This window comes from Carassius auratus, chromosome 27 (assembly GCF_003368295.1).
Source record: "Carassius auratus strain Wakin chromosome 27, ASM336829v1, whole genome shotgun sequence".
Taxonomy (NCBI): domain Eukaryota; kingdom Metazoa; phylum Chordata; class Actinopteri; order Cypriniformes; family Cyprinidae; genus Carassius; species Carassius auratus.
Window position 1 is genome coordinate 20987268 of NC_039269.1, and position 144179 is coordinate 21131446.

At 39.0% G+C, this 144179-nt stretch overlaps 6 protein-coding genes and 1 non-coding gene across 8 annotated transcripts; 4 read left to right on the forward strand and 3 right to left on the reverse strand.

Moving 5' to 3' along the window:
• Positions 1 to 5106: 5106 nt before the first annotated feature.
• LOC113045846 (ras-related protein Rab-2A) lies at positions 5107 to 20393 on the forward strand. Its single transcript, XM_026206542.1, has 8 exons — positions 5107 to 5324; positions 9465 to 9536; positions 9898 to 9965; positions 15377 to 15459; positions 15606 to 15698; positions 16562 to 16673; positions 17513 to 17581; positions 18913 to 20393. The coding sequence occupies exons 1-8, from the start codon at positions 5279 to 5281 to the stop codon at positions 19006 to 19008; spliced, it is 639 nt and encodes a 212-aa protein (XP_026062327.1). The 5' UTR covers positions 5107 to 5278; the 3' UTR covers positions 19009 to 20393.
• A 733-nt stretch (positions 20394 to 21126) lies between these two features.
• Positions 21127 to 74570, forward strand: LOC113045845 (chromodomain-helicase-DNA-binding protein 7-like). The gene is made up of 38 exons (XM_026206541.1): positions 21127 to 21391; positions 40474 to 42464; positions 47509 to 47906; positions 54094 to 54229; positions 54741 to 54863; positions 55038 to 55103; positions 55894 to 55949; positions 56281 to 56395; positions 57131 to 57214; positions 57418 to 57555; positions 57683 to 57804; positions 57972 to 58215; positions 58373 to 58549; positions 58937 to 59080; positions 59176 to 59446; positions 59569 to 59779; positions 59961 to 60156; positions 60371 to 60538; positions 60795 to 60974; positions 61183 to 61293; positions 61962 to 62167; positions 63432 to 63631; positions 63736 to 63895; positions 65401 to 65490; positions 65934 to 66037; positions 67378 to 67507; positions 67669 to 67726; positions 67817 to 67877; positions 67970 to 68306; positions 68405 to 68613; positions 68869 to 69633; positions 69888 to 70045; positions 70445 to 70672; positions 70777 to 71181; positions 71297 to 71494; positions 71613 to 71753; positions 71845 to 71949; positions 72461 to 74570. The coding sequence occupies exons 2-38, from the start codon at positions 40650 to 40652 to the stop codon at positions 73490 to 73492; spliced, it is 9342 nt and encodes a 3113-aa protein (XP_026062326.1). The 5' UTR covers positions 21127 to 21391; positions 40474 to 40649; the 3' UTR covers positions 73493 to 74570.
• A 15205-nt stretch (positions 74571 to 89775) lies between these two features.
• trnak-cuu (transfer RNA lysine (anticodon CUU)) lies at positions 89776 to 89848 on the reverse strand. The gene has a single exon. It is a non-coding gene; the product is annotated as a tRNA-Lys (tRNA).
• Positions 89849 to 92622: 2774 nt separating this feature from the next.
• On the reverse strand, positions 92623 to 124763 carry LOC113045847 (F-box/LRR-repeat protein 7-like). The gene is made up of 4 exons (XM_026206543.1): positions 124272 to 124763; positions 121005 to 121094; positions 98003 to 98608; positions 92623 to 94191 (listed from the first exon to the last, which is right to left on the reverse strand). Exons 1-4 carry the CDS (start codon positions 124306 to 124308, stop codon positions 93455 to 93457), a joined length of 1470 nt encoding a protein of 489 aa, XP_026062328.1. The 5' UTR covers positions 124309 to 124763; the 3' UTR covers positions 92623 to 93454.
• A 4088-nt stretch (positions 124764 to 128851) lies between these two features.
• On the forward strand, positions 128852 to 131581 carry LOC113045848 (UPF0415 protein C7orf25 homolog). 2 transcript variants are annotated; one of them, XM_026206544.1, is made up of 2 exons: positions 128852 to 128943; positions 129802 to 131581. In XM_026206544.1, the coding sequence occupies exon 2, from the start codon at positions 129820 to 129822 to the stop codon at positions 131128 to 131130; it is 1311 nt and encodes a 436-aa protein (XP_026062329.1). In that variant the 5' UTR covers positions 128852 to 128943; positions 129802 to 129819; the 3' UTR covers positions 131131 to 131581. The 2 variants fall into 2 exon arrangements, with proteins under 2 accessions (XP_026062329.1, XP_026062330.1); XM_026206545.1 differs by lacking the exon at positions 128852 to 128943 and adding an exon at positions 128944 to 129030.
• An 815-nt stretch (positions 131582 to 132396) lies between these two features.
• Positions 132397 to 137868, forward strand: LOC113045850 (ras-related protein Ral-A-like). Its single transcript, XM_026206546.1, has 5 exons — positions 132397 to 132811; positions 135239 to 135422; positions 135498 to 135706; positions 135834 to 136008; positions 136170 to 137868. Exons 2-5 carry the CDS (start codon positions 135321 to 135323, stop codon positions 136290 to 136292), a joined length of 609 nt encoding a protein of 202 aa, XP_026062331.1. The 5' UTR covers positions 132397 to 132811; positions 135239 to 135320; the 3' UTR covers positions 136293 to 137868.
• A 230-nt stretch (positions 137869 to 138098) lies between these two features.
• LOC113045851 (M-phase-specific PLK1-interacting protein-like) lies at positions 138099 to 139967 on the reverse strand. The gene is made up of 2 exons (XM_026206547.1): positions 139465 to 139967; positions 138099 to 139225 (listed from the first exon to the last, which is right to left on the reverse strand). The coding sequence occupies exons 1-2, from the start codon at positions 139804 to 139806 to the stop codon at positions 139028 to 139030; spliced, it is 540 nt and encodes a 179-aa protein (XP_026062332.1). The 5' UTR covers positions 139807 to 139967; the 3' UTR covers positions 138099 to 139027.
• Positions 139968 to 144179: the final 4212 nt, after the last annotated feature.

Sequence of the window (144179 nt, forward strand, 5' to 3'; positions counted from 1 at the left end):
ATATCATAAATTTTACACTTTCTCGGGCAGAGCCGGATTATCCAAAAGGGCCCTTGGGACAGTGTGCCCAGGGGCACCAACCATTCACAACAACTAGGGGGGCACCACATGACACAAGCTTTAAAAATAAATTGTTTTATTATTAACTTGAAATTCTTAAAAGACCACACATAACTCGTTTATGAACACTAACTTAACAACAACAATAATAATAAATTATAAATAAATAAAGATTACATGACCACTATCAGTCCCCCCTTCCGTCCCCAATCTGTCAGAGTTGAGTTGGTCCACAACAAGTACGCGCAACTGTGTAATTGTTTTAACCATAGACATATATAGGTAGTCGCCCCATCGAACGCTTCTGCCTATTGGCACGAACGAGCCATGGAGCCGCCATCTTGGACCGGTCGCCTGCTCCTCTCAGTGTAACTTGTTTGCCAGGTGCAGCTGTCAGCGCATTAATCATATCTCACTGAATACCTAACTGATTTTGACGTGGGTTTTTTGCTGCAAAGGTCATTCATGCAGCTATGATACAGGACACATGATTCAGCGTATTTTAATATTCATAATAGTCATACAGTGACATATAATATTCTGATATAATATATAAGTGACCAGACGCCCAAAATCTAAATATGTGAGGTAGGATATTTATAAATCACACACTATAAATATGATAGAGAAGCAGAAACAGATAGAAGAAACAATTTATTATAATTTGTGACATATACACTCTCTCTGGTTCTCTCTCTCTCTCTCTCTCACACACACACACACTTCTCCCTCACTCTCTCTCTCTACATCTCTCTCTCACACACACACACACACTTCTCCCTCTCTCTCTCTCTCTCTCTCTCCATCTCTCTCTCACACACACACACACACACACACACACTTCTCCCTCTCTCTCCATCTCACACACACACACACACACACACACACTTGTGAGGTTATAAGAAAACTGCTCTCTTATAATTATTAAAAAAAAAAATCATGCAAAATGCAGAACCACCCAAGAGGGAGAGAGAGTGAGATGACAGGATTTTTATTTTATTTTTTTTTTTTTTTTATAATTGTAATTTTATAATATTTAGATATTAATCCAACTGAATCCAACTTGTGAAAAGATATCTTTCAGGTAGTCAAATAGCAAATAGCATATAGAGCTCTATAGCCATCTAGTGGTTAAAAGTGATTTTTTTTTTTATTTTAAAACTTCATTTTCCCAAAAATGGGTATAAATGTTACATTAAATAATTTAAAATTATCCATGTTATCCCCATGAAAGAAAGTTAGAAATCTGTGTCTTTTATAAAGTGAATTTTACATAAAATGCTGTTTTTTTTTTCGTAAAAAGCCTATTTAAATAAATATTTATTTATTTATAGAAATTTAGAAGATATCATAAATCCTCCAAAAACTGCACGAATGTTGAGTAAAAACATTAACAAACAGAGTAAAATTACATTTGTAATATATATATATATATATATATATATATATATATATATATATATATATATATATATATATATATATATATTATCTTGTTACAAAATTAAATGTTATTGTCAAAAAACACGAGTGTGGACAGGAAACGAAGACCATCAGAGGGTTAATATACATTACTTCCTGAAATCACATGCGCAAACACGAATAACAATAGTAGTAATAATAGTAATGTTAAATCTTACTTGTGAAAAGTAATCCCGAGCCGTACCTGTGATGCTCCGCCGATTAGAACAGGAAAATGCTGCACAGTGCTCTGGCATCTTAACTGCTGCTACGCAACGAAACTAGGAGTACGACCGGTTCAAGATGGCGGCCGCAAATCTCGTCGCCCAGCGGCCAATAGGGCGTCTACTTATATGATGTCTATGGTTTTAACGGCTACAGAAAATGAATCAAAATGGACAGACGGTAATTGAGTGGTTTTGCAAAAAGAAAGTTAAAGAAAGACAAGGACGCTAGACGTTTAGCTACAATTCAAAATGTTTCAGGGATCGAATTTTTTTTTTTTAAACGAGTGAAAAATTAGCTCAGGACGACAACGACACAGAAGCGATTGACTGCACTCTCACTTGCCCTCCCTGTTTACCATTGAAGTTAAAGTTAAAACATTACCGTCTACAGCCACGAGAGGGCGCCCTATGCTGCTCAGTGCTCCTGTAGTCTACACTGAAACAAAGTGACTGAAAACATAGAGCGCCCTCACGCGGCTGTAAACGGTAATGTTTTCTCTTGGTTCTTGGTTCTAAATAAATGCGACTTATTGTCCAGTGTGACTTATAAATGTTTTTTTTCCTTACCAGGACTTATTTTTGGACTGATGTGACACACCAGAGGCACCACACTGTCTTAATACGGCCCTGTTCTCGGATATGTATTATTCAATTGAAGTGTACTTTATTACAAGTCCAAATAGTATAGCGTCTTCTCATCTTCTCTTTTCTGTTTATTCAGCATCATACCTATTTATATTTTAAGGCCTATTCTACAATTTACACTTGTTTTTCAATATTACAAGACTAAAAATGTAACTTTTAAGTGACAAAGAACCAGGAAAAAGGCTGGGGACGTTTCCCCAAAATAACCACATTATATAAAATGTGCAAAATTTCTACCTTTAGGGATACAACAGCTTGTCACTGTGGCAGTACCCTTGAAGAGACAACTTTGTACCTTATGCATAGAGGGATATGTAACCTTCTAGTTCACAGTTCATTCAAAAATGAAATTCTGTCATCATTTATTGGTAGCCATTGGTAGCCATAGTTATTGGTAGCCATTGACTTCCATAATGTTGGGACATTTTATAAAATGCAGTGAAATCAAGAATATGATTATCTGATAATTTTCCCTATAACTTCTATTTAAATAAACCAAAAAAACTAAAAAAATAAAATACTTCCAGACAATCACAAAAAACCTTAATCAGGAGCATTACATAGGTCGGGAGCAGGTTTTTTCAATGAACCCAGAGTTTCTTTTGGTGCGCTCCCCGTTAAGCAATGTTTAAATACCTCATTCATTCATGCAGCAAAAAAAAATGTCTGATGTCTTATCTGATGAAATATCTATAAATTCTTATGTCAAGATACATTTGAGGGTGTGAGGGTGTGAAATCTTTGATTTGTCTTTTTGTTTTCTTGATTATGTTCTTAAGTTTGTTTAATACTCGTACAGCACTTTGCCTTCAAAACCTGTTGAACACCTTATGAAAAATACTTTAAGGTATTTAGTCTTGCATTTAATTGCATTTTAAGTGCATTTGACATAAAACAAATGACCTTTGAGTCCTCAGATGACATTGCATAAAAAACCCATCATGCTGTGGTGTTAAACATATCCACACTTCATAAAACCACTGTCATTTAACACAGTCTACCACTGCATTACCAAATGCATATATGGGGAGTGTACAGAGACATATACTGCAATCAAGATGACAACTTTTATGGGAAGTCCATGGATATTATATCAAGACAATGCAAGGTCTATTTCTGCATGTGTTAACAGTGTGTTTTCATTGACACCTGTGGATGTGACTGATTGGCCAGGAGATCTGTCTCCTATTGAAAATGTATGACCCATCATGAAAAGAAGAATCAGACAGTAAGGCCTATTGACTGATAAGCAGCTCAAGTCTTGTATCAAGCAAGATTGGACAAACATTTTGCATGCAAAACTAGTTAGTATCAGTTAGTATCAGCTTAATTTTCAGATTGTAATTAAAGCTGCGGTAGGGAACTTTTGACGCTCTAGCGGTTAATAAACAGAACTGCTTGCGTCTTGCAGAAGAACATCGTAGCCGGATCTACTTCCCTCTGTTTATGTCTATGAAGAATCACAAAGGTACTGGGTTACTCCGCCGCGGTGCCCCCGAAGCAATCTAAAATAGTCCGAATATAAACATTTATTATAGGTGCACCCTAGTGATTCAGGACAAGCTAAAAACACGGTTTGTAAAATGGATTCATGGTGTACTCACTTATTATATACATTTTTCTACATTTTGAACACAAACAAAGTTACGGACTGCAGCTCTGATTGGTTGTTTTTTACTGGGAGCAGTCTGTAACTGCAAATGGCAATAGGACCAGTGGAAGGAGCCAGAGGAGCTTGATTTTTTTCACAGATTATCTGTCTCATATTCTACTGTCAGGACATAATGACAGGTTTAACAAATATGTAAAAGATATATATTTACAAAAGTTACCTACTGCAGCTTTAAAAGGACAGTTGATGTGACACAGTGAAACATGCCTCTCTCCCAACTATTTTTGGAGTGTGTTGCAGCCAATATTTACAAAATACAATTAGGTCTAAGTTGGTCAATGACAACATTGGAAATATTTTCTTTGTACTTTTGTCAATTAAATAAAGGTTGTGTGAATGACCAAATCACAGCTTCTTTATTTTTTATTGCATTTTAAATTGGGGTTGTATTATTTCATAGTCAATGTTACTATCAACTGTTTGGTGGTATCTTATTTTGTGTACAGCAGAAGAAAGAAATCCATAAAGGTTTGGAACAACTTAAGGGTGAGTAAATTATGACAGTTTTCATTTTTGGGTGGACTGTGCCTTTTAAACCATGATAAAACAAATAGAAAAATATATTTTCCTCTGTATTGTGATGTACATCTGAGAGTAACAGATTATTGAAAACATTTATGGTGGTGACTTCTATGCATCAGTTGTTGTCTGGATTTTGAGATGTGGGCATTGCAAATGTGGAGGTGGGTGAATAGCACCGGAGGAACCTTTTCTTAATTCCTAGAGCTGGAATACTCGTCTTTTGGTGTGTTAGAAATCACAGGAATAGGAACAGATTTAGTTCTAGCAACTCTGTTTAAGGGAACTAAATCCGCTCGTAATTCAGAGTAGGGACTGAAACAATTCTATAACTACTACCAGTGATGTAAGTTTATGTATTTTTCATTTCACGTCTACTTAACAATAAATTTACTACTATAAATACTGTCCCTCTGCCCTCTCGACGGACATTGACCTGACACACGCACACACCGCGGTTAGGTAAGTGAACTTCCGGTGTAGTCCACAGCCTCCACTGTTCTGCGTGCGTGGCGAAGGCGGGACGCGTGACGTAGACCGGCTGGAGCTCGAGCTGTTTATTGTTCCTTCCCGTCGAGGAGAGAAAAGGGCTGGCTTAGCGGAGGCATATATCACACACACTCTTCTCTACGGTTTTAGCTTCAAGGAGCCATTTTAGTAAGGCCAAGACAGGTTGCTACAGGACCGGTTGGCCATGGCGTACGCGTATCTCTTCAAATACATCATAATCGGAGACACGGGTAAGCAGCGAGCGCGAGTCTCTTATTTCCGCAGTGCTGGACTCAATGACGTGGTTCAGTCAGAGGCGCGAGGGTGGGAGGACCGACAGCCTGTTTTTAATCTGCCTTTCTCTCCAGCTGCCTCGTTAGCTCTTAGCCTTGGCACTATCGCATACATAAAGTCGATTCCGAAGCGTGTGCTTCGTGTCACGGCAGCGGTGTGCAGTTATAAGGCTCTCACGGTCTTTTGTTTTCGGCTGGGTGGGGGGAGCTAGCAGCCAAGCTAAGCGCTGTTTCACATCAGCTGTCTGCCTCAATAACAACAGCAGCATCTCAGCTTTCTATTCGCATGACACGTAGAGCGAAAAAGCAACATGTTGTGTGCGTGTCAGTGCGTCTAGCTCGGTGTTTGCTTGTTTTGTATAACGGTACATCTTTTTCTAGCCCAATTAAAGGCCACATCAGCCTGGCTAATGTTAGGTAGCCAAACTCGCTAGCAGCTATTTAACGTACACCTCTGAAAATGGCGTTTGCTTATCAGAGGAAAACCCGTTTAGTGAGCAATGGCTATAAAGTATATTCCTTCGTTTTCTTACTCCAGGCTCCCATCGATCAGTCAGGATCTTACAGTTTGTGTTTTGATGCTGGTAACCCCGTGTAATTGTGGCCTGCTAGTGTTCTCACCAGGTTTGTCACTGTAGGCCTTTCCTCAAGAGATACGGCAACAGCAGAAAGATGTATTTCTGCCTTCAAAAGTGTTCATCCCTCCACAAGTTACGCACGGTTTTCTTTTTTTCAGTATAAATATTTTGCTAGATAATAAACATAAATATCATGCTACTGGTGCTGAATGCCATCCAACATTGTCCAAATGATTTTACATCTTGGTTTTGCTTGTTTCTGTTTTCAGGCTCACTTTATATTAAGTGTCTTTCACTACTACGTACTAACGTTAAAAAAAATAACCATTTGATACAGTGCCTTAATTGTGCACAGACATGTTTTTTTGTTACTTGCATTTATATTTAAAAAAACATTCATGCTTAATTCCAGCTGTGAGCAGTGGTGGCTCGTGGTTCATAAAATAGAAGAGGCACACTAATTGTTTTGGTCTGGGGATCCCTGCCGATCATTATTATCATTGCTAATAATATTGCTTAATCTCTTTAAAATGGCTTTTTTTGTGTGTGTGTGTTTAGTCTGAAAATGTAAAGAACACGACACGCATACAGCGAGGAAAATATATTTACACTTACCTGGCCTTTCACTTGAAGCAAACATCCATCCCTTCTTAAAAGTCTGTGTTAAAAGAGAGCTGCCTGTTTTGCTATTTAATTAAGCCGACTGCTGTAGCCTATATCCATCTTAGGCATGTTCTCCCTTTATTTTTAATTTGTATATACACCGTTTGAATGACAGCTTGGTAAATCTGTTGACGATCAATATTGCTACTTATAAGTACTAGGTACATTATCAGCGCAGTGGGAGACGTTCAAACTAATATCAGGTAATTTACTTCTCAATGATGATTGGTTGATATACCAGAAGCGAGCATAGCCTCAACTACAAGGTTTCTTTTCTCAACACTCCTCAGCGCTGAAAGTGAACACTCAATGCTGATTGGCTAATTTATTATTTTATTTTTTACCAACAGAGACTCGTGAGCTCAGCTCTCCCCTGGCGTCCCCCTCCGCTTCTGTATCATTCAGCAGTTGTAATTGCATCAGCAGATTCGGCACATTTGCGATAGAACATCTGCACTTTTCAACTTAAACCTCAGTAACATGATATAGTGTTACAGCTGTGAAATTACAAACAAACGGAAATTTACATTCTGAAACACTAACTGAAATGAATCGTGAATTGGATTAACAATAAATCATCCTCTGCCCCCTTTTCACCTCAAAATTTTGGGCAAGCTATGCCTCCCCTAAAGAGCCACCACTCTCTGTGAGTAATTTTTGTAGTTACATTTGAAATGACACTGTTGACACTACCAGTACCTTTTAACACACCCTTAAACCAATACATACCATACACCCTCTTTCTCACTCTGTATATATTGACTTAAGTAGCTTACACTTAATATAAAGTAGGACAGGGACCCTTTTTCCCAAATAATGCATTTTTCTTCCCACGCATTTAATAACCGTATGCTCATTGTTTTCCTACATTGGACTAGATTCAACTGTACGACCAATGTTGAATTGAGGATTTTGTTGCACTGAATCTTACAGCATCAAAATCATCATGACTCTTTTGTTGGTGTACTTAAATGCATTTTGAAACTGTGGTCTATTGTGTTGCAAATGTAACCTTTAACAAGCTTTTCATCGACAGAATAATAGGTAGGATTGCTTCGTTTACTGAGAAGCCTCTTTCCTGCCTCATGTGGAGATGTACTGTAGTGGTGGTGCTCAACATTTTTTGCAAAACTGAACCACGTTTTATATCCTTTATCTTTTTACAGCTAAACGGTGTCTGTCAGTCTGAGTATGCTCAAAATGTGATCGCTAACATAAATGAGTTAAGAAATAGTTCACCCAGAAAGAAACATTTCTGTTTACTCGCACTCATGGCATTTCAAACCTTGATGAATTTCTTCTGTGGAACATAGAAGATATTTAGAAAACTGTTGGTAACCAAACAGTTTTGCTTATCGACTTCTATCGTATGGGCTAAAAACATAACGTCTCAAAAAAACATTTTATGTTCCACAGAAGAATGTCAGTCATACAGATTTTAAACAACACGAGGGTGAGTAAATTTATGGCAAGATTTTAGTTTTTGGGTGTAGTATCCATTTAATCTTGACAACTACGCCTTCGTACAGGTTGTGCCATAACATCTGATGATCAGTATGTTATTAAGCCCCTGCATTTCAACTTTTTACCTAACTTGACACATCTAGAGTGATTGAGTTTCTTCCTTTTGTATCAGGCCTTGAACTGTGATCAAGTCCAAACCAACCATCATAAACTCTACAATCCCTAATGCGTTTCACAAAACGCTGAACAACCGTAAAATTGGGTTTGTTGTTGTAAAAGTGATGTGTAAACATGTTTGTGCATTTGCATGTTGCTCAACCCAGGTCAGATGATGCTCATCTGCAACTTGATCTAGCTGCTCATTACAAGGCATCGTGAAATTGCAATTTTTTCTTAAAGTGGTACATGCATATATGCAAACTAGTTTCAACAAAGTAAACCAAAAGCATCTCATCCTTATTAGTTTGATTTCAGTTGCTTGCCATGAACATATTGTCATAGATATAATAATAGATTTAAGCAACAACATCCAGCTGTTACCAGATAATTTATAGTGTCACAATTATCCACAAGAGACAATACACAAGTTTTTCCACGTTAGTTTCTATTGTTCAGTATGTAGAGTGTAGTCTGCTCATTGTAATTTCATCATTGTTGTGTTGTCTCCATGCATCTCTCTTGTGAGCGCTCTTTGAATGCTGCTTGTTTGCTTGGCAACGGCTGTTGCTCATGGTAACGCCTCCTCATAATGTCATAAGCACTTAACCTGTTTTGCGTATCATGGCAGATCTTCTAATCTTATTTTTGGGGATGGGTTATTTAGTTATGCCGGTTATATAAAATGTCTTGAACTGATTTTACCTAACGTAGTTCATTAAATATGGAATCACATTAAAGGAGCAGGTAATATATTTAATAAGAAACAAGTATATAGTTTAAAGTACACAGAAAAAAACTAATTAAAGGTGAGCTTTTATTTTTTTTGTTTGTTTGCTTTTTTTAATTTACATCAAACACTAAATGTTAAATATAGGAGATATCTTTTTTTTCCTATCAGGTAATTTGTCTTTGATGCTGTATCAAACTCATCAGCCCTTATGTGTCTCCCTTTAAATTGTCTGATATTGATCTCTGTGCAAGAGTTATTTTATTCTCATTCATTTTAGCAGTAATAATGATATGGTTTTACAATGGCTTTAATTAAACCTTGTATGTTTATGCACATTTTTTGGAAGTAAGATGAGAGTGGAAGACCAATTCTACTCTCGTCACTTTTTACAATTTTTCAATAATATCCTGAACAAATGGTTTTGATGTAATGGGATAGAGCAGATGTATTGGCCTGAGGCTAATTGTGGCTATTCACGTGTGACCCTCTGTGTTTGCTTTGCAGGTGTGGGGAAGTCGTGCCTATTATTACAGTTTACAGATAAGCGCTTTCAGCCGGTGCATGATCTCACTATCGGTAAGGCTCTTTTAACTCCACCACATATTCTCTCATTAATTAAAACAGCAGGGAATGGGTATCATTAGCACGGGAAGCAGACTGGTGCCAGTCTCCTTGAAGTATTTTTATAAGGAACCTTCTGTAAGCACTTAATAGTGAAATTTGTAGTGCGGGTGAACGGGCTCCATCTACTCCATAAATGCATTCAAATGTATTTAAAGTTGCCATTTGATAACCGTACTGTCAAGTTTTATATTGCTAATGATTTAAAATGGAAGATCTGATCAGTATTGTTGATGTAAATGTGAGGTGATGTGTTCAGTGCCCTGTGCTGCTGCAGGAGTCCCGAATCAAGCTCTGCCTTCATTTGTCTCGACAGGTGTTGAATTTGGAGCGCGAATGATCACTATAGATGGCAAACAGATAAAACTTCAGATCTGGGATACGGTAAGATTGAAGTCATCTGACTCTTTCTGTGCACCTTATTTGTGTAGAAAATGACTTAACATTTTTGGTCTGCTGTTTTGATCTCTGTGTGGTATGTCAGTTTGATCAGCCCTTAGTAAATGATGCGAGTGTTACTATGGCTGACATATGAAACTGACACAGAGACCGTGTTGTGGGAAAGTTTATTCCTGATTAGACAGATTTGGCCATGCAAAAATGCTAATGCAGCAGTATGCCCGAGGGAGTTTATTTCTGCTGTCAGGTCACTTTGAGCCGGTCGCATGACGTTTAGGTTTTAGGAGACATTTGGGATTTAGGAGAGTAATGACTCTAGAGACACAGGAAAATAATGACAGTGCTGATTGGCATCAAAACAAAGTCCCCTGCAGTTTACTAGACCAAGAGAAATTAACCAATTTCAGCTTTCTAAGAGCCTCCCCAAAATGATCGGCTGCAGAAGTATATATCAGCCTTTAGAGGTGGAAGATGCTCTTTGCAGCTAAATGGTGTAGTAACCACTATAACCAGCAGGGGTAAACCTGCAGCCCTTGCTTCATCCACATGATCTCTTTCTAAAGCCCTGCCCTCCAAAGAGATGTCAACAAACCTGATGACATGCTCAAAATGATTTCCATGGAGAAGAGGTTTCTAACTGGGTCATTTTTATGATGTGGACTGCTCATCTGGCTCTTTTTTTTTTTTTTTTTCACTGGTTAGAGCAGTGGTCCCCAACCTTTTTATCTTTTCATCGTGCCAACAACATAACATGAATAACATCCTCTCTGCCCCCTAACCCACTTTTTTTTTACTCATTCTGGTCACTATGGTGACGTTTAAACATGCCTTAAAAATAAGAAACACCACAAAAACTAATATAAAATCCATGAAAATAACACTGAGCATCCGGACTTTTTATGGCTCAGGCCATCCTTAAAAATATTTTGGTTTGCAGTAACTGTAATTTTTTTTTTTTTTTTAAAAAGGGTCTATATTTTTTTTTTCTCCAAGTTTCAATGTAAAAAAAAAAAAGTACATTTTTGTGATGGTGATGACGTCAGTGTGAATTTTAACAAATTAGCATATCGTGACGTCACTGACTGGGTCTTCAACCCGTGCCTTCGGGCGCATCATTGCAAACCTCATTTTGATGCAGGCTATATAGACCATAAACAAATTTAAATCTTTGTCAAAAACATGTTTATTGCATGAATTTCAGGTGAGAAAAAAATGAGGTACTGTTTTACTTGCATCCACCGCTACGTATCAATGCAACTTACAAATGAGAGAACGTTTACTTTGCTTTCTTGGCTTGTCACTTGTGAAAAAAATCCTGTTGGATTTGAGTGATGAATGTTCATTGAACCGATTGTAAAATCGATTTTGCATGTCTAAAGTTTTATACGGCAAATAACACCAAATATAGGTAAATCCACGGACACCAGGCCGGAGGAATGTAAAGATTCAATATATAGCTAAAGACCAATATTTCTGATGATTTATTGGCGTGAAGTTACGTGCACAATGACAAACAGGAGTGCAACATTTTCGAAAAACAATAAGCAGAGTGGACTGCCATAATGCAAAACATTTACTGCAAGGCTTCAACATGGCTGTGTGTAATTTTTAATTTTTTCGAATATTCATCGAATTGAATGCGCATTCGAATTGTAGGTGTGCATTAAGGAAGCTGCCTTATGAGCGCCGGTACGTGTTCCATCCATTTTGCCGCGCGCACAGCTGTCTCTACACAACTTTCAAAGGCAGACGAGCTTTACACGCAGTATCTGCTTTCTCATCTTTCACCTCGTGTACGTGCACGAGATGCAATGACGATGTATGTGCCATTGCATTATAAGGTTATGTTAGCCTATCCAGTTGAAGCCACTACAAAAAAAAAAAAGAACATCAATGTGGAGAAGATTTTGTTTACATCAAAACTGAAACCAAGCCGTTCACACAGGACGCATATTTCGCACATTGGGACACTGTTGGACTCGCGTCTTGCACAAGAGAGCCGCATGTTTAGAAAGACATGTAAAATTAATTATTATTTATTTTAATTAACTCAAGACTTTATGTTGGGTTTTTGTTCCCCATCCCACTGCATCTCATGTTTTTCAATGAAAAAATGTATTCTGTGTGACTGGTTTTCCGCTCTTATTTATTTATTTAACAATACATGCATACATTATGCTGTTTTGTTTATAGCTCTTTAAGCAACTTAATAATAATTGATTCATAAACATTATTTTAAATATTATGTTTTTTTCACAGTCATGTATTCTAATGCTTTGAATAAACATGCAGTAATATTTTGCCTGATGCGCTCTTGAGCCTCAGAAGAGAATCAAAAAGCTTTTCTTCAACCTAACTGAAATTATGCATTTTAAATTCGAATACAATTAGAATTTAGGTTTTCAGCTATTTTGACAGCCCTAGGCGATTCTTACCCGAATCTGTATCTGTATGCATGAGACTGTCTGAACACCGGCAGAATTCACATTTCTGTTGTAAAAAGAGAAACCGTGTGCAGAAGTATTATTTGCTGTTATGCGTGTTTGTCCGAAGCTGCAGTTGCTGTGTGATACCTGTTCAAAAAAAAAAAAAAACCTGGATGCACTCCGAGAGAAGGTCGTTAAAATCAATTTCTTATTTTCGTTTTCTAAACTTGTGTTGGTTGATTCGTGGAATAAATTTTCGAACATAAAGTGACAGTCGACAAGGTCACGGTTTTAGACTAGAGAGGAGAAGGGATGGGAAAAGATCTGGGCACAGTTTTTCCAGAACCTCGTGCCAAGTTAAAGCGGTGTCGAGCTGTTTTAAGGATTTTTTTTTTTTGATGTATTATGGTCCCCAAACCCTTATGACTTTGTACAGTGACCGCGAACATTTAGTTTACTGCAGCCACAGCCATCATTACCAAGCGCGAACTGTTGACTCTGACAGTGAATGAGAGGAGAAGAAGCAAACGCACAGGCCACAGTGTGACATCCGTGTAAACACAGATGACGTCAAGGTTTTTTTTTTTTAATTAAAGAAGATATAATTATAATATAATTAATATAATTAATAGTATTTTATTGCGTTTGTATTAGTTGTTTGAAGAGTAAAAAAATAATTGGTCGGTCTTAACGCAAATTTACAATGGGCAAGTCGGTCGGACTAAAAGCAAAAAAAAATAAAAAATTGAGTCGGTGCTAAATTGACAGGGTCGGTCGGGTTACGGCAAACAAGAATATTTTTAAGGATGGCCTCAGCGCACTTCTACGTTCACCTGTTATTTGTTTTGCAAAAATCCACTGCTCCCGGCTCGTCTGGTCCAGTCAGCGCTGGGCTGTGCCAGTGTTGTTTTGTGTTGAAAATGTAAAAAATATATTGGTTGTGGTCGGCAACGCTGCAGAGTAGCACAGTACCCTCCGTGACTTGCCATAGATGTAAACAGAGAGAAGTAGCTCTGGCTACAATGTTCTTCCACCAGACGCGAGCACCAAAAGTTACCAACTGCAGCCTTAATGTAAATGATTTATTCCTTCTTGTGCGGCCCGGTACCAAATGACACACGAGTCTGTGGCCCAAGGGTTGGGGACCACTGGTTTAAGGCACCTGTGGCTGACACAAGTTTGATATCTTTGGGCACCTCTTTCACTCATCTTTCTGGTAGTATGCAAATTTATGCTAGTGCTGCAATTGGAGGAAAAAATCACTACCTTTAACTACCAGCATGATCTAAGGAATAATCTTTTCAGGAAAGTATGTACACCTTTTTCTTTAGTGTTTAGTCATGACTTTGTATATGTGCAGTACTGTTAAAAAAAATATCTGTTAAGTCTATGTTCTCCAAGTCTGCATTTATTAAATCTAAAATAGATTAAAAACTGTAATAATGTTAAACAGTGTTGCAATTTAAAATAGCTGTTTTCTGTTTTAATATATTTTAAAATGTAATTTATTCCTGTTATGGCCAAGCTGAATTTTCAGGAGGCATTGTGCCAATTTTCAGTGCACATGATCTTCAGAAATCATTCTAATATGCTGCTTAAGAAACTTCGTAACAAGCAGCTGTCCTGAAACCTGAAGAATGTCATGATGCATTTCTTGATTTAATAGAAAGTGCGAAAGAATAGCATTTATTTGACATCGTAATCTTTTGTTACAAATGTATTTTGTCACTTGATCAATTTAATAGTTTCTTTATAAAATAAAGAAAGGTTGTTTTCTTTCCTTTTTTTTCTGTGATTACAGCTGCAGTTCGTTATAGGCAAAGACCTCAAATGAAATATTTCAGTGGATCACGTAGACTTCAATCCATGTCTTTCAAAATATGCCACTCTTAGAAATAGTTTATTTTTATAAGCATTCCTTGTAATCGAATATGTTTGTTTAAATGACAGGGCTTTTTTAAACTTCTCAAAACGACATGGATCAATGCTTTGCCAACGTGTATAAATGTTTGTACAGTATAGCAGTCAATATTTTGACTCATTCAGGAGCAGACTTGTTCAATCCTCCTTGTGTAAGAAATGCATTTATGAACAATGATGAAAGATAATGTCCCAATTGCGCATAAACATTTTGGCCAGCAGAGGGAGACAACGGATGAATGATATCCCATCCATGAGCTCTTATTTTTTTATGCTTATTTTTTTTATTTGTAATAATGCCAGTTATTTATTTTTAATGACATCTCTGTGCAAATTAAAAGAAGTCACGTTAAACATTAAATAAGATGTTTTCCTCTTTATAGCCAGTTTGCATGGGTGAGGCTATCTCAGGAAAAATCCTGAGTCGGGATAATTAGGGGTAATCACACAGTGGTTTTTCAGTGTGGTTCTGTTGCGATGATGTCATCTAGATGCTAGTGTGTCTTTAAATGCACCATTAATAATTTATTTCAAGGTTATTTCAACAAGCTGTGTGATAAAGCTAGAGAAGATGGGGGAGTGTTGGATGAAGTAACAGGAGGAATCTGCATGTCTGGCCTTCCTGTAACCTTTCACTCCAGCAGATGGCAGGCATAACGGTGTCATCCATCATTTATTCACAATGGGCTCCATTAACTCTAATGTTAACAGCTGCCCCGGGGAAAGGGTTATTGAATTCAAATACGTGCTCCTGGCTTGTTTGCCTGCTGTCAAAGGGGTTGGGTTGACCAGAGACCATCTTACATTGTGACACTCTGATGAACGGTGTCCGTGCGCTGGGGGCTGGCGCATTGGAGAAGCATTGTGGGATGGAGAGTTGGTGGTGAGGAGACACTGTGGTCTCTTAGAGCTGGAGTTCCTAGGGCAACAGCAGCCTGGAGGGACTGTGGTGAAGACGCGTCATACCCAGTGGACATCGTTGGCAGCTGATTTTTCCTCGTAAACAGGCTTTTACTAGTGATGTGATCCCAGCGTCTGTGTGTGTTTCAGGCCGGACAGGAGTCCTTCCGCTCAATCACCAGGTCATACTACAGAGGTGCAGCCGGGGCTCTGCTAGTTTATGACATCACAAGGTGAGACCCAACTCCTGTGGCTCTCATATTTATTTTCTGCTCCATTGCTTTATTATCTTATCTTTAGTATTTCACTTTAAAGGTTGTTCACTTCTACTTGGTTATTGTTTTTTATTTAGTTGTGTGGATGTTTGTTATATTTGCAGAAGGGACACGTTTAACCACTTGACAACCTGGTTAGAAGATGCTCGTCAACATTCCAACTCTAACATGGTCATCATGCTCATCGGAAATAAAAGGTCTATACATTTTTATTTGAATATTTATATTACTAATATTATTATTGCTACTTATAGTCTCGTGTATGTATTAATTTATCTAGTACATATTGATTATAAATGGTTTATTGTATTTTTTGGCTCGTAACCGTTTAATGACATGAGACAAATGAGAGTACAGCGCATTTTTTAAATGACTATTGGATCTAAACTTTACACCACATTCACTTTTCCATTTGAAATATTTTCCATCGACATCAACTTTCATCATCATGATTATTGGCGTGATTATTGGCTAATGATCAATTTCAAATATTTGGTCAAATATCAGCAGATTAATTTGTTTGGATGATATATTGGTAACTAATATGTAGTAAGTGCTAGTGCTTCTATTCAAACACATGATGTCTCTAATTAATACTTTTATCAAGGAAAAGTTTATTTAATCTAAAGTGGCAGCAAGGGCACAAAAAAAAGAATCTTTTTCTATTCATCAAATGATCCTGAAAAAATCTATCGCCATTTTCACAAAAATATCAAGCTGTTTTCAGCTTAATAAGAAATGTTTCTTGAATACGGATTCAGCGTATTATAGTTAATTGTGAAGTGTACGTGACACTGAAGACTGGAGTAATAGCTGATGAAAATTCAGCTTTGCCATGACTGCAAAAACTGATATTTTAATGCATTAAAAAGGAAAGCAGTTATTTTGTTTCACAATAGTTTTGTTTTTACTGGATTACTAATCAAATAAACACAGCCTTTGTTAATGTAAGAGCCTTTAAAAAAAAAACATGAATCTTACTGAGCCCAAACTTTTGAATGGTAGTTCTTCACAGTCCGGTGTAATCTGAATTCAAATCGTATCTGTTTCCTCATGGCAGTGATTTGGAGTCACGGAGAGAGGTGAAGAAAGAGGAAGGCGAGGCTTTTGCCAGAGAACACGGACTGATCTTCATGGAAACTTCTGCAAAGACTGCATCAAACGTAGAAGAGGTAAAACAGCACTTGTGTGTCTCCGAGATCTTCAGTGCTCGTGTCGTGATTTATGTTTGGCTTCTTGTGTGAGAACACATGCACATACATGCATATAGATAACACCCTAGAGAAACATTCGGATCTCTGCAGTGGAAGCCAAGAAGCTAAAGCTGGGCTTAGAGCTGGCTTTCAAAGAACAGGGGGTGTTAAATTGTGGAAGCCCCCCCATCCTCCCACCATAAGACGCCTCGATGATTAATTTGTCTCATTAGTGTCGTGTGAATTCTCCTGACCCTTCCCCCCACCCCTTTATGACGTTTCAGTCTCCTATTTAAGGTTCATGCATATTCATAGATTCCCTGCCACACACACACATCTGCGGCACTCGCTCAGCCATCTCTTTCTCTCTCGGTGGTAATTGAGCCGCGGAGGACTGATGGCTCTGGAGAGCTGAGAGGGAGTTGCACCAAAAAAAGCAAAGCTGCTCTGTTAATTATGCTTCAAATTGCCAGTAGCTGGGCTTAACACTTTACAGGTGAGCCGTGCACACGGTCATGTTTATTTTCTCTGGGTGACCACTGTGTGCTCCATTCCAATAATAATAATAGACAACATCACTTTCGGCCAGATGGGGGCACCAGCCATTAACTGTAGAAGCTCTGACTCTTTGATTATGTCAAGCTGATCTAATTTATTCATGAATTATATTGATTCCAGTATGCCGTATTGTTTTGTGTCCAATATTGGCTGTGTTTTGCATTGGTCTCATTGAGGTTCTGTTTGAGTTTATCAGATAAAGCAGTTGAAGGGTGGCATTTTAATCACAAGGATAACATATGGCTCTTTTTGTGTTTCAGGCATTTATCAACACGGCCAAGGAAATTTATGAAAAGATCCAGGAGGGAGTCTTTGATATAAACAACGAGGTAACCCATATGACAAGGAAGCCCATTCTTTTGTTTGCTGTTACAAGTTAGAAATAATTGGGTCAAGAGGACTTCCTGTAGCATTACACTGAAATCTATTATGTATGGTTTGGTGGGTAGATTCTGAAACCTTCAGCACAGACTTGCTAGTTTCCTTATTTAATATACAGAGACAACCACAAAAAAGTAAACATTGTGGCTGTGTGACCAGCTTAGCCAATGTTGTGAATTCTTAGGTTGGACTACATGATGATTCAAACTTTTTTTAAATTTAACTCATTCAAAGTTTAGCTAATTATACATGCAACTACAGCTGCTAATATGACAAACACTTCATTGTTTTTCATGAAAAATAAGTTTAATAAAAGTTAAATCATATACTAGAGGCTCACATTGGATGGTTGATACCCTTTGCACAGTGGTGATGTTTTCCCACAGTAGCCACATTGTTGTCCTCAAATCTATGCAAATTCCGATGTAATAGCCAATAGAGCATAGTAGTTATTATAATACTGGTTTGCATGTGATTGCAGGCAATGAAACCGCCTCTAAAATGTTCAGAAATGTAATGGTTGTGAATACTTATAGAATTATAATGAATGTACAACTGAAGTGAGAGGAAGGAGCAGGATGATGACTAACCAGGAACGCAGATGTACTTCAGGGAAAGCTCCACACAAGCCCTCCGGCCCTTCAGTTTCTCTCTATTGGCTGGGAGCCAACACGTAAATTCCTCACATCTTACAGCCAGTTTAATGGAGGAGAGCCCACTGCAGCTATTTTACTGCAGTAGTAGGAAAAGTTTTTTTTTTTTTTTTTAAGTTTAGGCACAGAGTCCAAACCGCATCAGCTGATAGAGATCCTGGCCAGGAACCTCAAGGCTCACATGTGAGCTCACCCCAGATCACTATAAATCAGATTTGACGCATTGTAGTTTCCTGAGAACTTTACAGAAGTGCAGCCTCGCTACTACGTGTCGGTTTTGAACGCGAGCCCACTTAAGGGAAAAGTTGGCAGGAGATAGATACCTTTGTGTGATGAATGAAAGTGCCACCAGCTTGGGTGTGTGTGTTTTTAAAGCTCTGGCAGGTTTCCCTGCGTCTCTGTGTTACCGCTGGAATAACACTCCAGAGGTTCTCCCGCCTCAGTGCTGACAAAAGCGGCCCACTAATTCAGGCCTACAGGGGCTGGTATTTTCTGCATAATAACAGCGTTATGTGACAGTACTAAATCACCATCTTTTCACATGCACTCTTAACTTTGTGAGGTCTTGTCATCTGAAATGGAAATGAGGGTTTAAGTGTCTTAACATGTTTTATTTGTGTTTACAGGCTAACGGCATCAAGATTGGACCCCAGCATGCTGCCACTAACTCCACGATTGGCGGCAGTCAGGGAGGACAGCAAGCCGGAGGGGGCTGTTGCTGAGCACTACCCTTTACCCTCCAGTCACCTCCACGTCCCCCTCCGCCCCTTACGTTTCTACTGGACTGGTCGGGCCCACTAACATTTTCTTAACCTCCCACAGCCCAGGCCCCGGATTCAAATCATATGTTAGATGGCTGTCCAAAACAATACAACAAAAAAAATATATTTATAAATCCAGGTCCTCTTCAAATCTCCTGACAAACTCCTGAAGCCTGTTTGGGCTACAGCAGACATTATATGGTTACTAGTAAAGAAAAAGACAGGAGCTTTGGAGTTATTATGGTAAATATAATTGTTTGTTTCTCTGCAAATTGTCTTTTTTTTTTTTTTTTTTCGCCCATTTTACTTCAAGCTAAACTGTATTAAACGCTACAAAGTCATCTATAGTATTTTAATCAGTTTATGTGGGTGCATTCAATGAAAACTGTGGCGAACCCTTAAGTCAAAATAAAAGGAACGTAGAGCTGGTCTAAAAAAGGAACAGCTGTTATCAAAGTGAAGAAAAAAGCAGGACTGTTTTAAATCTGTATTTATCATTTACATTCTGTATATATAGTTATCATTTCTTGCTTTGGTGTACGTTGACCGAGCTAGAATTCTGTACTGAATTTGCTTAAATTCTATACTGTATGTATAGAGCTTGAAACTGCAGCAGTATTGCGATATTTCCAAAACCCCTTTGACACCATTTTAAGGTAATCTTTTACTTCATTTATTTTAGTTTGGTCCTGCCATCTGCCTTGACTCCTTGTATCCGTGCCCCCAATCCTCCTCGCTGTATAGAAACTCTGGCTCTATATTCCTATTTTAATGCCAAATTTGTGTTTACCGGTGTTCTAAAATCATGGCTCCAGATATGGATCACATCTCCAGAACTAGATCTGCTGTTTGCCTTAAAAGATTTTGGGACTTAAAAAATAAAAAAAAATAAAAAATAACATGTTCATGTTACACTGGATCATTTCAGTAATTATGTGCAATTATATATTGCATATGATAACGCTAGACTCACTTATCCATTAGACAGACACTCACGCATACATGCCTATACCTATATATCCATAAAAGTCGTCCCATATGCATGCATTTGTATGCATATAAATATAGCTATTTTTTCCTCCCTTCAAAGTTAATTTTCTCCAATGCAGTCCGCTGTGTAAAGTCAGTGCAGATCCACATTAATTTAGTTGTCTGAGTGATTGTGTAAAGACTTGCTTTCTCTTGGCACTATGTTGTTAATAGATATATGGTGAACATCTTGTCTGTTGTGAAAGGGGTGTGATAAAGCCAAACCTGAAGTAACTTTGTGACCCTCGACTTTATTTGCTGTGTTCTCAAATTAAATGCTACCACGAAAAAAATATAATAAAACCTTCTAAACTCAATTTGCTTGTTTGTTTGTGTGTGCGTGTGTGTGACGGAGCAAGATTTTTAGTGGATTGCATGCGACAAAAATTGTCCGATAAAACATATTTGCTTTATATATATTTAAGCATAGAAAACGAGTTGAAGTGAAATCATCTGATAATGCAATTTACATCCACAACTTACAACAACAAAGCATTGTGTATGATGGCGCCAGAGGAACGCAACAACCCATATGTGTTTAGGTGCATATAGATATGACGCAAAGATCAAGGGCAGGCTTGAACATCCGGGGTACCGCCGCCAACAGGGATTGGCTGGTTTTCGAGACAGGTAAATTCCGCTTGGATATGGTTGTTCTAATGGCTAGGCAAGTTTGTTTATTAGCACATTTCACACACGATGAGAATTCAAGTGCTTTAGATATAATAAACTTTAATAATTGTAAAGTTGTGAATGAAAAGAAACAGCAGTATATTTCTATATCTTGTTTAGTTGCTTTATACTGATAAAGAAAAATTATTCACAGAAGGCCAACACTATTATCTTTTATGTTAGATAAAAAAATAAACGTTATAAAGTTAGAAAAACTCGAAATACTGAATGAAAATATTAAGGAATTTGTCCACGAAAACTGCATTATCGAAACAATACGTTTCATAATTTTTTTAATTTTTTATAAAGACCTAGAAAAGCACTTGCGTCACAGCCCGGCGAGGTCACTCACGCGCACGCATGTTTATCCAGCAAGTCATGCACGCGCCCCCTGTCTGTGGAAGGTGAGCGAGCGCTAGAGTCTAGAGGAGAGGACACGATCCTGGATCGATCGGATTAAACTCGAATTGAGTGAAATTAACACAAAGGAGAGAAGCAGAGTCGGCGAGGACGGGACGCTGAGACGCCGACTTCACCGAAACTATTTGAATTTCGAGAGTTATTCGCATATTTAAACGGATTTTCGGGATAAACGAAGAGGAGTTAATTGGTGAAAACCCTAAACTGACCCGCGTTGAGTAGGGTAAGGAATCGCTTTTCTTTAACGATACAATATGAATCCACAAATTTTATCAGTCGAACACAAACTTATTAGTTAGTTTAAACGTTTTTACAATTGTTGTACAAATATACCCCTACTTTCATTGTGAGGAAAGTGTTTTTGATCGTACATTTAACTTGTTTTCTACCACGGTGGTACCTGCGGTTTAAACAGTGTTTTAAACAGCGAAAAGTTGTTTAAATCCAAACCTTCACAGGAAAAACTGAAACAGAACGCTAGTTTTTTCCGTTTCTTTGTATTTTAACTTATCGAAGAATCTCAAAGTAGCTCGAGCACATGCTAACATTAGCTCTTTTAGCTCAAGCGCACTGCATTGTATAAAGCCGCACGGATCCCTATAGGAGTGGAAGCGAGAAATATGTTAGTTAAATTGCGTAAACGCAATTCATTCCCTTTAAGGTCTAAAACAACGCTTGTATTCTTTATATCCTTCACAAATGGATAAAACTTTTTTTTTTTTCAAAATCACAAAGTGAGCGTTCGGTAGCAAGCTAATTGTTGAGACACGAGGTGGTTTGAGCGTAGAGGTGAATCATTGGCCGAGCTGAACGAGGGAGATCCCCGACCCCTCGTATCAACGATTTCACTCAAAAATAGTTTTCAAGCGCACAAAACTGCACGCGAGGATAACATTAAAGTTGTCGTGCTTGCGATTTTCGCTTGTGACCCTGGACGAGACTTGAAAGGGTATGTGGAAACAAAGTCGACTAGAAAAGTGCGCTCGTCCGAAGGACAATATACGGTAGATACCGGCGAAGGTTGCTTGAGATCAAATGGTCATTCTCTCGTTTTCTTTAATTATTCGTTTATATGAGTTACAGCTCTGGTGTGTTTAACTACAAACAATTCATAGATGTGGCTTGTTTTCTGGCTGGGAAATGTTGTGTTTTCTATGGTTTGGTCTGCTGTGAGCAGTGCGCTGGAGACGCAGAGGTAATGAGCTGCTGGGAAGCGGCCGATCTGCTTTAGGACACGGACAGCGTCGACTTCATTGTCTCACAACAAGCTAACTAGCTAGCTGGACACAAGTCATCTCGCATTTCTTTTGTTCCCTTTGCCCCTCAACAGGTAGACGGTGTTTTAAGGGAGTGGGATTGGACGACACTGTATTTGAGGGGAACTGAAAAAATGCACCTGGTTCATTATCGGACGAGTTTCCGTGTTTTCAAAAGTTTTCAATTTTGTTCATCTCGTACTATGCGCGAAGTCGAACAGGTTTTAGTATCTAATTTTTTTATTAAACCTCGCACGAAGCTTGAAAAGCACCTGCTTCGTTTACAACATTGTGACTCCAGGGAGATAAAGCCAACTTATAATGTATTCTGTAGTGTTTTTGATGCCCTTTTACACGCGCACCGTTTTTTTTTTTTTTTTTTTTTGTCGTTTCATTTAACTTTATTAGATTTTTTTATATAAAGTTACATGAAACACTGTGTTCAGCTAACAATCTAACAAAGACTCGTTTGAAGATGGTATCGTCGTTGTCTCGCTGCCTCTCAAGTCTTTAACCTAAGATGGCAGCTTTAATGTGTGTCAGTCCACTCTGAGCAGATATGAAGCCGGTCTGTCGGAGCAGATGTGAGACTGCTTTGTAGTCGCTTTGGGCTTTTCATCTCGCTTGCCTTTTCGTGTGGTTGCCGGGGCTTGTTTACTAGTTGCATCAAATCGAAAAGTCAAGTGCCGGTTCCTCTTTTGTCCTCTGAGAAAAGTTTGAATCCAACATGTTGTTCCAGTACACATTTCGTATCTAGTGCAAAGTCGCTTACAACGCTTAACTTCGCCCTTATCAAAATACTGGAGTGATTTCAGAGGAAAAAAAATTATTTGCGCGAGTTACACAAGCTTCAGGATTGCATTTCGTGTTCAGAGAAATTCTAATCGATTTAGTATATTTAACTTTTTATTGAACTAGCGGGATATTGGCTAAGTTCTCATAACCAATTTTTTTAACACTTTAAACGAACTATAAGAAGATGTTTTAATTTTGTTTATTGGTGTCTCAGCCAAATGTAACTTTATTTGTATTTGTGTAACTTTATTTGTATTAATTATATGCTCGATTTATAAAAATTGTAGTTTTGTGACAATGCAAGTATGATTCCATATTTTGCTGAATGTAGTTTATAATCAAGTTCACTGTCTTAAACATACATACAATATCCAGTTTCACAAACTCATGTTAATGATAAATAGTGTTGTTTTGGTAGCGGTATGCTTTACCTTGTCCTTTAGACACTTTACTGCTATACAAGATTTGTGGATTTATATCCTTCGTATGTGCCTGAACGAAACTTCAAAAAGGCTCCTGTGTGCCTTGATGCTATAAACATGGAAATCAATTCCATAGTACGTATTACAAAAATGAGTGTAGATAATTGTTTTTTTTTTTTTTTACATTTGATGAATTTTAATTTGTAAAAATCGTCCTTGTGCTAGCTAGCCACTGACTGACTGTGACCAATCTGGAGGAGTGTGTTTGATGTGGGTCAGGCACCCGCTGCATTGACACATGCGCACACAAACACTGGTACTGGACGGCACTTTTCAAGGCTGGTATTTCAGTTATCTGACAACATGCTTTCAATCTGCGCCAGGAACAGCACCGCTGTGTGCAGGCCCTTTCCCTCCAACCCCTCCTCTCTAGTCGTGGGTTAGCAGGAGGCCTGCAGTGGCCTGTTGTGCTGCAAAACAAGCAGGCTTTTTCCCCCTTCTCACTGACCATCCCCCTCTTCCCTGCCACACAGAAGATGGAGGAACAGTTTCAGATGAATAGCTTGGAATGGATGAGTCTTCTAATATTCAAATGAGAGCTGCTGGACTTTGATGGTTGAAGGTGTTTCTCAGTGAGTTTAGATGTATTCAAGTTTTCTAAATTTAGGGACTTGCTGCACATGATTAAGGTTATACCAAATTTTTTATCCATAGGTTTTTTTTAATATAAAAATTATGTAAATTTGAGCTTCTCTGTCAGTATTTTACCAGACCTTTCAAAATGTATATAGACACTTTCATAATAACATCCGCTGTTAATATTGGTTTTGTGCCATTTCCCCAATTTTTTTTTTTTTTTTTTTTTTTTGTCAAACCAACTTTTTCCACTCGCATAGCTACTTGCTGCTTAAAGCTGTATTCTCTGAATCCTCAGGCTATTTGGTATCAGATTCAATGTAGTAATTCCCTTCAGGTCACCTCTGTGTCCCATGTGGCTACAGACAGTCATCAGAGCCTCAGGATATACAACCTTAAAATCATCAGCCCTGAGGGAATGTCAGAATGAGTTTTACACACTAATGTTGACAGGACGACTTATAAGGAGATCAAAACTTCAATGTTTTCATCATCTAGAAGGCAATTGCATTAGTATATTTCATTCTGTGTCTCCAATGTCAAATGAATACTTCCAAGCATACAAAGTTTTTTGTTTTGTTTTTTTTATAAGGAAGTCTTTTACTCTCAAAGAGTTATTTTATAAATAAATACAGTAAAAATGTTGATTTGCTGCTTGAGAAACTTTCCTCAATGTTAAAAAACTAAAAGTATGTATTTTTTCAGGATTCTTTGAATAGAAAGTTTAAAAGAATGTCTGAGCATTTATTTGAAGTAGCAGTCTTTTGTAACATTATAAATGTCTTTCTAGCTTTCAGTTTGATCCTTTAAATGCAAACTTGTTGGATAAGTATTCAATTCAACGTATCACCTTCAGGAAATTGAGATAGTTAAGCTTACTCAGTATTATGCCTTTTTCATGGTTGTGGTGACAAAGCTTTAAAGCCTTTAACTGTCTTCTGCTAGAGGAGCAGTGAAGCTTCATGGCTTCTTGCCTCCGCTGACCCTCCTGCAGGACCTCAGCTGGTACACAGACAAGTGCCAGAGGCTGACTGGGTGACAGCAGGTCTGGTCAAAGGTCTCTCGCAACATTTTTTTCCCCCTTCTCTCCTCCAAAATCCACCTTCTCTGAGTGTCCATGAAATCATAGTGCACACAAGCTCTTGTTTTCATCTGTGCCACTGAAATTCTGAGGTCTAACCATTCCTTCTAACGGGTACTGCTTAAATTTGTGGTAAAATGCGTGTTGTTACATCATAGCATGTACAGAGAACGCACAGCTCTCCCTGGGCAACAGTTTTAACCCCATATGGGTGTGCTTGCATGACACGACAAGAAAGAAACCAATCTGTTTAATTACAGCAGCATTGTGCAAAAGCACCAGTTCCCGCAAATGGAGCAGCTCTGCGGCCCTAACCCCCGCTCGCTCTCCATCTACACACCCGTCGCATCCTGTGTCACCCTCACACTGTCTTTGTGCTCAGTTACTTTCCACAGATGCACCCCCTTCAAACCCCCGCCCATGCATATAATATGGAGGTGCACCGATATAAATTATGCCCAGCTGCAGTTAAAGCTTCTGGTGGGGGTTGTTGAAGAGGGAAATGAAATGAAAGGAATGCTGCTGGAGAACATGTGCAAGGAGCTTGTTTTGAGTGCAGCCCCTCCTTTTTGCTATGATGCTCACCTCGTGTATGTTAAGCTTAATCCCAAGAGACAAACTACAGGTGGCAATAGACCTGCTCTCTCTTAACAGGGTTTTAAAGCTCCCTGTGAAATGGGAAAATTGGGGAGGAAGGATTGGTTAATCAGTGACTTTCTTGCCGAGTGCATTAAAGAGACTGTCGGTGTTAATGACTGCAATCACACGCACTTGGTGGGCCTTTCCTCCCCCACTTTTTTTTCCCTTTAGTCTTTTTTTTCATTGCTGGTATCACCGTGCATTGCTCTTTTGGCAAGGCTAAGTTGGTTGGTTTGGTTTCAGGAAAAAAACAATGCGGGTTGGTGCTCTAACACAGATGGCTGAAAACCGGCTCAGACTGCTTTTGTTTATCGTTCTTGTCAAAAGAAGATTGTTGAATGATGAATGAAAGATAGTGTGAACTTGTTCACCTTTATAAATGTGAGTCTGCATTTCAGAGAATGTTTTGTTTCACCTGTTACAATTAGCAAAATAAAATGTTGCTCTCAGTTAACCAGATCTCCGATATATGATTCTATATTGAAACTAGTGACCTTCAGTGTAACGTTCTTGCAAGATGGAAAGGATGTCATTGTGACCTATAATGTTCATCAAATGTGTACATAGTATAAGGTTTTATCAAACATTAATGCCCTTTTTGTTTTCCCCATGAATACCACATGCTCCTCTATATTTTGTATGAATGTGGACAACCTCAGTGAGCAACTTGTAGCCTATGTGACATACATCAGATAATCAGTTAACAGTGTGACTGATTGGCTTTCTCACATATTGTGTAACTTAACTGTTATGAAACTGATATTGAAAAAGATAGTGAGTTGCATGAATCCCTTCCATTCGCAACTGGCAAGTGAAGTCAACGTCTAACCGATACTAGTTTAGAATCTTGTGTACCTCTTGTTTCTCAATGAGACTTTTTTTTTTCATGTTATGGTCTCAGTAATTACATTTGCATGCAAGTTGAAGTCAGTTTAACTGTATTTTGTATCTTAAAAAGTTCAACTTTTGAGTCAGTCTGTAAACAGTTCAGTTTTTATGACCAACAAATAGGGATGGGCGATATGGAAAAAAAAAAATCACTTTTTTTCAGGGATGTCACGATTTTAGCATGATTCTTTGCCATGTTGGTTTTACTGTTTTGCAAGCTGTCTGAGCGGTACAGCCAAACTAATTTCCCTATTTTAAAAACAAAGCCTCATATTAATAGTGGCGCTCATTAGGCCAAAGATAAAAATCTTTGTGATTTTATTTTGTTATTAAAAAATAAGAACTAAGAAAAGCATTACAAATACACACACAAAAAAATGCATTGAATAAAAAAAATTAAAAAAAAATTAACTGGTTGCAATCAATTTATTTGAACTTAACTTTAAACTTAAAAAAGTAGCTAAAATCATTTACAACCAGTTGCCTTGAATTTAGTAAATTTTTCACCGTGCATAATATACAAATAAAACAAACAGTGCTTTATTGTTAACGTAGTCACAGTATGTGTATTCAGAAATAGTATTCAAGAAATTGAATTAACAAATTAAAAAATAAAACACTAAATACTTACATTTTACATTGATTCGTATTAAAGGGGTCATCGGATGCCCATTTCCCACTAGTTGATATGATTCTTTAGGGTATTAATGAAAAGTCTGTAACGTGGTTTGTTTAAAACCTCTCAATGATAGTGTAAAACACAGTTTTTACCCTTTCAAAAACAGCTCTGTCTACAGCATGCTGTTTTATTGCAAATAGCTTTAAATGCAAATAAGCTCTGCGCGCTCTGGGAGATGGTAAACTTTAGCCGCATTTTGAAACTCTCTAGCTAGCACATTATTAGGAAAGGCGATTTGCAAAAAAAAAACCTTACTATCACTTCTTCTGGAGGTTAAGCTGGATCACAAATAATTTTTGCGAACGTAGACTCAATTGGGTAGATCGTGGGCTAATTTCAGTGTTTCCAATTTATTATAGTCCATGGTGGATGGGGATTTATAGTTCTCATTATTACATAAAAGTTCTTTAAAGTTGTGTTTCACGCTATTGTGTTGACTTAATTATCCATCTAACTAATTAAAACCGAAAGTGTAATATGGCTTGTCAAGTCTGTTTGTGCTGCTTGTTTTAAAGTAGGCTGTTAATCCACAGAGCCGTAGTTCACTGACAAGCAACGCTATATCGAGTTCATTATTCAAGATTAATCACCTTCGATAATGAACTTGATATAGCGTAGCTTGACCGTGAACTACGGCTGTGTGGATTAACTGCCGCTCCATTTGAAAGCAGGTGATGGGGATTTACTGCTAATCACGGAACCCGCTTTACTGACTAGATGCGCATTATCATATCATTCAATATATTGTCCAGCCCTAATGTGTTTATCTTGTATATATTTGTTTCGGTTTCTTCTTTTGAATGACGAATATATACTATTAATAGCTGCTGATATGAACAACTCGTTCCTCTCATGCATGTGCCGATGCGAGGCGACAACACTGTTGGCTTTCGTCGCCGCTAGTTGGCTTTGTGTGTCCCAGCCTTCAAAGTGACTTTGTTCACAGTGACTGTAGTGAACTCCATTATTGAATGTGCTGCGCCTGTAAGTTTAGCACACGTTTGGGAATGCAATGGTCACCAACATTTTAATGGACAAATTACAAGTATTTAATTAAATAACTAATGTTTTGTAAACCTGTTTTCACAGAAGCTGGGTTTTTTTTGTCTATTGCAAGCATGTCCTAAAATTAAGAAGCGCACAGAGAAAATACTGTAGAGGCACAGCAAGCTCACTGTTTGGAAGAAAAATATAAATATTGGGGTTGGGGTTCATATGAATGAAGGGAACTTCACAAGTTTTGATGTCACTTTTTTCCCCTCTTATTATTGCAGATCCATAAGCACCACTAGTTGTCGGAAAGTGAATTTGCGTTCTCATTCTGCCTGCCTGTTTTTGTTTCATGCAGATTTTAACTTTTTTGTATCTTTGTTTGTCTCGTAAGTAAAATGCAGTGGTTAGTTCTAATTTAAAATGGCTGTTTTAAAAATTAAATGTTTAGTAGTTGTAGTAGTTGCAATTGCCCGTTTCTACCCATTATTTATAAAAAAATTCTGAAGTCACCAGCCACAGATGTGAACGATAGTTTTAGACCCTTTAGGACTTTTGTAAAATTGCAATTTTCCTACTAAAGATTAATGTAAAATAATATAACTATAATACAAATAATTGTAATGTATTTCACAGTATAATTGTTTAACAATATGGCCATTAACTACCATAGGAATAATATACAATTATCATCTATTATTATTATTTTATTCTAATTTGTTTGGCTTCCAAATTCACCAGTGAGACCGAGATAGTATATAACAACTAAATGAGGCGTAAGTTCCCTTTTAAATTTCAAGCACAAGTAAATTCACCAGTGATACTTTTTATTTTTTTTTATTTTTTTTTAAAGGGGAGGATGAAATGCTATTTCATGCATACTGAGTTTTTTTACACTGTTAAAGAGTTGGATTCCCATGCTAAACATGACAAAGTTTCAAAAAATTTAGTTGTACGATTGAAGGAGTATTTTTGTTCCAAAAATACCTCTTCCGGTTTGTCACAAGTTTCGTAAAGTTTTTTTCCGAGTATGGCTCTGTGTGACCTTAGATGGAGCGTAATTTCCTTATATGGGTCCTAAGGGCACTTCTTCCGGAAGAGCACGCGCTCCCGTAGAGCAGAGCACAGACATTCACTGATCAGAGCGAGAGACCGAATTGTCACAAAAGGAGTGTGTTTTTGGTTGCCAGGGCAAGACAACCCTGCACAGATTACCAAAAAAAAAAAACAGCATTAAGGGACCAGTGGATGGAGTTTATTTTTACAGAGCATCAACGGAGTTGTGCAAGTGTTTTTGTTTGTTCCCTGCATTTCGAAGATGATTGTTTTACAAACAAGGCCCTGTTTGACGCCGGATTTGCACATCGTTTATTTCTTAAGGATGATGCAATCCCAACGAAAAAGGGTCACGATTGTGTGTTGGAACCGCAGGCAGTGAGTAAAACTGCTTCAAATATCTCTGTGTTGTTAACTTCTAGCTATCGGCGCGTAAGCACATCAAGTAAACAACATGCGATGTTGTCATTAAACTGCACTTTCCACATGTACAGCTTAAAAAAAATAAAAATAAAAGACGACATAAAGTGGAACTTAGTCATTTTCCAAAATATATACAGTTTCAGTACATACCATATAGAGACGTCGTTGCTGATGCTGCTCTTGTTAAATTTCAGCCTCTGGATCTGATTCTGGATCATAAATATACGGCTGAATCTGACTGTTAGCCATGGTTTGTTTTGGATGTTTTTTTCCTCACTGTTAATGTCACAGCTTCCAAACGCTCTCAACGCAAAAGCCTACTTGCGCTCGTGATTCTTTAGCTCCGCCCACACGTCACGTGTGTTTTTCCGGGAAAAATCGGTAAAGACTATCTTTCTCTTATGAATATAATAAAACTAAAGACTTTTTTGAGTTATGAAGGATGCTGTACTACTCTATAGGTACTCAAGATTAACAGGATATTGAGTGAAAACGAGCATTTCACCCCCCCCCCCCCCAATTAACATTAAAGGGATAGTTCACCCAAAAATGTATTCAATTACTCCCTCTCAAGTTACATTTTAAACTTGAATGAGTTTCTTTCTTCTGTTGAACAGAAATGTTATTTCGAAGTATGTGGGTAACCAAACGGTTGCTGGTCCCCATTGAATTCCATATTATTTTCTTTTCTATCTTTCAGACTACCCACATTCTTCAAAATATACTCTTTTGTCATCATCACAAAAAGGAAATGAAAGGGTTAGTTCACCCAAAAATGAAATTAGCTTGTGGTTTTACTCACCCTCGATGCATCCTAGGTGTTTGACTTTCTTCTTTCAGACAAATCCAGTTGGAGTTTTATTAAAAGTTTTAAGGCTCGTTTTATTATGAATGGGCACGCCTTATTTGACGACTTGTGGACTGTTCAACTGCAAAAACCTGCTGACTGCAATGATAGAGCTTGGAATAGGCAGGACAATTTTTAAATATAACTCCAAACTGGATTTGTAATATACACCTAGGATGCTTCAAGGGCGATTAAAATGCAAGCTATTTTCATTTTTGGGTGAGTTAACCCTTTAATACAGGTTAAGTACAACATGTGCATTAGTAAATAATAACAGAAATAAAATTTTTGGGTGGACTATTCTTTTAATTACAATCGGCAACATAGTACTATGAGGGATGGGTATCGTTAAGGCTTTAACAGTATTACTACTCTTACCGATACCGGTACTTTAACGGTATTCTTATTGGTACTTTGTGTTGTGTTAGGCAGTCGAAAATCGTACAACATAATGCACTTTTGAAAGATGCTTTGACAGATTGCTTGTTTCCTCCAGTACATTCAAAATTTTTGTTGCACTTATGACAACCAGCGTTGTCTGAATCAACTCTAGTGAAGTATAACCACACTTTGGAACATTTTACTGTCTCCGCCATCGTCACTCTTTGTATTAAGTGGCAGTTTTTGTACTTTATCGTGTCTAAAACGCTTGGAAAACGCTAGGCACGCCGCTTTCGGATTTTTTCCCCCCAAAGCCTTCGGGCACTTGTGCTCCTGAGGTGTCTGCCATTGCTAAGCAACCATGACCTGCTCTCTCCATGAAGACGCGGAAATTTCGGGGCACACCTGACTTTTTTGAAGGTGCTGAGAATGGCAGCAACTGAGACCAAAAGTGCTCGCATTCTCCCTCTCATTTACAGTCGTTAACAGTTCTGTCAAAATATGGATAGAAGTTCATCTAATAATCCGATAGAATGGGTAAAGGAATTAATTTATACAGAAAGTATTAGAATGATTGCTTTTTATATTCTTAGTAAAAGAAAGGCAAACATAATAATACTTTCTCATTTGCCATCAGAATATGCATTTATATAATTTAAACAAATCTTTGAATGACTAATGAACATTTTATTTCACAAACCTTGCAAACATGTCGTATCCAGCTGTGAGATTAAGTGTTTTTTTATTTTATTATTATTTTTATCCAGCATAATCACGTGTTCTCTTTGTGATTTGTTGGTCCATGTCAATTGAATGCTTTAAACTTTAAAATTGTGATTTTAAATTACGCTGTGCTTTATGCATTTGCCCTTTGTCATATTCATATCATATTCACTGTGTTCTGTATGTAAAATGAGTGTTACCCTGGCTTTATTTGAAAAATATTTATAATTTGTAAGTCGCTTTGGATTAAAGCGTCTGCTAAATGACTAAATGTAAAATGTAAATATGATTCCCAGTGCACACAAACTTCCCAGAATACTCAATGCCCTGTCAGTTACAGTGTTTACTACCTTTTTACTTTTTTATTAAATATTTAATTGTAAAAACAGGGCTCCAGACTGCGACCAAATGGTCGCATTTTGCGACCAAATTTTGAGAGTGTGCGACCAGTAATTTTGCCTCCCCCACCCTCCGTATTTTTTTATACATTAAACGTGGGAGGGGCACGTCAATGATCAATGAAATGAGCAATGAAATAATCAATGAGACACGAGCGCACGTACACACACACACTCGCACACATACTCATGAGATGCGAGCACACAATTGATGCCTGTCTGTGAGGTGGCCAATGCGTGTGAGAAGAATAGGGAATGGCCACTGTAAGTGGCTAAATGTGTGGAGGGGGAGGGGCCTAGAGATAGAGAGCGCGTAAACATCTGTGGGAATGAAACGGAGATAAATATCATCACAACCTGATATGTGCGTGCGTCTGACCTATGAGCAAGCGAACTATTGATTCGTTCTTCCGACCTGCGGCTAGTGTACCAGTGCCAGAGTCTACAGTGTCACCATCGGATGATGATGCAGACTCAGAGGTTGGTGTGGCGAAAAAAGTCCTCACTCACCATGTTCGAGAAGACTGGCTGAAAGAATTTAGATGGCTGAGGTACTATACGCATTAGAACTACTTTTGACCAAATACAAAAGCCAGCTCGACATTCAAAGGAAAAATGGCTTAAAACTTAACCAAACATACAACAACGATACAGCATGCGCACAAACTCTTTTACTAAGCACTTTTTTATTCGGAGTGTATGAAATTTTGTGATTTTTTTTTTTTTCAGACCGATTCGATTTCCTTAACATTGCAATATATGTTTATTGCTCTTAAAATTACAATATTAAAGACTAAGAATGCATTACTTTGCACTTGTATAGAGATAGCATTCAATAAAACCTTGAAGCCTGGAAAACACATAGCTTACTGAAACAAGCTTACTGAACACATAGGGCCTAGCTTACTGAAAAAAAAGTTCTTCTTTCAGATGAAAATAACAATTTGATGTCTAGCATTCAATAAAAAGGTCACCCAAAATACTTGTTAAGAGCAATTGAAAGAATACAGTAACCAATGTAAACTTGAGGGCTTTAAGCTAATATAGAGAGTGCTTTTGCAAAAAAATTAATAAATAAAAATTAACAGTGGGAGCCAGCAGCCTGTCATGGAGAAAAAAAAAAATCTGAATGCTCCACGTGAAACTTTGGCGTTCCGCCCTTTTTCTATCGTGTCTAATGATTTCGCTTAATATGCACGAGGGAGAGAGAGAGAGAGCGCAAGACAGCGCTTGTGTAGTTTGAAGATTGTGAGTGCGCGAGCTCGCGTGAAACTTTGGTGTTTCACCCTTTTTATATCGTATTTAATGATTTTGATTAATATGCACAAGGGAGAGAGCAAGAAGCGCTCGTGTTGTTTGAAGACTGTGAGTGTGTCCTCGCGCAGCCGGGGCTCTCTGTCGTACGCGCCCTGTCAGGCATCACTCACCAATCAAATAAGGCTTTGACAGCCGCCAGAAAAAAAAAGATCAATGCAGAAAAACCCCTGGATTGATTATATAACGTTGGACAGAATGTTGATCTGGCCATCGCGTATATTCAGCACACATAAGGTAAACGTTTTGCAAACTATTTTTTGAGGAATAAAAACAGGTCGACGAATCGATGCGCATATTTTGCGTCTACGTATTTTTTGCGGCGAGGTCATCGAGATATATTAGGGCTGTCAAATGATTAAAATGTTTAATCAAATTAATCAGAATTTTCAGTGGATTAATCAGGATTAATCACTATTTGCAATTATACCAGAGTCCTTTTTTTTTCTGAAATGCATACCAAAAGATAAATAACAGGACACAGATACATAATTTTCATGTATTGATTCATCAATATATGGTTCTTTTTTTTCTGAATTTCAAAAGTTTAACACTTACTTAGATCAAATTTACCTGAGCACTATATCAAACCATGCCATTTAACTACAGATAGTATAAGAGTTTTAGGTGAACCAGTGGTTAAATATAGCCTCATATCTATGAAATTATGCATAGAGAAATTCGAAAGAATGAACTCAGAAACACAAACATGCGCCACCATCACATAAGCAGCACTCTGGGCACTCTTGTTTTTGGAAGGTGATGATTTGCTCTGCCACAATACTTTAGGATCGATATTTACACTTTCTGAAGGCTTCAAGTGCCAGTAAAACCAAGTAAAAATGCATATGCTTTTCCAAACAGCTGTAATTTTCGCTGCATTGCATGTAGCCGTTGCGCAGTGTGAAACACAGGACGCTATAACAGGAAGAAGCTCCAGCGTATCAACCACCAAAGTCGTCTCTGTTTATCGAGCTTGGCATGAATGTATTTGAGAGTAACTGGGGTAAAACCGAGTGGCAACCTCCTGCTCTCTCTCGTGAGGCCAATAAGGAAGTGACTTAAACTGCAATTCATCGACTGGCCACTTGAGGCTGGCTGCAAAAGCGAGTCAGTCCCATAGACTCCCCATGTTAAAATGTCCAACTTTACAGCAGAATAAAACATGTTTACAGCCTGGTTCAAAAAATTATTTTGGTCTATATTGCTAATTTTGTCCTTCATGACAACTGTGAGGGGGGTGAATTTTAAACTCATCCGTTTAAATTATATTTAGCCTTAAAGTTCTGCATAATTAAGGGCATGACCATTTGAGTGACAGGTGGATTGCCGCTGCTGATAATGCAGTTGCGCTAGGTGGGCGTGGCTTCAGCAATCAGCTCCCGCCTTTTTGCCCATTTCTGATTATCTGGGTGAGTCGCGCGGTGACGCGCTTCCAAGATGGCGACGGCCCGCTCTGCACACTTTAGGCTTCAAAACCGCTATTGAGGAGTCTATGGGTGACGTCACGGACACTACGTCCATATTTTTTTACACTCTATGGGTAAAACCGACGAGACTTTCCTGACCTGAATAATTTGTCACACCGCGCATGCGTGAAATGCGTTAAATTTGACGTAATTAACAACAAACAACTAATGTCGTTAACGCGCTATTTAAGGCGCGTTAATGATAAATATTAATATATATATATATATATATATATATATATATATATATATATATATATATATAATAATACACCGGTTTTTTTATTTTTATTTTTTTTATGTGCAGTGCTCATGTTTATTTTATGAATTCAAAGCTTTTGAAATTTGAAAAGTAATTTGTTAAATAGAAAATCTCCTTTTGAATTGGACTTTGAGCTTTGTAACTTCGCAGAACTTTATGCTCAAACAGCAACATTACAGACTATCTAAAGTCGAAAAAGTGACAAAGCATAATAGCATCCCTTTAAATATTATTATTATTATTATTATTACTATCATTAATAGTAAAAGTAATATTATATCAGCTTTATATCGGCTATCAGCCCCCTGCTTTCAAAGATATCGGTATCGGCTATCAAAAAAAAAAAAACAATATCGGTGGACCACTATTTTTAATACTGTAAGGGTAGGTTTAGGTTTGGGGTAGGTGTACATGTTAATAAAGCTTCACACCACATTAATATCAGGCTGGAAGCAAAATCTGATGGGTAGCACTTTATTCTTTCAAATTCTGCTACCATCTGTTTAAATGGGAGGTAGCAAAATCTGACAGGGAAGAACAAATCGTCAGAACACCGACAAGGCTTTGATGCACATGCAAATAATACACTTTTGTTATTGCGAATAAGTTCAGTGTCCTGTGAGAGTAACTCTACCATCGAGTTAACATTTGATGAGAATGTATAGTATAGACCAATTTGCAGTAGAAGTCACCAGTTACGTCACTTGCAGCTGCATGTGCATTGTGGTGGCAGAAAAACAAGTGTAGGGAAAAAGGTAGATTTTATGGAATAAGAGAAAAAAAATTATTGTGCCTTTTGGATGTCAGAATCGGAATGCAAATAATTTTTATATAATATTGTCATCAAAGATGCCATTTGAAACTAAGCGCAGATGGTTAAATGGACAAACTATGGATGAAACCTGCTATGATTACACTACTTTTAAAGCATATATTTGATTTAAACAATAGGTCTATATAATATTTATATAGGGGACATTGTATTAGCCCTACAGTTAAAAATACATGCATGAAATACTGTTTAAACCTATAACATTTTACCTTTTCTCACAATTTAAATTTTTTTTTCTAGTTCATATCCCCTAGTTCAGACTTGATTCAACTCAATTGCGAATTTGTCAAATCTGAGGGGAAAAAAGCCAGAAGTGTGAGGTTATAAACTAAAAAGAATTATGAGTTTTATATAAACCCATAATAATAATTTTTTTATTCCATGATTTGAATAGACTGCTACGTTAACTGTTATTCACTGTTTGCAAACAGTGAAATTGTTCTATATTGATACGGCAGCGCCAGAACTACAGCTGATAGAATGTGCTCTGTAGCACAATACTACGATAGTTCTTCAAAAGAAGATTGAGACATTTTTATAAAAACAGTCCTATCACACAACCCTTCTAACAAACCAAGTTAATGCTGTTGTAGCTTTTTGACTAAACTTTGTCCATTATCCATGCACATTTATTAGACTACAGTTAATTATATAAATTCTAAATTTTATATTTGATTTTGTCCTTCATGTCTTGTGTATATATGAAGATGAACACTAGCTTAAAAGCAAAAGGCTGCCATACTTTGTAACTGCTTAAGTAAACGTGCTCATTGTCATAGAAATGGACTGAGAAGTCCGAACTGACCAGATCACATGATCAGCACGGTGGCTCTTAGAATACTCCAGTTATGATTTGCCAGCATGAGTTATTCTCAATGAGGGGTTGGGAATTGTGGCAATAACTTGACCCTGATTGGACCTTTATTGAGATTTATTATGCAGCACAGTTGTTGCACAGTAAACCACACTTTTCACATGCTCTAGGCTTTTTACCCTATATATCTTAGGCTATGAATCACTGAAATCACAGGGGGATGTTGTAATGTTGCCAGAGTATTTGTTACCCAGTACATTGTTTTAAAATCGTACATCGTAACTCAGAATTTCAAGATTTAAAGACAGATTACGACTCTACTATGGTGTTATTCCTCATTTATCACAGCTTTAATATGGCAGTGCATGGTTTTTAAAAGCCAAAATTGCTTTTCTTACAGAATTGATTGGTGCAAACAAACCAGAGTGCCTCTGCTTCCTCTAAAGAAGTCATGTCAAACTCCATTTCTGGAGGGCCTCAGCTCTCTACAGTTTAGCTCCAACTAGCTCCAACTCACACCTGCTTGGAAATTTCTAGTAGTCCTGAAGCCCTTGATTAGCTGAATCAAGTGTTTGATTATGGTTGGAAACTAAACTCTGCAGGGGAGTTTGACATCCCTGCAAGGGATCAAAATGTAATTTACTATTTCATAGATGGTGATCTTGTCTTTTTCTAGAACTTGTTCTGTAAAAAAAATTATTTTCCTAGGCTTCTTGTTTCTTTTCAGGAACAGAACAATCTAAACAACTTTTATAAATCCAGCACTATAATTGTACTTATGTTTTAATCCTCAGCAGCATTTTTTTTTCTCCTTTACTAGTTAAACCATTTCCATTAGTCTTATCTTAGAGGATTCAAATAGTGTACAATAACTTAAATGTGTTTTTGACGTGACCAGGTTATTTTACTGATGTTATGTGTGCTTGTGGTTGTAATTGGCTGCATCTTCACCTCTTGTTCTGCCGTCTGGTCAGGGGCAAGTCTGGCCACTAACTTGCTGCGGTTACGCTGTGAGTAACTGTGTGCGTCAAAATGCTCTTGCTCTATGGCTTGTGCTCATTCTGAAGGGTGTGGTGCTCCAGAAGGAGCAGTTTTGGCACTCAGCCACATCTGTCACTCTCCGAAGAGAATTGGGTGAACGGTCAGCCTGCCGGCTTAGACACCAAATCTGATCATAGGGATTCAAATTTGCGGCTTTTGGCATGGCTCTGTAGAATCTCCCACCCTCCCCCGCAGATGCAGAAAGAGTAGCCTAGTACTCTCGTGAATGAGGACTGATTTATGGCTGTGGTGTTTAGACTCTTCTTCCTGCTCTTAACTAGAGCTGCGAGGAGATTAAAGCTGTGGCGCTGTCATTCACAGGCAGACATCTTTTCTCCTTATGATCACTCCTCCTACTAAAATGTTTCTCAACACCAAGAGGAATATTTTTTCAAGAATTAATTACCCATAAAGCTTAGTTTGTCTGCAGAACATTTTTGATGAAAACCGTGAGGCTTGCGTCTGTCCCATTGACTGATGGGTAGCATGGGTCACATCAGAACAGACTGAAGACATGCAGCGTACGCTCTTCTGTGTCAGCTGTGCTGCACGGATTCGCTGTTTTCTTTCAAATCGAAGCATAAACATTGAAAATGTATCCTTGTGTTCAGTGGATATTCTCCAAAATGGTGCTACAGTGATGCGGAGAGACACAGAGGAGACAAATTGTTGAAGTCATTTTTGTTTTGTTCGTGTACAAAGTATTCTCGTCACTTCATAACGTTCCAGTTGAGTCACTGATGGCTGATTAACTATTCTGACAATGTCTTTCATACTTTTCTGGTTCTTGACAGTGTAATTTACTAGGCAGTCAATTGGACAGTCACAAACCTCCAGGTTTTCATCCAAAATATCTTAAATTGTGTTCCGAAGGCAAAAGTAACTTATATGGGTTTGGAACGACATGGAGGTAAGTGATTAATTACAAAATTTTCATTTTGGAGTGGAGTATCCCTTTAAGATTAGCTGTGGTTGTAATGGCCTGTGTCACCACCTTTCGGGCTTTGGGACAAAAAAGGGATAGTTCAGTTAAGACCACCTCAATGAGATGCCTTGCTTTTTTTTTTTTTTTAAACTGATGGTCTTTTTCCTTATCACTGGAATGAATATTTGTTCTGGTGTAAGGGTTTGGTTGTGTAAGTCGGTAACATTTATTTGCTTTGTGTGACTTGTATACTACAGTATTGCCTTACAGGAAGTCTTGACTCCTGCCATGCTGCATGACCACTAGCTCATTGTGAAGTTTAGTTGTACTCTCTTGAATCCCTAATTTACGGCCAGAAAGTTTTTTTTTTTTTTTTTGGACACTTATTTGTTGTCAAAGTGCTGTATAGCAATGAACTGTGAAGTTTCATGTCCTCAGAACTTTTGTGACACAGGTTTTTATTTTTATTTTAAGGATGCCTAAGAGGCAATATGATGAAGCTTGTTTTTTAATGTGGCTCTTTGATCCTTAGATTAGGCTGGTCAGTATAGATTTTCACCAGGGTAGTTTTAGCAGCCATGTGGAGAGGTTTAGAGAGAGGGGAAAATTGGGGGTTGGGTGAAGGAGGAACTGGATTGAGGAGCTTGAGACGGGGGGTGGAAAATTTTTTCTGTGGGGTAGCTGAAGTTGAGGCGACGCATTCCTCACCCACTCCCCGCTCATATATGCGTAACACCCCCTACATGCGCATATTCACTCACTAACTCATATACGCACATGGAGGTAGTTGTGGTTGAGTAGGACATCTTAGCAGGCCGCATTTTCCCCCACCCTTGCCTGGTTTATCTCACATCTACATAATTCCCCCTGCTCATCTGATTACCTCGCACTTGGGACAAGCTGGTTAGATATGCAAAGTGTGTATGAATTTACACCTTGCTCATACTCCTTAAATGCTTCAGAAATGTACAAATGCAGGCGGCAACAGGGCTGGTTTTAAGACTTGGATTCAGCAGGTGGGCCGCCTGCTTGTGTTTCTACATCTGCCTGCTCGGTCTGGCAGCTGCTGTTGTTTAACTACCACTGCTTCTGCTGCTGTCTCACTCTAAAATCCTTTGTTCTTTCCCCACCATCAACGAATTGTAAAGAATGAATGAATTTAGGCTTGCTGTCTGTGTGTGTTGGCTCTTTTGTTTGAAAGCAGAAGGAACAGAGGATGGGGGCTGGGATCAAAGGTTGGCAAAGAGTCAGTTACAACTGATTTAACTGCAAAAAAAAAAATCTCACCACCCTTCAGCTGCTCTTGTATCTCTCAACAGCTGTGACTCACTGGCTGAAAATTTCTTAAAGAATGGTTAAAGTGAACAAAATGGGCTTGCTTTCACCTAGAGCTATATGTGTTAATACTCCCTCTCTCTTGCTCTTCCTCTCCAGGTCCTGTAACCTGACTTTGCCTGACGCTGCGTTCTCTGAGAGAATTAAGGAAATATGGAGTGACATGCTGCAGATTAGTTAGCGGATTAGCGGCTTTGAGGACATCCACCTCTGTGTGAGCACACATTCCCTGTCCTGCTTCTGAAGCTCGGCTGCACAGCAGGAGCACTGCAGCCATGGCTGACCCAGGCATGATGAGCCTCTTCGGAGACGATGGGAATCTGTTCTCTGATGAGTTGGAGGGCCTGGGGGACTGTGGCTACCCCCAAGGTCAGGCAAATCCAATGAGTCAACAGATGCTCCAAGGCTACGGGCAGCTCCCCTCTTCTCTTCAACTCTCTGCACCTGCTGTACCTGGACAGGCCAAACATGGCCACCATTTTGACCACTTCAATCAGTATGAGCAGCCCAAGATGCATCCAATGGACCAACAGGGGGGCCGGATGATGGGGAATGGACCAGTAAACGGCATGACCTCCCCTCATTCCCTCTATCACGGTGCTCCGCCAGGTGCGGGAGGTTCTGCTGGGCATCATGTCTACCCGGGAGCACAAGGAGAAGGACGGAGCCAGTCATTCTCAGATGGGGGAAATGCGTGGGGCACTCAAGCGATGCAGGTGCCTGATCAAGCTAGACCCGCTTTCCAGCAGCAAACTCCACAAGTCTCGTCTCATCAGCATGGCCCTGCCGGACCACAGGGACATGCCCACCAAATGGGCCCTTTTATTGGCCATGGTGACTATGCCATGCACGGCCACAACCAGACGCAAACACCTCCCAGAATGAACCACTTTCCCCAAGGCCTCCCTCAAGAAGCCAATCATTTCATGGGTCACGTGGGGATGTCTCAGAATCCTGGCTTGTCGGGACCCCCCATGCGTCACCCAGGACAGCCGCCTCAGCAGCATCAGCAACCCAATCAACAATTTCTCCACAGGCCTGGCCAGGGTCCGGTTCATCCTGAGTCTGTCGCCAGCCACAACCCCCAGTTCCCACAAAGCCCCTCAAGGCAGCAGCAACAACAACAACAGCCGCAGCAGCAGGTAATGGGCGGAAGACCCCACCAAAACATGGGATATAACATGCACAACCAGCAAGTCCCTTCCAACACCGTAAACAGCTCAGGGCAGTACCCTCCCTATCCTTCGTACGGCAACCTTAATCAGGGATTAGCCAACACTTCAGGGATGAGTCCCAACTTGAGCCTTACCACCAGCAGCAACAGCAACCCTAATATTCCCGTGACCCAGGTGCAGCGCTACCCTGCCCCAATGGGGCCCCAGCGCTACCCATCACCTGGGGCTCAACAGGGACCAATGCACCAGCAGCCCATTCATGTGAACCAAATCAACACCCAGCCTATGCATCCAGCTCAGAACCAGGGTGCAGCCCAGCAAAAGCTGCAGCAACAGCATCTACCGCCTCCACCTCAGGGATCATACAACTCTCCTCCTTCCATGTCACCCATGAGGAACCTGGCTACCCCTGCAGGCACGCCACCTCCACAGCAGGGCCGCCCACCCAGTGCGGGTTTGGTAACCGATGTGGGCGTATTCCCTGCCGTGCCACATCAGTCTCAAGGCCCAATGGCTCACGCACAGAGAGGAGCCTGCCCAATGAATGCAGCTCAGCAGCATCCCAACCAACAGCTGCCGTCGCATCCCTCACTCCCACATCCTCCACCAACCCAGATGTATGCTGCTTTGTCACCCAATAACAGGGCCACGGGCGCTCAAGGAAGACCTCCAGCAGGACCGGGTGCAAACCACACAGAGCCCCAGGACCAGAGGCTGCTTGCCCAACAAGCGCAGCGCCAGCAGCTGCAGACACCCCCATTGCCTTTCCAGCTGCAACAGGTGCACACCCCTCCCTCTGTTCCCCTGTCACAGACACACCTGGCTGCACACCACCAGAGCTCCCCTCCGTCTCAGCAGGCATGGGCACCTCCTCACCAGTCGCCTCCACCCATGCAGAAAGTGCCTCACATGCAGGTGAGTTGTGCAAATGAAGCATGCCTTCATTGCCATTTAAAAGTCTTTTGGAAAGTCTGTTTTGTTTAGTGGGTTGCAGAAGGCCCGTTTGAGGGTTTTTCTTAGTGGCAATGGTGCCGCCTGTGCCCCACAAGTGTGGAAATGGATTTTTACAGCTGTTTGTTTCATCCTCGCTGCATATCCTGGCCCTCCCCAAGACACAGGCGCCACAGTGCTAATCTCCTAACCCCCACCCCTCCCCCCTTCCCATTCTGAAGGGGAAATGCTCCCTTCCTGCTCGCAGTAAGCATCACTCTCCTCCCCCGTCTGCACTCCTTCCGTTACCCTCTCGCTCTTGCTCGCTCTCTGTCTGCATTATTTCTGTCTCTCTCTCTCTCGCTCTGCTCTTTCTGTTTGCTTTGCCTGTCTCGGAGGACTCATGCGTGAGTTAATGGCATACAGCAGGATGCGTCCTGTTGGGAGGGTGGAGGAGGGAGCCAGTGGGGAAGGGAGTTTAGCAGCTCTCAATAGCTGCGTGTGTCACTTGCTTCTGATGCCATTAGCTTGTTTTGCTCTGAAAGCCTCTTTCTCTGGTGACCCATTCACACACAATGGCTGCTGTTATGCCAGCATGCACATCCTGCACATAGCATTTTTGTATCTCTCTTTATCTCACTCATACCAGCGTTGACATCCATGGCTCGATGTCAGTGGTGGTGTCTGGCTGATTGTGTGATGATATTAAAGTTTTGTGGTTGACATTTAAGATCAGTCTGTATTAATTCATCCACCTCACTTGTGACCTAGATGAAGCGCATGCAGTTAAGTACCGCTTTCACTGTAGCTAATAAACCATCTAGTTTTTTGTCCCAATCATGACTTGCCTAAAGACATTTAATCCTAACATTTTCTTTCTGCTATGGCGTGAATAAAAATACACCCTATTTTCTAAATGCATGAGCTTATTGTGAACAATTCATAACTGATGTTGCAATGAAACACTTTTCTGGTGATTTATACTAGATGTCTCAAATAATTTGGTCTGTTTAACACTGACAACGTCTTACAATTGACTGTAAGCTCAATATCAGATCTGTTTCCATCCAATCAACAACCATTAAACCAGCAACTACAATCAACAACCACTTAAAACTAAGTTTCCAGCCCTAAATTTTTCACTCTGATGTATTTCACATTATTAAAAAAAAGATTAGTCAGTGCTTCCTTTACATCATGACCAGTGTTGGGAAGGTTGCTTTGGAAATGTAATTGGTGACAGATTACAATATACCCTATTTAAAATGTAAAAAGTAGTGTAACTATTGAAATTATTTTAAAGAGATGTAACTGATTGCATTTGATTTACTTTTTGATTACATTTCGGAATTAAAATTTTTGCTTCTCTTTCTAGATTGTTAATCATTTAAAGCTGGCAGGGTTAACCTTAAAATCCTTTTTTTTTTTTTTATAGAGCATTCAAAAGAAATCAGTCAAATCTATTTTTGTGAACACATTCAATTGTTGTCACCATTGTAACCTTTAACACTTTTATATGTAACTAATTACACTTTTTCACTGTAATTGTAACTGATTAGTTACATTTATTTTTGTAATTAAATTGTAAAATTCCGTTACATGTAAGAAGTTACCCCCCAACACTGATCTTGACTTTAAAGGGTTAGTTCACCCAAAAATGTAAATTGTCATTAATAACTCACCCTCATGTCGTTCCAAATCCGTGAGACCTCCATTTATCTTCAAACACAGTTCAAGATATTTTAATTTAGTCGGAGAGCTCTCAGTCCCTCCATTGAAGCTGTGTGTACGGTCTACTGTCCATGTCCAGAAAGGTTAGAAAAACATCATCAAAGTAGTCCATGTGACATCAGAGGGTCAGTTAGAATTTTTTGAAGCATCGAAAATACATTTTGGTCCAAAAATAGAAAAAACTATGACTTTATTCAGCATTATCTTCTGTTCCGTGTCTGTTGTGATTGATTCTGAACTGATTCTGTGCTAATGTTATGAGCGCGGGTAAACCGAAGGCTTGAATCAAGGGCAATCACCACCAATGACACCATTATGTAGAGCGCAAAAGAACCGGTAAACTGTTTTCTTCAACCGGATTATTGAATCAAACTGTCCGAAAGAACTACTGTAGATCCGAAAACCAATGCAACCGGTTCTTGACTCGTGAATGAGTCAGTCTATTGTTCGTCATCTGGCTCAGCTCTGTGTTCATCTTCAGTTCTCTCTTCACAGCAATTCAGTCAGTGTACTGTTCGAGTAAATGAATTACTCCGGGATATTGGTTTGTTTTAACTCAGAGGGAATGTCAACCACATTAAAAAAAGTTAACAGTTGAAGTCATTTGTGGATTAATGCGTATTGGAGAAGCGAACAGTTTAAAATGATTGTTCGATTTGGTGAACTGGTTCAAAAAGATCCGGTTTCATCGAATGATTCGTTAGCGAACCGGATATCACAAACTGCTTTGTTTTGAACTCTCTCACAACAGACACTGAAGAGAAGACAATGCTGAATAAAGTCGTAGTTTTTGTTATTTTTGGACAAAAATTTATTTTCGATGCTTCAACAAATTCTAACTAACCCTCTGATGTCACGTGGACTACTTTGATGTTTTTCTTGCCTTTCTGGACATGGACCGTATACACCGCTTCAATGGAGGTACTGAGAGCTCTCGGACTAAATCTAAAATATCTTAAACTGTGTTCCGAAGTTAAACGGAGGTCTCTGGTTTGGAACGATATATAAGGGTGAGTTATGACAATTTAGATTTTTGGATAAACTATCCGTTTAACTCTACTTTTTAGAACAGCTGAGACAACATTCATTGATATCAGGATCTAATTTCTAAAACCTGCAATGGTTTTCAAAAATATATATTCGAGCAGGTACATAAATTGGCATTAAGTTAGTCATGTGCTGGTCACTTTCTTGTACTCAAACGTATCAAAGAAACAGATCCTATTTTCTCCGCTCAGAACATACAGCATTCACCTCTCGTGCTATTAAACTCCAGAGCCATGTCATTCCTGAGATATTGAAATGTTTGATGAGAAATAAATGAGACTGTGACCTTTAAGTAGAGCAGTGCTTCATCACAGAACAGACTCTTCATTGTGGCTCCATTCAAACTGGTACCAAGTGCAAGTGTTTACATCACACTGGGCTTTAAGAACTAAAATAGAAGTGCGGATGGGAATGCATGCATGCCATGTTTATGATTCCTTTATTTCCTGTTTTAACACTTCATGCAAGGTGCCAGGCTCCTGAGACTCTCTGGTGACAGCAACTTCCTGCCATCTTAGTGGTTTCGCGCTGTCTCTGGGTCAGACACAAGCAGAGCAGTACTTCCTAAATATTCAGCATATAGTCAGGAGGGTACGATTGTATGCTTGCTCTTGCTGTTGTTAATTTGCGCAAACCAAATGTTGTAAAAGGAAGTTGCAACACAGAATGGGTAAAATGGCAAGTGCATAAATGTTCTAGTAACTCCTGTCTGGCTTTTTGATAAGCCTTATATTGCCATCGTTGTCCATTTTTAAAGGTTGGTACAGCCTCAGAGCCTTATAAGTTCATGTGACACAGAGATAGGAAGCCTTTGCTATACTTTGGCATCCTCGAGCGGTTTTATTCCGTGGGAGTTTTATTTGGAGTAGTTAGCTGCTAGTAAGTGGCTCACAGTATCTAAGTGTTGCAGTGCCATAAATTTGTAGCTCATTTAGATGAGGCAGAGCAGCCAGAAGCAGACTGAAGTTCAACAGCAGTGAGCAATGAATCTTGAAGATAAAGTTTAGCAAGGGTTAGGCCCTGTGTCTGGGAGCCAGCTTTTCATCAGATGAATTGGGTGTTAACTCACAGGTTCGCCCTGCAAAAAGCCTGCCGTGCTGAGCTGAAGCGCAGTGCTCCTTCAGGGAGTATTTAGCTCACCGAGTGAGCACTTTGCCTGCTAGATTAACTGACACGTCAGTCTCCCCCTCTGAGAGATGAAATCCTATATTGAACATATTGTATTCTGGACTGCTGCTGTCAAATTAGAAATGCAGAGAGGGCGTGTGGTAGGCCTATTGTCATTCATGCAATTGATTATCGGGGAGGCTTGGCAAGGGGAGTGACATTTATCCGTTAAAGCGGCAGCAGAACGCACGCTGTTCCAGCTGCTCTAATGATCACCGTTGAACTGGTGTTGGGTATTTTCTGTGACCTTGCCACTGTTTGGCATGCATGGGTGCACCCTTATTTCTCATGCTGTTGTTTACAGGAAATATGCATTTCATCACCACAATGATGTGGTTTACGAAGTCTTTTGTTTTAAAAGCGAAGTGCATGGTATGCAGTAAAACTGTAGACTAGAATCAACACATGGCTTCTAAAGAATACACAATATTCTTCCTGATTTGCCAGGATGGAAACTGCTTTCACCAGGCCAGTTTTTTTGTGTATATGCCCTTCGAAAGCTGTAGCATATTGCATTAAATTTGCTGACGTCCAAAACGTTATGGAGTATAGATATAATTTATTAGTGTCATAATGCCTCAGTCCCATCTGCTGCAGGGACTGTGGGAAGCTGGACGCTTAGCACAGCTGCCAACATATTTTCTGTCAGTCTGTCTTTGCCATGAATGGAGAGCGGGACGGAGATAACTGCAAGAAAAAAGGCAAAACCGTTGCTACATTAACACTGCCGAGCTAACATTGGCACTAATGGGAGCAAAGGGAATCAAATTAAAGTAACATGGCATGCCTCAAGGGCTAACAGCAGCAGGGACAGCTGTTTGAGCCCATGAAAATGTCAAGACGTTTATTCACTTTTCCCAACTTATCCTAGCTTTTCTGGGTGGTTAAAAAAAAAAAACACCTTAAATGTATCTGGTGTTGATTTAATGTAAAGAAGCAGCGATGCAATGAGCTTTGTTCAGCTTCTCTATGGCTGTGAGATATGCAAAAATGCAAAAAGGAAATCCTCTAGTTGTGTCTCCTGCCTTGGTTATATTTCTTCTTTTTGGTAATAACAGCTCTTTCTCTTTCTCCTCATCATCAGCATTCTCCATCAGACCCTTCCCTGGAGATGACACCTGCCTCGGGCCCAAACCTCCAACCAGCCAACTGTGACATACAGCAGACGGAGAGCAAGCTCAAGCCAAAAAAGAAGAAAAAGAAGAAAGCCAAGACGAGCGAAGGCCAGGAGGGTAACAACATCAGCGGTGAGGCTGGAGGAGAGGCGACTTCTCTGATAAATGAGGGAGACTCTCTTATGACACCCATGGAACAGTCGGTCATTGAAAAGAAGAGCAAAAAGAAACCAAAGGAGAAGGAGCCCAAGGAACCGAAAGAGCCTAAGACTCCCAAAACCCCGAAGACTCCCAAGACACCCAAAGAACCGAAGGAGAAAAAAGTGAAGACTGCCACCCCGAAGCCTAAGAGCTCCAAAAAACCCAGGTATGTAAAATCTGAGGCTCCTGTGCTCTTTAAAAGTCATATCTAAAGTTTTATCAGCATTTTGTGTTTAAATGCTCCAAATGTTCCCCATATTTACTCGAGCTTCCCAATGAAAATCTCCATATTTACTGTAGGTGCTTACTCGTGTACTGGATGGAGTCACGAAACCTCATGTGATCATCTGGTTCATTGAACTGTAAATATGTTTAGTATGAGTTGTTTTCTAGGTCTGGTACAAGCTGATGGTGCTTTATCAGAGTTCAGTAAGTTCAGAGGTGGTGTTCTGTTTTATAACGCTTTTGAGAGAACATGGAACTTTATATTGTCAAAGGCTTGCTTTAGGGTTTGTTTTTTTTTTTTTATTGCAAGCGCTAAACCACAAACATGACACCTTTATGATAAAACCTTCACTAGTTGCCTAAACTTAATATAGAGTTCTTTAAAAAAGATAATCGCATCTCATCTTTGCTGATCATTTGTTCTGTTAAGAAGTCATTAGTCAGTTTATATTTTATTAACGCTACTTAATACCGTATACTATCATACCATCTCTCTTCTGGATATAGTTCACCATAATTTAAACGATGCACCCTTCTTTTTTTCTTTCAACCCCCATCCCGCTCAGAAAAGAGAGAATGCATCCATCCTGAAAATACAGAGCATAGTTGCATGGCCATTTTTCCTTTAGCGGAGGTAGTAACATGATCCGGCTAAGGAATGTGTCAGCCTTCCCCCTTTACCACCTCCTCTTCCAGTGCCCACCCCCGCCCCACCCATCTGAAGCGCCGTCACTCCACCATCGCGTCCCTTTCATCCAGAGGATAAGGGCTGGGCCACAGCAAGCGCATCTGCAGCACAGTGCCAGATCAGTAGGTCATTTGAAGGGGGAGGAGGCACGAAAGTGTGTGTGTTTGAAAAAGGAAAAGAGGAGGGGGGACGTCTCAATTCAAAATGGCACCTAATGCTAGTTAGTCCACAATGCTGTCTCATTAATCATGCCGGCCTGAATTTGACCAAATCAGCTACAGAGCTGGATGTGTGGTGCTGTGCCCCTGTGGATCGTTTTTAAACTGTGTGGCCCCATTTCTCCAAAAGTGGGCTACGTATAGCACATCCCACATTTGATGTGAGTGTCATTCATTTCCCTTCCCCCGTCTTCATTTGTTTGTCTTATCAGCTCTTTTAACGTTTTCCTTGTTTAGTTGCTCTTTTCATGCAAGTGGAGTACAGGAAACTAGGTTGGACGTTAAAAGTCTTGGCCTTGTATCTGTTGGCGTTCTTATCTGACAAAGAAAGCACAACTATAAATAGTCATTCTCAGGCCGCACCTAGGGTAAAATGTTGAGCGTCTGTGAGCCCAGGTTTGTTTTCCATATACACACACACACACACACACACACACAGCCATCAAACACTTCAGAAAGATCCCTCCTCAGCACTGCATTGCATGTGGCGCTTCACCCCCCATCTGAAGACTGTTTTGCATTGCAAATACACACCTCTCACCTTCAATTTATTGGCAGGTTCCCAAGCAACTACAGCAAAGCCCCCGTTTTAGTCAGTGGGGTTGTTTTCTTACTGCATAACCACCCAACCTGGGTGGGCAGTTCCGCCGACCCTTTGATTTCCATCTCATGTCGAAGTCTCTTTTTCTCTTTCGCAGATTATCTTAGCTACATCCTGTGCACTCAGATACGAAAACCACAACAGTCGTGGTTGCATAGGAAGTGCTGCAATGTGTGTACTCAAAGATCTTCGCTTGCGGGACCAGCATGCCTGTTTGCTCACGAGTCTAACTACAGCACCTTTACGCCAGACTGCTTGCTTATTTGTCCTCAAACAAACGCTCCACCTTGTCTTCCCTCCAGGCTCCAGTGGAAAATAAAGTTTAATTCTGTGTGACATTGAACCTCAAAGACAAAGTGCAGAGAGGTGGATGGCACAACAGAAGGAAAGGGCCAAGCATCCAACTTTGTCCTCCCTGTATATTTTATCCTTCCAAGACTTGCAAACCTGTCCCACCTGAGCTTGGGAGTTTTCTGTTCTTGTGAAGTCTTGAGTCGCTGCTTTGGTGATCAGACAGGCCACCGTCTCAAAAGAGTAAGCGAGTGAATGGATTCGAGAAGTGTGCCGAACGCTGAATGCGCAGCCTCTGGGGGACAGACAAATGTGAAGACTCCCATTGCCATCCATCAAAGAGTCCCTTGCTTAAAACAAAGAGCTGCCCTCATGCTATGCACATGAAAGACCCCTACGTTCTAAAACACTGTTTCTTTGATCAAAAATTATTGCATTTTCTAATATTGGTTGCCTATTTTAATATTCTATAAAATATAATATATTTCTGTGATGCAGCACTGAATTTATCACCCATTACTTCAGTCTCCAGTGTCACATGATCCGTCAGAAATCATTGTTGATTTATTAAACTGTTGTGCTGCCTTTTTTTTTTTTTTTTGGAACACAGATACTTTTTTTCTTTGATTCTATTAATAAAAAGTTGAAAAGAACCGGATTTGTTCAAAATAGAAATATATTGTCTTTTCTAGCAATAAGTCTTTACTATCACTTTATCCATTAAACACATCCTAGCTGAATAAAAGCATACATTTCAATGAAAAAGAGAAAAAACTTTTGAATAGTAGTGTGTATTGTAACACAAAATATACATTTTTAACTTGAAAGAATCCTGAAAAAAATTATATAAAAAAAAAGAAAAAAAAGAAGCACAACTCTGTTTCTGACAGCATATTAAGACTGAAGTAATCATGTTTAAAATTCACCTTCGTCATCACAGGAATAAATTGCATTTTAGATTAAATTAAAATAACTTGAATAGCTATAATATTTCACAATATTTCATTTTGTTAAATCTGTTTTTTTGTAGGGATGTTAATTTTAACTGGTTAACTGACCGTTAAGAATTTTGACATTAATACAATCAGTTAAACGGTTTAAAGTTTATTTATTTTCAGTAATTTTATCAAAATATTTAAAAAAAGCTTGCTGCGTGGTTAAAATATGCTACGTGTATAAAATATTTTATTTGGAGAGAGAAAAAAAACAAGTTGTGTATAAGTTGCATTTTTATTATTTCATTCAGAAATAGGCCTAATGCCAATGTGAAATGTTTACAAACATTATAAAAAACTGTAAACATAGCTCGGCTATTTTAGTTCCCCTCACTCCACAACAAATTATTAAAATTCACAGTATTTAGAAAAGAACAAGAATTAAAAATAGGCCTTTCTATAGCAATATTAACGACAAGCCAAGCCCAAATTAATTTAGGCTAAAGCAATATTTTAACCAGCATTTGGTCTTTCATTCAACACACATTTAAATGTTTCCGCATTCATTATATATTTGAATACCAAATTATATATTTTCTATTAATGTACTTAACTCACATTACAATATCCAATATGTTTTGCATAACATCACAGCGTTATGGTGTAACGCTTAACGGCACTGATTTTACTACAAATTTAAACGGAGCAGTGTGTTTTGTTTTTTTCGTATGTTTGACTGACTGTATTTTATTATGATAATGAACAGGCTGCATTGTCAAGGTAGCAAAGCTTAACTGTGTGTGTGCATGCAGCGCCAGCCCAATCACTTGAGTTTTTCCTTGTAACAGTGGAAGCAACTTCTCCTTTTAATTGGAATAACTGGAATTGTAAACAGTTTGCCTTTGTGTACATTCACAATAAAAATAAATCTTTGTGCTTAAAATAAGCCTAAAAAAAAACAGGATACCGCTTTCTGCCGTCTTTTTTCCTTCGCAGAGCACGAAAATGAACCAAAACTGTTTTTTCGTAGACCATGTGAATCCTTATGTTCTGTTATTTGGTACTTTTTGCGCATGTAAAATTAATCCCCGGGAAACAAATGTTAGTATTTTTAACGGGTCAAAGACCCTGATCCTTTGTAATACAATTCTATTTTAAAAGAATCCTTTCAGTTAATGGTAAATAATCGGTTAATGAGCGTCGGTTGTTGAATAGGAAAAATAACCAAAATGAACATCTAGTTTTTTTGATCAAATAAATGCAGCATAAGAAACTTTATTAAAAAAAAACTTTACATTAACATCCCAAACTTTTTGAACTGCATTGTATTTTGCTTTGTTTTTGTGCAAAAACAGTGAAACACGAGTCGTGTTTGTCTATGCGTGGTTTCAGTTTATGTAATAAACCTGCCTTCTCAGTGATGCCGAGTAATTGAATGGCTCCACAGCACGGGTGACCCTGCTCTGAGTACGCAAGATGCAACGCCATTGCTTCCTCCCAACTCTTCCTGTGTTTCTCTTCGACTGGGCTGCTAAAGCTTTCACTCACTCTTGCATGCCTACACGGTCCTTTTCCACCTATTATCACATGCTTGCGACCCTTCTGCCGTGTCTTTCTAGCCCTTCCTCTCATTCCACGGCACAGTTTGTGTTCCTTCTCTGACATATCTCAACTCACCCACTCACATCCTCTTTCCACACATTCTCCCTCACAGTCCCACACTCTTAGGCTTTCCCCACCCATAATTCAGGCACGTTTTAGCGTGATTTTAATTGCACCGCCTCTTTTGATTCCACTCACAAGCATAACTGTCTGTGACTAAGAGGGTGTTCAGATCCTGTCTCCTCTTTTATTATTATTAAAGTGACCTTGTTTTGTCTGGTGGTTCCTAATTAGCCTTCTCGCTTTGAAGGACACAGACGCACGTTTTCGTTTGTTTAACTTGTCGAAGCATGTTCGTTCTCTGCAGTTTTGTGTACGTGTGTTTACGTTTGTGCTTGTGCGACTCCGCAAAAGAGCTGTTGAGGGTAAACAGTCGTGTGAGTGTGTGTGTACATGTGAGCAGCTGCTGTTAGACTGCGCACCGTGGGGGGGTCCAGCTGAAGATGAGTCATCTCACTGGCGACGGCAGGTGTCCCATTAACCCCCTGGCCCTCTCTCCTCCTCCTGAGTGTCAGCACTGGAGCGGTGTGGCTCATACAACCTGCAGCGGGGCCTGCGTCCTCCCCCTACTAATGCCAATTAGCCCCTCTCTCTCTCTGCCGTTCGTCTCAAAGTCTAATCGTGCCACGTCCCACCCTGCTGGCCTGTGTATCTTCAGTGTGTCCTGAATCCTATAGCAGCTCTTTGCCTTTTATGATTTATAAAGGTCAGCCATCGAAAGGAAGCCTGTCATCCCTCCCCCTAAACTGAGTGTTCTTCCTGCCCTCGTGGCTTTTTCCCCCCTCCTATTCCTTTTTTCTTTCTTCCTTTTGTATGTGCCTTTTTTTTTCTCCTTATTTCTGGCCATGTTTGCTGAGCAGTGACAGTATGAAACCCAAAGCCACAGAGCGGTGTGGCTGCAGGTGCTTGAGGAGTGTTGGAGAGAGAGACTCTGACTGAGGCAAGCAGATGGCTTTAGCCAGTGGCGTCCAGCCAGAGGAACAGGTGCGGGTCACGTGACCGCCGGTTACCAGGGCGATTTGATTGCTCTTGGCGTGCGAATGAAAAGAGAGGAGGGCCCCAGAGCGAGTGAGTGCGAGAGCCTCCAGGGCATTGTGTAATCTGTGGCAGGGAGAGAGCGTGACTCTGAACTGGAAGTGGAGTTAACTAGTTCTAGTCTTCCCTCTCATTCCCTCATTTTTGTGTCTGAAACTGAACTTAATAGGGGAAGGGCTTTAAAGCTTAATCCATTTTCCTCCTCTTCTGTACATGTGAACATAAGGTAGTATGGAGACGGAACTGTTGGGAGAAGGTACAAAGCCATCTTCTTTTTTGAATACAGACGTGGAATTAACATTGCCCATTTTCACATGACATCTTAACTACACCTAAAATGAGTTTTTCAATTCTTGTAAAACTTATACCTGGTTTTATGGCGTCTTGGTTTGATTGTTGGGCTTTTATTAAAGCATTTAATTGTGCTGTTTACCTTTTTCAAGTGAATTGTTAAAGCTAACAAGCTATTTTTTTTTCCTTTTTTAAAGAAAATGCAAAAAAAAAATACAAGTTCCCTAATGCATTTATATAAATTATAGCTTGTCTGCATTGAAGAAATTTTCGGACTGGTTATTTGCTATTTTGTTCTTTACTAAAACCATTATTTATAGTGTAATGGTTTGACATATGAACCAGACAAATCTGTGGTTTATTGGTGTGACCTGTTACATTAACCAGACCTCCCTGTTCACCCACAGTGCTAAAAAGTCTGACTCAGAGTCCAGTAGCAGCACCAAGAAAGACACAAAGCGTAAGAGAGAGCCCTCAGTCACCTCTGATGTGGAGAAAACACCGCCACATTCACCGGAGGAAGAGGAAGATGATGGTGTTCAGGTAAGCATTGCTAAAGATTTTACTTGGCGTTTATCTAATAACGGTATTATTGTTCAAAGAAAACTTTTCTGGTGGTTGACTAATATGGTATAAAAAAAGCCTGTAAAGAACTACTACGGTCTGATATTTCATGTTTGCGTCATAGTGACAGGCAGGAAGCTGCTGTTTATTGTTTTAAATAACATTTAGCCTGTAGTTAATAATAATCTACTCGTTTTACCTTCAGTCATTTTACGCTTGAGTTACCTTGACTTTTGACTTTTTTTTTTTTTTTTAAGAATTTTCCTCATTTCTGAATATATATGACAAGTTTTTACAAGATTGTAGTTCATGCATCTTTTCTACAAATATTAACATTTACATGTTGAAAACGTGTGGTACACTTGGAATATAATTTTCTGTAGCTGGAGGCTTAATAAAGAAAGTTACTTGAATCATGTTGTAGTTACATTTTACATGTTGTAGTTATTTTTTGCCATTATGTGACTTTTTTTGTGTATGTTGACTGCAGAAGAGGCGATCTAGTCGGCAGGTGAAAAGGAAACGCTACACTGAGGACCTGGAGTTCAGAATTTCTGATGACGATGGAGATGATTCTCCTGGACCAAAGTCTCCGACCACGTCCGAGCAGCAGGTCATTATCTTGAACATTTGGGTGTGGCGCGTCTGTTAAGTTTTGTTTATGCTGATGGCTGATTAACAATCCCCACAGTAGAGTTAGAAAACTGCTGATGTTACCTGCTGTTTGTTATGCATGATGGATGTTCTCACACTGACTCCGTGTCCTTCATTCCCACGTGTGCCGTAGGAGCTGCCGGATGCGGAGGGCCCTGTGGTGGAGAAGATCATGGGGATGCGTATGGGAAAGAAAGAGGTGAGCTGAGCCGTTGAAAGCCTCTCACATGAGCTTTAACCACTGCTGTCTACTGGATCAGGGCAGATTACACCTAACAGCTGTCTCAAATCCTGCCCCAGACCCTGTGATTGCCAGCAATATGCCTGAGTGGGCTGATATTGTCTTCGGCCCGACAGCAGTAGTATTAATCCAGTGAAGGCCGTGGCCGGTTCAGAGCAAAGCCGGTGCAAGGTCTTGAGATGAAGCCATGTAAGAATAAACTGTCTCTCAGCGTGATTAATCTCAGGCCCTTAGACGCAGGCAGTGGCAGCGTGCAATGTTACTCCTTTGAAACGGCACCACAAAACAAAGCCTGGCCAAAAATAATACGCCGTGCATGGCTCTTAGTAGCACAGCTGCAAATGGGCTCCCGCCCGAGGAAATGGTAGGTTTGGCGTCTGCCGAAGCGCTGTGGTTTTGGCAGGAAGCCAGGCCCCGGGTCAGCTGCCTGTGAATGGGGCTGTGTGTGGTAGAAGAGCTGAAGTGATTCATGACTCAGCCGCACGGCGTACTACTAGCTGGAGAAAGAGAATAGGAGGAGGATTGCTCTTTTATTTTATTTATATTTTATTTTTTATCCACTCCCAGTCTCTGTCATACTACTTTTGTCCCGGGGCATTACAGTTTGGAGCAATGCCTAAAAGGGTTGTTGTTTGTCACAGGAAGTGGGTTACACTTGTGATGGTTGGACGTTATGCATACTAGTGATTTGACAACTCCAAACTTGTTACAAACCCACTGAATAATGTTCCTGCTCTTTATTTTACAGTTGACGTCTGGTGAAGAGGTTGAAGTTGAGGAGTTTTATGTCAAATTCAAAGGCTTGTGAGTATCTGTTATAGCATGCCTACCATCTGATTTCACTTATTTATATAATGAAGAAAACTAGAATTATTAGATTTAAAGAGTAATGGAATTTTTTGCAGTAAGTATTGCAAGCTACTAAACGGAGTATATCATCAGATTTTCTCAATGCATAAATCTATGCAGATGAATCATGGCCTCTTAATTTACCTGTTAATTAAGAACAAGATTACTTATTGTGCTCCCACACAAACAAACATCCTCAGTCTTGTTTATCCGACATGCTAATTTCTGGATCATAGTTTTGCTGAGGTAACCCAGGAAATGACTTTTAATTGTTTGTTTTTTACAGCTCTTACCTGCACTGTCGCTGGGCAGACATCGAAGAGCTGGAGAAGGATAAGAGAATCCAGCAGAAGATCAAGAGGTTCAAGGCCAAGCAGGCCCTGAGTAACTTCATAACTGAGGTTCGCATCAGCCCTCCATTTTCCTTGTCATCCACCATTTTGTCCTTTTTTTATATATATATATATATATATATATATATATATATATATATATATATATATATATATATATATATATATATATAGATATATATATATCTATAGATATATAGATATATATAGATATATAGATATATATATCTATAGATATATAGATATATATAGATATATAGATATATAGATATATATATAGATATAGATATATAAATATATTCCATTCCGTTTTTTTCCCCTCTCATTTTATGGCCTTCACTGATAATGGTGGCAATATGTGTGCTCAACAGTGATGTTTTTTTGCTGGTATTATGGTGGCCTTTTGAACAATATCATCCATGCCAAGGCAATAAAATGGCTCGCTTCAGGCTCTTATCTCTGTTGTACGCAATCTCTCGGCACATGCTGCCTGGTTCAGTTCACAAGTTAAAGTAATTCAAGCCGCTGCATTGAAATGTATGTCAAGACTTTCATTTCTGGTTTGCAACTCCACACTACATTCGAAAGGGCTTTTCAATCAAAACCCATTGGGGTTTTCCCAGATCAATTTATGACACCCACATCAGAAAGATCTGAAAATATTCTACCTAGTAGGTTCTCATTTAGAGGCTCGTAGTAGTTGGGGCTCAAGCAGCAATGAAGCCGCAATTGTGCAATGCTCCATCTAACCAACCAATCAATCAATCACACTCTTATTGACAGATGGATGATGAGCCCTTCAACCCAGATTATGTGGAGGTGGACAGGGTTCTGGATGTGTCTAAAAGCACAGATGAAAATGGAGAGGTATGACTTTTCTCTCGCTCATCCATCCACTTCAGTTGTTCTCAAAGCATCTGTCTCTCAAAACAACATGGATTACCTTTGATTTAAAGCTCTTAGTACATATTTTACAGCTGTGAAGATGTCAGTCAGACCACCCCCAGAAAATGTTGAAAAATTTGAGAACCCTCTTTTGGATAACGTTGTTTTGACGTGTGTTCCTGCAGCCTATAACTCTGTACCTGGTGAAGTGGTGCTCCTTGCCCTATGAGGACAGCACGTGGGAGTTAAAAGCTGACATCGACCAAGGGAAGATTGAGGAGTTCGAGAGAGTGATGGAGCGTGAGCCGGAGCCGAAGCGTGTGGTAAGAGCTGGCACTTCTCTAGCCCTCTCTTTATTTTCTCTTTGGAGTGCTGTGCAAGTGAGGGGAGAGGGCCACGTTCTTGCGGTTGCACGGAAACCACTAACGGGAATTGTTTTATGTGAAACAGGAGCGACCTCCCGCCAGTGACTGGCAGAAATCCGAGAGTTCCAGAGAATATAAAAACAGCAATGCGCTCAGGGAATACCAGCTGGAGGGAGTCAACTGGCTGCTCTTCAACTGGTACAACACGTATGTATACAATTACCTAGCCGTCCAGCTGCTCTGCTCACTAAAACACAGACTGAAGTGCATTTTTTTTAATACCATTTAAATGCAAGGACATCGTGAATTGCAGCCTCTGTATGAAAATTAATATTCTTACAAGTGAATTTGCACTTTTTCGTTTCTGTTCTCAGACGAAACTGCATTTTAGCCGATGAAATGGGCCTTGGCAAAACAATCCAGTCCATCACATTCCTCTATGAGATATACCTGAAGGGAATCCACGGCCCATACCTGGTGATTGCACCTCTTTCCACCATTCCCAACTGGGAGAGGGAGTTCAGGACATGGACTGAGCTAAACGTAGTGGTCTATCACGGTAGCCAGGCCAGCCGAAAGACTATTCAGGCTTACGAGATGTACTACAGAGACACACAGGTACATAATGCTGCTTTTGTCATGTGTTATGCATTTTATAACTTTGGAGTTATTGAAGCTAATGTTTGCAGGACAAACTTAAGGTTATACATGACTCTATACATGGGGTTGTGTTCTCAAGGGCCCTTCATTGTAACCAAACGCTGTCTTCCTCCAGGGTCGTGTAATAAAGGGAGCCTACAAATTCCATGCAATCATCACCACATTTGAGATGATCCTGACGGACTGCCCCGAGCTTCGGAGTGTGCCGTGGCGCTGTGTGATCATTGATGAGGCTCATAGGCTCAAGAACAGGAATTGCAAGCTGCTTGAGGGCCTAAAGATGATGGACATGGTTAGTGCTTCCCCTTCCATGATGTTGCTGAAAATAACCTGCTATAAATGTCACTCTAGCTTTAACCTTTACTAGGTACAGGATGCAGGGTTCCCATGGTGATGGAAAATCTGGAATTATCAGGGAATTTTATTATTTTCAAGCTTGGGCAATAACCTACTTTCAAATTAAGGTGTTTGTTCGTTTTTGTGGTATTTTTGAAAAATTGTCAACTCAAAAATTGGTCCCATTGCCTTAATATGGATTTGATTTTTTTTAATGTAAAATCCTTATCCAGTAGTAATTGAAATCCCTTGTAAAATTGTGGTTTATTTATTTATTTTTTATTAGATTTGTTTTTGTTAAAGAAAAGAACAGTCACTTAATGAGACTCTCTACCTTTCATAGGAACACAAAATCCTGCTGACTGGAACCCCACTGCAAAACACAGTGGAGGAGCTCTTCAGTCTCCTTAATTTCCTGGAGCCTGACAGGTTTCCCTCCGAATCGACCTTCATGCAGGAGTTTGGAGATCTTAAAACAGAAGAACAGGTATGGAATATCAGCATTGTTAAATCATCGCAATCGTTATGAGATGCATTTTCAGAGATGCCTGGATGTTCTCTAATGTCACTTTCTGGTTTCAGGTGCAAAAACTGCAGGGCATTCTGAAGCCTATGATGCTGCGCAGACTAAAAGAGGATGTGGAGAAAAATCTTGCACCAAAAGAGGAGACCATCATTGAAGTAGAGCTGACCAATGTGCAGAAGAAATACTACCGTGCCATCTTGGAGAAGAACTTTGCCTTCCTGTCCAAAAGTGGTGGTGGCGGAGGTGGAGGAGGATCCAATGTTCCCAACCTGCTGAACACCATGATGGAGCTGAGAAAGTGCTGTAATCACCCCTACCTCATCAATGGTGAGCAGTAGACTCTGATGTAAAACTGTGTGAAAAGAAAAAATTATGTTGTGTATGCTCAAAGGTTAGTACTATTTCTCCAGTCAGCCAGACTGAAATTTCACTCTCTTCTCTGTCTGTAGGAGCCGAGGAGAAGATAATGGAGGAGTTTAGGGAGAGTCACTCTTTAGACCACCCAGAGTTTCACCTCCAGGCCATGATCCAGGCTGCAGGAAAACTGGTGCTGATAGACAAGCTGCTCCCCAAACTGAAGGCTGGGGGTCACCGTGTGCTCATCTTTTCCCAGATGGTGCGCTGTCTGGACATCCTGGAGGACTACCTCATCCAGAGACGGTAGGATGCCTGAGCCCATAGAACTGCCAATAAATTGAGAGAGAAACCTTATGTGTTTTGATGTGCAATCTCATATTTTTAGTAGAAACTGAAAAAAATAACAAAATTGGGTTAACAGAAATTCTAAATAAAATGGCATTACCTATTAGGTGTAGTTAATACTCCATTTCCTGTTCTCAAGGTATCCTTATGAGCGTATAGATGGCAGAGTTCGAGGAAATTTCCGCCAGGCAGCTATTGACCGCTTTTCACGACCAGACTCTGACCGTTTTGTGTTCCTGCTGTGCACAAGAGCTGGAGGCCTGGGTATTAACTTAACTGCAGCTGATACTTGCATTATATTCGACTCTGACTGGAATCCTCAGAATGACTTGCAGGTGATCATTTCTTACCATATATGGTCCCTGTGGATGGGAAATTGCTGGACTTTCATTGGATGCAGTTTTATTTCACAAACCATCTTTTAGCTGCATTCCAACTCTTCTGCAACCTTAGCAGTTTTCTAGGATGTGTGCGTCTTTGTATATGTGAGTCCTCAGAGGCACTGTGTGTGTGTGTGTGTGTGTGACCATTTTGTGCTGTTGCCTTCAGGCACAAGCTCGTTGCCACCGGATAGGACAGAGCAAGGCTGTGAAGATTTACCGCCTGATCACCAGAAACTCCTATGAAAGAGAGATGTTTGACAAGGCCAGTCTGAAGTTAGGATTGGACAAGGCTGTGCTTCAGTCGATGAGCGGGAGGGAAAATGCTGCCAATGGGGTATGAACTGCAGACAGCGCCACATTTTTTCTGGTGTTTCACTCAAATAGTGTTCCAGATGGTTCATTAATCAAACATACTTTGCACATGTTGGCAGTCAGTGGAAAGACCTCTAAATTCCAGTGCACTCTGCCTTATTTTCCTTTTTACTGTCTGCCTAAATTTGTCCACTCCATAAAAGGTCCAAGATGAAAACAGTAAATTTATTAAGATCTGTATTATGTGAAGTTCATTCAATCTCTCCTTTTTTTTTTAGGATCAGCAGCTCTCTAAAAAGGAGATTGAGGACCTTCTAAGGAAAGGAGCATATGGTGCTCTAATGGATGAGGAGGATGAGGGATCTAAGTTCTGTGAAGAAGATATTGATCAAATTTTGCAGAGACGTACACAGACCATTACTATTGAATCAGAAGGCAAAGGCTCAACGTTTGCTAAGGTGCTGACATTTAAAATCTTTCAGTCTTTTTGTCATGGCTGAAGTATTGATGATATTAACAAAAAATGTTTTATCTACCTATCAATGTGATTACATAATCCCTTTACATACATGGCATACTACCCATTTCATCTTGCTCTTAAAATAGTGCAATCTAAAGGGTAAGTGTCTCTGATCTCACTATTTATATTATTTTTGTCCCTACCAGGCAAGTTTTGTGGCCTCTGGGAACAGAAGCGACATTTCTCTGGAGGACCCAGATTTTTGGCAGAAATGGGCAAAGAAAGCAGAGCTGGACCTGGATGTGATCAACGGCAGGGTAAGCTGCAACTTAATGGTGAAAAGGAGCTCTCTTGTGCTGTGAAATGCTTCAGAGGAGATGCTGCATGAAGTGAGGCACTGATCTGTAGCACCTCTCTCTTGCGTAATCGTGTGGAGCATTTACAGCAGACTATTGTTCATTGTTTCATTAATGTTGGGGTCATGCATTAGCAGCTTTTGACAGGTATCATTCTCATAATTCTGTCTGACAATTGAACACTGAACATGGTGTGAATCCAAATCTGGATGGTTTCCACCACGCTCTGTGGTGTTACTCCTCATAAATATGCTATCTGGGCATAATTAATGAGGGTGATTTTCCCAGGCTAACAGTGCGTGGAATGTAGCCGTAATTTAGCAAATGCAAAATTGTTTTAATTTGGCCATGGGAAGCATTTTCTGTAATTACCACTGTTCTTTGCACTCAGGAGAATTGGAAGCGCTAAGCAGCTTATATCAGCTTGAAGGGAAATTCCATGTTATGTTTAAATTAAAATGCTCTACCTCAGTATTTTCTGCATTTGTCCTTGAGCAGAGGTCTTCAATCTTGCTGCCTAGTAGCCACCTATATCATATAGTACTAAAAGTGCTAATCATGCACAAACCTTTTCTGCTGTCTTAAACCCTTGAAAGAGCATTCTAATCCCAGATTTTATCTCTTGTCAGAATACTCTGGTGATCGACACTCCTCGGGTCCGGAAGCAGACTCGGCACTACAGTTCTATGAAGGAGGATGATTTGATGGAGTACTCAGAGCTTGAGAGTGACTCTGAGGATAAGCCCATTCAGAAACCGCGGAGGCCCCAGGACCGAACCCAGGGGTACCCCCGCAGTGAGTGCTTCAGAGTGGAGAAGAACCTGCTGGTGTATGGGTGAGTGCAATCTGGAAATGGTCATATTAAAGTGTTGTTGTTGGTTTTAACAGCTTTGTACTCCTTTTTAGTGGGCTGCTTTAGCATGAAATTGTGCTAAATCACCATCTTGCACTTGAGCAGTCCCTAGGGCCTATCCCTATAATTAGTTGCCATTTTAGCAGATGTTTTTTTTTTTTCTCTCTCTTTCTCAAAAGCTGCTTTGAGTGTCCCAACTATACATGACCCTACAGGGCAACGATGCACCCCCATTGGAGGAGAAAAAATCCCCACGCATTTCCCACTTAGAAGTTACAATTATTGCTGCCAAATAATTCTATGCAGACTCTATCAGTCCATATTTGTTGAAAACATCAATAGATCTCTATTTCCCTTAATCGTAGCTCGCAATGGAAAACAGCTTTAGCAGGAAGTCCATCCCAGCGCCATGAGACAGGATATTCAGCGTCCTGCTTTGTTTTTATCGTCATCCAAATTCCCCTTGTCTCGTCTTGTTTTCCATTTGGAATGAGAATATCTGGTTGCTCACAACCCACCAGTGCCATGGCCGAGTTTGTCACGCTTGCTTGTCCCGGGGCAGTGGCAGACACAGCGCTGTCTAATGCACACAGTTAATTAAGCGCCAGGCCTCAGTTCTCTCAGCACTAATCATGGCTGGCTGCATGCACCATGTCTGACCAGTATTTTTTTTTTTTTATATATATATATTTTTTTTTTCCAGTCAGACACGTCTAGACCCCTGGGCTATACGGCAAATTAGATCCATCAAGTCTGAGGGCTTTGTCTCTTCTGATGTGGTTTTTTTTTTTTTGGGAGAAGCAGTGTAGGGCTGTGAAATCAGAGCAGACCCCCCCCCCCCACCTTTTCCCCCAAAAAGCCCTTTAGGCCTGTGCTTAGAGTGCGCTTGAGCACTCCATCAAATAACAAGGGCATTGGGTCTCCTCATGGTCATGTACGATGCCAGCAATGCAGTGGTGACACACCTCCTCCTTCAGTTTGTGAGAAATGGCACAACTGAACAGTAATATTATACTTGAACGATCTTGACACTGTGCTAGTTTATTTTCCCCCAGACACTACAAATGCTCTTTTATGAATTAGTTGAACTAGTCTTGTCAGTGACTTTTTTTCTCCCTAGCCCTAGCCCTACAAAACCAAACAGCTGCAGTTCAAAAAGGCTTGAATTTAAATAACTGAAAGGACACAAACTGAAGTTTTCACATGCTATATTTGCTCTGGCTAACTTCTCTTCTGTTGTGCATAGCTGGGGCCGCTGGGGTGACATCCTGTCCCATGGACGCTTTAAGCGCCCACTGAGGGAGCGAGACGTAGAGACCATCTGCCGTGCACTCCTGGCCTACTGCCTGCTACACTACCGTGGAGACGAGAACATCAAGAGCTTCATTTGGGACCTCATAACCCCTACTGAGGATGGCCAAAGCCGTACACTGACCAACCACTCTGGTAGGATGTCGATCTGGAACCAATCGAAAAACTGCATAATTTCTTTCCTTTGTTTAGTACGTGAAGATGGCAGATGCTGACAGTGGCATTTCTGTGGTTTTTAGGACTGTCTGCTCCAGTGCCCCGAGGGCGTAAAGGGAAGAAGGGGAAGCCGCAGGCTGCTCAAACTCACATGCCACAGGCTGACTGGCTTGCTGACTGTAATCCTGACATCCTCCTTCAAGAGGACAGTTACAAGAGACACCTGAAACACCACTGCAACAAGTATGTACCATTTCACAGAATGCCCTTTCCCACCTTAATGACACACATGTATTAGTTAATATCATATATTTTTGTCCCTTGTGTTGTACTTCTTTAAATATTTCATTGGCATCAGACATTGGTGCATCAGTATAATCTAGATTGGAAATCATTCTGCCAATTTTTATATAATGATAATAATAAAAAAAAAAAACTTTATCAAATGATTAGAAAGTTTGTGGAAATTACCTGGTCAATAAGTGAAGAGCCCGGGTTTAAAATTCCACACAGCCAGCTCAGTTCTTCTGCTGCCGTCTTGTTTGAAAGTAACCTTTTGCCTTCAAAGCCTGATATCCTCAGAAGGAGGTGCATTTGAAAACTTGTGAAGAGCTTTTTAAGTTGAAAAAGTAATTGATGCAAACTTGTGAGGTTAGCTGAATGTGTCCAAAAGCGAGTTAGCGCTGTTACCTTGTGTTGCAGATGTTTCATTAAATTGCTTGGCTCCTCCGTAGTTTAGCTTTGACTAATGAATGTCAGTTAAAAAATTACCAGCTGTAGGGAATCTGGCAAAAGAAAGAGTCCCATCTTTCTGGCAAAGGCTTCTGCCAAGCTCCTGAAATAATGAATGACAGGCCATGAAGAATCTTTTTCATCTCTGAAATTAAAAGATTTTAAGATCACTCAATAATTCATCGTTTGGTTCATCGGGCCGCACATGATGATTTCGCCTCTCGCCCCACACGTCCATTATGCCTTGTGTGCCTCCGGCTTGTGTCTTTTGTTTTTTTGAGGCATCTCTGGTTTCATTTGATAAATAATTTCTGTTGCCAGGCCAGCATTGTTGTATCCTGCCTTACACTAGGCAGGGACGGAGCGAGAGAAAGCAAAATACGGGTTTACACTGCTGGCTCTGATGTGCATCCAGAAAAGGGGAACAGAGCAACAGCTGAGGAAACGTTACAAGACGATAAATGTGAGGTGCTTCGACTGCCAACCATCTGCTTGCCGCACTGCAAACTTCTGCCTCTGTACTTTGGAGGCATCCCGTTAGCACCTCCCCAACTTCCCTAACAGCATAAGGAAGGAAATGAATATGAGAGGATGAAGGTGCTGGAGTGCGTATGCGTGTAGGAGGGGGGTGAGGGTGGGTACGGGCGGCTCCCCAAGCGCAGCGGCGCGGTGCCAGGCCAGGTGCCAGGCAGACCTGTTGGAAGCGGGTGAAAGGCGGCACACACAGAGGTGATTATGTGCAGCCATCTGTCAGGCGTGGAGGCTGCCGCACAGCGTGGCTAATCAGCCCTGGCAGCATGATGGATGAGCCATGGCACATGCCAAAGATCTGCTGCTGCCGCTGCTACTGCTGCTGGCACAGCTCAGAGCTGGCCAAACTTACTCACTCTTTTGTTTTCTGCCTTCTCCCCTTCCCTTTGTGCCTTTATCCTTCCTTTCGTTCGGTGTCACTCCATTAACCCCAACTCATCTTTGTTTTGTTTTTTTGTCCCTCCTGCTCTTTCTCTCTCTGACAGAGTGCTGCTGCGGGTCCGCATGCTCTACTATCTGCGACAAGAAGTCATCGGAGACCATGCAGACAGAATCCTGGAGGGATCTGATTCAAGGTTGGCATCTCTCTCCATTCCCTTCCACCGAGTCCTGCCTGCTGTTATCTTTCCTCTCCCTCCATCACCTTCTCCTCCTCCTCCCCCTTTCTGACAACACCCCCACCCAGATGTGCATGCATTTATAATGTGCAAACGTGCTCGCCATGTTGATGCTCTCAAGGACTCGACTGAAGTTCTAATGACTGCGAGGGGCTCGTGTGTGCACACAAGTGCATGGGCTGAGATAAGCAAGTAGCTCAGATCTCTGGCCGTAATCAGGTTGGCCCTGAATAAACAAGATGAGAAATGGGCCTAAATGAGATGCGGCTTGCTAATGCACATGTTTCCTACCAGATGTCTGCAGATAGACATTAATGCCGCTCTCATTAGATTATGTGCCGCTGTGGCCATCTCCTGGTTTTAATCACTCTTTCCTGTGTTTGTTTGTCTTTTGCTTATAGCGAGTTGGATATCTGGATCCCGCAACCTTTCCACGCTGATGTCCCCACTGATTGGTGGGATCTCGAAGCGGACAAGTCCCTCCTAATCGGCGTCTTTAAGCATGGTAAGCTCCGCCTCACAGCTGACGCTCTCTGATTGGTGCTTTTGCGGTGACAGGCGACAGTAATTGCTAATGTTGACCTATTGTAATATTGCCTAGAGATTGATTGGTGATATTTTCCAAATGGCTGATCCTGCACTCGATGGAGGGTGGCTGGGAAAATGGATGGGGAAAGAGCCGAGATCTAATCCATCAGAGGCAACAGGGAGGGAACAGGCACCTCTCAGCACATTTTATTAACATTGACCCACAGTGTTAAGAAGTGTTCTGGGAGAACCTGCTAAATTCCCAGTTTGGGACGTGATTGTTTTCTTTTGAGAAGCTGAGCAGCTGTCCCAATTTATCTTTCAGGGAAAACAAGGCCAAAAGCTGTATTTAAAAAAGAGATGGAGAGGGGTTCCTCAGCTGTTGACTGAATTGTATTAAGTAGAGTAAGAGCCACTTTATTTAATAATGTCCACTGCTCTTGCCACCGATATTAATCTTGGTGAGGGGCTTTTATGCTACTCTCACATTGGTCTTTTTCGTGAATGTGTGTACAGAGAGCTCTCTCTCTGTTCTCCCCCGGTGTGCTGCGCTACCTCGTTAACTCAGCTGGCCGCCATACATGTGCGCGCACACACACACACACACACACAGGAGCATGTATATAACACAGGCAGCCTGTTCTTAATCATAATCCCAATTCAGTAGGGAGGTCTGGGGAGGAAACGGGGAGAGAAGAGGTGGCAGGCCTGGACTGCAGAGGAAAGAGTGATGGCCTATAAACCCCCTCATGATTACAGTTTGGCTCGGGGCGCGGCGGCAGTTAGGAACAATGTGTCACCGCATAAATCCTAATTGAAATGTGATGTTCTGGCGGGGGAGGGGGTGCTCAGGCCCCGTCTGATCAGCGGCTCAGCTGAAGTGGGTCCAGCCTGCCAATCGCCTCCCCTGTTGTGCACTGTAGGGATCCGCAGGCTCGAATCTGTTCTGCTTGGACTGTTTCAACGGGCAGTTTCTTTTGGCTCTGTCTTTTGTTTCTTTCTTTTTTCTTTTGGTTTGATTTAATCTGGTCGTTTTTGAAAGGATTTCACTTTGTATTAAAATGTTGATTTAGTTTAAATGTTGTTGTTGGTTTTTTCTTAGATTAATTACAGCGCAGTTTTTAGCATGTCATGCAACTAACATTTTATTTAAACATTTGAATTTTTCGGTTTCATTTTAAACTACGTTTGACACACCAGTAATACTTTTCTCTGCTTTCACATATCCAGCGGAAATAAAAGCTCCACATCCCAGCCCACAGCCCAGCCTGTAATTATGCATGTTTTATGTTCACCGCTGCTCTTTTCTTCCGCTAGGCTATGAGAAGTATAACTCTATGCGTGCTGACCCCACCCTGTGTTTCCTGGAGAGGGTGGGCATGCCTGATGCCAAGGCCATCGCTGCCGAGCAGAGGGGAGCGGACATGATGGCAGATGGTGTCGAGGGGTAAGTTTGGCCCAAAATCACAGCCCCAGCAAGAGGGGACTCCTCCTGCTCTTTCTTTCTCTGGCTCTCTCCCTTTTTCTTTATCCCTCACCCTGCTTTCCTTTTGGTTCTTTTCTTTGTTTTCTCTCCCACACTAAAAGCTTTTCTCTTTTTCACAATAGAGAGGACGAGGACCCAGAGTACAAGCCAATCCGGATGCCATTTAAAGACGATCTGGATGTGAGTTTGGAAAAACATTATTATTGACTGTATCTAAAATCAGTATTGGTAGTGAATTGGATGTAACGTTTTCATTGCCATTGTTTGCAGGATTTTACAAACTCTCCCCTGGATGATAAAGATGATGGGATGGATGGCGAGACTGGGGAAGGTATTTATTTCCCCAGCACACAGGTGTTACCCATCATACTTGAGATTTTACTTCCCTGTACTCACCGTTGCCGTCTGTTTTTCCACCCTCAGCGCCTAAGCCTGGTGAGAATGGGAAAGCAGGCAATCTGTATTGGCCGCCAGCCTCTGCTCTGACAGCCCGATTGCGGCGCCTCATCACGGCCTATCAGCGCACCCACAAGCGTGAGCAACTGAGGCAGGAAGCCATGACCAAACCTGACCGGCGCCGAGGTCGTCCCCGTGATGACATCCTTGCCATGGTAACAGAGGGAGGAGCTTATGCTCCGGATGGAGCGTTGGCTTTTATGGCTGAAGGAGGGACTTTCATGGCCAAGGGATCATCTTTCATCCCTGATAGCGCCGCCCTGCTGGCTGATGGAGCAGCTTATTTTAAAGAGCGAAGGCAGAGGTCAGTTATATCTAGATCTTCCTTCCATTTAAAAAAAAAAAAAATTCTTCTTTAGTCACACATGACCTCATTTCCATTTACCAACATCTGTTTTCCAGATGGACAAGGCGTGAAGAGGCCGATTTCTACCGTGTGGTGTCCACATTCGGTGTGGTTTATGACGTGCACAGACAGTGCTTTGACTGGTCCCAGTTCCGTGCTTTTGCTCGTCTAGACAAGAAGACAGACGAAAGCCTGGAAAAATATTACTACTCTTTCGTGGCTATGTGCAAGCGTGTGTGTCGGATGCAGATCAAATCCGAAACAGGTGAACTACTGTCTTTTTGAACCATTTAAATTAGCAGAAGAAAGATATATCAAAACCATATCGATATTAGCTTGCATATTTATTTTTAATACTGGACATTATAATATAGTGAAGTCTGAAGTTCTGTAATTAGCATTTTTAAATATGTGTGTGTTTATTGTATTTATTTATAGAAAATTGTATACAATTTTGATGTTTTTATCTGAATTTTCCTATTCTCGATTATCCAACTTGACGTCATATTTCTATTTACAGAGCTGCCAGACCCCACCATCATCATTGACCCCATTACAGAAGAGCGGGCTTCACGGACACTCTATCGTATCGAGTTGCTGCGGCGGATCAGGGAGCAGGTGTTGCCGCACCCTCAGCTGGATGAGAGGTTGAGTCTGTGCCAACCCAGCCCTGACCTCCCGGCCTGGTGGGAGCCCGGACGCCATGACCGAGACCTCCTGCGGGGTGCCGCAAAGCATGGTGTCAGCCGCACTGACTACCACATCCTCAACGACCCTGAGCTGAGCTTCTTGGAGGCCCATCGGAAGTTCACACAGGGCAAGGGTGCGGAGCTGCCTATCGTGTCTGATCCTCTCACACCTCTGAACCTGCTCAAAGATGAGGAGGTGAAGGAAGAGCAGGAAGATGTCTTGGTGCCCAAAGTGGAGAATGGTGACATGGAGGAGGTCAAAGAAGAAAAACCTGAATCCCTCTCTCCTAAAAAAGAAGAGGAAGCAAATGATTTGGATCTGAAGCAAGAGCCTAAAGAGGAAAAGATGGAAGTGGAGGAGAAAGATGATGCAATTGAGGTTAAGACCAAGGTAGAGCAGGGTTGTCCTGTGGATGGTATGGCTGATGAGAAGCCCATGAACCAGGAGCCCACGACCATTGAGGACAAAAACCCTGAGGAAGAGAAAGAGCCACTGATAACTGAGACTAAACTTCCTACTGACAAAACCTCCAAAGAAGATGAGGAAGAGAAGATGGATGAGGACGACAAATCAGAAAAATCTTCACAAGCTGAAGGTGAATGTTAGACGTTATTTGGCGTTTCATTTCTGTTGACACTACATTTATGAAGGAGGATATGCATCAGAGAAACATGCCTAAAACATTTTTGTGTGATCCAAAAACAAACAAAACCAGTTTTAGAACAAGCTTTTTCTTTGTTTATTTTATTGGCTAGTCAGAATCCTTAAAATGTATTGGATTTTGATTTGGGAAATCTTATTGCAGTTAAGCTTGTATTAAAAGATTTTTTTTTTTTTTTTTATTCGCAGTTGGAGGATCATCTGAGAGAAAAAATTTTGATGAGGAAAGTAACGCCTCCTTGAGCACGGCCCGTGATGAGACCAGGGACTGCTTCAGTGTTGATGACATTGAGCCGTCAGCCTCTCAGATGTTCAGTGAACGTTCATTGTTCTCTTTCTGGCCCAAGGTTAGTTGAACCATTTTTCCCACTTCACTCACAATTTCCTTTCCTTTTTTTTTCGTCAATTAAATTTTTTTCAGATTATCTATGCATTAACTCATCCATTTTCTTCTAGCATGTAGTAATATAGTTAAGAGATAAATTGAGAAAAATGAAGCCAAGCCCAAAGCTTTGAAGAAGACATGATGATGTGATGCATAGTGAAAAGACTGTACTTTGAGTTTCAGCGCTTCCTCTTTTAATAACAGAGCAAAATTGCATTATAAGATCCTTGGGACATGAAACCGGAGCTGAAATGGAGAATATGATATACCCATTGTGTACTGTCTAGTTCATTATGTATGCATCCACGCACGCACACACACTCACTCACACTTGTGCTGTTCTTCTGTGTTTGTACTTTAGGACAGGGTAATGATCAATCGTATGGACAACATCTGTGAAGCGGTCATGAAGGGCAAGTGGCCTTCCAACAGGAGGCAGTTCTTTGACTTCCCAGGCCTGTTGCCTGGCTACAGCTCCATGGCAACGGACAGCCCCCTGCAGAGGCAGAGTCTTGGTGATCTCTCATTGGTGGGTCAGACCATCTATAGTGGCAGTGATGACCTCACCATGTCACCACAGGTCAACAAGGCAAGTCCGCCCCTAACCCTCCTGAGACTCACTCCGCTTTTGTACAATTCTAAAATAGATTTTAATAGTTGTTTATTAAACACCATCTCATTGTTCTCATCCAGGACGATGCTTTGAGTCTGTCAGTACCTCGGCAGCGCAGACGCAGGAGGAGGAAGGTGGAGATCGAGGCAGAGCGTGCTGCCAAGCGCAGGAACCTGATGGAGATGGTCGCTCAGTTACGAGAGTCCCATGCTGCAGAAGGCCAAGCACAGGCCATAGACCTGACCAAGGCCCTGCACGGCGTGTCCACCTCCTCTTCCTCCACTGCCTTCCCTGGAGCCATGGCCTCCTCCGCAGCCCTGAAAGCACAGATGGAGCTGCTACAAGCTGGCACTTCCTCTAGACCCAGAGCCAACGGCTCTCTCCTTGACACTGAACTCCCCAACCGGAGAAAGAGAGGTCGCAGGAAAAATGTGGAGGGGTTGGAACTGCTCTTTATGGGGAACAAAAGAGGACAACTCAATGCGGTACGAATCCAGTCAGGGTGTGAAGCGAGAGTCATGCCGTTTCATGTGGCGCATTGACACTAAGCACATAAACACACTTTTCTTATTCTTATTTTCTGCTCCTTTGCATCTGCAGGAAAATTCCGATGGGACCAAAGCTTTTGTGGATGGGCGGGCACATAGACCCATGTCATCTCCTGCACATAAGGCTCCTGTGGAAGGCCTAGAAGAGGGAAGCCATCTTGCAGGGGAAGATGGACCCAGCACTAAAGACCTACGGGAGTGGCTGAGACAGCACCCCACCTACACTATGGATATGCCTGGATACGAACCAGTGAGTGCAGTTCTTTCTGCCCACCCAACTTGTTTATTTGTGGGGGGTTTTCTGTTGGGTGATATGGGAATGTCCTTTGCAGTTTATCTTACGGCGTTCTCTCGTTCTTATCTTTCAGAAGAATGAGGACCTCCTCCACTCTCAGTTTGCCAAGCCCAAACAGAAGAGACACCGATGCCGCAATCCCAACAAGATCGACATTAATACGTTAACCGGAGAGGAGAGAGTTCCTGTTGTTAACATTCGTAATGGAAGAAAGGCAAGTATTACTGTTTGTCAATGTGTCCAGTTAATTTCCCACAATAAATTCTTTACACTCGCTGCAAGGTTTTTAACTTGTCTAACTACAGATGGGAGGAGCCATGGCACCTCCAATGAAGGATTTACCCCGCTGGCTGGTTGAAAATGCAGAATATGCTATCGCCCCGGACTGGACGGATATAGTGAAGCAATCGGTGAGTATTTTATTAAATGGAGTGAATTCAGATCAATTTAGCCAATCAGTTTTATCTAAAATTTTAGTTTTGAGTTCAGCAAGGGGATTTTTAAGAATTACTTCTATTCAGCAAATATGACGTTAAGGGCATTTTAGTGATATTACAAAATTTCCATTTTAAGTTTTTTTTTTTTTCATATTTATGTAGACAAACTTTTTTTTATTCAATATAAAGCAGCACAATTTTTCAACAATTATATATATAATTTATTATCAATATGTCTTATAAATTATATAGATCATGTGACTGACTAAAAACAGCTTTCCCATCACAAGAATAAATGAGATTTTAAAATATAAGTCAAAAGTTATTTTAAATTGTAGTATTGGACAATTACAGTTTTAATTGCTCTCTTGATTAAATAGAGCCTTGGTGAGCACAGGAGACTTCTTGAAAAACATGAAAATCACTAACTTTTCATGGCTGTTGTATATTCTTAAATTATAACTTTTTTTAAATTTGTTTCCAGGGCTTTCTCCCAGAGTCCATGTTTGACCGCCTCCTGACTGGGCCAGTAGTCCGAGAGGAGGGCGTGCGCCGCAGAGGCAGGCGACCCAAATCTGAGATCGCCAAGGCGACAGCAGCAGCGCAGGCAGCGGCTGCAGCAGCTTCCACGTCCGGCGTGAATCCTTTGCTGATGAGTGGGCTGTTCGGCGGTTTGGACCTGACCAGTCTGCAGGGCCTACAGAACCTCCAGAGCCTCCAGCTGGCGGCTGGCCTCATGGGCTTTCCCCATGCTCTCGGAGGGGGTGCGGACTCCAAGCACGCCGCAGCCATGCTGCCTCTCATGCTTCCTGGCATGGGTGGCCTCCCCAACATGTTCAGCCTGGGGGGTCTGTTCGGAGGAAACCTGGCTGCCGCTTCGACGGCCGCCAATGGTGCCTCGGGCACAGAACAGGCAGAATCTGAAGAGAATCCCACACTGAAGACGGATGAGGAGACCAAGGATAAAGGAGATGAGAAAGAGAAAGAGAAGGAAGCAGAGAAATCGTCTGAAACGGAGTCTGCTGAGGCAACCGGTGACGCAGCTGCGCTGAATGCAGCCGCAGCCGCTGCTGGCATCTCCACCAACGCGCTGGCCTTCAACCCTTTCCTGCTGTCCTCCATGGCCCCAGGCCTCTTTTACCCATCCATGTTCTTACACCCCAGTCTTAGCGGCCTGGGCATCCCAGGCTTCCCCCAAGCTTCTCTAGCTGACCTCCAGAGTGCTGTGTCCGGGGCCTTGGGGGCCACCGGTGAGGACAAGGAGTCCGGTAAAGGGCTCCGCACAAATCAGGACCAGAACGCCTCCACGGCTGACGTGGAAACTGCTGACAACACACTTGAAGACAGTGACTCAGAGGAGAGCCAGAACAAGACTGCTGATTCATCAGTACTAGATGATGACCTGGCAGAGCCGGCAGAGGAAATGGACTCCATGGAGGGTGGAATGGATGATGAGGACGACGATGATGATGAGGACGATGATGACCCTGCTGATGAGGATGACAAAAGTGACTAAAAAAAAAACACTGAATCAGGCCTTCTAACATTTCCCCAGGGCTGAGGAGACGCAGACTGAACTCTGACAGAATGGTTAGTCCAGCTATTTACATGCCAACACGATATCCAAAACACTTCGGTCGTTTGTTTTTTGTTGACAGGTAACGTTAAGAGGAAAGCAAATGAGCTGTCTCTGTAACCATTAGCATAGCCAGGGATGATGTGAACAGTTGTGCGAATGTCAAAAGGGTGTTTTGTTTTTTTTCTTCTGTGTTTTCCTTACTTTTTTTGTTTTGAATGATTTTTTTCTCTCCTTTGAAGTCTTTGGCACTGTGTGGGTGCCTTCTAGATGAGATGGAAATTTCCTGAAATATTATAGGAATTAATTGTTCCAATAGTGCTATGCTGCTCTCTCCATATTTTAATATTATTATTATTTTGTTTTGGTGTCATTTATTTTCTCACTCTCTCTCTCTACTGTTGATATTGTAACAATGAGTAGCATCTCGTAATATTCAGTGATGTACAATTAAACGGCATTAAGACACTCTCCGCTGCTGAGGAAGAATCGTGGTTTTCGTTGTACTGTTCTGCTGAGAGGAGCGGGCAAAGTTCTCACATATCATAGCGTACACTCGGACTGTTCCCAGTCTCTCACACTGACAATCCAAACGGGTGAGGAGACCTCTCGACCTGTGGAGACAGCAATAACGAAGGCAGCTTTTGAATGTTCAATTTTACTCTTTTGACTAAACACCGGAAAGTGTGAAAAAAGTGACATGAAATAAATTACTGCAGTCAAATTGTCTCATTGTATCCATGTTAATGCACTGGTGTAAGAATAAAATCAGGTACCTTTTATCTATTTGAATGGACTTTTGTTACTTTAGCCACAAAGCTGAACAGCATTACCTCAATTCTAACTAGCCTTGAAGTTTACAGACATGTTGTAAATGTTTTTTTCTTTTGTGAGTGTCATTCTTTTCTTTTTTTCTTTTTTTTTTGAAACCATGTATGATTAACTGTAAATTGCTGCCAACTGTAGTAATGATGCTTTTAATAAAAGTGACTCACAATATTCGCCTAGGAAACCAAAACTGTGTTTGTGTAGCATCCTCTGACAACAATGAACCTGTTATAGCGATTATCATCTAACCGAAATTGTTCATTCACTTAATGTTTAAATCTGTTTGATCTGTCAAAATAGATTTAGTTTAATGTAATTATTTTTTTATCATTAGCACCAAATAGTTCCAGTTAGGGAAGAAGCTGATAAACCGTAGTATCAAGAATTGATGATAGTCAGATCTTGCTTGTGGCCTTTCAAATTTTCATGTTCCATTTGAAGGAAAATAGTTGGAAAGTTGTCTTTTGAATACAGGAAAAAAAAGGTTTAGTCTTCATACATTTGCATTTATGAATGGAAACCCGAAATGGCCAAAATCAATATTACATTTATGAAGAAAATTCTTTTTATCACCCAGCAACATTCCAAACATATGCTTTCTAGCAAATTGAAGATTGAAGTTTCTTTCCAAGCAAGAAGACCTATTATCTCAGAAAATATTTGAATAAACACAAAGGAAAGATAAGTTATCTCTGTCAACTTGACAAAAAAATACATGCATACACCGATGTCTCAAAAACTTAGACAATGTGTATATACCATTAAATATTTTAAAATGGGTTTCTTTAGCTTTAGGAGCCAATGGAAAGCTAATACACTATAATCATAATTTTTGTACTTTTGTCTTATAAGCTTGCAAAACATCATTATAAAGAAAGTAAGATATAAAATCGAATTGAAACAAGATTGAATAAGCTTATTAGTAAGCAATAATCTGAGGTCATTGCCATTAAATAAGAGTGGTGGGAGTTCAAATGCTCCACAGTAACCCGAGTGCTTTGCATTAGATCTATGAAAACTCTTGGAATGGCGTTTAAAACACCCTCAAATAATTTCGCTCACAATTTACATTTTATTTGGCACAAAAGCCACTGAAAGTTATCAGACTCCCATTTTCATCCGTTAAATGAAGATCTGATCAAACACATTTTTCAAATCATTCAATAATATAGGCTTCTATCTGGATAAAATAAATTGGTTGTTCCAAATGGGAATTCTGTGAGGGGTGAACATATGATTATATAATACTTTCCAATATAACAAAACCTGGTGGTGAAAAGAAGATCATCTGGAATCAATAGGAAATCAACTTTCTAAATGTGCATCTCAGAACACAAAACCAAAATTTTCATTTATCAAATTTTTAAGACATTTCATCTTAAACATAGCATGTATACAATGAAAGCCAAAAGCTTGTAATCCACCACTTATCAGCCTAATAATACTATCAAAATAATATTAGGGCTGAATTGTTCTTTTGCATCTTTAGTGTTGCGAATTATGACCAATCAGACAAGATTCCGCTGACTTGAATGCAATGGCCAATCAGCGTTCAGATGAGTTATCGCTGAAACAGAGTTTTGTTCAGAGCGTGCTCGCGAATTCTCATAAAAAAGCCATGTTCGGCTGATGCAAGTATAAAAGATTTATTCATCATACACACATACAGCTCCCTTTAAGGCAAGTGTTTTTTAAACTGGTGCTAGACTGAAGTCAGTAATGTTCTTTAAAAAATTTAAATGTTCTTTGCTCATTTTCTGTAGCTGCTTTTTGAAATGTAAGCCTTTTTTTAAAAAATGTTATTTATTTTTTAATGTAAGCCTTATAATTAGTAACAAATTCAGTCATAATAAAAAACATTAGGCTGCTTTTAGCCTTAGACTGGAGTTGGTTCACTTTGCTGTGTTGTTGCGAATTCTGACCCTTCCAGATTATTACCCTGTTATCAGAAAGTTCAGGGTTAGATGTGGGGGAAGGGCTAGGGTTAGGTGTGGGGGGAGGGGCTAGGATTAGGTGTGGGGGAGGGGCTAGGATTAGGTGTGGGGGAGGAGCCACGGTTAGGTGTGGGGGAGGGGCTATGATTAGGCGATGCGATATCGATTTCAATGAGGGGGTAATAATTTGGCAGGGGGTCGAAAATGTACACAACACTGGCAAAGTAGCACATTATCAGGTATATATCACTGGTATAAACAAGCTGATGATTGGACGATATGACAAATGAGCATATCGCACAACACAGCAATGTTGGATTTCCACACTTGAATACAAATTTTAAATAATGTAAAAATGTAACAACAGAATTATTTGAACTGTTCTGCACTGGATGCTGGTTGCCAGGAAAAGAGTCTCCGACAGGCCTGTTTACTCCGGCCATCATAAACACCATCAGTCCTGTGGAGCGGCTGACATAACGCGCTCCGACAGGACGAGAGGACATGGCAGGGGCTCTCTGTCCGCTCCAGTAGCCAACCATTATGAGCCTAACGCCTGGAACAAGGCTTTTTTCCCCCTCTCTCGACAGACATCTTTCATAATTGCACTTTCCGATGAAGTGGCTCGTGAAATCCATAGGTGTCGTGTGCACCCAGCATGCAGCTCTTGGCAGGAGTTAAGAGTTTGAGATTTGGACAGGAGGTGCTTGTGCACGCTGTTGTCAAAATGATGGCTTTTATTGTTGCCATGGTAGTCCTGAGGTGTTAATGTACGTTAATTGAGTTTTGGGATGTGGGGAATGTTTTTCTTTGTCCTTTATAAGCAAATAACAGTGAACTGCTGTTGAGCTTGTTGAATAGTTTTTCTCCGCTTCCTGTTTTTAATGAAGAGTGAGTTCTCGTGTTGTCAGAGCGGTTCTTGTGGCAGTGAAAATCTTCCGTGGTTCCTAGTCATTATGTGCCATCTTGACACATGGCGCAGTCGCTCGCAGAGGGCTCGTCACCGCCGGCATCGTGCCTCCTTCACAAACCACTGACTGCTGGGTGTGAAGTCTGTCATTGGCGAGGAGGCAGGTTGTGGTTAGCCACTGAGCGTCAAACATGGCAACACAGCACAGTTCAGTTACGCTGGGATTAGAGCTGGCAGCTTCCTCTTGGGAGAGGCCCTTTCTCGGGAAGGCCAAACTGAATGCTTCCCTCGGCTGCTGCTGTGCTGTAGAAGTCTGAATAAGAGGACCTGCACTGAACCACCAAAACATAAAAGGGTGGAATCAAAATCTACCCAAATGTATTGTTTATCAATTTCCAGTGCTACTCATTATGTCAGAAACTCTTTTGATCACATGTTGTTTCAAATCATCTGTTTCAAGACCGTTAAAGGTAAGTTGCAAAAAAAAAAAAAAAAAAAAAAATATATGTATATATATATATATATATATATATATATATATATATATATATATATATATATATATATATATATATATATATATATAGAATTTACATTTAGAAGTTCAACTAAAACCACAATAGTATTGTTTTAGTCCTTAGCATGTCAGATGGTAATCAGCAAGAGGTTTTTTTTTTTTTTTTTTTTTTTTTGTCTTCATGATATTGTTCACTTCTTTCTGGATCAATTTATCTGCATGGCCAACATTGTCTTTGTGCTGCAAATGTGGGTTCAGTTACTGATGTTTTATGCTTGTCAAAGTTTAAGTGGACATTCACAAAAATTATATTTATAACAAAAATATTAGTTGCCATGATTATTGTAGGTATGGCTATATTTACAGAAACCAAAGTTATTTGAGATATTTTTTTAATTAGAATTATTAATAAATTCAGCAAATAACTCATCATCAAAACTTTACTCATAAGTTTACAACCCAATGAGAAATGCATATATTTGTGATGGGGTTGAGTGTGATTGGGTTGTGGGTTTTTACTCAAAAGTGCCACTGCTCCTTGTGTAGTTAGGAAAGCAGACCATATATGGCTGGAATAAAATAAGTGGATTGTATATACTTATAGATTAAAATAAAATGTTACAAAAATAATTGTTTTCTATCTTAATTTTATATGATATGGTTGAGTTGTTTAGCTTTACAGTAGACTAAGTGAAGTGCCTCGGTGACACAAAATGTTTGGTTTAAGATAGATGTAAGACATTTTTTATTTAAAAAAATGTATTAACATTCAATAATTATATTGTATTAATTATAATGGACATACCAAAGTATTCTAACAATTAACTTTGGTAAACCACCACTTTTTCCCAGGAATGACCATATAAAATGAAGTGACTTTGAATGTCTTGGCCTGAGTATTTCAGAAAGTGCTTATATACTGGGATTTTCATGCATCTCTGAGTTAATCCATCTCTAGTGTTTACAGAGAATGGTCCAGAAAAGAGAAAATATGCCATGTTGATGATGCCAGAGGTCAGAGGAGAGAGTCTGAGCTAATAGAAATGCAACAGTAACTTAAGGAACCTTTCGTTACAATCGAAGTATGCATCTCTGAACACACAAGATATCGAAACTTGAGGCAGATGGACTACAGCAGCAGAAGACCACACTGGGTGCCCCTCCTGTCAGCTAACAACAGTAAACTGAGGCTAGAATTTGCACAAGCTCACCAAAATTGGACAATAGAAGATTGAAAAAAGGTGTGAGGAGTCTTGATCTCTGCAGTGAAATACATATGGTAGGGTCAGAAGTTTGTGTGAACAATATGAAAGCATGGATCCACTCTGTCTTGTATCAGTGGTTCATGCTAGTGGTGGTGAAGTAATAGGGTGGAGGATATTTTATTTGGATTTCTTTGGGCAGCTTAGTACCAACTGAGCATTGTTTAAATGCAACAGCTTACTAAGCACTGACATTGTCATCCCTTTATGACCATAATGTATCCAACATGCCATGTCACAAAGCTAAAAAAAATCAGAAACTAGTTTCTTGAATGAGATTTGAATGAGTTCACTATACTCAAACAGCTTGTAGTGTCTGTTTTGTACAAAAATAAGAGACTGGAAGCTTCGCACATAAAATTTACAAATGGCCTCACCCTCTCTTACAATAAAAATTAGGTGAATATTTTCACAAAAGTTCCAATGCACGCCAGAATATATACAATTATTATTATTTTTTTAATGAATTGATGGATGCAGGTACAGTTTCTCAGAAGAAATAGCCCGAGGCATCGAGGTGCGACTAATCAAATGTATTATTACATAATCAGCTAATTGTTAGACGCTCCCTTAATGAGAGCAGCTCATTAGCTATTGTGACAGGTCTGTCTCTGAAGCCTGGGGCTCTGTGCACTTACATCTAGTGGCAGAGGTCCAGTGTCTGTTAATATGTTCACTATATGCTCTGTTCAGCTGCTGAACTGATTTGATATTCAATAGAGAGCCTTCAGGGTTTTAGTAATGCACGGGAATGTGATCCCGATGACCTACAGTTCCCTCTTACACGATTCCAGAGGATGTGTCACAATAAGCATGAGTTATACAGCATCTATCCCTCTGGCCCCCTGTGAAACTACCCATCCAATGAGCCTAAAAACTACTGTTTTCCCTAAATGCTCTGGCCAGCTGATTCTTATTCTGAGCCAATAAACATGTCATTTCCAGCTGGAGTTGGCCAAGCCGCCTGTCTCTGCAGCTTTCCGATAAAGAGCGATTTGCGGTCGCCTTGACGACCTAGTGCCTCGCCGTCTTGGTTACGTGATTGATCACAGTATCCTGCACCGGTGACACAGGTAGGGGAGGGACATAGCTGGGCTCTATCAGATGCAGCTCCGATGTCCTTCTCCCCGGCTGAGGGGATTTAAAACTGTCACACGCTCTCACACCTCCTGTTTCCCCCAGAGACGGATGTGTCGTGCGTGACATTGAGGGCGAGAGGCAGAGCATCAATCGCAGACTGGGTGATAAGTGTCATGCCGACTGCTCGGCTGGCCTGCTTCTCTAACTGTGCGCACACACACTTGTGCATGCTCTCACTCAGTAGTGCAAACAGATGTCAACTTAAAACTACCGACAGCATCTTGAGGAAAAGAGCTGAGATATAAAAATAGAAATATCCTTGTATTTGAAACAGACAGTGCTCTCAAAAAACGTTATTTACTCCATCTTGTATCGTTTCAATAAGGGGCGTCGCTAGACCCTTTTTAATGGGACACAAGCCCCAGTAAAATATGTCTGTTCCCCAGTAAAATCATCTGTCAATGGGTATGACCATAAACCGACATGAGAATAATTTTCGATACGCTGTTAAGAATCAGAATTTAAGCCAGAATTCTGAATAAATAAAGAAGGTCTGAAAATGTTGCCAGTTCAGTCTCATTCAGGCATTCATCCCCACCCTGGTTTCTTTTGTCTTATTTAAAGGCATAGTTAATCTAAAAATGAAACCCTCATGTTGTTCTAAACCCGTAAGACCTTTGTTCATCTTCAGAACACAAATGAATATATTTTGGATGAAATCTGAGAGCTTTCTGTCCTAACATAGACGGAATTGCGGAAACACCAATGACACCATGTCTGCCAATCACGGCAGACCAATCGCTGCAGAGATCAGGGAGTCCCACCTCCCTGTATACACACTCGACATTCTCTACATATTTCTCCACCATGCGGGAGAGGCAATTAGGGAAATGTTGTGAGACACCTAACCTAAGTTCTCTTTCTAACATTAGTTCGGTATCTCACTATGGGACATAGACAACTCCCATATTGCTGATATGCTGACGAAGCAGACCAAAAATGACTACGATCTGAATTATACCTCTCTGTCCCAGTATGAGTGGGTAAAAGCAGATCAGTATAGTCCGAAAAAATCAACACTAAAGTGGAATGGAATCCCTCAAGTGATTAATGGATAACATCCACTCACTCCAAGGACGGAGTGGGCAAATGAAGGTTCTGTTACATCGAGTCTGTAAAACCTCACCAAGGTGTGCGGGGAAGACCAGCTAGCCACAGCACAAATTTCCTGGATAGAAATGCCCTTAAATAGCTCCCAGGACATAGCTATCCCTCTAGTTGTGTGAGCCCATAATTCCCTTGGAGGCTCCACATCCACATTATTATAACATAACATGTCTCAGGAAGCCCACCGCTTCTTGTTACCCTGGGGGTTTGCTGAACAATGCTTCGCTTCTGCTGCATAAGACAGTTTCAGTTTCACAAACCCAGGTTTTTTCTGCTTGGCTGCACTTCCCGTTTGTTGCGGCGGAGTGGGGCGGGAGAACTGATAATCACACTGACCTAGTTTCCCCTGGGGAGACAAACCTTGAATGCCTCACCTTCCCTCTTCCGTAGATCACATTGTTGCCACATTGCTGTAACAGTCATTCCAAATAGAGCTTTTGGGTCGATGAGGGCATCCAGAAACTCCACTTTCTCTTTCTCAGAGAGTCCAGACAAGCTCAGCCACAGTGATCTCTCTCCCACAACCGCCAAGCCCATGCTGCATCCGCAACTTTGAATGGCTCCGCAAGATGTACGCAGGTTTACATCTGCGACGACACATATCTCCACCCAGATGCTGGGTTGGGAGATCCGGAGTCCAGTTGACGACCAATTTCCTAAGCTTAGCCTGATAGGCCATGAGGAGAGACGTTGCATTCAAAGCATGAAGTGCCAGCACAGAGGATTTGTAAATCTTCCGGAAAACAGAGGTGGCAAAGCGTGTTGTGTTCCCTGGTGGCGAGGCTTTGGTTGAAGAGAGAGCTGCCCTGCGGCTTGGGTGTAATTGATTAGCCACAGGGGGAGGATCTACCATCCCTAAAACCAACATTTCCTGTACGTCCAGTCTTGAGAAGCCCTTGACGTGAACACGATGGAAAAAAGGCTTATCCCAAAACCTTTTCATTTCAGCAACGCATGCCGGGAAGGCCTGTATAACTTGTCTTGTTGATGGGAGACGTGACTGTAGCCTTTTCTCGTTGCACTCGGCAGACGGGACTGATTTGGGGGAACAACGGGGGAAGAATGGGTGATACACTATTCATCGTATCTCCCCAAGAGCTTGAGGTCTGTGGACACTCCGTGGGTTCCTCTCTGGGTTGAGCAGAAAAGCAAGGGTCCAACCTTCCTGTGGCTGCCACTCGGAGTCTCCTTTCTAGGGTTATAGTTGAGAAAGTTGCACAGTGAGGGCAGCCCTCGGGGTTGGATAGTGCTGCCTGAGCATGTTTAGTGGAGTTTATGCAGAGACTGTGAGAATCCTTGGCCGAAATGCATGCCCAAAAACCGCAAGGATGAGGAGGATGGCCTTTCCCTTTGTGGCTTTCTGGCTCTTTCGAGATGGCCATGACATTGACTGCTCTCTCTTCATACGGTAAGTCGACCACAATGTGAAAACTTGTATGGAGCTGTGCTGAGAGTAGTGAGCTCTCTCTTTTTATTGAGATCTTAGAGCTGAAAAACTTGCCTTAACGTGTCAGTTACCCAACTCCAAGTGCAGTTACTCAGTGGAACTTTAAGGGAAAAATTGCATTTGGGACATTACCTTGCGGCTTCATGTGTAAACTGTTTAGCAATAATTCCCAAAGTCTGTTGAGGACGGCTTCAGAAAATCTTCCATGGGGAAGATAGTGAGAATAAGAAGAAAACAAAAATAACTTTATTCAACAATTTCTTCTCTTCCATGTCAGAATTATACGCGCGTTCACAATAATACCTTGATGTAGGGCTGCCCTCGACTAAAGATTTTCCTGGTTGACTAGTAGTTGTTCATTTTAAGCATTAGTCGATTAATCGCATGTTCATTATTAAACTGTTTAAATCATAATAATGAGCCTTTAATTGTCTAAATAGCCTAAGCACACGTAAATCTTGCCACAGCACACCAGCAGAAGTAATGATTATGAATCTGTCAGAGAAAAACATAGGAATATTAGAGCTCTCTGACCCTCCATAGACAGCAACGCAAATGTTCCCCATTGCAGAAACATAGTAAGGCCATTGGTAAAACAGTCGATGTGACATCAGTGGCTCAACTTCAATTTAGCGAATTTTAGCTATGAGAATTCTTTTGTCCAAAGAAAGAAAAACAGTTTAACAACTCTTATCCCTGAATTATGTCTTCCGCCATTTTTGAGAGTACCCAAGACTGTAATCTACGTAATCAGCGTTGTTTATGTTGGGGGAAAAGCGTGTGCATGAACGTAATTGGCGTAATCAGTGTTGTTTAAGCTTAGGGGAAAGCCTGCTTATGCATTGTGATACTCTCTAAAATGGCAAAAGACAGTAACTCGGAGGAGAAGAATTGACAAAAGTTATTTTTGTTTTCTTTGCACACAAAAAGTATTATTTGTTTTACCAATGTCCTTACTACATTTCTGGACCTGAGAACATTACAGTTGCATTATTGTCTATGGGAGGGTCAGAGAGCTCTAAGATTCAATTCAAAATATCTTCAATTGTGTTTTGAAGATGACTGAAGGTCTTATGGGTTTGGAATGACTGGAGGGTAATTAATGACAGAATTTTTATGTATCAACATTTTAATGTCATAATCGAGGTTATTTTGAAAGTAGTCTTTTCCTATATTTTTAACATCTGTAAGGCAAGTACAACACAGAGTTCAGAGTTGCACGCTCAAATTCACAACCTTGTTCTCTTTGACTAATGGTAAGTTGACTATTATGGGGCAGCCATAATAGTTTAAGTTTATGTTAAGTCATGATTCATGTGTGTGCATTTCTCTCTTTGAAAATTAAGTCACAGTGCATCTGTGTTCTATGTCAGAGCTTTACTCTTGTCAATGCGCAGCAGAGACTGATATGGAGAAGACAAATTGTTGAATAAAGTCGTTATTTTTGTTTTCATCACACATAAAAAGTAAACTTGTAGCTTTAAAATTACGGTTGAACCACTGATGTCACATGGACTATTTTAACAATGCCCTTACTACCTTTCTGAGCCTTGAAATTCGTAGTACCCTTGCTGTCTAAAGAGGATCAGAAAGCTACCAAAAATATCTTAATTTGCATTCCAAAGATGAACATAGGTCTTAAGTGTTTGGAATGACATGAGGGTGAGTAATTAATGATAGAATTTTTTGGGTGAACTGTCCCTTTAAGACATAAAATAAAATAAAATAAAAGCACTGGATGAGGTGGATATTTACCAAATGTTTCTATCATTTGTGAGTGATGAAGCTTCTCGTTATTGCACATATGGCTTGTGAATTACTCTGTATTGCAGATAAAGACAATTTATTGCCCATCCATAAAGGTCTCAAAAGGAGTCTCGCTTCTAAACCTGTTTGTATTTCTTTCTTACTTGAATCACAAAACTAGAAATTTTGTATAATGTTCTTGCTGCTCTATTCCATACAACAAAAGTTAATTGTGACCAGGAGCTGTCAAGCTCCAAAAATAAATAAGTGCAACTTACACGCAACTTTTAAGTCTTCTGAAAGTCTATCTTTGTGTAATGAAAAGGTCTGAAATTTAAGTTGTTATTCATGGAAAATATACTCTGCAGCTAGCAAATATTATTTACATTCCTATATATCCAAATATTTCATTGGTTTCTTTTGTCTACTTTTGTCATTGTATGAAAAAGAGCATCCTTAACATTTCGTCTAACATTTAATTTTGTATTTAACAGCATTTTTTTTTTTTTGCCAGGTTTGCAATAACATGAGGGTGAGTAAATTATGATGCAATTCTTGTTGAGGGAGGAAAATCCTATAAATTATGTAAAAAAAAAAAAAAAGACACTGCTGCCCACAAATATTATACACTTATGCATATACAGAAAATGAAATAATCTTTATCAGAGGCCGCTTGATCCTGCTGGCTGTCTGTTGAGATGAAGACTGATTATTTAGCACAGGTATGACTCATCAGAAGCCAGTGTCTGTGAGCTGTGTGGCCCCAGAGACGGGCTGTATTTCACTGTGAAATTAAACGCTCCAGCACTACACAAACACCCTCATTATAACCCGCTCACCCAGGAAGATTTGCGGCAGAATGTTTTGCTCAACTTCTGCTGAAATGGGGGTGGAAGAGAGGGATGCATAACTTAACACATGGCAGTTTCTCATCTCTGAGGGAAATTTATGTTAAATCCTCAAGTCTCAGTGTAATAAATTGTTCGGTTATTAGATGAAAGTGTAAACAAGACCTTAAAGTCAGTGGATTGGGTGGGTTGACTGTTCCGATATGCCTGTGGATGGAAACAATGCTATATACTACTAATAACATGAAATTAACCAATCATTAGTGAGTATAAAACATAAGCAGACTAATTAATGTTTGAAATGTCCATCTTTGATTTAAAGCTTGTCAAACTATAGAATGTGTTGGTGCAAATTCATTTTTATTTAGTAGAAGCTAGTCAAATTAAACATGATAAAATGAAAGGGTAGCTTACTTATTAATGATAATGATTTCAATAACAAAATGGTAGAAATATGACAGAGAGGAGTAGTTCACCCTCATATTGTTCCAAACTGTATGTATTGTTCATTCTTGAAACACAAAATAATATATTTTTTAATGAAACCTAGATGGTTCTTATGAATTATGAATTTGTGAATTTGAATATGAATTTTTTCTTGCGTGTCAAGCAAATATGGATGAGCTTCTGTTTACAATGTTTGTAATGTGTACTATGTGATTTGATCTATGTTTATATGTGTGTAAAATCCTAAAATTAAATCCTACCATATAAACCAATAATGTCTCTTCAGAAGATATGATGGATTTTCTATTTGAGTGACAAACAAAGTTTTTAAAATATCTTAATATGTGTTTCAAAGATGAGTAATTGATGACAGAATTGAAATTCTCAGGTAAACTATTCCTTTAAACAGAGGTCGACATGGTTTGTGCTAAGCACAGTGTATTTTGTACAGTAAATTATTGGTTATAGAAAGCATGAAATTCATTGTTAAATGAAAACTCAAGACATATTTACCAAAAGAACACTCAAAAAAGTTTTTCAACTTATGTCATTTTAATGCTAATGATGGTTTATGTAGGTCGGGCCAATATTAATGCATTTCACTGATGAATTTTAAGAACCTTTTTTTGTATTTACGTACAATACACTTTTTTTTTTTTTTTTTACTGCTACTTTTCATTTGACTCCATTCATCCATTCCCTTGTTCTGGCATCGTCTGCCACTGTCTTTGACCAAGTGAGTCTGGTTCCCCTCCAGCTGCATCTCTTATCAGCGTGACACACAAACCCAGCCGTCAGTCTGGACCGCGTCTGTGCCCTGAGTCCTGGCTGCTGCCTGCACATAGACGCTCTACTGAGAGACGGTAAAGAATCAACATCCAAACCCTAGCCAATGCTGCCATCGACACAAAGGCAAGTTTACTTTCCGCTGTATTCTTCAAAACAACCACGGTAGTAAAATAGCTTTCTAAATCACAGATGAAGTTCTTCAACAGTGTCTGCTGTGAGAGACGTGGTCTGATGTCCTAGCGGCTCTTCGAGGACTGGAACAGCAGGTGTCTGTTGCTGTGGTGCCATGCTGAGCAGTAAAGGTCACTTTTGATGGAACCGGGCGCAAAAATATAGCATTTACCCTTCACAGTCACGAACACAGGGGCGGCCTATAGAAATCTAAAGATAGAAGCACAGATCACAGGGTCCCAATAAATATAACTGGCTGGACACCATCCTAATCTTAAACCAAACGTCCCCATCTCCCCATCCAGAGAAGGACTCATTCATTTACATGTGTTACATACTGTACCTGCCCAAAACCCTAGATTAGCAAAACAAAAGAGGCACTCCAACCCCCTCGCGAGAGATTAGAAACTTAACTCGTGGATCCTGCAGCAGTCATTTGGCCTGTGAGGGAGGACAATGCAGGAGGTGGTGGGGCTGTAATGTGTGGCACTGTGTCCTGCTGTTCTCCATTTTGCCATGCTGACTAATGACCTTCCCCCCTCCCCCAGCCCTCGCCTCCTCCTCCTCCTGCTTCCGCCCCTCCCCCTGTGCCCTCTCACGCGATCCCCCATCCTCCGCGCTCCTCTCAGGGGTGGAGTCCAGTGGCCTGCACCGCCAGAGAGGCGTCCATCACAGGTCTTTAGATTAGCCACAACCACGCCGCTCAGGACAAAAGAGCCCCCCCCCCCCCCCCACCCACCCGTCCCGATGGCAAATGGAGGAGGGGATGGACACGGAGAATAAGTTCACGGCTCTGCACTGATGCTACGGTCCTTCTCAGCAGATCGAGTGTGTATCTGACTGGGGCACATCTCTGTTTCAGATAAACACGCTTGGGATGACAAGCAGTGAAGCCTGACAAGATAAAAGAAGTCATAAAAGCAAAGGGATATTTAAAAAGCACAGAATGGCTAAAGCTTCCATAATATGTTGATATACATGTACATGTCTAGAGTAATCTCATTTCTTCTGTGAGAGAATTCATTCATACAATTTTATCTAGGCAAAGAGACTATTTCTAATCATTTGATACCCTTTAAGTTTAGGCAAAGTGTTTTGGTTAAATTAATTTAACCATTAATACATATGTTGACTGTTAAAATGAGCCACTCGCTGCTTTCAGGAAGTGTTGACAAGGTAGACCACACAGAAGGCAAGGCTCACAAGATAAAAATCACATTTAGCTTCGAAAACTGATTAATCACACTAAACATGTTAACAAGTGTCCAAATTTGCCAGACTTGTGCTGTGAGTTAATATGCATTTTTGTTTATATTTATATCTTTACTATAATATTTGTTGTTTTTCCTTGCTAGCAAATCTGAATGGAGCAAGTCTTCTATTTTTATTTGGGTTGATGGTCGAGCAAAAATGTCTGAAAACACACTTTAGGTCTTTAGATGAAAGAGCAACAGGAAGCACATGGTCGGTCAGATTTACAGTCGTTGTTGGAGGGACCTCTGCTGGAAATTAAATGTGGTGCATACATATGGACCATATCTTTCATACGGGACATTTTTGTTCAGATCTCATGATTTTGTAACTTGCGAAAAGCAAGACAAGGTGTATGGTGAGTGTTGTAAGCACTTTCATTATCTATTGTAGCATCTGTGCTAAAGAGGTTATTATTATTCTAAAGAGGTGAAATGCCTCCACAAATATTATATTTTTTTCTTGAATAGTGTAAAAATGTGTCAATTTTATTTAATGGCTTTGCTTTAAAATTAAGAATTCTAACAATTACACAGTATAGTACAATAATTACGTTAATAGTTTTTCTTAATTTAGCTTACTCACCCTAATGTCATTCAAACATGAATCACTTCTATATCCTAAATCAACCTGAATCAATTCCTAAATGCCTAAATCTGTGCTTCATTTGAATGGTTTGAGGTTTATATCAGTGCCTTTGTTCAGATCATCTCTGTTCTCTAGCATGTAGTAACCAATGTTGTTACTGGCTATTGTCAGTGGACATTTTGGTGGGTTGTCAGTTTGGGCCTGACAATTTTCCCATAACCTTTATTTTTGAAATACATTTCAGCACTGTTATTAAATAATATTGTAATTAAATAATAATAACATTGCAATTAAATAATAACAGATAACTATAGTTTTACAAACTGTTTTCAGCCAGTGATAAATAAATGTATAATCTCTCAACCTCCCTCAGTGGCCCTGACACTTTTCCCCCAGCAGACTGTATGACATTCATATTCATTATTATATAGCTCATGATAACTGCTTGATCTCCAGCACACCCTCTTCCACCCTGAGTCTTTAGGTGCTCTGTGCCACATACTTTTTCACTGACACAGATTTGGCCAGGCATGCATGACTGATAGTTTAACAGCATCTAGTTAAACATATGTGGCCTACTTTTCCATGTAATTGGCTTGTTTATCTTTGTCTTCCTTTTAGTTTTCAAATTAAGTAGAGCAAAACCCAAGGACTGGAACAGCAGGTGTCTGTTGCAAAACCCAAACCTAGATTATTGTGTCTTGTTCACAGCCAGAAAGAGTCCAGGGTAATATCCTCACAAACAAACCTTCCTGCTCATATATATATATATATATATCTCCAAATTTCTTACTGCTAAAAACTAGGGTTGTCAACAGAACAAATTAATGAATGAATGGATGAATGCAATACATTTTTCAAAATTCAAACATGTTTAAGTCCAAAATCTGTTATTAGAGAGAAACTATTTAAAGCCTGACCATATGTGCATGTTTATAAGAACTGTTCCCCGTTGGTTGAAAAAGGTTAATACAATTACAAATCTTGTCCTGTTTTTAAATTATAATGTTAATAAATCTTTTGTTAATATTATCTGATTATATAACATTACTATTATCCTATAGATTTTCTAGGCCAGTAAACGCTGGAGGGATGCAGGAAGGTCCTACCCCCTGTTGCTATATGTCCGATGTCTCTATATTTATTAATGGATATTATTACTCCATATAGATTTGGTGAAGATTGTGAATAGTAACTAAATTGAGATGCAACTCTCGGTGAGGTGAAAAAAACCATTGCGCCCAACGTGGGGCTCGAACCCACGACCCTGAGATTAAGAGTCTCATGCTCTACCGACTGAGCTAGCCGGGCTGGTGACAGAGATGGAGTAAGATATAGTAAGACTGTGTGTCACACAAACAAATCAGGTTTATGACTCGAATGAGAATGACTCGCACTAAAACAGCAACGATATTAAATATTCAACCAGTTATCATACTATGTTTTTTTTCATAATATATACATTTTCTGTGAATTTAACAGGTCAACACAACAGGTGGCGCCCAAACCTCACACCAGTAACGTTAACGTTAAATGTCTAGTTTCCTTTGTCTGATCTAGTATGTCGACTTTTGTAATTTATCTCTGTGTAGTTTCCTGGACGTCCAATCTGCATTTCCATAAACGTTAGCGTATAACACGACAGACCATCGAATTAAAAATAGTTTGTTTTTATTAATCCAAACAAAACTGCAATTTAATGTTATTAATGTGAACGTGGCGTGTGCATATGTTTACGACATTCACTGCAGTCGAACATTTCTTTGAAGTTCTTGATGATACAGTAAATGGTTCTTTCAGGTGCAATATTTTTTCTTGCATATGAGGCCATTTTGATGCAAAGCGATGATGACTGCAAGTGTTTCTTTGGAGGCAACCATTGCTAACAAGATATATTATAGCAATCAGTCTCCTCTTACATGCTAATTAGTATGATAGTGATTTCGTCTGACCAGTTCTCATTCACACTTTCACATGTGCTGCTGATATTAAAGTTAGCTGCTCATTTTGTGTCAGGATCAAAATTGTGTGTGTGTGTGTGTGTGTGTGTGTGTATGTGTGTGTGTGAAAAGGTACTTTTTTTTTTAACAATGACGTTTTTAGCAATTATTTAAAAAATATCGGATCGCTCTACACAATAATCTGAAAACAATGTGAATGAACACCAACAGCTTAAGCTGAAAACTTTGCAAAGCACAAAATTTATGTTACTATAAAACTTTGGGACACGACTGTACAAATGAGAAGTACCGTTTTTTTTCTGACAGGACAGCAACTTGTGCCTGGTTTCATAAAGCAACTTCATAGAGCATCTCGGGCCAGGGCTGGGCTAGGGCCTACATTTGAGGCTTGTGCAGGGCTCTATGAAGAATATAACCTTCACCAGTGTGCAGAGCATTATTATCATCAGTTATTAAAAGAGACACCATTGTTGTTTTTAAGGTGTTCATAATAACTATTTGTGTTAGTCAAAGTAATACTGTTTACTTTTTAACACAATTTCAAACGTTCAAGTTCCACTGTCATGATGCAGGGGACTACACATCTTAACTATACCACGTGGATGAAACTCCCAATATGAATATAAAAATTAGATGAAATATATAATGATCAAGTAAAAACAACAACAAAAACAACCTGATATTCTTTGATTCTCGGGCCTGTACCATGAAGCTGGATTTGCTGGCTGGCCAGGTACATTTGAGGTTAGTTTGCACCAATCCTGGGTTTTAGGTACCACGTAAGTGGCTTGGCATTGCCACAGTAACTTACACTCCACGGCTGCTCCAGGGCAGGTCATGTTCTGGGTTAGAGATCTCAAACTGAAGTTGGACCAATCAGATGTAAGAGAAGTGACATGTCTGACACAATCACTCCAGTTTATCTTAAATTAAAGGCCAATAATGCTAAAAAAATAAATAAGTAAATAGAATAGTCTGGCTTTAATGATAATTACTGAGTCATGTTATGATTTATATAATTCTTGTAATTCATATTATTATTATCTTTTACACACAAAATATTTTGTTTAACAGTATTATAAATCGTTTATTTTAAATAAATATTAATGTATACCGATCATGTAATATTAATAAGCCGTAGTATCAAAAGATTGCACATTTAAAAAATAACAGAATCTGACCTTACATGTTGGGGTTTCTGTCACTATATATTTTCAAATGTATAAACTAAGTTAGCAGTTTCACTTGTGACTGCACTGATATAGCAAGATCATTATTTTATTTTTTCTCTTTCGTGTTTCACATGATGTTTAAATTTGTCATATTCTTCAATCTCTTAACCTTTAGTTTTGAATCTCGCTGGGTCTCTCGCAAGATGTAAATCAAACATGCTTTGTGTTGCAAGGCTCATGATTGGCTGTTCGCCAGTGATGTCACACATGCATGTGCATGCGCTCCACAAACTCAGGATCAAAGCCTGAGTCGACAAAGTTGATGATCAGCATCATGGTACCAACAAAGCCGGATTGGAGAGGTTTGGTTTTGTCAATTCAAAACTAATCCTGTTACTCAGAATATGTTCAGCTACATCATGGTACAGGCCCCAGGGTTATCTTTTATCCCCAACCACTAAATATTCTGCAACCCACATACTATATTAATATAGTATGCCAATATATATATATATATATATATATATATATATATATATATATATATATATATATATATATATATATATATATATATATATATATATATATATATATATATATACATTATGCTATTTTATTTTGACTAATATATCTTATTTACAGGGGAAAAAAACACTAAAGCATATCAAAAGCATCATGCAGTACTTCCCTGGTTCTTTAGGGGGCTGCAGCCCACAGGTTGACAACCACTGTAAGTGCATATTTTGTTGTGTTTTTGTGTGTGTGTGTGTGTTTTATTCCTGCATGTCAAATTGTCATACCAGGGCTTACTGCACATGTGCACATCCGTACTGTGTCCTTTTTCTCACACAGAAACACAATAATTACTGTATTTGCATTACTGTAAGGGGTTTGTATACGGCTGGGGTAGGTGTAGTTGTTAATAAAACACAATCTAATAGGTAGAAAAATGTATTTATTTGTTGGTTTCTGGTCTTAGCTGTATCCCTTCTAGCCACAACCGCGAATAACACATCATTACTGTATTTGCATTACTGTGAGGGGTAGGTGTAGGTGTTAATAAACCATAATTTGAAATTAAGCATTTTTGCTGTCAAATTGTTCTACCTACTGTTTTAACTGGAGGTAGCTAAATCTGTCAGGGTTGCACAAATCGTCAGAGCACTGGTTAATGCAGGTTCGCTAATTAAAAGCAGACATTAGGTTTTTGTTTAATATGGCTTAGACCTCTTTATTCCACTGTGGTCTTCCATTTGTTAAACACCTGAAAAAGCCTTATTGACCATTACAAAGGTGAACGTCACAGCAAAATGGCACTGTTTGGTAATATTTCTGAGCAATGAAACCAAGATAGAAACTAAGATATTACAAGGCTTACATGATGTAACAAAGCAAAACTTTCATAACAGAGATATCAAATGTAAACAACAATAACAAACAAACAAACTGTGGACTGCTGTAAAATATGTCTAGTTTCATTTCTGGTTAACGTCACATCATGTAATCCTCTACACACCAACAAATTGCATTCATGATGAAATTTGAATGTTACACATATACAATCTGACATAGACAAGAAGAGTAATCAAAAATATGTAAGTGAATAAAAATATAAATAAATGGATTAAAAAAAAAGTTAAGATTTCTCCCAACCATGCAAATTAAATACAGAGGTGCAGCAGTGCAAGTCTCCGCTGTGTTGTCTAGCAGAGACGTCACCGGCCCGGGTCAAAACAGATTATCTTCTCAAATCCGTCCACACAATCTCATGCGTGCAGCTCTCAGAAAAAGGCTGGATTGGTGTGTTCAATGACGCAGCATTTACAGTGACGCTTGACAAAGCGCAGCGCCTCCAGTGGCACGTCACAGTCCTGTACATTCAGCAGCTGAAGGTCGAAGCAGTTGGCTGCCACCACCTGCAGCCCGCGGCCCGTGATGCTCTCGCACGACTTCAGACTCAGTCTCTTCAGGTTGAACGAGTTTAGTGCAAGTTGCTCCAGGCCGGCGTCCGATACAAGTGGGCACTTCCCGATGTCCAGGGACTTGAGCTTGAGGCAGTTCTTGGCAAGGTGCTCGACGCCGTGGTCTGTCAGCCCCTCGCAGCCACGAGCGTTCAGGTAACGCAGTCTGTTGCAGTATTTGGCTATGTAGCGCACGCCTACGTCTGTGATGCGCCCGCAGTGCGCTATGCTGAGGTAGCGCAGGCGGCCCTCTAGTTTGGCAATCTCCCGCAGGCCAAAGTCACTGATGAAGCGGCAGTCGCTGACGCTGAGCTCCCGCACGGACGGGCAGTAGATGACTAAGAAGCGCAGGCCCTCGTCGGTCAGGCGCACACAGCGCCGCAGGTAGAGGTGGGTGAGCTGAGTGCAGTGGGCAGCAATGGTGTGCAGGCCTTCGTCTTCCAGAGCAAAACAGTCAGTCATGTCAAGATAGCGGATGGAGATCTGCTGCCCATGAAGAGGGGAGAGTTTAAAGGACACGTCCCTTGTCAGGCTGATGCAGGTCACCTTAGAGCACCCTGCAGAATATAAAGACAGAATGAAAGAAAATCATTAACAGAACAAAACGTCACCTGCACCGTTTAAACTGCACACACAAATTATGTACAATACAGAATATGATTTGAAAAATTGACCAAAACGTTGTATTTAAAGATAAAGTGTATAGTTGCTATACTTCTAGCACCAAAAAATTAAATAGCACAAATAATGCTAAATATCAAATGTATTTTTATACGATTAATATACAGTTACTATATATTATATTATTTATTAGTAACCTAATTTACTTAAGGTAGGTCTGTCTACAATGTTTCATGGATTACTCTTTAGCAATTATATTATAATAAATGTTAATATAGATTTAAAACATCATTAATTATTTTGAAGGAGTGGCAGAGCCCAGCAACATTGAAGTACAGATAAGTGTTCTCTGCGTATGTGTGTGTGTGAGTTAGCCCTAGGAGCAAACCGTCTTTTGCCATCACCCTGATGTCCAGGGTATCAGATATACATCTCTGGAGAGACCTATTGCGTCTGACCTCTGATCTCTGTCGCCTGAATAATCACTAGAAGATATGCTGAGTGCTTACGTCCATATGTGGATATTGTCTAAGTCTATCTGGCTTTTAGAACCAGTCAGGACGCAATTAGCAACCTCTGTTAAGTGTATAATTATTGAGATTATTGAGATTGTGATTTGGTGTGTTTTTGTTAAATGTGAGCCAAAATCATCACAATAAAAGAACGCAAGATTTAAACTATTTCAGTCTGTGTGCACTGAACTTATTAAATACACGAGTTTCACAATTTGAGTTGAATTACTGAAATAAATGAACTTTTTCATGACATTCTAATTCATTGAGAAGCACTTGTAAATTAGTTGATATCTCTTTGCATACTTTCCCATTCAGGAACTAACATAGATTTAAAAAAAAAAAAAAAAAAAAAAAATATATATATATATATATATATATATATATATATATATATATATATATATATATATATATATATATATATATATATATATATATATATATATATATATATATATATATATATAAAACAATGATATAAAAAATATTACAAAATAAATTAAAAATATTTAAAAAATATGTTATTTTTATTTTTATTATATAATATTTAAATCTACTTGAAGTATGGAAGTATGCTCTCATAAGGACATAAAATTATACATATATTTTTTTTCGTTTTTTCTTATGTCTTATTTGAGAACCAAATGTACTCTTTTTTTTCCTTCTAATTGTCTTAGCATATTAAGTTGACACAAGAGAAAGTATTTTACCAAAAATGACACATTTCAGCTTTAAACTGAGTCTTTGAAGAAAAATTATAGGGACTGTTTTGCCCATTATGAAAAAGAAAAGGCCCAAAACATTTCTTCAGGACCATGTGTATGTGATCATTTTTATTCCCAAAAGACTGAAGATCTTTTCATGCTGTCAGGTGCACATGAAAGAAACACCAAATGTTTGCTTTTAGATGTTTTAACAGAAATCACAGAAGAAAGTCTTGATGTGAAACACTTCATCCTAGAAATGTCTGTACTCTGCTGTCTGGTCTTCACCTCTGTCATCTGATTTAACACAAGCCCTTACAGTAGAACTAAAGCTGAAAGTTATTGCAGAATATCTGAAGAACGGGAAAATGGCAGTGGAGGGTTTGATCTAAACCTTGTAGAGACATCTGAAATGAGTTATATCAGGAGGGATGGGGGATGGGATCGCCCCACCGTCTCCTTTAGGAGAATGCAGCGCTCCAATCTAACGGCAGAGGGACCCCAGCCGGACCCTGCACTCACACAGGAAAAATAACATGCTCCAACAGGAAGTGTAGTGCAGGAAGTTGGAAATAAAACACCAGGGAAGGGACTTGAGGACATGAGGAGAAGGTTTATTATTTTCTGACATATTTATTCACTAAGTCCTAAATCGTAAGCTTCAATTTGGTCATCTGTGAAATATAATGCTTCCCAACGAAAACTGAAAAGAAAAACGGATAAAAGTTGTCAGGAAAAGCCATTATAAACTTGAACAGAGAAAGCTATATAAATATACTACACTATAATATATAAAGGACAAGTGGACAAATATTTATATAAAAGCTATTTAGAGTCATATGCACATTAATTAGTCTACCTTTATAGCAATTAATTATATAGAAAAGACAGCTGATCATTGATTGTCTAAATTAGGGTAGCAGATTTTCCCTAAGCACCATAAAGTCAGAGGTCCTGGTTCTGCTTGGGCTTATGTTTCTTTTGGGAAGGATAGAGAACACAGACAGAATGCCAGAGCTATTAATACCTTTTCCAGCTTTTCCAAGAGGAAGTCCTGGACATTTCAGAATAATCTCTGTGAGAAAAAAAAAGACTCGACTGTCTTCTGCGCTGGACAACAAAGCAGGTGAAGCACAGGCTGTTTGGCTCTGAGTCAGGAAGTCATTTATACAGCTGAATAAAATTCCTTCTGTGTTTTCGGAGAGTTTGAAGACCAACACAGCTACATTACTGACATGTTTTGTTGAGAATGTCAAATTGAATATAATTGTGTTAGTGCAGACTCAAATACTTCATTATTTCAGCTTTTTATGCCAAATGTTAAACCGGTGGTCCTCAACTGGGTCACAGGTCTGTTCTGGTAGTGAACTGCTGGGGAAAATGCAAATGGAGATGAATGCAAATTATAAAATTCATCTATATTTTCTCATCCTTGAAAACATGAACAAATCCATGTCTAATTCAGTGTGGTGGTGTTCTTTGTTATTAATTGTGAAATATACTAGCAATTTCTGAGTGAAATTTTTTAGTGGTCACAAGGTAAAAGAAACAACCCAGTCTATATTAAATCCAGGTTCACTTGCAATGAAGATAAATAGAGTCTGTGCCAACCACAATTTGATATGTGCAGTGAATTATTGGCTGCCGAGACCATAAGACCACTGAAATTCAAGAGACTTTCAGAAACCAAAATTGGGCAGTTTTCCTGTTCAGACTAGATCAAGAATCATTTCAATAATTTTGCAAACTTTTGGGCCTATAAGCAGCTCATATTGTGTCATGTAGACACAAACATTTTGTACAATAAACAAATCTGGTGCTATTTTTGTGACATCGCTTTATGTCTAACATATAATCTGGGTTCTGAAGCAAAACCAGTTGAAATAATTGAAGATTAAATTGTGTACAGAAACCATTACATTATAAATAAATGGTTATAAATAAGTGGTATACACAGGCCCAAATAGGAAATAAAATAGTTATTAAATAAACGTGTCCTATTCTGTGTCCTAGTCGATGCAATTTTGGAACAAAATCAATCAAATCGGTATGTGTCTGAAAATATATTTAGACGTAACTTCCTTTGTAATCATTAAAATGTTCATAAGTAACTGCCATTTAATTACGCATTTTTCTCAGTAACTGAAACAGATTACAAAGACATTTATTTTGTAATTTAATTACGTAATTCCTTTACATGTAACATATTATCAACACAGATTATTTCTAATAATTAAGTTGTCTTATCACTATTATCATGACTTTTACACTGTGTCCTAACCAAGCCAAATGTAATGATCACAATGTCTTTCATGTGAATCTAACTATTTTGATGGTGGCTTCCTTTCTGTTTTGTAGCTGGTAAACCCCTCCCACTGAAAAATCTCATTGGTCCAAAATCCTACTACAACTTAGATAATCGTTCTGATTGGCTGAAACTGAGGTATTGTGTTCAGAGTGGGCAGCGATTGTTTAAAACAGATAAATACTAATATTATAACCAAACATTATCACCAAAGATGAATTACCTGAAACATCCAAGTGTTCCAGGTTGGGGCAGCGTGACACCACCTCAAACACGGCTTCATTGGACACGTTGTAACAGCTGGCCACCTCTAAGCGACGCAGTTCTGGGCAGCACTGTGCCACCGTGTACAGTCCTCGATCGGTTAACCTCCGACAGCCGCTGACCACCACCGTCTCCAGGGTGAGACACACATTGGGGGTGTCCTGGCACAGTCTGCGAGTGAGAACCCGAAGCGCACGGTCCACATGTAGCACGTCTCCAGTCAAACGAATAGTCCTCCATAAGTGCGGGTCCCAGGCCAAGTTGTACCAGCGGCGGCAAACACGGGCGCACCGACACAGCTGGTTGGTGGGCAAATGGGTGAAGATCTGCAGGAAAGCATGGTCAGGAAGGATGTCGATGGGCGCCCCCTGCTGGTCCCTCGGCTGTCGCAGACTCCTTTGCGGATGGGTGAGAGAAGTGGGCGGCGTGTGGACCATGGCGATGGTTTCCGTGCCGAACGTGGAGGAAGACGTGGAGGAGCCATTAAGCACGCCTGGAGATGAACGAGGCTGCAAAATCAGAGCCGGACTTGGCGTACTCAGTGTTCGCATGCTAAGGTCCGAGTCTGGGAAAAGGGGAAATAGAAAAACAGACAGGAAAGGAATAGAGAGAAAGACAAGAACACACTATGATATTGCACTCAAATCATTCTGAGAACATCATTATGTAACACAGACAAGTTGTTGAAATAATGTAAACAAATCGTGGTCTTTCCTTTCCAAATCATTTCCTCGGTTAATTCATTGTCTTTCTGCACAAGCGATGGCCTTGGCTCCATTCCGCAATGATGACTGAGGTAGAAAGTGTTTCATAGCTTTAAGAAAAAGGATTCTGGCAGGCTTGTTGAGATCTAGCGTGTACACACGGCCTGCAAAAACCATATTCGCATACTAATCTCCCTGTGAATTTCCTCCTGGTCCCATCCATGCCTAATATCACTGAATCCCCACATATAATGTATCAGGCATTATTTAGTCCTTCCCGAACCATTAGGGCAGTAATGACTGGATGAGGATCAAAGTTTTTATTATTCCATTTGATTAAACTGCAAGCTGCTTAAACCGCAATATGTATTGTTCAGCAGAACTCAAGCCATAAGTCTGTTACTTCCATTAATTTATGGGCATGATGACCCCATTGTTCCCTTTGACAGATGTTTTAGTCTCCTACAGTTTCACAGTGTGCTGTGTTGAGTAATGGGAAACAGCAGCGCGTGATCATATCCCATATATGAAGGATATGCTTCCATAGATGAGAATATGAGAGCCAACAAGCTGGCACGCTGTGAAGATCACATCTCCATAACATCACGAGGTGTTGATCAACAAAGAAAAAGGGAAATTTCAGTTCTGATTAAATATTAGGAAAAAAGTGCGACTCCATTGCCAAGTCATATGAACAACCCATCTAACAAAAATATGTTCCAATAACGTTTCACTAACGTTCATGTTATGAATAAGTTATGAATAACCACAATCCTGAATGTTTTTCAAAACATTCAAAATGTAACGCATATATATATATATATATATATATATATATATATATATATATATATATATATATATATATATATATATATATATATATATATATATATATATATAATTATTTTTTGTATGTGAATTTTAAGAGAATATTCCTTTTTCTATTTTTTGTAAACATTATGGGAAAGTTACTTTTTAATGTTCTCTAAATAATCTGAAACAAGTAGTAAGGTTTAAAAATGTTAGGTTAATGTTAACTAAAACATTTAAGGAAAAAACAACATCCCTTAACGTTTTAAGAAAATTATTAAATACCAGATCATTTTAAATGACTGTTCTATTTAATTACTGGAATAATTTTTGCACATAGTTTTGAGAAAACCTTGCCAGAATTTTACACAAAGTGGGAAGCAGCTAATCTCATGGTCAGTTTTAAACTGTGTGTGATTGATTCATTACAAAGATGCAACTCATTACAATCATTCGTTCAGGATCTGGACTATATTTTGCACTTCATGTTTCTCATTTCCTAAAAAGAACCGCTATTTAAAGTCATTTGTTCTGGAATCGCACAATACTGACAATGTTGAATGTAAATTACAAAACAAAAACATAAATGTAATTAATTTGGGAATCAGACTACACTGGTCCTGCTCTTTATTTTACACTCTAGATTAAGTAGTGGTGTTTTAGTATTTCAGTACATATCAGTATTATCAGCATAAAAATGTATGACATTTCACTTTGGTATTTAAAAAAAAAGAGATTTTCTTTAGGACCAGTTAAAAAAGTAAATACGAAATCCTCTAAGAAAAAAAAAAAAACAGTCAAGACAAAACCCCCATTAAACTCAAAGTGCCAGAAGGGAATATAGAGAGTGAGACATTTAGCTTGGATTGAATGGCTACAGTCACCACATTCACAAACTTAGTACTCTGAGCAGCCAAAGTCCCTTAATGTTATGGGGAGCCACTACAGTTGGCAGAAGAAGCAGAAGCCAATTACGTTTTAATTTCACCACTAGAGACGAAGAATTGGAAATGGCCTTGCAGGCTGGCGCTGGGCCCTGACTCACACACTAGATTACTGCCCTCACTACCAGCATGAGGAGACGCGATTCCTTCGCATAGCTAATACAAAACATCAGCCTCTAATTGAACAAAATGTAGGAGGAGTTGTGCTGGCCATTTTTAAAGCAGTAATTGCAACCCTGCTGGAAAATCCAGCTTAAACCAGTAGCTGATTTGACATGGTTTAATTTATGGTCATTCGCTGGTTGATCAGCTAAAGTATTAGATTGCCGAACTTGACCTGCTGTCCTATCAGTTGAAGACTGAAAGTGAACATGCTTCTATTTAGCATTTTTTTATTAATTTTTTTTCCTTACAAATAATATCAGGGAGATCATTTTTGAAGTGAAAACAGTACGTTTCAGATTTCCGTTTGTTTGGATGATGACAGCACTCACAAAACCTGATGATCAAGTTCTCCAGCATTTTGGGAATAATCCAATGATCATCAGGAACATTTGACCATCCGTGCATTCATTCGGTGTCACTATGATGCTTGACATAAATGTGTGAAATTAATAATAGAGAGCATGTCTGAAAATTGTTCGTGAAGAAACATCTTGCTCAATTCATCTTGCTAAATAGAAGTGTAAAGTTGCTTATTGCCAGAATTCAAAGGGAGGCTTAAAGAAAAGTTCCTGAGTTAACAGTTTATACACTCAAATTCATACATTTTTTTTCTTCGACAGATTGAATAAACAGTAAAGCAGCAGCTGCAATCAGGGTGCCAGTGTCTGTTTCACACATCCATAATTCTGCATTACTCAAGCACACAATGGGATTTCAGCAGCTTAAAGCTCTGCGGATTGAGGGCTGGAGAGTGTGTGCACTGATACTGAAGTGTGTTCGTCTGCTAAAAACAGGATTTATAATCTACCTAATCCTCCATTAGTTTAAAAATCAATGGTTCATCTGTGAAACCTCGACACCAATCCAATGACCAAAAACATATGAAGAAACCTGCTTCTGGTGCTTCACTTTCAGACTCTTACGATCCTTCTTGAATATATATATATATATATATACCATTTGGTCTTAAAGAATCCACAAGTTTCTAGAACTCTCTTTTAGCCTCCAAGTTTTATTTGCTCCAGTTATTTTCTTCTAAATCCCCCAAAACTTCTGGTTTAAAAGAGTAACTTTGCCAAATTTAACCCAAAACCACATATAATGCCACAGGAGCCATAATTACCTCAAGCCACGAATTGTATCTCATTATTGCATTTATTTTAAGACTGTTCCATGCCTGTTCTGGTTGCAATCTAATGAAAATGAGGTGAAAACATGAAACTTGAAGCTAAACTAATACGTCATTAATGTCAATAAACAACTTAAACTGTTTTTCCTATAACTCATTGGAAGTTGAACGTTAAAAAATGTGAAATGCCTCTGTGCCATTTGTTCGAGTTGTTTAGGGGTTGCCTCTTTTCTCTTTTTAGCAGAGGTGAAGTCCATGATTAGTGCATAATAGACCGTGGATTGGTATTCAAGGCAGGTGTAATGAGGGTCTCAGACATAAAACTACTCCAGAGACAAGATGCCAACTAGCCTTTTATCCACTGACAAACACCTGGTCCGACAAAAGTAAAAAAATATACAGGCACAAACAAAGCCTTCAGTGTTTCAAAGAAAAAAAGAAACCCTGTTTATATAGGCCTGTTTTAAATCAAGTTTGCATCTGAAGAAACCCAGTTTACCTTTCCAGCATTTCTTTCAAATCTTGAATAAAAAACACCGGGGAGCTGGAAGAACACTGTGTGACAGTTGACACCTCACATTGTGCAGCAACAGCTAAGTTCTGTTTACGCTGGACGCGACAAGCGACCGTTGGAAATCATTTGAACTTTGTGTCAGTACATCATAAATTGAATGAGTTATTAGTTTACTGCTGTGGATTTGTCGTGTCGTGCTGCAACACATCCAATGTAAACAGCATCATTGATTTTAATGGGATTTATTGTATTTTGTCGCGTTGAGCTGCACTGAGCCACTCGCATCCGGGTTTTTTTTTTGGGTGGGGGGGACTAACCCTTTAAAGGATAATCAAAAAACAACAACAACCCAATTTAAACAGGACTGTATTAAATTTGAGAGGCCACAAACAAAAACAATTGTTAAGCCCCTCGTCTCTGTTACGGGCTCTAATAAAGAATCTGAATCATCAGGAATCCAAATTTCAGCTGCAGCATTCGAATAACACAAGTAATCTCCAAACACAGCATTTTTGGGACCCGTTCAACAAAACTCTGCCAAAGCTCTACCATAAACCATGCAACTGATTTCCCCAAAAGATTGAGAGCAAATGTTCAATATCAGGTTGAGCTCTGCAGTCTTTTCATAGCCCGGCATTGAGATAGGTGTAGACCTCTAAACACACAGACCAAAACAATGACAGATGAGAATGTGAGAAATGCCATTTTGCCCCGTAGCTCACTTAAGCAAAGCCTGCTGTGAACTCTCAGACTCGTCACTCCTCCAGCTGTTCAGCATCCCATCACTCACTGACCTCTGAACAATGTCAAGCGGGAATGTTTTCCTGCACACCTCTATAATCCGAGACGGCGCTGCTCATGTGGCCCGAACAAGCATTGTTAATAGCAGAGCTGTCAGTTCTGGGATTGATTAGTTGTTCCTGTTACAAAAGCTTCCTGCTGTTGAACTTTAAGACCTTTATTCATACATACTTCATAGTCTGCTTCTGAATAATCACATCTGATCACAAGGATATGCTATGTTCTCACAGAACGAACTCTTTCTGAAAACACCAAAAAGAAAAACAGCCAGAAACAGAGCGGTTGGAGGGAATCACTCTTACAAATTTAACAACAAAAGTCTTGTTTCATCTTAGGAGCGTTCCAGGGGTAATTGCCTGCAAATATGCATAATGCAGATTGGTGCTTATCTTAAGACAGGACCCTTTAACCATAATCTCGGTCCAAATCTTCACCCTTTTGAAGGATGAAAATGAGATGTTTGGAGTTAGGGCCAGCTTCTATGTTTTGAGCAGACTCCAAAGGGTCTGGAGTGGAGGTGAACAGGAGGTCAGCCCCACTCGCTCCTGTTGTTTACACATGCACAGATGACTGCACAGCTCCACACAGGCCACTATCAGGGGAAACACCTCTAGCCAGAACCAAAAATTTGTCTCTGGCAGTTGCGTTCAACACGCAGTGCAGGTTTCAGAACTGCAAACACCACATCAATCAAAGTTGCAAATATGTTGTTATATAATCCATCTACATTACACTGAAAACCCCCAAAACTATTTTCTTTCTTCCCCCTTTCTTGCAAAAAGGCTACCAGCTGACTATGTGAGGGGAGCAACAGCAATTGCTCCACCCAGTTTAAAACATCATATGATCTGTCCACTTCAGTTGTATTTTATTTTATTTTGTTCTTAATGGTGAGAAAAGCCCCAATCCAAGTACATTTCATAGCAATACTGTCATCGCTCCTATGTAAAGTGTGTGTGTGTGTGTGTGTTTTAATAATGAATGTCTGGATACAAGATGTAGTGAAATCATGCTTGTATAATTTATATACAGTTACAAGGAGGAGTGTGTCCTATTCAATACTGAATTAAGGATATCTTTTAATTTTCCGATTTCTGCTTTCGAATTGCTGTAGCAAACAGGATGTAGAATTAAAATTTAACGAAAGATTCAGAAAAGTTTAAAAATGTTTATAGGTCTTATATAGACCATACAATATATGATACAATATGTCAATATTAAAATGTTATATAAAAATAATATAATTTGAATATATACAATTATATTTGGTGTCAACTGAGCCTCTGCTTTTGAACAACAACAACAAAATTCTACTGTAGCTTCATACAATCTTTTTTTAAGTTTCATGAAAAAAAAAAAAAACTTTTTGAACAAAAAGCTTAAGAAATTGCGTTTTTGTAAAAGACTCCGTCTGGATCAGATTCAGAACGAAGATCATAACATAGATCGCTTCCATCAACACTCCCAAAGCTTGCACGGTCCTATATCACTTCCTGAATCGACATTTCATTCTGTAATGATAAGCAGTTTTGATTTATATAATGATTCATGTTTTATGATCGCATTTTTTTACATATGCATCTGCTTAAATACGCGATCACCTGTTTCTGCTCCTTCTTTGCCATGTTTCGACTCATACGTTCAATACGCTTTCAGAAGATGCGGAATAGCGCCTCCAACCGTACACCAGTGAAAACACGGAAAGCCAGAAAATTCCGCCAATATCATGGAAAGAGTTATTCATATTCAATAAAATACCTTCCAAATTCACCAAAATTCCAAGTAATGAACTGAAATGAATCCAATATTGTTCACTCTCTCTACTGAGGGCCTTTACCATGCTACTCTCAGAATGGAGTTCCTTTGTGATTTTATTTGAAGAGAAAACACAGATGGTCGAATATAAAAAAGCTTCTCAAATAATGCATATTCTTGCAGTTCAGTTTCATGACCTCAGGTCTTCAATCTCACCATTGTTTTAGTTAAAAGAAACAAAATGTGATGTCTTCAGATGTGTCTCTTCCACTTTGACACCAAGCGTGACCTCTGGCAGCAGACAGTAACTCGATCTCACATCACAACCCCAGGAACTTGTAACATTGTGGTATCAGGCACCAGAGATTGTTGCTGCTGGACTTTGATTTAACAAAACTTGCTTTCTTAAGTGTCAGAACTATTAAGCTCAAACGTCACGCCAAGAAATAAAATAATCATAAATGTATAAGTACTAGGGTACATGACAGCAGAGAGGGTTCTTTCCATCTGCAGCTGCAGCATTTGAGTCGTTCAGAGGTTGTTGACAGACCTGGCACTCCTGCGCTTGGCTCATCTGTCAGTCTAACCACAGTTCCTGACAGACGCTGGTCCTGCGTAAGTCTCAGCTGTGCCCCTTCCAGCTTCCAGAGGGGCATCTTGTTTTGATTAAAATGCCTTCGGAGCTTCTCATGCGAGAATCTGGGGCTCTGCAGTGTTTGTGCATTTAAGAGCAGCTGTGCTCATGCACTACCAGTGAGCATGTGGACTAATCACTCACATTATCCCTCTTTATTCTGAAACTTACTTGTATATTAATAAGCAATTTATATGTGACCCAGCTTGTTAACAAAATTTGCACAGTTCAAAAATAGTTTCAAAGTCACCATCTTAAACAGTCTCAGGTATCCAAGTGTTAGGTACAGAAAAACCTTTTCAGTTCCGGCATCAGCATACAATTTGCATTTTGTTTGTTTATTTTATTCTGTGCATTTATTCATAACAGTATACCGAGGAGTCAAATCTCCACATTGCTTTTATGTTTTCACTCTCTAATTATCATATTAAAAAGAAGTGAAGTAACCGTGTCACCATAAATATTGTTCTAGAAATATTCCTCCTTATGGGTCCAGGATTCATCTTATTTAATCAAAAACATCATAAAGGAAATATTCAAACATCTGGTGTTCAAACCAGGGCTTTGCCACAGTAAAGGAGGCGAAGGGAAGGCATTCCATGTTCCTAACCAGTCTGCCCTGTTCTCATTCGCTCCCCTCCCCAGTTTGGAGAGGCTGGCTGGTGATGCATAAAGCAGAGAGGATCTGGAGAAACAGTCTGAAGCCTGATCACCCTCGTCCTGGCCTGGGCCCCCTTACACAAATTAACCACATGTACACTCTGCCTGCACACAAATTTCTACATTAGCAGATGACGTCCAGAGAAAATTAAATACAAGAAACTGTGTGCAAACAAAGACAATGAAAGATTTTTGATGAAGTTTCTACACAAACAGATCTTTAAATGGATCTTTCGGGAGAGGATTAACAGATTAGGTAAAATCTAAGAAACGAGTCATACTGAATTGTGATTGGCTGGCCCACTAAGCAACCAAATCTCACAGAGGCTGTCAGATGCCAGACTGAGCGCGAACGATCCCTCTGCCTTATACATGAAAAGCAGCCAAAGCATTTGGCCTCAAAGCTCATTATTCACAGATTCTTATTAGTGCCACGCTGATCTAATCTCCAAAACCTAAAATAGCTAATCTGCTGACTGGGCCGCACATTTCGTGGCTAAATGGAAACATACTGTTAATCCAGAAAAAGACTGGAGTACTTCTACAGAGTTCCTGTCGGTCTGGATGAAATATTACAAGTTATCTGTCTTCCACCGACCCATTCCATACATATAGAAAGGGATGTTTTTTTTCCCTTAAAGGGGTCATCGGATGCCCATTTTCCTTAAGTTGATATGATTCTTTAGGGTCTTAATGAAAATTCATAACATAGTTTTGGTTAAAACTTCTCAGTGGTAGTGTGAAACAGCACTGTTTGTACCTTGTCAAAAACAGCAATTTCAGAGCAAGTAGTTTTTTTGCATGCCCCTTTAAATGCAAATGAGCTCTGCTGCCCCCCCCCCCCCCTTTCAAGACGCTCTCTGAGAGATGGTCAACTTTAACCCCATTCATCATGAAACTTGCTAACTAGCACGTTATTAGGAACGCCGATTTGCAAAGATTTATTAAAAAACCTTATACTCACTTTTCTGTAGGTGAAGCTGGATCACGAATGATTCGCATAAACATAGAAGCATTTAGTTAGATTAGGGGCGCATTTTCTTCAAAAACAAATGTAATCCACTGCATCGTCAGTGGCTCAGATGTCGGGAGTAAATTATGACTGCTATGTTCATTATTACATCCAACAACAAAACACCTCAGTTGCTTAGGAGATATTCTTGTCTACATATGCTTTGTCTTCGAAACAATGGTGGACTGATGACAGCTCACTCAGGGTGGGTCTAACTACCGTGGAAGGGCATGGGTCTGTGTGATGTCACACTGACAGGCATCTGAGAACGGCTTGATTTGAGAAAGGAGAAATTATTTAACGAGATTAAAAAAAAAAACCACTGGATGGATCTTTATCATTATAGGGTGGTTGTGTACACACTCTGCCAAAACATATTTCAGTTCAAACAACTTGAAAAAGTGCATGTCACATCTGATGACCCCTTTAAAACTGCCCTTACCTAAAATAGCTCTAAATAGATTCATCCAACCAAAGATTTAAATTCTGTCACTCAACCTTGGTTTGTTTAAAACCTGTATGTCTTTCTTCTGTGGAATTTCATATGACTTTCTTCTGTGGAACGTTAAAGAAAATAATTTGACGAATCTCTCAAGGTTTTATTTTGGTAATAGTAACAAAAACCATTCTTCAAAATATCTTTATTTGTGCTCCACAGGGGACAGACAGTCATACGTGTTTAGAACAGCATAAATGATGAAACAAATTTCATTTTTTAATAAATTGTATACTTCCTAAAGGGACAGTTCACAAAATTTTTGGACAACAATATCCATTGTATGGACACACGAAAAACACTGAAACATTTTTCAAAATTTTTCAAAATACTATAAAAGTACTAGTTTTGGGCATCAAGAGGGTGAGTATAGGGCAGGGATAGGCAACTCCGGTCCTGGAGGGCCACTATCCTGCAGAGTTTAGCTCCAAGCCTAATTAAACACACCTGAACAAGGCAATCAGTGTTTTCGGGATTACTAGATAGCAGTGTTGGGAACGTTACTTAAAAAAAGTAATTAATTATAGTTACTCACTACTTGTTCCAAAAAGTAACTGTGTTAGTAACTGAATTACTCTATAATAAAAGTAACTCGTTACCAGGGAAAGTAACGGTTTGCGTTACTGTAAAAAAAAAATAAAAAAAAAAAATAAAAGTTGCTACATGTCTGAGAATTTGTACTTTTTTTTTTTTTTTTGCAGTTTTCACAAGTCAGTTGAAATGAGTAGAACAGACAGGTACATAACTTTCAGTATTTATTGCACGTCAACAGTCAGCAAGAGTTTTATCCTGCACTTCAAGTATTATCTTTGTAAGAAAAGTGTTTTTGGCCACTAGCTTTGTAGATGCGTGTCACACATTACACGCACGTTCTTGCCTTTGAACACAATGAATTTGAAATAGTGCTTAAATCTTCACCTTGAAAATGCCAACTTTTCATCGGATTGCTCCTGACTCGCCATCTCGCCAGCGAATCTGTGTAGCTTTTGCGCGTGTGTGTGTGTGTGTGTGTGTGTGTGTGTTCGGCGCCGCTGGCGCAGCCGCGTGTGCTGGCATGTGTGTAAAAACACTGGCTCTGATTGGCTACCATGAAACACATGACTCTGCCTTAGCCAATCTCATAATCGCTTATCTCATAATTAACTCACCTGCTCACTCGCTGTGTGAGCCAGGGGTCCGTTCGGATTACATAGTTTATTAAATCAATGCATAGTAACGCACCGCATTTAACATTCAGTAACGTGCGGCGTTGTAACCACGGGAAAAGTAATTAGTTAGATTACCGTGTTACTGAAAAAATAACGGAAATGGAAATAATTTTTAAAGGAGACCTATTATGCCCCTTTTTACAAGATGTAATATAAATCTCAGGTGTCCCCAGAATGTGTCTGAGAAGTTTCAGCTCGAAATACCCCACAGATTATTAATTATATTATTTTGAAAATGCCTATTTTGAGTGGAAGCAGAAACATGGACAAGCTTACACACAAATTTATGTTAAAAACACACAAGTTAAAAAACTGTTGGTTATGTCTGTGAAGGTGAACAGCTGGGAAATAAATTGCATGTTTATATTAGATTTGTATGGCAGCAGCATAATGATACAATAAATCAACTGCTCTCTTGTTTCCTCCGAGGCTGGGACTCTAAATAATGTTCTGTGCTCGTCAGTGCAGCAAAAGACAGAATAGTTAGCAATGCTTTACTCAAACTTTCACCCTGGTATTAGAACTGCTACACCACTTGCAAAAACACAATGGTGGCGCTATGGGTGGAAACTGGCAGATTAAAGGGTGGTAATATTATAATAAGATCCCCTTTCTACATTACACAGGAAGTACATTACACTCCGCAGTAGATTCCCCAGAGACCTGATTATAGCACTTAAACAAGAAAAATTTCAGATTTCCATGATATGTCACCAACATTTGAGATGATTTCAATATTATTACACATTCATTCGGGAGATTATGCTTCTTACAAAGCAGCTCCTGGCCTCCTAAAAGGAAGCAATGACCTCATCAGAGTAGTTGGGGCACAATGGAAATAACTGCCTACTGACTTCCTGTTCACTCTACTGTTCCCCATTACAGGAAACAACCGTGAGAGACAACGGTCTCTGTACTCAAGTGCATTCCACAAATACACATGCTAGTGATGCAGAATGACAAAAGCTGATTATTCTCCTTTCTGCCATTTTTACTGGAAATGACACTTAGACAATTTTTTCATTTTCAAGTCATTTTAGATCACAGTAGTCATGCTACCACACCTACATTCCCACAATAGCAGTCTTGAAGTAAAAGATGGTAGACTGGGCATCTAAATGAATGCCACACCAAAGCACCACACCATCAAACTGCTCCAGCGGGGGTCTTGTTTATTCTTTCTCCACACAGGCGAAGCATCCTTCTCTCAACTCCCTGAAATAACTACATGTCACTAATCAGGGGTGCACTGCGGTCGCTGTAATCATCCTGTCATTTGACAAAAAAGCTCAACTCTTTTGAAGAGTAAAAAGTAGCTGGCCAAGAATCCTCCAACATGTTCATAAGTGATTTGTGGCTCTTCGCGTGTGGTCAGGTCTCCTTGTAATTTACATATTGACAAATTAGAAAATCTCTCTTTGAATAAAAGACAAACAAACAAAAAACTGATCCTCTCGGGAATGTGTGTCGAAGACTAACACGGAAGAGAAGAAATTGCTGAATTAAGTCAGCACAAAAAGTTGTGTTTTCTTTTTGCATAAAAAGCATTTTAACAATGTCCTTACTACCTTTCTGGGCCTTGAATGTGGGATTGTGAGAGTATCTCACAGCCGAATTCGTATTTGCTGAATGCTGACAATAGATGAGAAAGTATTATAGCGTTTTGTCACTAAATAGAATTCATCTGTAGAAAAATATACCCTTTTTTCAGTAGGCCTAACAGAACATAATTAGCAATTATAAATATCATATTAGCCTTGATTTTGATATCTGTGCATCCATATTGAGTCCTTTGTGCTTTAGCATGCAAGAACTACCATGTGCACATCTGCCTTTGTATTATTAATGCACTGTGGGGAAAAATAGCAGTAGAATGACTCAAATATTGAAAACCTGCAGCAATCCCATTACCAAGCCTCTCTCAGACTTGCAAAGACTTAAGCGCTGTGGAAAGAAAAACAGTGTGGTTGAGTATGGGAATCTTTAAATGCCATACTCTGCCAAGTGTCTACGGAAATCAAATGAATTTCCTCTCTTAAACTCCTACTGTTGAATCTCTATAGCAGGGAAAAGAGGCAGACAAAGAAAATAAACCTACAAGCTAAAACTCAAGCCCCTGCTCTCCTGCTGCAGGTCCCTCTCACCTCTGCTGTGGCCAAACTCTCTTTGTCATGACACTAGGGGCAACACTTCACCTTATACATCCAGAGGTTAAAACAAAACGGCAGTCCCAATACATCCATATCATTTTGTTAAACAGCCAAACTTTGTGTTGAGAAGGGTTGTAACACAAGACACCTGCGAGACATTTCCCTTGAAAAACAATCACTTCCCTTTGCTGCTGAGCAGCTTTCATCACCACTGGTACTTGGGTGAAGTGGGAATTCATTTTTCTATAGTCCTTTCAGTGTCTGAGATGCTTCATGACTTCTGTGGCAGAACACTGTAATAAGCATATATATATATATATATATATATATATATATATATATATATATATATATATATATATGGCACATTTAGGAGAAACCATTTTTAAAAAAGTAAACTTTTTTTGCACTTTTGTTTAACTGAAAATACAGACATTTACAAAGGATTTCTGTTTTAAACAGATGCTGCTCTTTTAGAATTTTTATTCATCAAAGAATCCTGAAAAAAATCGAATGTATTACTATTTCCACAAACCTTTTAGGCAGCACAGCTGTTTTCAACATTGATAATGAGAAGAAATGTTTATTGAGCAGCAAATCAGTATATTAGAATCATTTCTGGAGGTAATGAAGCTAAAAATTCAGTTTTGCCATCACATCTATTCAAATAAATATAATTTATTTTGAAATGTAATAATATTTCACAATATTACTGTTTGCATTGTATTTTGACCAAATAAATGGTAAGCATAAGACTTATAAAACATTAACAAATCTTTCCGAACCCAAATTTAGTTTATGTTTGTATTATAATAATAAACAATTCTCTAACTTGGATAGATTTACTGAGCATGTTGCAGTGCATTCTAGGATTGCCCTCTTAATGAAGCATACATGCATTTCTGTATTATAATTATTTTTATCATAATTTATGGACACAGTGATGAAGCTCAGATCTATGTTTTAATGCAAGTCGCCCTGTAATGATTTGTGTGACAGTGCTGAAATAACATGGCCTTTCAGTTTTTACAACTTTTTTTTTTTTATAGTCTGAACACTATTCTCAAGTTCATAACTCACAATGGGTTTTGCAGGATAATGAAGTCACAAAAACTTGGGGAAATATAAGCAGCTAAGCAACATCTCTCTCAGATCTTGTTTCATCCACGCAATTAATTCAGCTCTGGACTCGTAAATCTGACTGGCCTTCTCTTGGAAGAGCCCAGATGAGTTCAAAAGACTTACATCTCTTTCCCACCAAAGCTCAAAGTTTAGATGAGGCGTATTATTCAGCACACACTCATGAAGGCCATCTTCCGGGTGGAACCTCACAAATCCTATCATGTTGCAGCGCATACCTCCTTACCAATGACTTCTCTCCAACACCCACTCTGTGTCATGCCAAAGAAAATTTGTCCAGACTAGGCCGTCCAGAGCTCAGATCATGAAACTTGGACTTGAACTGGAGTCTTGCAGAAGAAGTGCAAACTGAACTGCTCTACAAAGTTCAAATCAGGTGCTTTGTACCTCTAGAGCAAAGACAGGAAATCAAAAGCAAAGCGGGACTTGAGCTGACCAAGCAACAGCTGTGAAACTGTTGGCCACAGACTCCCTCAGATGTCTGATTTTGATTTTTCATGCCTGTAATGAAAGATCTGCTTGATCTGAAAGTCACACCCACCTTTCGTGTTTTAGGATAAAGCATGGCATAATCCATTTTCAGCGTTCCCACTTCTTTTGACCAATGAATTTCAGTGAATTTTCAATAACCTTTCCGGTCCTTCATACTAAACTACACTGTTTTTTTTTTTATTTAATAAAGAATGCATGAAAATGTATTTCTTTGCATATATATATACAGAATTCATTCTCAGCAGGGTGCAGATTTTGACATAAAGCCCATTTACAGAGCAATAAAGCTGTCTGGTAAGGAATGCAGAAAGAAAACATGTCACTTTGTATCTGTTTTATGCCTCATTCAAATCGCTCTGCAACTTGCAGCTTATTTGAAAAATAAAGTGCAAAGCGTTTTGCTTTAATAATGTTGAAGGAATGTTCATTTATTCTGTAATAACTATGGATTTGCAAATGGATTCGTTAGATATCAGTTGACTTAAATATTTCCAAAGCAATATATCTATAAAGTCAACTAAAGGAGACCTGCAGGGAACTTTTATTGTCTTCTTTCAGGTTCTGAAAACTCTTTCCATAAACTCAAGGCATGGAAACTAAACCACAAATCCACCTTTTTCGAATTTAAGTGCACACTTGATCCAAATAAAACCAGGCAAGTCTTACAGATACATCTAATGTAAACATTAAAACAAACTCATTATTTATGACAGCGTTGCGTGCATTGACAATCCTTCATGAAATCACAAGATATTATCTGTAGTATCTGTCAGTGTGTACAGTGAGTATAGCCAGCAGCAACATAAGCAACCACATTAAAGGGATGGATAGATATATATGAGCGAGTATGAGGGTGTGTGTGTGTGACCCCGAGACACCTCTTCAACATGGAAACGTATCTCTCACCGTGAACTTCAACTCAACCCTGACTCCTCTCTCTCCAGCACGCTTAGGATGCTGAGATCAGATTTCTGCATGAAAAGAAGACTTACAGGAACCACACTTTGTACAGCAACATAAACCACTCTATATCAGATCACTTTAGAAAGGAACTTTAGGGTGCAAGAGAGCCTTAATAGTTGTCACCATGTGTCCCATTACAGTGATCTTCCCTTTCATATAATAGGTAGTCTAAACTAAGGCCCTGCTACACCTGGAATTAAGATGCATTTGAATCAGATTACAACACTATGTACAGGTGTAAACCGGGTGTGAAAAGCTTTGAGCTTGTCTGTTTTTCGACCACTTCCAAAGGTTGTCAAAAAAAACATTCGACCGAATTGCTTTCGTAGTTTAAATGATCATGTTGTTAAAAGCAATCGAATAGCCACTGAAGACTGCTGCCTTCTCCTCTTATTATGGGATATATATTCTTAAAGTGCGCTAGCCAGACGGGATTTAAACTTTGCCAGTTAAAATCATAAATTTGTACTGAAGGTGCAAAAAAGGTGTTCTCTTTCCAGTCTTGATTCTAACCCAACCTCAAAACATTTGGCATGGTTCTGTGGCTATTAGAGAAGAAACCAAAGCTGTTGCTCTCGGTATCATTTTCCAATGTATCCAATTTACGTGTTATTATGTAAATTGCGCTAATTTATTTTGCAATATTAGATTGAAGGATCAGAAAAAGCCCATATATACCTGTGAATAATCCGGAAAGAAGTGGTCGAAAGTGAACAAAAGAGACAGATTAAAACACCAGATTTAAATGGAAATGTTTCTCGCTTGTCTACTTGAGATACCTGTCTACCAACCTTCCAATAATATCTTAATAACAAGTGTAAACAGGCCCTTATTACTGTCATGTTATTAACTGTATCATGAAAAAAGTGTACATTAAAAAAAAAAGTTATACTTTTGGTTATCCTACATCTATTTGTCTGCTCATGCAAGTTAAGTATTCTAAACAATTTACTATATGATTTACAAAATTGGTTTGCGGCCCTTGAGGCTACAAGGATCCTGCTTTTTGGCCACTGAGATTTACAGATTTAAGACACTTTGCCTAAAAGCAGCATGCGATAGACCTGATATGCACTCAATAGAACATTATTCAACCACAGCACAAAGTGTTCCTTTATTTGTTTACACAGACTGACTGATATATGAATATGAAGCTAATAAAATGTCTACCACTGTCCATTTTCCAACACAGTATAGAACAATATTCTAATCTAATAAAGACTACTCCTCCTTTGGGGAGTCAGTCTGCACTCCCTTCAAACCCAAAGTCAAGGAGAGTGAATTCCACTGGTCTGACGTACGTTTTTACTTTCACAGTCTTTCATACAGGAATTCAAAACTACTCCGAGCTTAGTAAGAGCCTAAGTGTAATGTCTAGGGAGAAAAGTATCGAAGGGATGGAAAGCATAGACCTGGATGACTGTTTCAAACACCAATTTCAAGGTTCAAACTGAAGAATGAAAGATATTTGATTTGATGTATAGCATCTGTCATTGCTAATAAGTTAACAAACTGTACGAAAATAAGGGAACTCTACGGTGAAAAATTCAGATGTAACAGAACTACGTTCCCATCAGCTCATTTAATTAAAAACAGCTGAGCATGCCCTGCTTTGGAATAACCTTGACATATAATTTAAAACAAACTTCTTCTGATAAACAGGACGGCCTTAGCCAAAATCACGAGTATCATCCAAACGTATAAGAACCGTGCAGCTTCGCGAAAAGCTCCTTGGGTCATCTTTAAGAGTTGTAGTTTACAGCTCAGGGATTAAAACAGAGAACATATGTTTCTTAAAGATGAAGCTAGCAAGGGGCTAATGATTACTTCCAGCAGGACTAGCACAGCCTGCTAGGCTAATTACATCTGATAAAATCAATCCAGCTTTTGCTCTTGCTGGCCTGGCTATAAACTTTAAAATAAGAGAGCACACCTTCAACAAAAGATGTTATCGGTCCACAAATAACTGTACATTTTGGTGCATTTTTGGCAACTTTGCAAGAACAGCTTGATTTATTATTTACAAATAAAGCATTGTTTCAGTACTATGGTACATTAACAGACAGTTGACTTACAGTTTTAAAGTTCACGGTTGGTAAGGTTTTGGTAATGATTGGCCATGTTTTTTAAAATAATAAAAATGCAATATTTTTTTCACACTATTTAAAAAATAAAGTATAATGTCATTGCGATTTAAAATAACTTTTCTATTTTAACATATGTATTTTAAATCCAATTTATTCAAAAGTGTGTTGAAAACAGTTGTGCTGCTTACTATTTTTGTGAAAACCATGATAATTTTGTGATAATCTAGAGCAAAAATAACTTTCAACTTTCAAACTTACAAGTTTAAATAGGCAGCATACCTAAAAGCATGATCCAGTAATAAAAATCATAATAATACTGTTGCTGTTATCAATACTGACCAGCATTACGCAACCCATGATGTAGTTCAAAAGTGATCTGGGTCAGATTGGTTTTGGGTCAAGTGCTACATTCCATTTCAAGTAACTGATCTTTGAAAAATTGAACTGCCCACTGTAACACATTTAATCACTTGGAATGTTCAGGGGATCAAAGCAGGGGGCATCAACAACAGCTCAAGACCGCTGTAAGGGCTGCTGATGCCAAATATCCCATATAAATAGCTTCAGAAGACTGCAGGGTTTTCCTTAAACGAAACTACAAAGCACTGACAATTTTGAGCTGACATATGCTTTTACTCCACAATAAAAACACACCACAGCACAAGCAACAGGGTTCAAGCTCCTGTGGGGTTATCAGCGAGGAAGGGCTGGTAGGAAAGGGCCCTCTCTCAGAACAATGCTATCTGACAGCTCTGAAGCTGCTCTGCCCACTTCTCCTTGGTCAAATGGCTCAATTTCCACTCTACTAACAGTGGCAAGTTTAGGACTCGGCTTGATACACCATAAGGATAGATGACTCACTATGGAGCAAATGAGTGGCTGCGCTTTTCCATCTCAGGAGTGGCAAACAATGAGAAGCCACGCATACACATTAAAATGAAATAACTCAAGACACGAAAATGCTTCACAGCACTCAGTACTAATCTAAAAAAAGGATTCCCAAGTTTGTCCGCAATACATTTTATAAACTACCCCTGTAAAATGCAAACATGTGGAGACTAAATGACCACCCACAATTCATGTGGGTTTAGTTTCGAGCTTTGAATAAATCGAGAGTTAATTTGGTTCTGACATTTTTACTCTAAATTTTCCTGTAAGCTGGAAATATGTCACATGTAATATTAAATTTAAAGTTGAAGTTTGTCATTTTTCTGATGCTAAAATATTTTCTCCTCTCCAAGTTAAAAATTATCCTGTTTGTTTGAGTGGTTCAATGTAAAGTTCTGGCTCAGCAAGTGGTGTAAGTAACATTTAAGAGGGGGTACAATGCTGTTTCATGCATTCAGAGTTGTTTCCACTGTTAAAGAGTTAGATTCTCATGCTAAAAATGTAAAAAATTTCTAAAAACTGTTTAAACGTATGATGGAGTATTTTGTGCTAAAAATCTTACCTCCCAGTTGGTAAAAGTTTTTTATATGGTAGAATTTTTTTTTTTTTTTGATCGTGGCTATTCATGGCATAGACGAGAGTGGAACTCCTTATATGGGCATGAATGTCTCTCAAGGCAAGGCAAGTTTATTTATATAGCACATTTCATACACAATTGTAATTCAAAGTGTTTTACATAAAATAAAAGAAAAGAAAAGAAAAGAAAAAGGTTTAAGAATAGTAAATGATTATACATAAAATATAGAGCAATCAGTTTGGACATTGCACAGTGCCCATTCAATAAATGTACTGCTAAACAGATGAGTTTTGAGTCTGCATTTACATGTGACTAATGTTTTATCACATCAGATCTCTTCTGGAAGCTGATTCCAACTGTGGGCGGCATAACAACTAAAAGCAGACTCCACTTGTTTTGTGTGAACCGATCTTAACTCGATCCTAAAAATCTGTGGTCTGTTAGGTTTATATTCAGTGAACATATCTGCTATGTATTTAGGTCCTAGGCCATTGAGTGATTTATAAACAAGTTAAAGTACTTTAAAGTCAATCCTAAATGTAACTGGAAGCCAGTGTAAGGACCTGAGGACTGGTGTGATATGCTCAGATTTTCTGGTTCTAGTCAGAATCCTGGCATCAGCGTTCTGGATGAGCTGCAGATGTCTGATGGTCTTCTTGGGAAGGACGGTGAGGAGACCATTAAAATAGTCTACCCAGCTGGTGAAAAAATAAATAAACAAGTTTCTCCAAGTCTTGCCTGGAAACAAAACATCTAATTCTTGCAATGTTTTTTTAAATGATAGTATGCTCATTTAGTTACTTCTTTGACATGACTACTGAAACGAAGGTCTGTCTCCAGAATCACACCAAGATTCCTGACTTGATTTTTAGTTGTTTAATGGTATTCATTCAACTTCATCTTTGTTTCCAAATGCAATGACTCCAGTTTTTTCCTTATTTAACTGAAGAAAATTCTGGCACATCCAACTGTTAATTTAATCAGTTCATTGGCCGAGGGAGACAATGGGGCTGTAGTCATTTGGAGATAAGGCTAGTTAAATCTGGGTATCATCAGCATAGCTGTGATAGGCAATTTGGTTCTTTCACATTGTTTGACTTAGTGGGAGCATATACAGGCTTAACAAGAGCGGAGCAAGAATTGAGCCTTGTGGGACTTCGCATGTCATGGATGTCCACTTAGACTTATGCTCTCCTATACTCACATAATAACCTCTCCCTTCTAACTATGACCTGAATCATTTGATTACCATCCCAGAAAACCCACTTAAGAAAACTTGTTCATGTATTTTTGGTTGTAAGAGAAAGATAACTTTGTTCAGCTTCCTAAAGAACCCAACATTATGTAAACAGTGGATGCGGTTTGTTCTTCCGGAGTAGAAACGCAGTTTCACAAGCACGTTTGTTGCCGAACATTTTATAAACAAGGCCCAGTTCGACACTGGATTACCACATTATTTGATACTGAAGGATGAAGCACTCCCAGCTATTAAAGATCCCGGTCATGATCCAGAACTGCAGACAGAAAGCGAGACAAATGCCTGTGTTTTGTTGGCAGTTGGAGCTCAAGTGGTCATCGATTTTTATCTCCAGGAGTTCAGCTTTTTTCCCCGTAGAGAACTGTAAAGCTTTATCTTTCTTTTATAAATATAATACAACTAAAGACTTTTTGGAGAGATGATGTACTACTCTATAAGTACTCAAAATTAACCTGAGATTGGGTGAAACTGTGTTTTATGTCCCCTTTAACTAAGCTTGCAAACATAAAAAGGCACATTTAAAAAGGAATAGACCACCTACACCTTTTTTTTTCTAAATCTGTCATTTTCTCACCTTCATTTCATTCCAAACCTGTATGACTTTTCACTTCTGCAAAACACAAAAGAAGATATTTTGAAATTTGTCTCAGTGCTTTTTTGTCCAAATTAAACGAGAACACTGTTGTTTTGGACTCAACTGACTTTCATTATATAGTTAAACCAGTCAAAACATTCTTTTGAATATTTTCTTTTGTGTTCCACAGAAGTGAGTAAGCCATATAAAAGTAACAGAATGATGACAGGATTTACATTTTTAGGTGAACTATCCCTTTAACACCTCTGCTGGTCGCAAGACCAAATTGTAAGCAAAGAGAGACAATGGCTTGGTCTATACAGAGCAGTGGCTACACCATCTTCCCATCTGCAGTGTTTAAGGCGGAGCTGGTGTAAATCAAAGCCGCAGAGGCAGTCATTGGAAGAACCGCTCTGACATTACTGTGGACAGACTGAGGAGAGACTAGATCTGCTCTCACTGAGGGCTGGATATACTGCAGGCCGCAACCACACACACACACCACAGGTTGGCTCTGAGGATGCCCTTACTGGAGAACAACCTTCTACACTGCACACGCTATACACCCCATTCATGTCTACTTCATGTTCCCGCCCAAGTCCACGCACAGCACATTTTACAACCACAACCACTGATAAATGCAGACTACTGCCTGTTCTTTTTCACATTATTTAATTAACCTTCAGATTAACAAACCCAATGAAATTGCTTGTTGAGCATGTTCTTTACATGTTGATGTATCGTTTTTTGTATTAAAACGGGACGTTTTTAGCAGGAAACTACCTTTTTTGGCTATTGTTTATAGTTGATTTGCTACTTGCTAGTTGTTTGGAGGAGGCACTGGGGGAGGGACATTCTAATTAAGAATCTGATTGGACAATAAATGATGTAGTGCAAGATGAATCATCAATAATTCTGGTCAATTTTCCTTGATGTGAGAGAGTGCAAATTTTTAAAGTTTATCTGGCTAATTTGGTCAAATTTAAAAAAGTACACAATTTTTTATGCGATATTGTGAAATATTCTTAGAATTAAAATAAATGGTTTTCTATTTTAATTTATTTTATAATGTTATTTATTCCTGTGATGCAAAGCTGAATTTTCAGTATCATTACTCCAGTCTTCAGTGTCACATGATCCTTCAGAAATCATTCTAATATGCTGATTAAATAAATATATTGCTGAAACGTAATTTTCTGTAAAGTTGCTTTGCAACAATTTGTATCGTGAAAAGCACTATACAAATAAACTTGAACTGAACTGAATTCAATTGGTGCTCATAAAACGTTTCTTATTATCTTCCATGTTGAGTTGTGCTGCTTAATGTTTTTTGTGGAAACCATGACACATTTTGGATTTTTTGAAGTAAAAAAGTTCAACACCATAAATCTTTTGTAAAATAACATTTCCGATCAGTTTAATGAATAAAAGTTTTTTTTTTTTTTTTTCAAGTTAATGACCCTAAAACTTTTAATAGTAGTGTATTTATGATGTCAAATCTAACAGACTGGGATTGAAAGCCACAAAACACAAATTCTGACATTATGGGGTTTGTTTCGAATCAGCATTTGTTTATTCTGCGTATGATTTATTAGAGCAGAATCATACCAACAACTGTGTTCTAATGATTCCCACTCAGAATAAACCAAGAAAGCCTTGCAAGAAAAAGGGCCTCAAAAGCCAGCCTCACATGATCCCCTGCATCTGTCTTTTTATTTTCATCCACATTCACACAATTCACCCAAACACACCCAGTTAGATTCTTCCCCAGAGGCAACTCTAAACACCACTATGGATTTGGATCAGAATTGGAGACTAGATAATGAAAAAAAGAAAATGGATTAAAAAAAATTCCAGAGTGTTTGTGATGGCCAGTTTATTTTTAGGTTTTTATAGCCTCACAAAAAAAAAAAAAGTTTCACCAAAATAATCATCAAGTCAAAAGGAGCAAAAACAAAAGGCTAGCTAGTGATGGTTAATGAAGACCACATGCTTACCTTCACTGGTAGCTGCATTCTTTGGAGCTTTGGTTGATGTCTGATCTGTACTTGAACTCAGGTCGGAGGAAATACTGGAACTGCCTTTCCCTAAAATCACAAAGAACACCCCAGGACACATCAGGACACCCAGAGCAACAACACTAATAGAGAATCAACAAATTAGCTTCAAAAAGCAAAAGCCATAGAAAGAGATACAAACAGCTTATATTTAGCATACTTACACATCCTTACATATATAATGCTCACAATACACAAAAAAACAGCATTAAATATCAAGACTTTATTTTATGTCAAGAGTGCATAAATAACATAAATAGGCCTAAAATAAAAACGAATGCAACAGGGTTCACCAAATCTTACGATAAATGCCAGGCATTCTTTTTCTGTCCATCACAAACTTAGAATAACAAACCAGATGCCTCCCACAGATACTCCCCAATGGCAGGGACAAGAAAAAAAAAATAACGAAAGCTGAAGCTTTTTACAAATCACATTACAGAAAAACTGTGCCCAAAAAAACAAACACAGGCCCAGCTAAATTTGAATTAAGAGTGCAAGATGAGGTAACGTTCAGTTGAGTTCATCACATAAAAAGAAATTCCATGTTATATAAAGATGAATAAAGTTACTAGAAAACTAGAAGCCAAAATAACTTTTTTGGTGATGATGACATTGTTTGGAATGCAACATGAGAAGCCTTTTGTTTTATAATATCTGAAAAAGTTGATTCCAAATAAGGAAAGACACATTAGTAAACTTAAGCTTCATGTTTCTTTGTATTTGCAGTTTGATTAGTTGCGCTGATTCCACATTTATTTTGAATCGACACAGCCAAAAAATGATTTTTTTTTTTTTTTTGGATAACGGTAAACCTAAAACAACATGCCCTGGTGTGAAAGTTTCCTAAACACTCCTGTTTGTTTCAATGGCACTTGAGAGCATCAGGTCACATATGGGGCATGTTTACAGGCTCGGTGAGAGAGAAAACACAACCCGAGTTCACATAAGCTTTTATTTTACCATAAATGGCCTGACTGATGGAGCTTCCACATGCTGAGCAAGAAATGTGTTTTGCTCTGTAAACAAACCTGTTTTTCACTAAATAGTCTTCTAGTGATATCACTAAAGAAATTTCAGGCCAGTTTTCTTAAATGATCAATGGAATCTGCTCAGACACTATCCTTGAATGCACTGTCTGGTCACATCACATGCATTGTTTATTGTTGATTGTCTCTGAAGAATGTGCTTCATTGCTAATGAGATTAATTGGCTGAACAAACATGGCATTGATGGAATTCTACAAAGCTATCGCCGTAGATGCTCAACCATATGATTCGCAAGAAATTTGAAAAAATAAGCGCTTTTTATGATTATGGAGAGAAAACTGAATCAGGGCTTACTTTATGAGTATCAAGATAGATATTCATAATAAAAAATATACTTTTACATGCAAGGTACAAATGTTAGATAGAAAGACTCTAAACCAGTGCCAAAGATTGCAGTGTTAAACAATTACATAATAGCCTTAAACCAACCAAATAAGTTCTATGTTCATCTACAGTATGTGACTGAACTCTTAAAAAATAAAGGCCCTTTTTACATCCCTAAGAAAATCACAGGCTTGATTTATTTTGTTATTATTCACTATATGTTTGACTGGTTTCCTTTGGATAACTTATTTAGGTTGAAAAAAAATGGTTGCACTGGAATAGATCCAGGACATCCTGATTTTATTTTGAGGAAGAAAATATGGTCTTCGACTGTGACTCCCTCTGTTAGAGGTTCATATAAAAAAATAACAAACATTTGCTTTAAAGCATTCATGATACATTAAATGCTTGTACTGTGCTGTTTGTTAAACCAATGCTGAAGAGAAAGACTGTAATTCTTTAAAGACATCTCACAAGTGAGACTATAATAGTAAGTATTTAGTGCATTGAAGCCATAACACCACTTAACGTAGAAAAGTGTAAATTTGCTAACAAATTGCAATTTTTAATATAGTGCATTTGAATGATCAAGTGAGGTTCTAAGTAGAAATAACCAAACTTATCAGTAGATAACATCAACTTGGAAAGGATCTCAGCAGCGAAAGATAACAGCAAACATTGCAAAAGGTTGTGATATGTGAAATATGTCAATTGGAGATCTGCGTGTGGGGAGTTGTTGGTTTTCTCACTGAATGCCAGTCTTGAGGGCCAAACCTTGACCTTCCAGAGAAATCTGGTGTGCTTTAAAAGACCACAAGTCTCTCAAGCAGCCAAGAACTCACTCTTTGAGAGCAAAATCTTTGGCGTGAATGCTCACTGTTATTATGAGATGATCAGTAGCAACCTTCAACATTAATATTTTAATAGACAGTCTCTGTCCTGACCTTTAATCGCTGTCATATTCTTATATGTTGGGGGGAAAAAATGCAGAAATCTGCCAAAGCTAAAATGTTATGTCTAAGGCTATGATTCACAGCTTATTAAAGTACACACACCCTCTGTTGATGGTTACTTTAGTAAAACCATTGCATTGTGCACTCTGATGCCGACACACACTCGTTTCTTATCAGCTCCAAACACAAAGCTCTTTAGTTCTCATAAATCTGCTTTAAGAACCATGCTTGCTTTTAAAGCGGCAAACAGAGAAGGATATGAGTCCTTTCATGTGTCTTTATACTTAATGAATCGGACAACGAAAAATAGATTTTAGGCACTAAATATACTGTAAATATTTAGATTTATAGCTGGATTGTTAAGCATAACATTCTCAAACATTAAAAACAGCGAATAATGTTACATTTACATTCGTTTTAGACATGTTTTGACTAGGCTAATGGTGAAATTCTAATGTATGAATTCTGTATTCCTATGCAAAAAAATAACTTTTTAAGCACCAGGGCTTTCCTCAGGTTCAATCTAACAAAATGCAGTTCTAACAAACATGGGAGAAAAATTATTATCCTGACATAATATATATATATATATATATATCCATGTGATATGTGTATTTATAATGGCTAAATGTCAGAAACATCAGAAAGTCTTTTAACTGCAAGTTTAAAGGGTCCTTTAAAATGTATCAAAACCTATAACAGAAAATGACCAGTACACTCTAAAAAGTTGTTTATACAAGAGATTTCTGCAAAGCTAGTGTTGCCCACAAAGAATAAGGGGGGATAGTGACGTTGACACAACTATGGCTGCTGTCCACCGAGATTTAACAGTGGAAAAGCAGCATTGTGGCTGGCTGTGAGAGTTTGATTCTGGCACTCACCTTCACTCCCGCTCTGTTTGCCATTGTTCGCACCCATCCTGTGGAATGCATAATCTACCGTCTGCGCTCCGGAAAAGTATCCATATGCGTAAAACACATACGACTGAAGAAAAGATGTGATGAAAATCCCCCAAAGACTGCTTCCAGATACGGTTCGATCCTGTAATGCAACTAGAAAAGTAGAAATAACGGCAAAAGTCTGAGCAACTATTATGCAATCAGTTAAAACTCAACGCAGTTCAACAGACGTCAGTTTTAAAACTGTATTCCTTCAGATACAGTGTTGGCTATGCATTTTCTTCATTTTAAAAGCTCTTCGTCTCCAGACAGCGCGTAGACATCCAAAGGAGAGGCTGGAAACCAGATACTTGTTGCGTCAGGAGCACGCATACGCTCGTGCAGAATCTGTTACCATGAGTACATGAGCGTCTGTTGCGAGCGCAAATCACTTTGACCTAATATCCTCCCTCTGTCCTGAACAGAAACGCAATGCTTTTAAAGCCACGATGTCTAATGTTGTGGCAAGCCGTTTTAGCATGCATTGTTGAATGAAAACTATTTTGATATTACTAGTACATATTTTTAATTGCTTGTACTTAGTAACTAACCTACTATTTGTTTATTTATTTTTCTATTTTACTACATACATAATGTTTATTCAAACAGCTTTGTATAAAAGTGATTTAACAAAAGTGATTTTTAAAAGTCAGGTTACATAAGAAACCTTTTTATTACAAAAGGTAATGTCTAGTAGTGCCAATTTTTTATATATATATTCCATTAGTCACTATAATTATCCCAATTAACTGACAACTAAATATTCCATTGCTACCACAAATTGCAAATTGATGCCATTCCTTTTTTAATGACAAATTTTGCTCAGATATTTTAACCCTCAGATGGTTTTCGGGGTCTTTTTGACCCCAAATGACTTTTGCTCAAATAAAAAAAAAATGTTTTCCCTTTGTCCAAATGGTATGAAACCTTTTACGGCTCTCAACACTTTCTAGATCTACAAAAAAATAAAAATAATAATAATAATAAATTGGAATTATATCTGTTTTTATGTTAGCGTGACAAAATTTGTGACACTCCTGATCGACCCTGCAATCAAAATAAGAATAAATTCATCATCAAAATCAGAAACAACGCAGAACACATCGACAGAAATGGCACAAATAAAGTGGCACACTTCCACCATTGCAAAAAACATCCACAATGCTAAATTATATTGTTCACAACACGCGTACACACACCCACACACACACACACACACACACACATATAGAGGAATACATTTTTGAGACTAAAAAAACTGTTCTCTTATCATTTGTCTAATAAAATCATCCAAAATTCAGAACCAACACAAATATAAAGCGGTGACACTGACACTGACAATGTGTACACACACACACACACACACACACTTGTGAGGATATAAAACAACTGGTCTCTTATAATTATTTTAAAAAAATCATGCAAAATGCAGAACCACCAATGAGAGAGACATGACAGGATGAGATAAAACTATTTAGCATGCACACACACACACACACACAAACCTGCTCCAACCCTGTCTACAGAAGTCATGCGGTTTACCATGCTTACTGCCTGCAATGCATTGTAATGTAACATTATTGAAAAACTGGGTTTTTTTCAGTAAAAAAAAAATTTTTTTGACAAAAAATATTTTATTTATGTTATAATTGTGGTTTTATAATATTTAGATCCAACTGAATCCCACTTGTGAAAAGATATCTTTCAGGTAGTCAAATAGCAAACAGCATATAGTGGAGCTCTATAGCCATCTAGCGGTTAAAGTTATTATTTTTTTAATTTTAAAACTGAATTTTCCAAAAAATGGGAATAAATGTTACATTAAAACATTTAAAATTATCCATGTTATCACCATGAATGAAAGTTAGAAATCTGGGTCTTTTATAAAGAGAATTTTACATCAAATGCTGTTGTTGTTGTTGTTTTTTTTTGTAAAAAGCCTATTTAAATAAATGAATATTTATTTATTTATTTAAAGAAATTTAAAAGATATCATAAATCCTCCAAAAACTGCACAAATGTTGAGTAAAAATATTACCAAAACAGAGTAAAATTACACTTGTAAAAACTATTATATTGTTACAAAATTAAATGTTATTGTCTGCAGTGTTAATTTCGTTGACTAAATATTTTCGTCATTATTTTCGTCACGAATATATTTTTGCTGACGAAAACGAAACAAAAACTAAAATAGAAGGCACTGATGGAGACTAAAACTATGACTAAATTGATTGACATTATCGTCAACGAATAAAGGACGAGACGAAAATAGACTGTGACGAAAATCAAATCAGCAGACGGGAGAGATGCGAGGAATGAGCAAAAGAACCGGCAAAACAGAACAGACTGCATGAGAGAAGAGAACCAATCAGAGCCTGACTTATTGAGACGTGAAGCGAAGGTTTTCAGTTTTTATGAGCTCCCGGGAAGTCGGCATTCGAAGAGGTGATAGGGACTTTAAGCAACAGCCTCTGGTGGAACGGCAACGCCATTCTGGCGTTGTATTGCGCCTGCGCGAATTTAACTGCTACTTTGTGACGTTCTAATTTAACGGTCTACTACGGGAGAATAGCTGATTTGCCAGAGTCGCTACAACGTGAGAGGTTAGGTAAATAAATGTTATGTTTTTAGACTTATTTACATCATACAATATTAAAAACTCCTCTTCTGACAAAAGATTGTCATTTAACGCCAAAAGCAATCCTTCTCTTGCTTTTTTAAATTATATATTTTTTTGGATCTCAATAAATGAATTAATGCTGCGTTGCGCTGTTCTGTTTTACCGTTGCTTAGTGACTTTTACGTTCTTGGCTACAGCGGTGTGACGGCAAACTTCCGGTCGCTGTAGCCGTTCCATTCGCAGCTGTTGCTTAAAGTCCCTACTGTCTAAAAGAGCAACAAAATGTCCACAGCTCACTTCACGTTTGACGACAAACAAAACAAAACAAAGTGTAAAGCACGCAGAGCGCTCATTCGTGGCAAGAACACAACCAATTTGAAAAGACATTTACAGACGAGCCACCCGGACATTTTCTCAAATGTAATTTCACAACGATGTTCTTTTGTTTATTGAGCTAAGCAAAATTGGAATAGTGCAGTGCGTAGATGTTGTAGCATTAAATATTACGAACTGAAAAGTACTTTAAAATAGCCCCTTCTTCAAATTAGATGCGAGCACAATACTAATACGTAATATCATGATAAATACATTTGATTAATACTAATGTTTAGCATATTTTATAATGTTCTACTTGTTGACAATATCACAAATATTTCTATATTAGTCATGTGAAACATGAATGTTCACATCCTATCATTATACATACAAATCTAGCAATATTGTAGTATTTAAAACATACAATATTGCTAGACAAATGAATACCTTATAAAATCTTGTTACTTTTTTTAATCCACCTAGCTGCCAACTTATTAAATATTTACTTTAAATGTATGCACTTATTGTTCAGCTCAGCTGTAAACTTTAAGGTCCTGGACCTAACTTTATTTTTCTTTTATTGATGGTCAATTGGCAGCTAGTTATTGTTTACATTATCATGACAGTGTTTGTTGCTGCATAAAAGCTTTTGAATCGAAATAAAGACACAGTTGTGTTGAAATAAAGTTGAATTTGTGTTTTATATATTTTGGTTAAGTTTGTTTCCTATACCAGTTGTAAAAAATTGTCTAGTAAATCTGTTATTGATTTTAGTCTTATTTTAGTCGACTAAAATACCAAGCAATTTTAGTCGACTAAAATACCAAGCAATTTTAGTCGACTAAAATAAGACTAAAATTAAAACAAATCAGATGACTAAAACTTGACTAAAACTAAAAAGAATTATAGTCAAAAGACTAAGACTAAAACTAAATTAAAATTTCGTGTCAAAATTAACACTGATTGTCTGGGGTCTCTGGGGACCCCAAAAAACATGAGTGTGGACAGGAAACAAAGACCATCAGAGGGTTAATTTGACTAGTAACTAGTAATTAGGCCTAATTATTTCTTAGATACACAAAAATATTTTATATTTATAATTTTACGTTATTTATTAAAAAGTCTGTAATGTAGCCAATACAGCAAATTGAATCTCAGTGGTAAAATTTTGATTGAAAAATAAACTGCTTATTCTGATTAGTCATTACATTATTATTTACTTGTCATCAGATGAATGCCACTAACTTACTGAACTGTTTATAAGTATAATAATATTAATCATAGTAAAATAGAAATAGATGCTAGTAATTTTAAAAGAATAAATGTTAAAACGGTTTGCCATAGTGGTTATTTTTACACAGCGTTCTCCAATGCATGGAGGAATTAATAAAGAAAATCGATTAATAGACTAAGAATATAGAATTTAGATGTAAAGTACATCTTCAGAATATAAAATTCCACTGTATCAATATGCTACGTTTGTTCCTAATTTGTCTCAAGTGGCAAATATAAGTATACAATATCTGTATAATACTGCTACACATTAACAAGTCACGCAATTCATAAACCTCCAAGCTAGGTGGCGACACAAACATTTTGTGACAGCACTACGTTCCTCTACTTCATCGATGAAGAGCGTCAGCCCACAACAGAAGAGACCGAACTTGAACTGTATGTGCTGTAAGTATTACATCGTTTCCTAGATAACATTCTTTACTTAAACTGTTATCCTTCTTTTATATAAAGCAAACAGGAAGAGAGTCACTGGTAAGTAGAAAACCATGGCTTTAACCAAGCAAGCTGACAAGCCCACATATGTATGAGCCGGAGTGTAAAAACAACGCAATTAGCTGGGCACTGACTGATATTCTCGTAAGAATGTGTAGAAGGCTTTATGTTTATATATGAATTTTACAGTTGTGTTGCTTTAAAACCACGCTTTAGCGAACGTATTCTTATTTACAGACCTTCTCATTTAAGTTTTACGATTTTGTTTATTCTACTACTTAATATATTCCTGTATCTTCTTGCTTTTGCTGCTATTAATCATTTATTTTAAAAAGCGAAATCTCGGGAGGTCTTGTCCATTTGCGTACCATTTTCTGTTTAAATCAGAGACCCAGAAAGTTCTAGATTACCAACGCCTATGATGATTTAAAGGAACAGTTCACCCAAAAGTGGAAATTTCTTCCATATGTACCAATACCTGGTTGAGTTTGTCTCATAATCTGAATAGAGATGGAGACATTTAGCATTACATCACTCTGCAGTGAATGGGTGCTATCAGAATGAGAGTCCAATCAGCTGATGAAAACATCACAATGATCGACTTGACGCTAGTCCATCAATTAAAGTCTTGTGAAAGGAAAAGCTGAATCTTTGTAATGAACAAATCTGTGGTTTATTATTAACTTTTGGTTGAACAATTCCTTCAATTGTCATTTTCTATGTAAAACTTTAGGAATTCTAAGCATTAGCTATTATTCATCAATGTAATATACAAGCATTACACATGTTGTTGTCTTTCTCATTCTGTAGGAATGATGTTCAACAGCGATGGCTACTTACAACACGCTGCAGGACCGGATCAGAGTAGCCAAGGAGCTGCTTGAGAGAGTGGACAAGATTTGCAGTCGCCAAGGCTGTGAGGTTGAGGGACGTGCTAAACTCTGCAGTAAGCTGCGGGCAGAGCTCAAGTTCCTGCAGAAGGTGGAGGCCGGCAAGGTTGTTATCAAGGAGTCCCACCTGCAAAGTACCAATCTCACTCATCTGAGGGCCATCGTCGAATCAGCCGAGAATCTAGAGAATGTGGCGAGCGTCCTGCACGTCTTCACCTACGAGGGCCCCGACGGCCAGAAGCAGACTTTGGTGGTCGACGTGGTGGCAAATGGCGGACACACTTGGGTGAAAGCCATCGGGCGCAAGGCGGAGGCGCTGCACAACATCTGGCAAGGCCGTGGCCAGTACGGAGATAGAAGCGTGATACGACAAGCAGAAGATTTCCTTGAGGCCAGTCGGCAGCAGCCCGTGCAGTACAGCAACCCTCACATCATATTTGCCTTCTACAATGGGGTCTCAAGCCCTATGGCTGACAAGCTCAAAGAGATGGGCATCTCTGTGCGAGGTGACATTGTTGCTGTTAATACAATAATCGAAGGGGAAGAGGATGAAGACAGTGAAGACAAACCTGGATGTTTTGAAGAGGACCAGGAGGGAGAGAATGAAGCTTTGGTTGAGGAGGAGGAGGAAGAAGAAGAAGAGGATGAGGACGATGATGACGACACTGACCTCACCCACACCCGTGTTGATCGAGACACCATCGTGGCCAGCCTTGCCTTCCCCACTGAAGTGAAGGTGGATGTGTGCAACAGGGTGAACCTTGACATCACCACTTTGATCACGTATGTGTCGTCCCTGAGCCACGGCAACTGTCACTTCACTTTTAAGGAAGTGGTGCTGACGGAGCAGGCTGCACAGGAGCGCCAGGAGAAGGTCCTGCCCCGGCTGGAGGAGTTCATGAAGGGAAAAGAGCTGTTTGCTTGCCATTCCGCGGTTGAGGATTTCCGCGTGATCTTGGAAACGTTAGGAGGCCCTGGAGAAAAATCCCGAGCGGAGCAGCTGCTATCCAGGCTCAAAGTAGTTCCTGATCAGCCGTCTGAGCGAACACAACGCTTGGTTATGAGCTCAAAGGTGAACCGTAGATCACTGATGATCTTTGGGACTGGGGACACCCTGCGGGCCATTACTATGACTGCGAATAGTGGATTCATCCGCGCTGCTGCTAATCAGGGTGTGCGATACAGCGTGTTCATCCACCAACCCCGCGCACTCACTGAGGGGAAAGAATGGAGAGCAACTCCAATATGACTGAAGGGCTGTAAATGAGATGTGTGTCAAGAGATTTTTGTATGAGATATTGACAGAGTTATAGTGTATGAAGATGGTTAAAGTTATAAATGATGCTTAAAACTAGACACTTGTGAGAGGCACTACTGTATAAATAAAGTGCACAACTCGTTAGATACAGACACTCAGCAATCTTTATGTAAACTCAGTGAGCTCAGTGCCTCGAATGCAGCGTGTCAATGCAAAGAGATGTCAAATTAACCTTATTTAGATTGCATCAAAATTATAGTGTCGAAACAGTGTGCAAACAGAGGCATATACTTTTCTTTTCAAATCTCTCGACTACATGCCTCAGGGTTATTTTACTTTTCAATTTAGTTTCGTTTCACAGACCTGATTTTTCTAAGTTTATCTTGTTACATCCATTTCCACCAGCGTACCAAATAAACACTCTTCGAATGGCTTTACCTCATGAAGAATATCTCCTTGTGATTAATTGAAAAAACGTTATGTTTTGGTTTAACACATTTATAGTATATCTATTCAAAAGAAATGCTGTTCTTTTGAACCTTCCATTTATTTACAAATCCTTAAAGAAATGTATCATGGTTTCCACAAAAATACTGAGCAGCAGTCATTGAGATTTAAAATAATATTTCTTGAGCACCAGTCAGAATGATTTGTGAAGAATCATTTCACACTGAAGGGCTGCTGGAAATTTACTTTAAAGTATATATCACAATATGATCGTTCTTGAAAATTTGATCAAATAAAATTATATACTGAAAACTTGGCTTATAAAGAATAAGACACTTTCTGGTGGTGAATAATGTTTATTGTTAATATGAACTACACAGGTGTTTATTCTGCTTGGACACCTGTGGGAACATGCGGAGAACTGACTTGGATCAATGAAAAGTAAAGTTGGCTCTGGCATCATTCATTAGCATACGCCTCTTGTTATGATATCCTGCAGGTTATGGAATGAACTTCGGCTTGAGATTAATATTTTATTATTTCACAAAGTAACTTACTAAATAACTTTTCTCAGTTCTATTAGCTATGGAGATAGAAAGTTACGGGTACGGCAGTCCAGCTCACCATCACTACAGGCTTCAGTCGGTGCTCTGTATGTAATTTGTCAACTTCATAATCACATAGCTGTTTTAGTGGCTAGATTTTTTTGGATTGAAATACTATAATAACGCGGGCAATTGCTATTTCACTGCTACACATGCCCATTAAAAAAGCACATGAAGTTTTTTCTGCTGGTCTTCCTTCCTGTCGGAGCTGTACAGTTATCCAGGAGACCTCTAGGCGGACAATTTTCTTGTGGTGATGACATCGCAAAACATAACGTTTTAGTCTTGAGGCTCTACTGTACACTCGGCACTTCAGACATATAATCGACAAGAAATTTCAAAAACAACAATAAAACTATTTGTAGTTGAGAAAGACGCCTTAGGCGGAGACGTTACCCATCGAGTTATGTGGCATTATTTAACACGTTCAGGTCTTAGCATATACGAATATTATATTGTTTCTATTCACAAGTAAACTGGTAGTCTTGTGAAGACCAAACCCAGCCAGCCGAAGCTGTCAGCAGTGCTACTCCCTTCTGAGTCATGCATTGAAGCAAAACAAATCTGATCGTAGCAGCAAAGCTAACAAGACGTCGAACACGCAAGTGCCCGTTCATTTGGTAAGTATCTGATTTGTACACATCTTTTCTATAACTTTTATTGTGATAGCACACTGACATTCGTTTTGTTCGATGGTTTGATATACCACCACGTAAGTTTTCAAGCAGTACGTTTGCTCTTAGCTTCGGAGTGCTAAAACCAAATCTTCCCTGAAACACGGAAGTAGCAGTTAGCGTGCTGACACTGTTTAAATATAACAGGAAAATCACTCTTGATATTACTTCCAAGTGCTCATGAACTACAGCAGCCGCTCGCGCTTGTCATTTTGACACAACGGAGTTAGCCAGTTAGCTCAGCAGCTGTCATTAGCTTTATCAATAAATGAACACTTTCTGGATGGTCGAGATTTTTTGAATGATAGGACCCCTGCATAGAATGACTTAATTCTCACAACAGTGAATTAATACAATTCACGCATGTCTTGTTTTCCTGTAAACGACTGTAGGAAGGAACAGGTGTCAGATATCACGCGCATGTATTGTAGCCGTTGTTCGATTGTTATGGAATGGATCACGACCCAAAGTTAGTTTGTTTATGTATTTGTCGTCGAAGTAAGCCCTCCGCAGGCAAAATACATTGTACATACAGTTACATTATAGTAAATATCACATATATATAATATATAATTTAGATTTTTAGATTTAAATGATGCTGCTGCTGCATATAAAAGCCGTTGAAACCATTCATAAAACTATTCAGTGTAACTATTCATAAAATTGACCACAAAACCAGGTTCAATTTTTGGAAATTGAGATGATATAGGACAAAATTTTTCTTACTTAGAGGGTGCAAAAAATTTATATATATATATATATATATATATATATATATATATATATATATATATATATATGAGAGAGAGAGAGAGAAAATCTCCTTCAAAGTTGTCCAAATGGAGTTCTTAGCAATGCATATTACTAATCAAAAAATACGTTTTGGTATATTTACAGTAGGAAATGTACAAAATATCTTACTAGAACATGATCTTTACTTAATATCCTAATGATTTGGGGCATAAAAGTAAAATAAATAAATGTTGACCCAAACAGTGTATTGTTGGCTATTGCTACAAATATACTGTGCAACTTATGACTGGTTTTGGGGTCCAGGGTCACAAATTGGCTATCTACACTGTCAGAATATTGTACCCTAGGGGTGCAGAAGCAGAAATCTCACTTGTTTCCTCTGACCTTGCAATCTGTATGAATTAACAAAAGGCCCTTTCATCACTGTATTCTAATATTTATCAGCCAGTTCAAAACCATAGTCTTTGGCTCAAAAATACTAACTACACTTTATGCCATATTGCAAACCTGTAACGTTCTCATGTGTTATTAAAATGAACCAGGGCCAGAAACAAAAGCCTATTGAGGCACCTCTATAAGAAATGTGATGCCCCATTAGTCAAGTGCTCATTTAAATATTCCATTCATTTTTTTTTTCTCACTCTTGGTGCCAACAATCTTGTTAATGTGGCATCAATCGTGTGGAAGCAGTCAACGATCCTGCATAACATGTCACACCCTTTCCATGTACACCACAGATGATCTGTGTAAACTGAGAAAGCAACTGCGGTCGTTAGCAGCCTGGCTTGCACTTGAGTCAACAGCAGTCATCCTCTATTATGTATAGTGACTCCACCCATGATTTCAGCTTTTCAAAGAGGTGTTTTTTATATATATACTCAATATATAATCACATTACACCTATGACCTATAGCCTCACAATCTGGACAGTTGGCTGCTATTGTGTTTTCAAGTTTGGATTTGGCTATATATTGAAGCATTTGATAGGAAGATTAAAAAAAGATAGTCCACCCTGAAAATGAAAAATCTGTCATCATTTACTCACCATTAATGCAATTCCAAATATGTATGAATTTATTCTTCTGTGGAATATACAAAAGACCATATTTTGAGAGATGTTACGCTTTTTTTTTTGTCAATACAATGGAAGTCAACGGTCACCAAAACTCTTTGGCTATAAACATTTAAACATATCTTTTATGTTCCATAGAAGGAATGACATGAGGGTGAGTAAATTATGACAGAACCTATATTTTTGGGCAAACCATCAGCAATTCTTTAAGTGAATTGACACAGGTTTTTTTTTGCCTCAGTCTAGTAAGCAGTGATGTCAGTGTCAGTTAGGAAGGGAACCAACAAATGCTATGCTAGCTTGTATAAGGAGCCTCATTGTTTTACCATTTTCTCAGGGGACCGAAAATAAAGTAGGCCTGTGTTATCATCATTATTAGCAGGGTGAATGATGGGAACAAGACAAAGCTGATTATTCACAAGTGACACCCCAAACATGTCTTATTCACTTGAAAGGGTGCAGCTATATTACTATTAATGAATGTTGATAATTGTTCCTGAATGCTGTACATAAAGCACCGTTCTTTATCATCTGTTCTCTTCTCAAAGTTCTTCCTTCTAGGATTCCTTTAATACCCATCTACCTCTGATTTTTCACTACATTGCCACCCATCTCTCGTTGCCTGAAGCCATGGCTGCTAACAGGAATGCTTTGACCCTTCACAAAGTAATAATGGTGGGCAGCGGTGGTGTGGGCAAGTCAGCACTAACACTGCAATTCATGTATGATGAGGTAAGACTTCAAATATTTAGGAATGTGTACATTGAGGTTAACCACAAAGTATAATTGTGCTGATCTCTTTCAAAGTTTGTGGAAGACTATGAGCCCACCAAAGCTGACAGCTACAGAAAAAAGGTGGTTCTGGATGGAGAGGAGGTTCAGATCGACATCCTCGACACGGCGGGACAGGAGGACTACGCTGCCATTCGGGACAATTACTTCCGCAGTGGAGAGGGATTTCTCTGCGTGTTTTCCATCACAGAATCGGAATCCTTTGCTGCTACTGCTGATTTCAGGTAGATGACTTGAAAACTGGTGATTAACACAATGCTGGCATTGCAGGGTATAAGTCAAAAGGTTGGTTAAATGTGTCCATGCAGCAAAATGTATCCAGAGTTTTCTCATTTTATCTTTAAACTTCAGAGAACAGATCCTTCGGGTAAAAGAGGAGGAGAACGTACCTTTCCTGCTGGTGGGAAATAAGTCAGACTTGGAGGACCGACGGCAAGTCGGGGTGGAGGAGGCCAAGGCCAGAGCAGATCAGTGGGCAGTCAGCTACGTCGAGACTTCTGCCAAAACCCGTGCAAACGTAGATAAGGTAGGCCATACAAAAACTAGTTTGGAAACCATGACATGTGATACTTTTAGGGGATAGTTCAATCAAAAATGACAATTGTCATTTATTTACTTTACTAAGATAAATAAATCATTCTGTATTAGCAGTGTTAATGATTCATACAAACTTCATAATCTCTCCAGGTGTTTTTTGATCTTATGCGTGAAATCAGAGCCAGAAAAATGGAAGATGGCAAAGAGAAAAATGGAAAAAAGAAGAGGAAAAGTTTGGCAAAGAGAATTCGCGAAAGATGTTGCATTTTATAACGACTGGGTCGCACTATAACACTAACGTCTTTTCTCTACCCTTCCACTGCTTCCAAAAAAAATCCATCAGGTTTCATCACTCTCCAGGCAAAAATCCTGGAGATTATCTCTTTAAAACACATCTAGGTTACAGTCTGTGTCTGTTTCTTCTCATTGTTGTTTCTCAATGGGTATAAGAGGACAGAACATCAGATATGCATTAAAATGACAAACGGTTTTAAATGTCCGCCATATCAGATGAAAGCATTTCTCAGCACAAGCACACCAGAACTGACTACTAGAATCATTATTACTTGGATTGTGTTTACTTTAGTTACTTTTAGGTGAATATGAGTAAATTGATTGCTAAACACTAATACTGTAGGAAAAATACTACTACTCCAAACTATTTGTTAGCAAATTCACGGCGTGTTTAAACCTTCTGTTTTACTCCCTAAAGTAAAGCCTTAATGTTACAAAAATGTTGGGTGTCAAGCTGCTTAAATGCTTTTAGTCATTTTCTAAAAGAAATTTATAGCTCTATATCTTTGCCTAACATAAGCAATGCCGAATATTACCAGGGAAATACACAGCTCATAAACATTGGAATCAATGAAGTTTATTCTTGGCTCTTTTACCAAAACCTTTCTATGAATTCAAAGTCTAAAAGCCCATGCATTTCAGAAAAGTTGGTACTGTCCTTTATTTCATTTTAATGAGTCTAAAAGTGCACCAAACTCGTTTCAAATATGTGATTTAACATAAGCCAATCCCTCCTAAAACACACATACATCAAATATTTGTAGTTATAGGGCTCATCCCTGTGTGTATGGCACTAGATTTAGAGGTTTGTTTTGTGCTATCTAGGGATCCCAGCTCACACAGATTTAGCAATGTAGAAATGAGAACATAATTTAGCTTGAGTTGACTTAACTGCAAAAGCAGGTTGGAATGTTTTGTTACACAGACTGAATTGTATACTTTATTATAACTTATATGCAACGGAATATTTCTTGCTACGTTTATCCTGTGTAATTATATTTTCTTATTGTAAAGTAAAATTTTCAGAATTTGAGTTCTAGGGGAAGAGTATATTGTGAAATCACGCTCACTCATAGTAAAACTAAATTCTATAAGGGCTGGACACAATCTGCTTTTCAGACCCCTGCAGACCTGGAGTAAACCAGAATCATCAGCCTTTGATGAAGTTTTGAATAAGCACATCCATGTGTAAATAAATATGACGTTGACAGTTTATCTCCATATTAATGCTTTTTTTTCTTTTGCAGTTAAAACTACAGTTTCCTTTAAATGTTAACGGTCTGTAAGCCTCTTTTAAAATGTGACTGTCTTTAACCAAATATTTGTGTGTATTGTGGCATATGCAAGTTTTCTTTCCCTTTGTTTATTCAGTCATAGTGGGTTGCTATTCCTCAACAAACTCTTCAGTGGTCTGTTTGTGCGGTAAGCATGCCAGTGTGGCAATGATGCTGATATGTCAACAGCTGATGCCTCAAGAGACCCCTCATTACTTAAAAAATTGACTTTCTTTGAGCGCAAAAAAAGAAAGTTAACAATACAAGACATTTTAATATAAGCCTCTATTGTCTGAGTCTTTCTTATACGCTTACATTCTATATTTTGGGCATCTCTTGGTAAAACGCTGGACATGCGGAAATCTGAATTTGAAATAGGGTAAGGGCAAATTATAAGCTTTATCGAAAGAACTAGCTGACGACCAATACAAAAAAAAAACTTACGCACTTATGTAATGTAATATTACAACAGTAATTATGGTGATATGAAAATGAAATGGAAACATTTAAGCAAACTGAACATACTTTTTTATTTTAACTGTTATGTTTGTGTTACATTTAATAAAGTATATTTTTGTAGACCTCCAATATGAGACTCATATTGTATATTGTACAACAAAAACGTAATGCCTACAGAAAAGACTATTACAACTTGCAGAGAGGTGTAGTAATGTTCCTGTTTTATCTACATTATCCATGGTAAGGTTGATTTTGAAGATATTAAACAAGGTTTTAGTAAATAAGGCGTAACAGATTTCAGTGTTTTTTGACAAGGACTGTATTGCATTACAAGTACAACTTTTAATTATATTTGGCTTATAATTCAACAATAGTTCTTTGTGGGTTGTTTACGATTACATTGTCTGTTTTTATATATATACAAAAAAGAAATGACCATAGACTGATAAAACCAAAAAAGTCATCAAAAATAAAAAGTTAAAAAACAAAATAAACAGTCCATAGAAAATTAGTAAAGGAGCCAAACTTACAAATACTTGACCTGACCTGTTCTAGTTAACAGCACACAGTCAATATTGAGAGGTAGATGGATGTGTTGATCGGACATCTTTTGTTAAGACTGCATTTTGAGCTTGAAGACATATTCCTCTGAATTCAATGAAGGATTTACAAACTCCATGGGAGTGGGCCAGAGATGGCAAACTACTATGCCAGTTACAATAGCACCCCATTTTTACAATCCTGATGTTGAGGTGCAGATATAAAAGTAAAAGAGAATGTCTCTTTACACAAGCAAGTACATATGATTTTAGAAAATCTTGTGAAGTCAGTTTCTCAAGAATTATTGCTGGTGAATCCAGCCTCAGGTCCATGTGTTCAGCTGGCTCCGTTTGACTTTAAAAATTTAGTGCACTACTGGTGCACTAAATAAAAAATGACTGTTCAGTGACTTTTTCCCTTTCACTGAAGTTAGATAAAGTTTTAATTGTAGTACCTCCCTTGTCTGCTTGTATTGGTTTGTTTGGAGTTGCATTTAGACTGAGTTTGTGTAACTGAGATGGGCTGTAGGTTAGCCCAGGGATCTTGGAGCATGGATGGTTTGTAATATTTTTCCATATCATTTGTCCCTCTCTCCCTGCCATGCGCTGACCCAAACGGAGTGGATGTCCGTGGTGAACCCTTAAGGAGAAAATTGTCATGCAGAAAGACGTTAAAACGACCACAGTTACTCAGAGACCACAGAGATTGCATAGTAAGTGTCCAAACCAACAACAACAAAACAAACGTTCATAGATCGCCGAAATTAGATTCAGATTAGAGCAGCAAATACCGTAGATAATTGAAATTACAGCACAAAATGTTTAAAACTCAAGCTGCGCATTAGTATTTTACTTTGGCCCTGAACGCGAGTGAACTACCTGATATCCAGAGTGTCGTCTGGGACTCTCATACGGCGAGCGTCCGAACGGTGCGCCGCGGGGACTAGGGCTCGATCTGCGCTGGGTCTGAGCCGGAGATTGACTGTTAAAATACTTCCCACCACCGCCGCCTCTGTTACCGCCAAACTCTCTCGGTGGTGTAACGTTATTGGGAGAACGCTGTCCAAATCTAGGTCCAAACGGCGGCGGTGGGGTTGAAAATGCCCACGGAGGCGATGGAAACATACTCCCTGTCCTGTCGAAGGCTGGAGGCGGGCTGCGGAAGCCTGCGGCCCGCGGACCAGAGCCCTGGCGGGGATGGCGAAACTGTGGTCTTTGCATAGCGTCCTAATCTGTTTCCAAAACCCCAAAAGACGACTGTATTTATAACTTAACTTGACGCTTTTAAAACCGTTTTTCACTTAGCATAGCAAAACAGCACGACCCGGAACAAGAACCGTCTCTCGATGATTATCATTTGAATAGAGTCAGTGAAAGACTCGGTACTGCCGCCTATTCTCATGACGCGTGAAGCGCCCATACACTCGTCGCGTTTAATCATCGAAAACAAAGTAAACACCGACCATTAAGAAAAGTTTCAGCGTAGTTCAGACACTCATTTCCTCAAGTATTTGTTCAATGCAGGGTTTATCTCTTTATGGTTTATTAAGATATATGTGAGAGTTATATCACTGTACTTAAATTTCTACAATTTAAAAAAACTTTCTACACAATAAATACATTTTCAAAGTTGTAAACAAAACAAAGATTACGCTATTGGAGTTGGGTATATATTTGACAAGAAAACAGTAGTTTCTCTACTTATAAATGCCATGTGTACTTTCCGTTTGAATTATGTTTGAAATTCACTAGCAATCTCAGAGAGGAAATTGTTTGAAAGTAAATACTTGTGTGTGTGTGTATGTGTGTGCGCGCGTGAAAACGGTTGTTTCTCTTCAGCTGTCAGTAGAGGTCAGTGTAACCATTTCTTTTTACACAGTTCTTTTAGAAAATAAAGCAATGAGTAGATTAATGTGTGTAACGAATCTTTGCACTAAATAAAGAGCAAACCATAGCTAACTCCCCACACTCTCTGTGTGAAGGGACCAGGGGTCCTGTTGTTAAATAGTTAATAGTCCTCTGTTGAGGTCACGTCCGTGTTTTATTAGCTGTGCTCTTGAAAACAGATCATAATTCATCAAAGACAAAGTTTTGTGCTTTCTGCTAAGAAGTTTATAGTGAGGAGGAATTACGCTTTCCCACAGAAAGTTCTGATTCAGGACTGCTGATGGATTGAGTTATCAAGCATGTTTTCTTTTAATACATTATTTTATTCTTTTTAAAGCTCTTGTGTTAAAGTGTCATCAGTGGAGCAGTGTTTGGTTTTGCTATTATTTAATTTGGAAATCAACATACCTAGAAAGTGTGGCCGTAAAAGTCAATTTGGGATTTTCCACCAGGACTGACGGATGCAGTGTGAATACGTAGCATTTGAATTTTCTAATTATCACTGCTAATTAATTTAGGAAAATAATATCAGTTGTTAATAATGGTGTTAGTTAATTTGAATGTTTTTTAAAGATATTTTTTTGTTTTCTCAACGAAGTTGGCAGACCAACTGCAGTGATTTTGTCCTGCCTGAGAAACACAATAATGACCATTATTAGTATGGGCTAAAGATCAGTCGCAGTCTTGACTGGAATGGCCTGGCACACGAGGCATGCTTTTGTCTGCAAAACGTGAGGAACAAAATGTTTTATGGGACAAAACTGTGTCACTGAAGGCATAGACCATCTCATTGAGAAACAATGTGGCACTCAGATGAACTGTGTTCCCACTTAAGTGTCCCAGGCAAGTGACCTAATTCCTCACACCCTAGATTTCGCTCTCTAGCCCTCTGATTCCCATGTTTACTGAGTTCCCAGACTAACTTTGTCCCACCTCAAATGCCCTCCATCATCCACCCACTGGAGGCTGGTCACTTCTACAGTTTTCTTAGTTTACTGTTTTTGTTGCCGTCCTAAAAATACCCTGAAAACTTGAAGTGTTTATTTGGTGTGATGAGAGTACTCGAAACAAAATGTGTGTGGGAAAAAGTAGTTTTGCTCCATGAATTTTATTGGTCAGCTGCATTGCACGAGTGCTCATGTACAGTCCATCCAGTAGGTAGTGACAGATGGCCATCTTTACGAGTGAATCATTCATTCAACCGATTCTTTCAAAATCCTACTTAATTCAGGAACTTATTGGCTGTGTAAAATCGCGAAGTTTATTCAAGTACTTTGGTTGTGTCGTAAAAAACACAGAGTAGTTATTTCTTTTGAGTTTGTAATTAGGCCTATAGGTATGTTCTATATATTTGTAAATTAAATCTGAAATGACTAAATTTGTCCAGTTGTAAATGTTATATAACCTACCAGCAGGAGGAGATGAGAGAGCAATCTTTCCACAGCTCTACTGTGCCACTTCTGTGTCTGCTTTTGCCACAGGGGTGTGAATTTCCAATTTTCAAGGGACAACAGCAGTTTACAGACCTCAGTCAGTCACACAAAAAGAAGAATAGAAAGATAAAGAGCTAACGCATGGGATTAATTGCTATAGATTATCTTTTTTCTCCCTTTCATGACATTATGTCTTGTAAGTGGCAAAATATTGAGGCCCCTTTATCCAGTTTGGATGTGTTTCATTCTTATTGGTCAAGTACAATAATTCATTTTATGACTAATATTTTAGGATTCCATTATAATGTGGAAATTCAGACAAGTAATGAGTTGACATTTACAGTATTATATGAAATCACCTATAACAGTCAGCCACTGAATACTATGAGCCTAAAAAATGTGTAATTTTCTTTCAGGTACTCCTTTTTTATTTATATAGATGTAATATTTTCTTCATTCTAATGATTTATTTTTATTTATTTATTTAAATTTAACTAACACACTTCTAAGAATGAAAATACATGCATGTTCAATAATAAGTAAATAAACAAACAATCATGGGTGTAGCCTAAACATGATATTTATTTGAATAAGGTTATTTTAAAAATAATATCATTCATTTCATGAATATCATTTAATCAATATGTGCCTATTCATAAAATATGTGATGTTTTACATATTTACATCACATAGTAAAGCATGCAAATATGTTTATGTAAATTTATAAAACTACTTGTACCTTCACTGCAGTACTCCTTGAAGGCTACTTATACTAAAACTGCTTACGTAAGGAAACGTTTGCCCAAAAATGGAAATTGTGTCATTATTTAGTCGCCCTCAAGTTGCAAACCTATGAGACTCTTTCTTCTGTTGAGCACAAAAGAAGATATTTTGCAGAATGTTGGTAACCAGACAGTTAAATGTGTAATTTATTGTATAAATGTAATATTTTCTTCATTCTATTTATTTGTATTTATTTATTTTCATTTAACTTTTTGATACACAATACCCTGTTGGGGAAACTTAAATGGCTGCACTTTGTTCTGCACTATAATTTAAGACAAATGGATTTGTTATGTTTTCATATTCAAGAGATTATAAGCTACAACCAGCCTTTTTTGGGTTTGAATCAAATGCTCTTCACCTTTAATGCATAATCAATTTGTTTATGAATACAGATTGATCGGTTGAAAGCAGTTATTTCGTTTAATACAACTATAGCTGCCTCACATTAAAATACAATTTTCAAGAAAAAAACAAAAAACATGGGGAGAATAAATGCAGAACATGTTCACACACTTAACATGACTATATACATGAAACCATTCAAAAGAATTTGAGCACAGATGGGAATATATAATGCATCTTGCTGAATATATGGAAGTATGTATAGCCTATTCTGATATAGTTTTATAGTCATTGATTTTATTTCAATCAAACGATTCTTTCAAAACAGTTCTTTTCATTCTTTTGTGAATTTGTTTGGATCTAGTTTCATTGGCAGAGTGAAAATAAACAAAGTAACTGTCAGTACATGTGTAAAAAGATATATTTTATATTAACTTATTAATATAACTTATAAAAAAAATATCATGCTGCTTAAATATATATTTTACTAGATTGCAAAAAGTATCGGCCTATTTCTCCTGTGCACTTTGCTTCCGAGTCTCTAGAGGTCATCTTTGCTTTAGTTGTGCTAAACAAAAGCTCAATCTGTTTTACTGGACCAGTGTCTATCGTCTGTCAGTTTGGAATTTGTTCATGTCTTTAGATCCCAATCTAAAATTCAGCTGTAATAGCAAAGATCCTTTCCAACTTTCCGTAAGATCCATGAAAATCTGCTCTTGGCATTTGCACATCATGGAGAAGATACCTACTTACTGTTCAAGTGATCATGTCCCAAATATTTGTCCTTTTTTTTCTGTTATTAAAGCCATGTCAGGCCTTTTGTTCATTAATGTTTTTTGGGATATATATGAAAGGGCTGAGCAGTACCTCCACGCACAGATAGAGTTCAGAATCTCTCAGCATTGGTATATTCATGCTCTAATAATCAAATCTTGTTCACTGGCTTCATGCTATTCGCACCTTGTAATTTTTTATGCCACTTCAAACTTTGTTGTTTGAATTGTATTTGAGACACTATGAACAACTGAAGACTCATTGGCATGAAAATGAAAGCCATGTCTAAGCAGTTTCACAGTCTTTGATACAATGTTTCATCTTAGAGTTTGGTGAATGGGAAATGGTGCAGTGTACTTAAATAGCTACATG

Excerpts from the sequence above, each read along its gene's own strand:
- LOC113045846 (XM_026206542.1), top strand. The coding sequence starts at position 5,279 with ATGGCGTACGCGTATCTCTTCAAATACATCATAATCGGAGACACGG. Across the intron at positions 9,537-9,897 it reads GGTGCATGATCTCACTATCG|GTGTTGAATTTGGAGCGCGA; the intron begins GTAAGGCTCTTT and ends TTGTCTCGACAG. Across the intron at positions 17,582-18,912 it reads TCTTTGATATAAACAACGAG|GCTAACGGCATCAAGATTGG; the intron begins GTAACCCATATG and ends TTGTGTTTACAG.
- LOC113045845 (XM_026206541.1), top strand. The coding sequence starts at position 40,650 with ATGGCTGACCCAGGCATGATGAGCCTCTTCGGAGACGATGGGAATCTG. Across the intron at positions 47,907-54,093 it reads AAGAGCTCCAAAAAACCCAG|TGCTAAAAAGTCTGACTCAG; the intron begins GTATGTAAAATC and ends GTTCACCCACAG. Across the intron at positions 71,950-72,460 it reads CGGATATAGTGAAGCAATCG|GGCTTTCTCCCAGAGTCCAT; the intron begins GTGAGTATTTTA and ends ATTTGTTTCCAG.
- LOC113045847 (XM_026206543.1), bottom strand. The coding sequence starts at position 124,308 with ATGGGTGCGAACAATGGCAAACAGAGCGGGAGTGAAG. Across the intron at positions 121,095-124,271 it reads CAAACAGAGCGGGAGTGAAG|GGAAAGGCAGTTCCAGTATT; the intron begins GTGAGTGCCAGA and ends TTGTGATTTTAG. Across the intron at positions 94,192-98,002 it reads GGAACACTTGGATGTTTCAG|GGTGCTCTAAGGTGACCTGC; the intron begins GTAATTCATCTT and ends TATATTCTGCAG.
- LOC113045848 (XM_026206544.1), top strand. The coding sequence starts at position 129,820 with ATGGCTACTTACAACACGCTGCAGGACCGGATCAGAGTAGCCAAGGAG.
- LOC113045850 (XM_026206546.1), top strand. The coding sequence starts at position 135,321 with ATGGCTGCTAACAGGAATGCTTTGACCCTTCACAAAGTAATAATGGTG. Across the intron at positions 135,423-135,497 it reads TGCAATTCATGTATGATGAG|TTTGTGGAAGACTATGAGCC; the intron begins GTAAGACTTCAA and ends TCTCTTTCAAAG. Across the intron at positions 136,009-136,169 it reads CCCGTGCAAACGTAGATAAG|GTGTTTTTTGATCTTATGCG; the intron begins GTAGGCCATACA and ends TAATCTCTCCAG.
- LOC113045851 (XM_026206547.1), bottom strand. The coding sequence starts at position 139,806 with ATGCAAAGACCACAGTTTCGCCATCCCCGCCAGGGCTCTGGTCCGCGG. Across the intron at positions 139,226-139,464 it reads GACGACACTCTGGATATCAG|GGTTCACCACGGACATCCAC; the intron begins GTAGTTCACTCG and ends TTTCTCCTTAAG.